The sequence below is a fragment of the Heptranchias perlo genome, chromosome 30 (assembly GCF_035084215.1).
Source record: "Heptranchias perlo isolate sHepPer1 chromosome 30, sHepPer1.hap1, whole genome shotgun sequence".
Taxonomy (NCBI): domain Eukaryota; kingdom Metazoa; phylum Chordata; class Chondrichthyes; order Hexanchiformes; family Hexanchidae; genus Heptranchias; species Heptranchias perlo.
The window spans coordinates 29,285,167-29,429,345 of record NC_090354.1 but is presented as its reverse complement, the minus strand read 5'-3'; the positions used below and the strand labels follow the sequence as shown (position 1 = coordinate 29,429,345).

Sequence of the window (144,179 nt, the reverse complement as noted above, 5' to 3'; positions counted from 1 at the left end):
GCAAAAAAGATTCACGAGGATGATACCAGAACTGAGAGGATATCCTTATCAGGAAAGGCTGAACAGGCTGGGGCTCTTTTCTCCAGAAAAGAGAAGACTGAGGGGTGAGCTGATAGAGGTCTTTAAGATAATGATAGGGTTTGATAGGGTAGACAGAGAAAATGTTTCCATTTGTGGAGGAGTCCAAAACTAGAGGTCATAAATATAAAATATTTGCTAATAAATCCAATAGGGAATTCAGGAGAAACTTCTTTACCCAGAGAGTGGTGAGAATGTGGAACTCGCTACCACAAGGAGTGGTTGAGGCGAATAGCATAGATACATTTAAGGGGAAGCTGGATAAACACATGAGGGAGAAAGGAATAGAAGGATATCCTGATAAGGTTAGATGAAGTAGGGAGGAGGCTCGTTTGGAGCATAAATGCTGGGATAGACAAGTTGGGCTGAATGGGCTGTTTCTATGCAGTAGTTTCAATGTAACTTGATATAACTGTATGGGATCAGCTGGAGTATTGTATAGGATAAGTTGGAGTATTGTATAGGATATGTTGGAGTATTGTATAGGATATGTTGGAGTATTGTATGGGATTAGTTGGAGTACTGTATCGGCTGAAGCAAAGAGTGTAGATCGTGAACCGAGTGGGAATTTGAGAATTTGGGGAGAGTGGGACTCTGGTAAAGTAGTGGGTGAACTGAAATTAAAATTTAGTTTAAAATTTAACCTAGGACTTTAAAACTTTAAAAGAAATTTCAAGTTAGTTAACGATTAACAGGAATAGCAAATCAATGATAGTTAACAGTTGAAGGTAAAGGTAGTTACCTTGAGCTGGAAGCTGATTGAGCAGTTCTAACTACTGTTCTCAAAAGTTGTATAAAGTAGAAGGTTATCTGCTGAAGCACAGAGCGCATCACAAACAGAGTGGGTCGTGAACCGAGTGTGAACATGAGAATTTGGTGAGAGTGGGAATTAGGTGTAGATGGGGAAGGAGATGCTAAATTTAAAAAATAAGTGGAAAAAAAACAATACAGACTAAAAGGTAAGTATTTATAAATTAATATAGACTAGGATATGGCAGAGCAGGTTGTGTGACTGGACTGCAGTATGTGAGAGTTTGTGAACGTCGAGAATATCTCGAGTGAACACATCTGCAGTAGATGTCTCCGCCTCAAATCTCTCCGGCTCAGAGTCATTGAGCTCGAGTGCGAATTGGAGACACTCCGACACATAAGGTCGGGGGAGGAGTATCTGGACAGTTTGCTCCAGACCTCAGTCACACCTCGTAGAGAGGTACAGGTCGGTGTGACCGATAATGTACAGAGTAAGGGTGAGATAGAGAATGAGGATCCACAGAAACTGATCCTATCCAACAGGTACAATGTACTTGCTACCTGTGAGGATAAGGATAAAGACTGTCAGAAGGACAGCCATAATGCTGACTATGGCACCATGGAGCAGGAGACTGTCCAAAGGGAGGAGGAGGAGGTGATGTGGTAGATGTAGGGGATTCAATAATTAGAGGGACAGATAGCATCCTTTATAAGCAGGAGAGTCCCACATAGTATGTTGCTTACCTGGTGCCAGGATGAGGGACATCTTGAACTGGCTTGAAAGAATATTGGAGAAGGAGGGGGAGGATCCAGACATTGTGGTCCATGTTGGGACCATAACAATATAGGAAAGAGTAGGCAAGAGGACCTGTTCTGAGAGTACCAGGAGCTAGGAACTAAATTAGAAAACAGGACCTCAAGGGCTATAATCTTTGGCTTATTACATGAGCCATGTGAAAATTGGCGTAGGGACAAGCAGATTAGGGAGTTGATCACGTGGCTGAAGGAGTGATGTGGGAAAGAAGTGTTCCATTTCATGGGACACTGGCAGCACTACTGGAACGAGAAGGAACTGTACCGCTGGGACAGGCTCCACCTGAACCGGGCTGGGACCAGGGTCCTAGCGGAAAGGACAAATAGAGCGGTCACAAGAACTTTAAACTAGTAAATGGGGGGAGAAGGCTCAGGTGGAATAGGTACTATGAATAATAATTCTAAAACAATCGAAAATGAAGAGAGTAGAATAATAGTCAGAAATTATGATTAAGGCACTACAGGTAAAGGGAAAACTAAAAGATGTAAAGTAATTAAATCAGGAGAGAGAAATAGGAATTTGTGTGAGAAAAACAATATTACAGCAGAAAGACTGGTTAGGGTGTGTGGCCCAAATACGCATTCTTTATACAAATGCATGGAGTATAAGGAACAAATTGAATGAATTGAAGGCACAAAATCAACTTAGAGGGTACGACATGGTAGCCATTACTGAGACATGGCTGCAAGACAGTCAGGACTGGGAACTGAATATACCAGGTTATAAGGTCCAGAGGAAGGATAGGGAAACTGGTAAAGGGGGAGGAGTAACCTTAGTGATTAAGGATGAAAATACATCAATGATAAGAGAGGTTATTATGAGAGGTGAGCAGGCAGTGGAGACTTTATGGGTAGAATTAAGAAATAGAAAAAGATTTAAGACTGTAGTGGGAGTTGTATATAGGCCCCTGGTATCAGCTGTGAAGTAGCAGAATATATAAATGCAGAGATTAGACAAGCATGTAGCAAAGGCAGAGTGGTTTTAATGGGGGATTTTAACTTTCATATTGTTTGGGATAAGCAGACAAGCTCATGTCAGAAAGGTAGCGAATTCCTTGAGTGTGTTCAGGACAGCTTTCTGCAACAATGGGGGTGATTTTAAACCCCATGAATGGGAGGGGTGGGGGCGTGTGGGAGTTGAAAATAGTTGTTTTTTTGGGTCGCAACCCCAAAATTTTCAGACTTTGCATTCCCAGTGGGAAGCCTGGACTTTTACGAGCTGACATTAAACCCGGAAATAAAGCTGGGTTGCGGTCACGACCCAAGAAACAACTATTTTTAACTCCCATTCGCCCCCCAACCCACCTGTTCTTGGGGTTTAAAATCACCCCCAATATGTCTGAGAACCAACAAGGGGGCAGGCCATATTAGATTTAATAATGAGTAATGAGCCAGATTTAGTTAACAGCCTAATGGTGCACGAACGTTTATATAATAGCGATCATAATATGATCGAGTTCAACGTTGTGTTTGAAAAGGAGAAACCCGTACCAGCTACTAAGAGTCTAAATTTAGTTAAGGCCAACTTCAACGGGATGAGACAGAGACTGTCCATGGTAAACTGGGCAAATCTGTTAATGGGTAAAGTGACAGAAGATCAATGGGAGGTGTTTAAAAAAGAATTTAACATGATACAGAACCAGTTTATACCCCTAAGGGGCAAGAGCTCCACTTGCCAAAAAAAAAGCCATGGATGACAAAAGAGATAAGGGACAACATAAAACTAAAAGAAAAAGCAAACAAAAATGCAAAAGATAGCACAGATCCTGGCGACTGGGAGAGATACAAAGAACAGCAATGGGTGACAAAACAGATAGTAAGAGCTACAAAAAGGGAGTATGAAAAGAAACTTTCAAGGGATATCAAAATCAACACAAAAAGTTTTTACAATTATATTAGGAAAAAGAGCGTGGTCAAGAGCAATGTGGGCTCCTTAACAAATGATAATGGTGATATTGTAAGTGAAAATAAGGAAATGGCGGACATGTTAAATAATTACTTTGCATCAGTATTTACAATAGAGGAAGAGGATAGCATGCCAGATGCCACAAGGAAACTAATTTTGAATCAGGGACAGGGACTCACCATAATTAATGTAAACAAATTAACAGTAATGAAGAAAATAATGGCACTAAAGAGTGACAAATGCCCAGGGCCAAATGGTTTCCATCCCAGGGTTTTAAAGGAAGTGGGTGAGAACATTGCAGATGCCCTAACTATAATCTTCCAAAGTTCTCTCGATTCAGGAACTGTTCCTTTAGATTGGAAAATTGCACATGTCACTCCACTATTTAAAAAAGGTGAGAGAGGGAAACCAGGGAATTATAGACCAGTTAGCCTAAATCTGTTGCCAGGAAATTACTAGAGTCTATAATTAAGAATAGAGTGACTGAACACCTTGAAAATTTTCAGCTGATCAGAGAGAGCCAGCATGGATTTATAATGATAGGTCTTGACCGACGAACCTGATTGAATTTTTTGAAGAGGTGACTAAAGTAGTAGATAGGGGAATATCTATGTATGTTGTTTATATGGACTTCCAAAAGGCATTCGATGAAGTCCCTCATAAGAGACTGTTAGCTAAAATTGAAGCTCATGGAATTGAGGGCAAATTATTGCTGGTTAGGAAATTGGCCGAGCGGCAGGAGACAGAGAGTAAGGATAATGGGCAGGTACCCAAATTGGCAGGATTTGTCTAGTGGTGTCCCACAGGGATCTGTATTGGGGCCTCAACTATTCACTGTATTTATTAATGACTTAGATGACAGGATAAAGAGCCACATATTCAAGTTTGTCGATGACGCAAAGATGGGCAGCATTGTAAGCAGTGTAGATGGAAGCATAAAATTACAGAGAGATATTAATAGATTAAATGAATGGACAAAACTGTGGCAAATGGATTTCAATGTAGGCAAGTGTGAGGTCGTCCACTTTGAACCTAAAAAGCATAGATCAGAGTACTTTCTAAATGATGAAAAACTCGAAACATTGGAGGTCCAAAGGGACTTAGGGGGTCCATGTACATAGATCACTAAAATATCATGGACAGGTACAGAAAATAATCAAAAAGGCTAATGGAATGCTGGCCTTTATATCTAGAGAACTAGAATACAACGGGGTAGAAGTTATGCTACAGCTATACAAAGCCCTGGTTAGACCACACCTGGAGTACTGGGTTCGGTTCTGGGCACCGCACCTTAGGAAGGACATATTGGCCTTGGAGGGAGTGCAGCGTAGATTTACTGGAGTGATACCTGGACTCCAAGGGATTCGTTCATGGGATGTGGGTGTCGCTGACGAGGCCGGCATTTATTGCCCATCCCTAATTGCCCTTGAGAAGGTGGTGGTGAGCCGCCTTCTTGAACTGCTGCAGTCTGTGTGGTGAAAGTTCTCCCACAGTGCTGTTAGGAAGGGAGTTCCAGGATTTTGACCCAGCAATGATGAAGGAAGGGTGATATATTTCCAAAGGGATGGTATGTGACTTGGAGGGGAATGTGCAGGTGGTGTTGTTCCCATGTGCCTGGTGGTAGAGGTCGCGGGTTTGGGAGGTGCTGTCGAAGAAGGCTTGGCGAGTTGCTGCACTGCATCCTGTGGATGGTACACACTGCAGCCACTGTGTGCCGGTGGTGAAGGGAGTGAATGTTTAGGGTGGTGGATAGGGTGCCAATCAAGCAGGCTGTTTTGTCCTGGATGGTGTTGAGCTTCTTGAGTGTTGTTGGAGCTGCACTCATCGAGGCAAGTAGAGAGTACTCCATCACACTCCTGACTTGTGCCTTGTAGATGGTGGAAAGGCTTTGGGGAGTCAGGAGGTGAGTCACTCGCTGCAGAATACCCAGCCTCTGACCTGCTGTTGTAGCCACAGTATTTATATGGCTGGTCCAGTTAAGTTTCTGGTCAATGGTGACCCCCAGGATGTTGATGGTGGGGGATTTGGCGATGGTAATGCCGTTGAATGTCAAGGGGAGGTGGTTAAATTACGAGGAGTGATTGCACAAACTAGGGTTGTATACTCTGGAATTTAGAAGATTGAGGGGTGGTTTGATCGAAGTTTTCAAGCTATTAAGGGGAACTGATAGGGTAGATAGAGAGAAACTATTTCCGCTGGTTGGGGAGTCTAGAACTAGGGGACATAGCCTAAAATTAGAGCCAGGACTTTCCGGAGTGAAGTCAAGAAACACTTCTACACGCAAAGGGTGGTAGAAGTTTGGAACTCTCTTCCGAAACGGCAACTGATGCTAGCTCAATTGTTAATTTTAAATCTGAGATTGATAGATTTTCGTAAACCAAAGGTATTAAGGGATATGGGTCTATATGGAGTAGGTCCCAGACTAGCCATGATCTCATTGAATGGTGGACTAGGCTGGAGGGGCTAAATGGCCTACTCCTGTTCCTATGTTCCCATGATCAGTTGGAGTATTGTATGGGACTAGCTGGAGTATTGTATGAGATCAACAGAGTATTGTACAGGATCAGTTGGACTATTGTATGGAGTACTGCCTGGGATCATCTGGAGCATTTTATAGGATCAATTGGAGTACTGTATGGGATCAGATGGAGTATGTATTCTATGGGATCATCTGGAGTATTGTATGGAAATATCTGGAGTAACCTATGGGGATCAGTTGGAGTTTTGTGTCGGATCAATTGGAGTTTTGTGTAGGATCAGCTGGAGTATTGTGTGGGATCATCAGGAGTAATCTATGGGATCAGTTGGAGCACTCTATGGGATCAGTTGGAGTATTATATAAGATCATTTGGACTACTGTTGGAGTACTAAAAAAGGGAGATAGAACAAATCCAGGGAACTACAGACCATAGAAACAGAAACATTGAAAATAGGAACAGGAGTAGGCCATTCGGTCCTGCGAGCCTGCTCCACCATTCAATATGAAACTTTCAGAAACGATAATCCGGGACAGAATTAACAATCACTTGGACGAGTGTGGATCGATTAGGGAAAACCAGCATGAATTTGTTAAAGGCAAATCGTGTTTAACTAACCTGATAGAGTTTTTTGATGAGGTAATAGAGAGGATAGATGAGGGCAATGCAGTTGATGTGGTGTATACGGACTTTCAAAAGGCGTCTGATAAAGTGCCGCATGATAGGCTTAACATCAAGATTGCGGCCCATGGAATAAAGGAGGCAGTAGCAACATGGATACAGAATTGGCTAAGGGACAGGAAATAGAGAGTAGTGGTGAACGGTTGTTTTTCAGACTGGAGGGAGATGTACAGTGGTATTCCCCAGGGGTCAGTGCTGGGACCACTGCTTTTCTTGAAGTATATTAATGACTGGGACTTGGGTGTCCAGGGCACAATTTCAAAATTTGCAGATGACACAAAACTTGGAAGGGTAGTAAACAGTGAGGAGGATAGTGATAGACTTCAAGAGGATATAGACAGGCTGGTGGCATGGGCAGACATGTGGCAGATGAAGTTTAATGCAGAAAAATGCGAAGTGATACATTTCAGTAGGAAGAACGAGGAGAGGCAATATAAACTAGACGGCACAACTCTAAAAGGGGTACAGGAACAGAGAGATCTGGGGGTATATGTGCATAAATCGTCGAAGGTGGCAGAGCAGGTTGTGAAAGTGGTTAAAAAAGCATACGGAATCCTGGGCTTTATTAATAGAGGCATAGAGTACAAAAGTATGGAAGTCACGATGAACCTTTATAAAACACTGGTTCGGCCACAACTGGAGTATTATGTCCAGTTCTGGGCACCGCACTTCAGGAAAGATGTGAAGGCCTTAGAGAGGGTGCAGAAGAGATTTACTACAATGATTCCAGGGACGAGGGACTTTAGTTACATGGATGGACTGGAGAAGCTGGGGTTGTTCTCCTTAGAACAGAGACGGTTGCGAGGAGATTTGATAGAGGTATTCAAAATCATGAAGGGTCTAGACAGAGTAGATAGAGAGAAACTGTTCCCATTGGTGGAAGGGTCAAGAACCAGAGCACATAGATTTAAGGTGATTGGCAAAAGAACCAAAGATGACATGAGGAAAATATTTTTACACAGCGAGTGGTTGGGATCTGGAATGCACTGCCTGAGGGGGTGGTGGAGGCAGATTCAATCATGGTCTTCAAAAGGGAACTGGATAAGTACTTGAAAGGAAAAAATTTGCAGGGCTACGGGGATAGGGTGGGGGAATGGGACTAGCTGGATTGCTCTTGCATACAGCCGGCGCAGACTCGATGGGCTGAATGGCCTCCTTCCGTACGGTAATCTTTCTATGATTCCATTATAAAAAGGATATCGAGGCACTGGAGAAGGTGTACAAAAGATTCACAAGGATGATACCAGAACTGAGAGGATATCCTTATCTGGAAAGACTGAGCAGGCTCTCTAGAAAAGAGGAGGCTGAGGGGTGACCTGATTGAGGCCTTTAAGATAATGATAGGGTTTGATAGGGTAGACGTAGAAAAAATGTTTCCACGTGGGGAAATCCAAAACTAGAGGTCATAAATATAACCTAGTTGCTAACCAATCAAATATGGAACTCAGGAGAAACTTCTTTACCCAAAGAATGATAAGAATGTGGAACGCGATACCAATAGGAATATTGTATGGGATCATCTGGAGTACACTGGGATCATCGGGAGTACTCTATGGGATTACCTGAAGTATTGTATGGGATCAGCTGGAGTATTGTGTGGGGTCATCGGGAGTACACTATGGAATTAGCGGCAGTACTATATGGGACCGGTTGGAGTATTGTATATGATCAGTTGGAGTATTGTATAGGATCATCAGGAGTACACGGTGTAATGAGCTGGAGTACTGGATGGTTTCTGCTGGAGTATTGTATGGGACTAGCTGGAGTACTCTATGGGATCATGTGGCATATTATATGGGATGAACTGAAGTATTGTATGGGATCATTGGGAGTACTTGGTGGGATCAGCTGGAGTATTGTATGGGACCAGTTGGAGTATTGTGGGGGATCATCTGGAGTACTGTTTGGAATCAATTGGAGTATTGTATAGAATCTTACATCACCGAAGGAAGCCAGCTCTTTAAAACAGCTGTCCAATTATATCCTACATCCCAGCTTTTTCCCCATAACCCTGCAAATTAGTCCTCTTCAAGTACATGTCCAATTGCCTTTTGAAAGTTCCTATGGAATCAGCTTCCACCACCCTTTCAGGTAGTGTGTTCCAGATCTTAACAACCCTCTGTATGGAAAAAAAATTCTCCTTATTTCCCCTCTAGTTTTTTATACCAATTATTTTAAATCTATGACCTCTGGTTACTGACCCACTTGCCAGAGGAAACAGTTTCTCCCTACTTGCTCTATCAAAACCCCTCATAACTTTGAATACCTCTATCAGGTCTCCTCTTAACATTCTCTGCTCTAAGGAGAACAATATCAGCTTCTCCAATCTCGCCACGTAACTGAAGTCCCTCATCCTGGTAAACCTTCTCTGTACCTTCTCCAAGGCCTTGACATATTTCCTAAAGTGTGGTGCTGAGAATTGTGCGCAATACTCCAGCAGAGGCCTAACTAGTGATTTGCAAAGGTTTAGCATGACTTCCTTGTTTTTGTATTCAATGCCCCCGTTTACAAAGCCAAGTAACCCATACGCTTTCTTAGCCACCTTATCAACTTGCCCTGCCACCTTCAAAGATGTGTGAATATGCACCCTCAGGTCCCTCTGCTTTTGCACTCCCTAAATTTAGATTATACTGCCTCTCCATGTTGTTCCTCCCAAGTGCATCACTTCATACTTATCTGCAGTAAATTGCATCTGCCATGTGTCTGCCCATTTCACCAGTCGTCTATGTCCTCCCGAAGTCTACTCCTATCCTGCTCACTATTTACTACATTGCCAAGTTTTGTATCATCCACAAACTTTGAAAGAGTAAATCAGGAGAAACCCTTTCCAGTGGCAGAAGAGTCAGTAATCAGAGGACACAGATTTAAGGTGATTGGCAAAATAACCAGAGGCAACATGAGGAATTTTTTTTTTATTTTTTTTTAAAAGAGTTGTAATGATCCAGAATGCACTGCTTGAAAGGGCAGTGGAAGTAGATTCAATAATAACTTTCAAAAGGAAATTGGATAAATACTTGAAGGGAACACATTTACAAGGCTATGGGGAAAAAGCTATTGGACTAATTGGATAGCTCTTTCAAAGAGCCAGCACAGGCAAGATGGACCAAATGGCCTCTTTCTGTACTGTAACATATTATGATACCATACCCAAGTCCAGGTCATTTATATATAACAAGCAAAGCAATGGTCCTAATACCAATCCCAGGGGGACCCCACTGTATACTTCTCTCCAGTCAGAAAAACATCCATTTACCACTACTCTCTGCCTCCTATCCCTTAGCCAATTATGTACCCAAGTTACCACCATCCCTTTAATCCCATGTGCTTCTATTTTCCAAATAAGTCTGTTATGTGGTACTTTATCAAATGCCTTTTGAAAGTCCATATTTACACACACATCTACTGCACTACCATCATCAACCCTCTCCAATGCTTCAAAGAACTCAATCAGGTTACTCAGACATGATTTATTTAGCTGAAATAAACTGAAAAGGATTTTCTGTTTGATCTCAATGTATGCTCCAAATTTACCTAGATATGAGCAGCTGAAAACATCCTCTGGGATATCAGGAGCTAGGACCCAATTATGAAAGTAATGAGGCACAAAAAAAGAAAAAAAACTAGAGAAAATGAATAAAGAAAACTCAGCATGAACCATTTTACAATTTTCTCTAGACTGGAGCTTAAAGGCCTATAATGTTCCCAGTTCATCCCCTTTACACTTAGGATCATTTGTGTTCATCTTTTAACCCTCTCCAATGCACACCCTTTGTGTAGCTTTCTGACCAGAAGTAAGCATCTTAGCTGCAATCTGATAAATCCATAGTAAAGCCAATTGATGGACAGACAGACTCAACACCTCCTTTGTCCTACCCATAGTAGTCCTACAACCATCCATACTTAAAACACAGTTTACAGAACAAAAAGTTAGATCACCCCAACTCCCAGCCTCTTCCCATTCTCTTTACTGCTGGTGAACCTCGCCCTTTTATGCTCACCTGGCTTGGGGCAGTCTCCACCCACTCCGGTAGCAATTACCTCTTAAAGGTGAGGTTCTTAAAGGGGCAATACTCTTCCTCTTAAAGGCGAAGTTCTTAATGGGGCAACACCCTTACTCTGGTATCAGGGCCCTCATCAGCCTATTGAATATATATATGTATATATATATATATATACACACACTAACATTCTATTGCTTTTTTTAATTGCTTCACCACATTGAAACATTTTCTAGATCGTGAAAGTGATGAGTTTCATTGATTTCCCAGGATCCTTTCTAATGAGTCAGAATTATTCTTAGCAGTATTCATAGCAGAAACATTAACATAATCATATAAAATTTATCCGTGCACTGTTTTAATGTCTTTCTTAATGGATTATCATATATTAAGAGAAATTTATAAATGTCACTTGCAGGAAGTTCATTCCCAAAACTTCCTGTCCTATTTCTACTCCACTTACTATATTTTCTATGTTGCATATTTTTCACCCCATTTGTATTACTTTATATTTGCCGGAAATAATTTATCTTCTCTTTTGCCTGTCCAATTAGATAACTGATTAGAGCCTAGGCCCTATGCTCTGGAATTCCCTCCATAAACCTCTCCACCTCTCTACTTCTCTCTCCTTTTAAGACACTCCTTAAAACCTATCTCTTTGACCACCTGTCCTAATATCTCCTTTTGTGGCTCGATGTCAAATTTTGTTTGATAATCGCTCCTGCAAAGCGCCTCGGAACATTTTACTATGTTAAAAGCGCTATATAAATAGAAGTAGTTGTGGTTGATTTAAATCCTTCTGCAAATCAGTAACATCAGCCTGTATCTGTACTGCTCTCCTTATTTTAGTATCATCTCCAAACTTACAATTGGTTTTGGCATCCAGGTCATTAATGTAGATTGGTACCAACAGGAGACCAAGTGCTGACCCCTTGAGGACTTTCGGCAATGCCTCCACTAATTTTATACTGCTCCTTTCATTAATACTCTTTATTTTTTATCTTTTAACCAAACTTTTATCCAATCTGATGTTCTATCCTGGATTGCCATGAGTTTTTAATTTAATTAGAGGTCTTTTATGTGGAACTTTGTTAGAAGCTTTCTAAAAATTCAAAAGGACTATATCACATGGGGTTCCACTACCTACTTTATTTGAAATGTCCTCATAAAAGTCATAGAGGGTTGTAAGGGATGATTTTCACTTCCTAAACCCATGCTGGCTACTTCTGATTAAGTTATTGCTGTACAAGTACCTCCCGAGTAGCTCATTGGAATGGTTTCCATTATTATTGCTGATGGGACAATGCGCTTGAATAAGTCCCCCTTTCTTCAATAATTGCTGCTTCAGTCCTTCAGGAAATCAGCCAGTGATTCCTTCATGAATGTGTTGGTCCACAATGCTCCTCGCTAGTCTTCTTGGGCACCCTAGGGTACGTGCCATCTGACCCTTAGGAATTGTTCATCTCTGGTCTTTTTAACCTCAATGATCTTTGCCTCAAAATCCTCTGGAATAGTCTATGTAGTACAAGAATTGGCCAGTTAACCTTTCTCTCTTCAGTAAATAGTTCTAAAAAATGTTGGAAAACTTGTCTTTATATAGTCCCTTTCACAGCCTCTGAAGTACTTTCAAAGTGCAGTTATTGTTGCAATGTAGGAAACACAACAACCATTTTGCACACAAGGTCCCACAGGCAGCAATAACCAGATAATTTGTTTTAGTGATGTTGGTTGAGGAATGAATATTGGCCAGGACACCAGAGTGTCACCTAGATTTTGTGTTCAAGTCTCTGGAGTAGGTCTTAAACCCACGACCTTCTAACCCAGAGGGGAGAGTGCTACCCACTGAGCCACAGCTGACAGCTAGCAAATGTTGCCACAGTTTTCACTTTGTCTTCAATTTCACCACCATATTTGTCCTTTCAAGTCTAATGTCCGCTAACCCCTCTCACCGTTATACTGGAAGAAGGTTTTTAACTTTCTTTGCTATATTCATCTCTCAGGCTCTTTATTTCAGCTCAGATACCTTTTCTAAGCTTCCTGCTCCTGAGGTTTTCCCTGTAGGATTTGTATAGTTTTTTTTCTTGCATTTATATAGCGCCTTACAGACCTCAGGGTGTCCCAAAACATTTTATAGCCAATGAACTGCAGTCACTGTTGGTTGGGGGATAAATATTGGCCAGGACACCGGGACGAACTCCCCTGTTCTTCTTCAAATAGTGCCGCAGGATATTTTGCATCCACCTGATGGAGCAGACGGAGCCGCGGTTTGACATCTCATCCGAAAGATGACCTCTCCGACAGATTAACACTCCCTCAGTACTGCACTGTGTCAGCTTGGATTATGTGCTCATAGTCTCTGGAGTAGGCCTTGACCCACAACCATCTGACTCAGAGGCTACTTACTGAGTCACGGCTGACACCACATTAATTGTATTTGTGTAATGTTACTCTCTGTTCAAGAGGTGTCAACCTACTAATACCATCAACAAACACTTCTGGCCTAAGCAAATTTGAAGTGCTACCACCTATTAGATGTGATTCCACGATCCACCGTGGGGAGATTTAATTGAGGTGTATAAAATTATGACGGGACTAGATAGAGTGGCGAGGGAGGACCTATATCCCTTATTAGAGAGGTCAGTGACCAAGGGACATAGATTTAAAGTAATTGGCAGAAGGGTTAGAGGGGAGCTGAGAAGAATTTTTTTCACCCAGAGGGTGGTGGGGGTCTGGAACTCACTGCCTGAAAGGGTGGTAGAGGCAGAAACCCTCAATTCATTTAAAAAGTACTTGGATGTGCACTTGAAGTGCCGTAACCTACAGGGCTACGGACCAAGTGCTGGAAAGTGGGATTAAGCTGGATAGCTCTTTTTTGGCTGGCACGGACACGATGGGCCGAATGGCCTCCTTCTGTGCCGTAACTTTCTATGATTCTATGATCCTTTACTTCTAGCCGGGGTTGAACCTATGGGAGAATTGAGGTATAATCTTGTTTCCCTATTTCCGACTCACACTCCCTGAAAATGCAGCTCCCCGCTGGGAGTTTAGGACCACAGAATATATCTCAATACGCTATTTCAACCATAGTAATATGACTGGGTCCCAGTGAGATAACTTACTGCTGCGTCTCCAAGGGTTAACAGGTTAGCACCTCAATGTTGAGCGGAAAATGAATTAGTGGATGGTCTGTCTTCTGCAGCAGAAGATAATTTTCTTCACAGAACCTAAAAACAGGTCAACAGTCCCTGAGGTGCCAACTAACACTTAGACACAGAGTACTTCAGATTTCCACAGACAGCAAGTTACACTTCAGAGTAAAATAAAAATTCCCATCAGAAACAGTAATTAAAATCGCAAATCATTTTCCATTCGCAACCAATGCGTTTCTTCTTCCCAGTAGACAACCTTCATATCTACAGAATTAACCCTTGCCTGAGGGTTGGTTTGGTGACCCAATCTTCCACTGTCAGATGTGCCTTCTTGGAAGCACTTTGACCTCAAAGTGACCCCACCTACCTCCCTAAGTCAATAGTTGGTCATGAGTCAATATCCAGGCATGGTTCTGAACCCTAAATAGGCGGCCAGCAGCTTAAGGAGCCTCACAACACTGGCATGGTGACCAGCACAACAACAACAGCAACACACAGCAACAATATACAAGGACAGTAACAAACAACAACGGCATGCATTTATATAGCACCTTTAACATAGCAAAACATCCCAAGATGCTTCACAGGAGCATTATCAGACAAAATTTTTCACCAAGCCACACAAACACATATTAGGACACGTGACCAAAAGCTTGGTCAAAGAGGTACATTTTAACAAACGTCTTAAAGGAGTAGAGAGGCACAGAGGTTTAGGGAGAGAATTCCAGAGCTTAGGACCTCGGCAGCTGAAGGCACGGCCGCCAATGGTGGAGCGAAGGGAGTGGGGGATGCAGAGTTCTTGGAGGGTTGTAGGAGGTTGCAGAGATAGGGAGGGGCGAGGCCACGGAGGGACTTGAACATGAGGATGAGAATTTTAAAATCGAGGCATTGGTGGACCAGGATCCAATGTAGGTCAGCGAGCACAGGGATGAATATCTTACAGGGAGCACTATTATTGTTTCTGTGTGTATATAAAACCTCCTAATCTGCTCCAATTGCTAAAGTGAATGGGAGTAGCATATAAAGCATCCAAAAAGATTACTTATCTTCTCTAACATGCATTGTTCTGATTGAAATGAGTAATTTGCCCTTTGACGTATCTCTGTAATAATGTATAGTAGAGGATTAGTGATATCAGTATATAATGAAGGGCAATTGTGTGGGCTATTTGACATTAACTTGTGGAATTTTAATATTACAATGTGACTGAAGAATTTTGTGAATGAGCCTTGGCAAACATGGGTCACCGGAGTCTAACAGATCATAAAATATAGCAGGTTCTTTAGACAGTGTGAGCTTCCATTCATTTAACACGTGGGTTTAACACATTATTGCGACATCTCTGTTTTAGCAGAGGTTTTAACCCATTTATTTTAAGTGGGGGGTGGTCTCGAGTTTTAAACTTGTATAAACTTAAAGTGGTTGAAATGCAGAGCAGGTGGACAAGATTCTAAATGAAAAGATGGCAGTTTCGCGCTGAGGTGTGAGCTTTTATCAGAACTCGATCAACAGCCTTGTTTCCATGAAAACCCTTATCCCACCTGATATTTGCAACAAATGGATTATTATGAATGAATGTTTAATGCGCCATAAACCGCTGAGAGAGCAATTTGCTGGGAGTGCGTTAATTGTCTGCATTATAACACCATTCACTGCCATTTCTCCACACTCCTTGCTTGATTGATGCTTTAAGTAGGTCTCAAATCCTGTTGCTCGCAACACAAAAATTGGTTTAGTTAAATTAGTGGTTTGTAGCTGCAGATTGAGGATGCGATCGACAAGTGCTCTTTGCAAAGGAACTGCAATATGAACTGAGTGGGCAGATTCGTTATAAATTTTAATGAGAGGGCTTCAAAACATGCTTTAGTTCTGGCCAACACCATGGAGTGGAAAACTGCTTGTTAACACTTGTCGCAAATGTAATTACTATCCAGAGGAGGAGCATTAGGACCCTGTAGAATACTGGCCATTAAAGGGGAAGTTAGAGGCAAGAACAATATTAACCCTGGGCGTTTCTCACCATTTAATACATTCCATTCAGGTTCCAAGGCAGTGAAAATTGGTGAGCATAAATTAGAGAGCGACAGAAAGAGAAACAATCTAGACAGAAAGAAACAAACGTTGGTAAAAGAATGAGACAGGAAAGGAGTTAGATAGAAATACAGAGGAAGGAACAGGGAAAGAGGCAAAGGCAGAAAGAGAGTAATTGAGAGAAAGGAATAAGGAGAGAGAGAGAGGGAGAGATGTGCATTGTTTCCCCGTGCAGGATATCAGTAGCATGTTCACTCAGTCTCTCCATCACCTACAGCGGGATCTGTAACCAATAGACATGGGATGCACCCATTGCTCTGATCAATGCCACTTTGGTTATAGTCCAGACAGGCAATAAAATCCCCATCCAACAGGATGTATAACATGACTGGCACAGAATGCTTTAATACCTGGGCGATTGTGGAATAACATTCCAATGCACTGGGAACAAATGGCCTGACTCAGCAAACTGCCGACATTCTTCCATCAGAGCATACTGGCAGACTGGGGTAAGCTCACAAAGTGCACTGACAGTTTTAACCTCACACAGTGTACTGACAGTTTTAACCTCACACCGTGTACTGACAGTTTTAACCTCACACCGTGTACTGACAGTTTTAACCTCACACCGTGTACTGACAGTTTTAACCTCACAAAGTGTACTGACAGTTTTAACCTCACAAAGTGTACTGACAGTTTTAACCTCACAAAGTGTACTGACAGTTTTAACCTCACAAAGTGTACTGACAGTTTTAACCTCACAAAGTGTACTGACAGTTTTAACCTCACACCGTGTACTGACAGTTTTAACCTCACACAGTGTACTGACAGTTTTAACCTCACACCGTGTACTGACAGTTTTAACCTCACAAAGTGTACTGACAGTTTTAACCTCACACCGTGTACTGACAGTTTTAACCTCACACCGTGTACTGACAGTTTTAACCTCACACAGTGTACTGACAGTTTTAACCTCACACCGTGTACTGACAGTTTTAACCTCACAAAGTGTACTGACAGTTTTAACCTCACACCGTGTACTGACAGTTTTAACCTCACACTGTGTACTGACAGTTTTAACCTCACACCGTGTACTGACAGTTTTAACCTCACACTGTGTACTGACAGTTTTAACCTCACACAGTGTACTGACAGTTTTAACCTCACACCGTGTACTGACAGTTTTAACCTCACAAGTGTACTGACAGTTTTAACCTCACACAGTGTACTGACAGTTTTAACCTCACAAGTGTACTGACAGTTTTAACCTCACACCGTGTACTGACAGTTTTAACCTCACAAAGTGTACTGACAGTTTTAACCTCACAAAGTGTACTGACAGTTTTAACCTCACACCGTGTACTGACAGTTTTAACCTCACACAGTGTACTGACAGTTTTAACCCCACACAGTGTACTGACAGTTTTAACCTCACACCGTGTACTGACAGTTTTAACCTCACACCGTGTACTGACAGTTTTAACCTCACACCGTGTACTGACAGTTTTAACCTCACACCGTGTACTGACAGTTTTAACCTCACACCGTGTACTGACAGTTTTAACCTCACACAGTGTACTGACAGTTTTAACCTCACACAGTGTACTGACAGTTTTAACCTCACACCGTGTACTGACAGTTTTAACCTCACACTGTGTACTGACAGTTTTAACCTCACACCGTGTACTGACAGTTTTAACCTCACACCGTGTACTGACAGTTTTAACCTCACACCGTGTACTGACAGTTTTAACCTCACACCGTGTACTGACAGTTTTAACCTCACACTGTGTACTGACAGTTTTAACCTCACACAGTGTACTGACAGTTTTAACCTCACACCGTGTACTGACAGTTTTAACCTCACACCGTGTACTGACAGTTTTAACCTCACACCGTGTACTGACAGTTTTAACCTCACACTGTGTACTGACAGTTTTAACCTCACACTGTGTACTGACAGTTTTAACCTCACACTGTGTACTGACAGTTTTAACCTCACACCGTGTACTGACAGTTTTAACCTCACACAGTGTACTGACAGTTTTAACCTCACAAAGTGTACTGACAGTTTTAACCTCACACCGTGTACTGACAGTTTTAACCTCACAAGTGTACTGACAGTTTTAACCTCACACCGTGTACTGACAGTTTTAACCTCACACAGTGTACTGACAGTTTTAACCTCACACAGTGTACTGACAGTTTTAACCTCACACAGTGTACTGACAGTTTTAACCTCACAAAGTGTACTGACAGTTTTAACCTCACACAGTGTACTGACAGTTTTAACCTCACAAAGTGTACTGACAGTTTTAACCTCACAAGTGTACTGACAGTTTTAACCTCAAAAAGTGTACTGACAGTTTTAACCTCACAAGTGTACTGACAGTTTTAACCTCACAAAGTGTACTGACAATTTTAACCTCACAAAGTGTACTGACAGTTTTAACCTCACACCGTGTACTGACAGTTTTAACCTCACAAGTGTACTGACAGTTTTAACCTCACAAAGTGTACTGACAGTTTTAACCTCACAAAGTGTACTGACAGTTTTAACCTCACACCGTGTACTGACAGTTTTAACCTCACACCGTGTACTGACAGTTTTAACCTCACACAGTGTACTGACAGTTTTAACCTCACAAAGTGTACTGACAGTTTTAACCTCACACAGTGTACTGACAGTTTTAACCTCACACCGTGTACTGACAGTTTTAACCTCACACAGTGTACTGACAGTTTTAACCTCACACCGTGTACTGACAGTTTTAACCTCACACCGTGTACTGACAGTTTTAACCTCACACCGTGTACTGACAGTTTTAACCTCACACCGTGTACTGACAGTTTTAACCTCACACCGTGTACTGACAGTTTTAACCTCACACCGTGTACTGACAGTTTTAACCTCACACAGTGTACTGACAGTTTTAACCTCACACAGTGTACTGACAGTTTTAACCTCACACCGTGTACTGACAGTTTTAACCTCACACTGTGTACTGACAGTTTTAACCTCACACAGTGTACTGACAGTTTTAACCTCACACCGTGTACTGACAGTTTTAACCTCACACCGTGTACTGACAGTTTTAACCTCACACCGTGTACTGACAGTTTTAACCTCACACTGTGTACTGACAGTTTTAACCTCACACTGTGTACTGACAGTTTTAACCTCACACTGTGTACTGACAGTTTTAACCTCACACCGTGTACTGACAGTTTTAACCTCACACAGTGTACTGACAGTTTTAACCTCACAAAGTGTACTGACAGTTTTAACCTCACACCGTGTACTGACAGTTTTAACCTCACAAGTGTACTGACAGTTTTAACCTCACACCGTGTACTGACAGTTTTAACCTCACACAGTGTACTGACAGTTTTAACCTCACACAGTGTACTGACAGTTTTAACCTCACACAGTGTACTGACAGTTTTAACCTCACAAAGTGTACTGACAGTTTTAACCTCACACAGTGTACTGACAGTTTTAACCTCACAAAGTGTACTGACAGTTTTAACCTCACAAGTGTACTGACAGTTTTAACCTCAAAAAGTGTACTGACAGTTTTAACCTCACAAGTGTACTGACAGTTTTAACCTCACAAAGTGTACTGACAATTTTAACCTCACAAAGTGTACTGACAGTTTTAACCTCACACCGTGTACTGACAGTTTTAACCTCACAAGTGTACTGACAGTTTTAACCTCACAAAGTGTACTGACAGTTTTAACCTCACAAAGTGTACTGACAGTTTTAACCTCACACCGTGTACTGACAGTTTTAACCTCACACCGTGTACTGACAGTTTTAACCTCACACAGTGTACTGACAGTTTTAACCTCACACCGTGTACTGACAGTTTTAACCTCACAAAGTGTACTGACAGTTTTAACCTCACACAGTGTACTGACAGTTTTAACCTCACACCGTGTACTGACAGTTTTAACCTCACACAGTGTACTGACAGTTTTAACCTCACACCGTGTACTGACAGTTTTAACCTCACACCGTGTACTGACAGTTTTAACCTCACACCGTGTACTGACAGTTTTAACCTCACACCGTGTACTGACAGTTTTAACCTCACACCGTGTACTGACAGTTTTAACCTCACACCGTGTACTGACAGTTTTAACCTCACACAGTGTACTGACAGTTTTAACCTCACACAGTGTACTGACAGTTTTAACCTCACACCGTGTACTGACAGTTTTAACCTCACACAGTGTACTGACAGTTTTAACCTCACACCGTGTACTGACAGTTTTAACCTCACACAGTGTACTGACAGTTTTAACCTCACACCGTGTACTGACAGTTTTAACCTCACACAGTGTACTGACAGTTTTAACCTCACACCGTGAGCTGACTGTTTTAACCTCACTCTGTATACAGACAGTTTTAATCTCACACCGTGAGCTGACAGTTTTAACTTCACACAGTGTACTGACAGTTTTAACCTCACACCGTGAGCTGACAGTTTTAACCTCACACCGTGAGCTGACTGTTTTAACCTCACACCGTGAGCTGACTGTTTTAACCTCACACAGTGTACTGACAGTTTTAACCTCACACCTTGTACTGACAGTTTTAACCTCACACTGTGAGCTGACTGTTTTAACCTCATACAGCGTACTGACTGTTTTAACCTCACACAGTGTACTGACTGTTTTAACCTCACACAGTGTACTGACAGTTTTAACCTCACACCGTTTCAGCATTTTTTTTGCTGTAATTAACATTTCTTCGATGAATTAACTTCATTGTGTGTAATTGTTACTGTATTATGGAGTGTAACTATACTTAAAAGGATATTTCATTCTGAGAACCTCTTTTTGAACGTTGGATTCTTCGTACATTGTGAATTATTTTTTCTTTGGAAGAAGTGACAAAGAGGCTTGTGTAAAGCTGATCATTGCTATTTCACTTTAACTTCTTCCTGTTTTCCCTTAACAATGAGATGAAACTGCTCGCGATAATTTTGTTTCTTTTCACGTGAAGATCTGTGCACCTGGTGTCAGTGGTTGGAATGTGCTCGTACTCCACGGGGAGACGGAGCTCAGCCTGCCTCTCTGTTCCATATCCTGCCAAGTATTTAATCTCAGTCACGGGCAAGCTGCTGATTAGAGGCCTGACAATTGGGGGAAGCTGAGGGAGGAAAAGAAAAGAAAGAAAGACTTGCATTTCTGTAGCGCCATTCACAACCTCCGGACGTCCCAAGTGCTTTACAGCCAATGACGTACTTTTGAGGTGTTGTCACTGTTGTAATGCAGGAAACGCGGCAGCCAGGCCCCTTAAACAACAATAAATAAATGAACAGATCACCTGTTTTTTAGGTGTTGGTGGTGAGTTGAATATTAGCCAGGACAAACTCCCCTACACTTTTATAAACAAATGCTGCAGGACTTTTAACATCTACACAGGGCTTTGATGTAATATCTCATCAGAGCAATGGCACTTCCAAGAGTGCAGCATTCCCTCAGTACTACACTGGAATATCAGTCTAGATTATATGCTCAAATTGCTGGAGTGGGAGTTGAACCCACAACTTTCTAACTACAGAGATGAGAGCACTGCTACTGACCCACAGCTGATACTTAAGTGTCACCAGAGCTGTTCTTATATATCTCCTAGTGATGGGATCAAAAACAGCATGGGCAGTGAACTGCATACACATGTGACTGAGGAATGACTCCGGACACAGGGAAACCAAGGATAGAGCTGACATAAAAAAGAACTCATCCCAGGTTTTTCTGAAACATATCCTAGCCCAATATAAACTCACCAAAGGTCGAGTATGTGGACCACAGGTCCTGAATGTATAAGAAATAAAAGCAGAAACTGCTGGAAACACATGGCAGGTCAGTCATCGTCTGTAAATAGAAAGGACAAGTTAACATTTGAGCAGCAGAATACCAGTGGAGTGCAGAATGACAGGATAATGTGGACTTTAGCCTCAGCAACAGTACAGACTGAGGAGGAGTTCGGCCGTGAGGTACAATTACAAAATTGATAGTCAAGAAAAGACCAGCTTGTCCATCGATCCTGCCCCACATGCATGATGGCCGGAGCATCATGACTAGACTCTCCCTACACCACGCCCAGCAGCCATGTAATCTCCTGGGAGAGGCAAAAAAAACGGAGTAAAACCCAGGACCAAAAAGGAAAAAAAATCTGGAAATTTCCTCTCCGACCCCCTCAGGCAATCAAAACCTGTCCAGGAGGTCACATTGACTGTGCTTATGATATTATGTTATCTATAAGATATGATCTCTGCCCCAGCCAAGAACCAGTCCAGCTCCCTCTCGAAGGCAATGCAGAGAATCAGCACCCACCACACCAGCCAGCAACGCATTCCAGAGGCTCAATACTCTCTGGATAAAGAACCGCCCGACATCCAGTCTACTCCTACTCTTCCATAGTTTAAATGCATGACCCCTGGGTCAATTATATTTGAGGGGTTAAAGCACTAAATTGTTGTATGTGATTTTATTAAACGGTTTAGAATGGAGGAACAGCTGAAGCCTGTGATGTGAGGTACCCGCATTATGTAGAAGGTCCAGAATGACCACCTGTGCAGGAAATGTCACCGACTTGCACTCGAGCTCAAGGTTTCAGAGGTTGAGGAGCAGGTGGGGGACACTCTGTCACACACGGAAGACTGAAGGGTTCCCGAGATGCACATTCCAGGAGATGATCATCTCATAAACAAGAGTGAGTTGGTGAAGAAGACGAGTGGGTGACCATCCATCAGGTTAAGATGGTAGTGTGACCTAATAGAGCTCTTTAAGATTCTGAAAGGGTTTGATAGGGTAGATGTAGAGGAGATGTTGCCACTTGTGGGGGAGACCAAAACAACAGGTCATCAATATAATATAGTCACTGATAAATCCAGTAGGGAATTCAGGAGAAACTTCACTACTGGAACTTGCTACCACAAGGAATAGTCGTTGGGTCAAAATCCTGGAACTCCCTTCCTAACAGCACTGTGGGAGAACCGTCACCACATGGACTGCAGCGGTTCAAGAAGGCAGCTCACCACCACCTTCTCAAGGGCAAGTAGGGATGGGCAATAAATGCTGGCCTCGCCAGCGACGCCCACATCCCGTGAACAAATTTTTTTTTAAAGTTGAGGCGAATAGCATAGATGGATTTCAGGGGAAGCTAGGTAAACACATAAGAAAGAAAGAAGGATCTTTTGATGGGGTGAGATGAAGAAAGGTGGAAAGAGGCTCATTCGGAGCATAAACACCGGCAAAGACCTGTTGGGCCGAATGGTCTGTTTCTGTGCTGTAAAATTCTATGTAATTCTATGTAAGAAGAGTAGACAAGAGGCAGTTCAGGGATCTCCCCAGAGTGTTGAACGGATCTTGATATTTAGTATTGAATACCTATGAGAATGACTACAATACAACCAATGGATCAGATGGGGCCCTACCACATCCAGTTAAGAATGGTGGTGGACAACCAGGCAACTAACAGGAGGAGGAGGCTCCATGAACATCCCATCCTCAGCCATGTAGAGCTCAGCCGATGAGTGTAAGAGACAAGAATGAAGTGTTTTCAAGTGTCTTCAGTCAAAGGTGCCGAGTGGATGATCCTACTTAGCCTTATCCCTAAGGTTTCCTCTGCCATGGATGGGTAGGGTAGCACGTAGTGGTTATGTTACTGGGCTAGCACTCCAAAGGCCTGGTGTAATAACTACAGAGGGTATGACTTCATAATCCCATTATGGCAGCTTAGGAATTTAAATAGGAACTAAAAAACTAGTACCAGTAAAAGTGACCATGAGATTGCTGTAAAAACCCAATTGGTTCACTAATGTCCTTTAGGAAAGGAAACCTGCTGTCCTTACCTTGTCTGGCCTTTCTATATGTAACTCCAGTCTCATGCCAACATGGTTGACCCTTTGAAGTGGTCTCAGTTCTATCCAAGGTACAATGGATGAACAATACCCACATCCCGAGAATGATTTTTTTAAAAGGTACTAGTGTCCAGCCAATTCGGTTCACTCCATATAACATTAAGAAGCAGCAAAGGCTACAGGTCCCGACAAGATCCCAGTATAGTGCTGAAGATCTGTGCACTAGAGTTAGCCACTCCTCTAGACAAGCTGCTCCAGTACAGCTATGACGCTGACATCTGCCCAAGTGCATCCTACTCAGAGAAGAAAACAGCCAATTACCCCCTATCAGCTTCCTGCCCAATCATCGGTTAAGTGATGGAAAGACTCATCAATGGTCTTCATCAAGTGACATCTGCTTATCAATAACATGCTCCCAACGCTCAGTTTGGGTTTCACTAAAACAACTCAGCTCCAGATCTCATCACAGCCTTGACAAAAGAGCTAAGTGCCAGAGGAGAGGTAAGAGAGCTTCCCTCAACACCGAGGCAGCTTACAACCAAGTATGGCACAAGGAGCCCTCTCAATACTGAGGTCAATCGGAGTCAAAGGGAAAATCCTCGAATGGCTGAAGTTATACTTGAAACAAATGAAGATGATTGCAGTTGTTGGGACATCACTGCAGGAGAATAGTGGTGAATGGCTGTTTTTCAGACTGGAGGGAAGTATACAGTGGCGTTCCCCAGGGGTCAATGTGAGGACTACTGCTCTTTTTGATACATATTAATGACCTGGGCTTGGATATAGAGGGTATAATTTCAGGGGTATAGAGGGTATAAATAACAGATGACATGAAACTCGGAAATGTAGTTAACGATGTGGAGAATAGTAACAGACTTCAGGAGGACATAAACAGACTGGTGAAATGGGCAGACACATGGCAGATGAAATTTAATGCAGAGAAGAATGAAGTGATGCATTTTGGTAGGAAGAATGAGGAGAGGCAATATAAACTAAATGATACAATTTTACAATTTTACGCAGTGAGTTGTTATGATCTGGAATGCACTGCCTGAAAGGGTGTTGAAAGCAGTTTCAATAGTAACTTTCAAAAGGGAATTGGATAAATACTTGAAGGGAAAACATTTTCAGGGCTATGGGGAAAGAGCAAGAGAATGGGACTAATTGGATAGCTCTTTCAAAGAGCCAGCACAGGCACAATGGGCCGAATGGCCTCCTCCTATGCTATACCTACTATGACACTATGAACTCCCAACCTGATACCATTGTGGAAGCACCTTCGCCACACGGACTGCAGTTGAAGGAGAAGGCCCTCCACCACCTTCTCAGGGCAACTAGGGGTGGGCAATAAATGCGGCTTCATCAACGATGCCCACATCTCAAGATCAAATAATAAAAAGAATCTGTGAATCATGCAGGGAGTATTGGCTAAAGAGTATCAGGTGACCTTTTTACCCTTTTTCTTCAACTCCACATCAGGAAAGAGAGTTGGAGATTGACATTCCACATTTAAGGTTTGTTAAATGCCTAAAGTTCAGCTCATTTAAACTATCCTGCGTTAAACAGTTCAAAGGATATTAACAGTTACGCAAAGCAATCATTGCAGCTACCTTGACCACCACTGTGTAAATTAGACAACTATTCCTTGCCAGAATCATCAGAAAACCAGATATCAAGCATGGATACCTGCAACTCACAGCACTTCATTAACACATCTGTGATAGCACAATTAATAGGATGAAGCCATTAAGAGAATATGAAATACTTGATTAAAATTGTTGGAGTTATAAGCTCAAATGAGGTTTTAATTTAGCACAACTTGGCACCAGCTGAGTTCTACTTAATTAAGTACAAGGAGTGTAACCCTGTGTTACACAAAGTAAATCACCAATTTATTCATTATATAGCTGACGGCTTAACCGATTTGGATAACGAGTCTATCCAAGTTTTAAAGTCCATTTCTGATAAACTATTATTAATATTATCCCTGGATTTCATTCACCCTCATCCTTCCAGGTTGGTTGTGGTAGAGTTGAGTGGATCTGCCTCTCTCTGGGTACTCGGATTGACCACTGGGACACTGTAAGGTCGATCTTCATCTGTAGCCATGTTGTCCTGTTTCTGCCATCTGCTTCTCGGCCTAGTGATCTACTCTTGCTCTCATTGAATGGTGGAACAGGCTCCAGGGGCGAAATGGCCCACTCCTGTTTCTATGTTCCTAAAAATCCCTGATTATCATCGCACCGCCATTGGTGGCCGTGCCTTCAGCCGCCTAGGCCCTAAGCTCTGGAATTCCCTCCCTAAACCTCTTTGCCTCTCTACCTCTCCTTCCTCCTTTAAACCTACCTCTGTGACCTTTGGTCACCTGTCCTAATAGCTCTGTGTCAAATTTTGTTTGATAACACTCCTCTGAAGCACCTTGTTAAAGGCACTATATCAATCCAAAAGACAGCTCCTCTGACAGTGCAGCATTCCCTCAGTATTGCAGTGCAGTGTCAGCTTAGATTCTGAACTTAGGTTCCTGGAGTGGGACTTGAACCTACAGGTTTCTAAACTCAGAGGCCAGTGTGCTACCACAGAGCTACGGCTGACATCTAAGTACAGGTATATTCAGGTAAATAAAATATCAATATTGAGTGTTAAAGTAAGATACAATTAATGATAGTTATCTTCACTACAATCTGAGGTAGTTAGTTAATCTGATAAAATGATGATGTGGAGATGCCGGTGATGGACTGGGGTGGACAAATGTAAGGAATCTTACAACACCAGGTTATAGTCCAACAAATTTATTTTAAAATCACAAGCTTTCGGAGATTATCTCCTTCATCAGATGAATGAATGAAAAGGTTCTCAAATCGCATATCTTATACTATGTTGGGACAGCATCACACCAATCAAAAGGTGTCGTTGTTATTCAAACAGGCCAGTCACGGAGAACAGCACGTCCCAGTACACTCGATATACATTGTGTCAATTACACAGGCAGGCAGAAAGAAACTCAAAATGGCAGAGAGAGAGAGAGAGAGAATTTTAAAAAACATATAAATTTTTTCCCCCTTTTTGCTGGTGGGGTTACGTGTAGCGTGACATGAACCCAAGATCCCGGTTGAGGCCGTCCTCATGGGTGCGGAACTTGGCTATCAACTTCTGCTCGACGATTTTGCGTTGTCGTGTGTCTCGAAGGCCGCCTTGGAGAACGCTTACCCGAAGATCGGTGGCTGAATGTCCTTGACTGCTAAAGTGTTCCCCGACTGGGAGGGAACCCTCCTGTTTGGCGATTGTTGCGCGGTGTCCGTTCATCCGTTGTCGCAGCGTCTGCATGGTCTCGCCAATGTACCATGCTCCGGGGCATCCTTTCCTGCAACGTATGAGGTAAACAACGTTGGCCGAGTCACAGGAGTATGAACCATGTACCTGGTGGGTGGTGTCCTCTCGTGTGATGGTGGTGTCTGTGTCGATGATCTGGCATGTCTTGCAGAGGTTACCGTGGCAGGGTTGTGTGGTGTCGTGGACGCTGTTCTCCTGAAAACTGGGTAACTTGCTGCGAACGATGGTCTGTTTGAGGTTGGGTGGCTGTTTAAAGGCGAGTAGTGGAGGCGTGGGGATGGCCTTAGCGAGGTGTTCGTCGTCATCGATGACATGTTGAAGGCTGCGGAGAACATGGTGTAGTTTCTCCGCTCCAGGGAAGTACTGGACGACGAAGGGTACTCTGTTGGTTGCGTCCCGTGTTTGTCTTCTGAGGAGGTCTATGCGATTCTTCGCTGTGGCCCGTCGGAACTGTCGATCGACAAGTCGAGCGTCATATCCCATTCTTACGAGGGTGTCTTTCAGCGTCTGTAGGTGTCCATTGCGTTCCTCCTCGTCTGAGCAGATCCTGTGTATTCGTAGGGCCTGTCCATAGGGGATGGCCTCTTTGACGTGGTTGGGGTGGAAGCTGGAAAAGTGGAGCATCGTGAAGTTGTCCGTGGGCTTGCGGTAGAGTGAGGTGCTGAGGTGCCCGTCTTTGATGGAGATTTGTGTGTCCAAGAAAGAAACCGATTCTGAGGAGTAGTCCATGGTGAGTTTGATGGTGGAATGGAACTTGTTGATGTTATCGTGTAGTTTCTTCAGTGATTCTTCGCCGTGGGTCCATAGGAAGAAAATGTCGTCGATGTATCTGGTGTATAGCGTTGGTTGGAGGTCCTGTGCAGTGAAGAAGTCGTGCTCGAACTTGTGCATGAAAATGTAGGCGTATTGGGGTGCGAATTTGGTCCCCATGGCTGTTCCGTGTGTTTGGGTAAAGAACTGGTTATTGAAGGTGAAGACATTGTGATCCAGGATGAAGCGGATGAGTTGTAGGATGGCGTCTGGAGATTGGCTGTTGTTGGTGTTGAGTACTGAGGCTGTTGCAGCGATGCCGTCATCGTGGGGGATACTGGTGTATAGTGCCGAGACGTCCATCGTGGTGCGAAGTGTTCCTGGTTCAACTGGTCCGTGGGTGCTGAGTTTTTGTAGGAAGTCTGTAGTGTCGCGACAGAAGCTGGGGGTTCCCTGTACGATGGGTTTCAGGATGCCCTCGACGTATCCAGAGAGGTTCTCACACAGGGTTCCGTTGCCTGATACGATAGGACGTCCGGGTGTGTTGGCTTTGTGTATCTTTGGGAGGCAGTAGAAGTCTCCCACGCGGGGAGTACGTGGGATGAGAGTGCGTAGGATGCTTTGAAGGTCTGGATCGAATAAATTTGTTGGACTATAACCTGGTGTTGTAAAATTCCTTACATTTGATAAAATGATGGCGTTGATTATCCTGCCACCGATGATATTCCGGTGACATTCCCAACGCCATTGACTGGCCATGAAATCCTGGTGATTTCGGGCAGGACCACAGTAGAGAATCCTGGCCGGCATGTACAAACGAGAATGTTCAATTTGGCATCTGCCATCTGTAGTGATACTGTACACGGATGTTTTCAAAGCATAAACATTACTGAGTATAGAGGAATATCATGACCAGGAAAGAGTTGCAGAGTCCCATAAAATAAAGTTTTATTTCCTTTTTCTGTTTTAAGATTCAAAAACAGACTGTTGTTCAGCTTTGAAAGAATCTGTCCATTACAAGATGCTCCAAAGTGAGGAGCACCTCAACCATAGGACATTTGGAGGATGAAATTGGAAAGAAAGAAAGAAAGAATTTGCATTTAAATAGCACCTTTCATGACCTCAGGACATCCCAAGTGCTTTACAGCCAATGAAGTACTTTTGACGTGTAGTCACTGTTGTAACTGGTCAGAACTCCTTTAAGGCCTGAAGGCCTATCCAAGTGTGAGGCCAATATCTGGGGAGCAAAATTGGACATGGCTGGGGACGTAAATAGTTGGTATCCCACTGGTTGTCTGTTTCACACCCCATCCAATATCCATTTCCATCGACTTCAGCGTACGAATATCCTCCTCTTCAAGATTCTAGGACGTTGGGAGTTATCAAAACTAAGCTCCTGTTTCACAGAATTGTGAAAATTTTAACACTGAAAGAGGATGTTTAACCCAAGGTTTCTGTGTTGGTGCGAGCCGCACATCTGAGTTTTCTACTCTGTCCTGTTTCCTCGCTCTTTCAATATAAGGTTGTTGTGCCTCTGTTCTTTCCTAGGGGGAGGGCCCATAGTTCAGGACACCACCAAAACGGAAAAGAGAAAAGAAAGCTAAATAAATCAAAATGTTCTGATTAGGCTACATTAAGCTTGGGTTTTGAAAGATTGTAGGTGGAGTGGAAGACGGAGAAAGATCTTGAGTTGCACAGTATTGAGGTCTCGATAAAGAATGAGATTGAATAGAAGATGATGTCCCGAGGTTTGATTTCAACCCAGTAGACATGAAGCATCTTAGTGGCATCTTTAGCAATGGAGGAGTTGTGGGAGTTCCATCTGAGGCCAGAGGAGATAGTGAGGCCAAAAATGTCAGTAAATATAGAAAAGTTAAGGGTGGAGCTATCAAAGCTAACAGGTGGCAACTATTGGATTGTGAGAAACAATGAAAAAATTGCATCTTTACAGAACGAAAGGAAACGAGATTGCCTCATCAAAGATTATGGAAGAGATCCAAATGTGGCAATTCAACTAAAGCACAGCAAAAGGAATGAAGTTTGTGAGCACTGAGTGTGTGCCATTTGAAGGAGTTGATGACTGTAGAGTTGAATCATCAGCAAATGAGCACATAGGTTTGGATGATGAGCTAACTGATAAAGATAAGAAATTGCTGAATCTTTTGAGTTGATGAAGCATGAGTCAGAGAATCAACTAAAGAGAATGAGCAATTTGAGAGGAAACTAGATGGCCCTGAACACAGGTTTTGTGGAGGATCATTTAATAGTAACTAATTTCGAAGTGACTCACCTCCTGACTCCCCAAAGCCTTTCCACAATCTACAAGGCACAAGTCAGGAGTGTGATGGAATACTCTCCACTTGCCTGGATGAGTGCAGCTCCCACAACACTCAAGAAGCTCGACATCATCCAGGACAAAGCAGCCCGCTTGATTGGCACCCCATCCACCACCACCCTAAACATTCACTCCCTTCACCACCGGCGCACATTGGCTGCAGTGTGTACCATCCACAGGATGCACTGCAACAACTCGCCAAGGCTTCTTCGACAGCACCTCCCAAACCCGCGACCTCTATCACCTAGAAGGACAAGAGCAGCAGGCGCATGGGAACACCACCACCTGTACGTTCCCCTCCAAGTCACACACCATCCCGACTTGGAAATATATTGCCGTTCCTTCATCGTCGCTGGGTCAAAATCCTGGAACTCCCTCCCTAACAGCACTGTGGGAGAACCTTCACCACACGGACTGCAGCGGTTCAAGAAGGCGGCTCACCAACACCTTCTCAAGGGCAATTAGGGATGGGCAATAAATGCCGGCCTTGCCAGCGGCGCCCACATCCCATGAACGAATAAAAAAAAACAGAGAGTAGTGGTGAACGGTTGTTTTTCGGACTGGAGGGAGGTGTACAGTGGCGTTCCTCAGGGGTCGGTGCTGGGACCACTGCTTTTCTTGATATATATTAATGATATGGACTTGGGTGTACAGGGCACAATTTCCAAATTTGTAAATGACACAAAACTTGGAAGGGTAGTAATCAGTGAGGGGGATAGTGATAGACTTCAAGGGGCTATGGACAGGCTGGTGGCATGGGCGGACACGTGGCAGATGAAGTTTAACACAGAAAAATGCGAAGTGATACATTTCAGTAGGAAGAATGAGGAAAGGCAATATAAACTAGAGGGCACAACTCTAAAAGGGGTACAGGAACAGAGGGATCGGGGGTATATGTGCACAAATCGTTGAAGGTGGCAGGGCAGGTTGAGAAAGCGGTTAAAAAAGCATACGGGATCCTGGGCTTCACAAATGGAGGCATAGAGTACAAAAGTATGGAAGTCACGATGAATCTTTATAAAATACTTGTTCGGCCTCAACTGGAGTATTGTGTCCAGTTCTGGGCACCGCACTTCAGGAAAGATGTGAAGGCCTTAGAGAGGGTGCAGAAGAGATTTACTAGAATGATTGCAGGGATGAGGGACTTTAGTTACGTGGATAGACTGGAGAAGCTGGGATTGTTCTCCTTGGAACAGGGATGGTTGCGAGGAGATTTGATAGAGGTATTCAAAATCATGAAGGGTCTAGACAGAGTAGATAGAGAGAAACTGTTCCCATTGGCGGAAGGGTCAAGAACCAGAGGACATGGATTTAAGGTGATTGGCAAAAGAACCAAAGGTGACATGAGGAAAAACATTCTTACACAGCGAGTGGTTAGGATCTGGAATGCACTGCCCGAGGGGGTGGTGGAGGGAGATTCGATCATGGCCTTCAAAAGAGAACTGGATAAGTACTTGAAAGGAAAAAAATTGCAGGGCTACGGGGATAGAGCAGGAGAGTGGGACTAGCTGGATTGCTCTTGCATAGAGCCAGCGCAGACTCGATGGGCCGAATGGCCTCCTTCCATGCTGAACCTTTCTACGATTTTATGAATAGGAGGCCAGCATTCTGCATGCTGGTTTCCAGCGAGAGACTTTGAGGTCATCAGCCAATCACCCCCGTGCTCCATCACAGCATGTTTCACGATTGAACAACTCTTGATGGCAACCATGTTGAGGAACTGCATTGTCCCCTGCCGGGGAAGTACCCATGGCTAGGTCATAGAGTCATAGAGTTATACAGCACGGATAGAGGCCCTTCGGCCTATCGTGTCCGCGCTGGCCATCAAGCCCAGTCTAATCTAATCCCATATTCCAGCATTTGGTCCGTAGCCTTGTATGCTATGGCATTTCAAGTGCTCATCCAAATGCTTCTTGAATGTTGTGAGGGTTCCTGCCTCCACAACCCTCTCAGGAAGTGAGTTCCAGACTCCAACCACCCTCTGGGTGAAAAAGTTCTTTCTCAAATCCCCTCTAAACCTCCCGCCTTTTACCTTAAATCTATGCCCCCTTGTTATAGAACCCTCAACGAAGGGAAAAAGCTCCTTAGTATCCATCCTATCTATGCCCCTCATAATTTTGTACACCTCAATCATGTCCCCCCTCAGCCTCCTCTGCTCCAAGGAAAACAAACCCAATCTTCCCAGTCTCTCTTCATAGCTGAAGCGCTCCAGCCCTGGTAACATCCTGGTGAATCTCCTCTGCACCCTCTCCAAAGCGATCACATCCTTCCTGTAGTGTGGCGACCAGAACTGCACACAGTACTCCAGCTGTGGCCTAACCAGTGTTTTATACAGCTCCATCATAACCTCCTTGCTCTTATATTCTATGCCTCGGCTAATAAAGGCAAGTATCCCATATGCCTTCTTTACCACCTTATCTACCTGTTCCGCCGCCTTCAGGGATCTGTGAACTTGCACACCAAGATCCCTCTGACCCTCTGTCTTGCCTAGGGTCTTCCCATTCATTGTGTATTCCTTTGCCTTGTTAGTCCCTCCAAAGTGCATCACCTCGCACTTTTCCAGGTTAAATTCCATTTGCCACTGTTCCGCCCATCTGACCAACCCATCTATATCGTCCTGCAGACTGAGGCTATCCTCCTCGCTATTTACCACCCTACCAATTTTTGTATCATCAGCGAACTTACTGATCATACCTTTTACATTCATATCCAAGTCATTAATGTAGACCACAAACAGCAAGGGCCCCAGCACAGATCCCTGTGGTACCCCACTGGCCACAGGCTTCCAGTCACAAAAACAACCTTCGACCATCACCCTCTGCCTTCTACCACTAAGCCAGTTTTGTATCCAAAGTGCCAAGGCACCCTGGACTCCATGGGCTCGTACCTTCTTGACCAGTCTCCTGTGCGGGACTTTATCGAAGGCCTTACTGAAATCCATGTATACCACATCCACTGCGTTACCCTCATCCACACGCCTAGTCACCCCCTCAAAAAATTCAATCAAATTAGTCAGACATGATCTTCCCTTGACAAAGCCATGTTGACTATCCCTGATTAATCCTTGCTTCTCCAAGTGGAGACTAATTTTGTCCTTCAGAATTTTTTCCAATAATTTTCCTACCACTGATATTAGGCTCACTGGCCTGTAGTTCCCCGGTTTTTCCCTACTCCCCTTCTTGAATAATGGTACTACATTAGCGGTTCTCCAGTCCTCTGGCACATCCCCTGTGGCCAGAGAGGTTCTGAATATATGTGTTAGAGCCCCCGCAATCTCCTCCTTTGCCTCACACAGTAGCCTGGGATACATTTCGTCCGGGCCTGGGGATTTATCCATTTTTAGGCCTGCTAAAACCGCCAATACCTCCTCCCGCTCGATGTTAATATGTTCGAGTATATCACAGTCCCCCTGTCGTATTTCTCTGTCTACGTCGTCCTTCTCCATAGTGAAAACAGATGCAAAAAATTCATTTAGAACCCCTCCTACATCTTCCGGCTCCACACACAGATTGCCATTTTTGTCCCTAATGGGCCCTATTTTTTCCCTAGTTATCCTCTTACCCTTAATATACTTATAAAACATCTTAGGATTTTCCTTTATTTTGCTCGCCAGAGTTTTTTCATGGCCCCTCCTTGATCTCCTAATTTCTTTTTTAAGTATCCCCCTGCACTTTTTGTACTCCTCTAGGGCTTCCTCCGTCCTTAGCCTTTTGTATCTGCCAAAAGCCCTCCTTTTTTTCCTAATCCATTCTCGTATATCCCCTGACATCCAAGGTTCCCTGGAGTTCTTGGAACCACCCTTGACCTTTACGGGAACATGTTGCCATTGTATGGTCTCAATCTCCCTTCTGAAAGACTCCCATTGCTCCGATGCGGATTTTCCTACAAGCAGCTGATCCCAGTCCATTTTGGCCAGATCCTGCCTTATCCTATTAAAATCGGCCATCCCCCAATTTAGAACCTTTATTTCCGGCCCCTCCCTGTCCTTTTCCATGACCACCTTAAATCTCACTGAATTATGGTCACTGTCACCAAAGTGCTCACCTACTAGCACTTCTTCCACTTGGCCGGCCACATTCCCTAGAATTAGGTCCAGTACCGCCCCCTCTCTTGTAGGACTTTCTACATGCTGGCTCAAAAAGCTCTCCTGGATGCACGTTAAGAATTTTGTACCCTCTAAGCCTTTTACACTCTGAGTATCCCAGTTAATATTGGGGAAGTTGAAATCCCCCACTATTATTACCCTATTATTTGCACAATTTTCTGAGATTTGCCTACATATCTGTTCCTCTATCTCCCCCTGACTGTTTGGGGGCCTATAGTACACTCCCATCAAAGTGCTTGCCCCCTTTTTGTTTTTAAGCTCCACCCATATGGCCTCATTTGAGGAACCTGCTAATATATCATCCCTCCTTATGGCAGTAATTGATTCTTTAATTAATATTGCGACCCCCCCTCCTCTTATACCTCCCCCTCTGTCTCGCCTGAAGATTCTGTACCCCGGAATATTGAGCTGCCAGTCTTGCCCCTCCCTCAACCATGTCTCTGTGACAGCAACAATATCATACTCCTATGTGTTTATCAACACCTTCAGTTCATCCACCTTATTCGCAAGACTCCTTGCATTAAAATAGATGCCATCCAGCCTTGCCCTCACATATTTGCCCTGTCTTCCAAGCTGACTTGTTTTTTTCTCAATATTTGGCTGCACATCACCCCCTATTGTAGCTCCACTCTGTATCCCATCCCCCTGCCAAGTTAGTTTAAACCCCCCCCAACAGTGCTAGCAAACCTCCCCGCAAGGATATTTGTCCCGCTCTGGTTCAGATGCAACCCGTCCGACTTGTACAAGTCCCACCTTCCCCAGAAGCAGGCCCAGTGATCCAGGAAACTGAAACCCTCCCTCCTGCACCAACTCTTTAGCCATGCATTCATCTGTTCTATCCTCCTATTTCTATACTCACTAGCCCGTGGCACTGGGAGTAATCCAGAGATTACAACCTTTGAGGTCCTGCTCTTTAATCTGCTACCTAGCTCCCTAAATTCTTGATGCAGGACCTCATCTCCCTTCCTACCTATGTCGTTGGTCCCAATGTGGACCACGACCTCTGCCTGCTCACCCTCCCCCTTGAGAATGCCCTGTAGCCGCTCAGTGACATCCATGACCCTGGCACCAGGGAGGCAACAAACCATCCTGGAGTCACGTTTACGGCCACAGAAACGCCTGTCTGTTCCCCTTACGATAGAATCCCCTACCACTATAGCTCTTCCACTCTTTTTCCTCCCAGCCTGTGCAGCAGAGCTACCCCTGGTGCCAGGAAGTTGGCTGCTGCTGCCTTCCCCTGATAAGTCATCCCCCTCAACAATATCCAAAGCGGTATATTTGTTTGAGAGGGGGACGGCCACAGAGGACCCCTGCACTGCCTGCCTGCTCCTCTTACTCTGCCTGGAGGTCACCCACTTACTTCCTGCCTGTACAACCTTTACCTGCGGTGTGACCATCTCACTAAACGTGCTGTCCACGACGTTTTCAGCATCGCGAATGCTCCAGAATGAATCCATCCGCAGCTCCAGTGCCGCAATGCGGTTTGTCAGTAGCTGCAGCTGGATACATTTCCCGCACACATGGTCGTCAGGGACACCGGAAGGGTCCCTGATTTCCCACATAGAGCAGGAAGAGCATAACACGGGGCTGGGCTGTCCTGACATGACTTACCCTTTAACTAATTAATTCAAATTAAATGAATCCCACCAATTTCACTTCAATTAAAAGGTATACTCAAGGGCCCTTGCTGAACAGCAGTCCCCCACTACACAACAGAGACCCGAGAATCCACAAACTCTAACCTGAGACAAATTCAGCAGGAAAATACTCACCAACCAATCACTTACCTCTTCCTTGGTGACGTCCCACTTGGATTACTTTTTGCTTCTTATTTATCTTAGGTCCAGGAGTTAAGTCCCTGAAAACAAAATATAAAAACGAACCTACCCTTTAAATTCCCTCTACCCCCCAAAAGGTTAGAGGAGGTGGGAGGGTGGGAGTCACTACTAGTGTAGTGTCTCGGGTTTAGCAACCGCTCCACCTATATACGGGTACCAATGAATTGGCCCCGCCCCCTGCCTTTGAAAAAGCCGCGAAGCTCCTTCCCCGCTGGGGAAAAAGACTCACGTAGGTCTCTCCTAGGTCCGCTCCCTCCTGTAGCTCCGCTCCGAGTGCGGGTAGGCCCTCGAGCCTGGGCCTTTAGTCGTCTCCGAGTCCCGCGCTCTCTCCTAGGTCCGCTCCCGCCTGTAGCTCCGCTCCGAGTGCGGGTAGGCCCTCGAGCCTGGGCCTTTAGTAGTCTCCGAGTCCCACGCTCTCTCCTAGGTCCGCTCCCGCCTGTAGCTCCCAGCTCAGGTGGAGGATCAGACCAGGAGTGAGTTGGAGGATGTAGTCCTGGCTTAGCTGATTCACAAGCAGGAACATTGAGAGACAGGAACAGTGAAGAAGACCTACAATCAGAGGGGTTGGATAGTACATCCCCATGGTTTCCCATGGGTCATGGGAGACTGTCCCAGCATAACAAGGCCCCATTCTCCCCTCCCCATAGCTGAAGCAGGCCTGTTCTTCCCTCACTGCTTCTCTTCTTTCAGACATTGCTAGTAACTGCAGCTTTTAGATTAGTTATAGCCCAGTATAACATAAGAAATAGGAGCAGGAGTAGGCCTTCCGGCCCCTCGAGCCTGCTCCGCCATTCAATCAGATCATGGCTGAACTTCGAACTCAACTCCACTAGTTACAGCCTGCCAACCTGAGAATGCCTGCATTCTCCACTCACTTTCTACACACAAAGGGTTGTAGAAGTTTGGAACTCTCTTCCGCAAACGGCAATTGATACTAGCTCAATTGCTAAATTTAAATCTGAGATAGATAGCTTTTTGGCAACCAAAGGTATTAAGGGGTATGGGCCAAAGGCAGGTATATGGAGTTAGATCACAGATCAGCCATGATCTTATCAAATGGCGGAGCAGGCACGAGGGGCTGAATGGCCTACTCCTGTTCCTATGTTCCTATCCCTACTCATTGTTTTTTGTCCTTTAGCCAATCCTCTATCCATGCTAACATATTACCCCCAACCCCATGAGCCGTTACCTTGTGTAACAACCTTTTGTGTGACACCTTATCGAATGCCTTTTGCAAATCCAAATATACGACATCCACTGGTTCCCCTTTATCTACCCTGCTCGTTACATCCTTAAAAAACTCTAATAAATTTGTCAAACACGATTTCCCTTTCATAAAATCATGTTGACTCTACCTAATCATATTATGATTTTCTAAGTGCCCTGTTACCACTTCCTTAATAATGGATTCCAGCATTTTCCTGACGACCGATGTCAGGCTTACTGGCCTGTGGTTCCCTGTTTTCTCTCTCCCTCCCTTCTTGAATAGCAGGGTAACATTTGCTACCTTCCAATCCACTGGGACCGTCCCAGAATCTAGAGAATTTTGGAAGATCATAACCAATGCAGCCACTATCTCTGCAGCCACCTCTTTTAGAACTCTCTGATGTTGGCCATCAGGTCAAGGGGATTTGTCAGCTTTTAGTCCCATTAGTTTGCCCAGTACTTTTTCTCTAGTGATATTAATTGTTTTAAGTTCCTCACTCTCATTTACCCCTTGGTTCTCTACTATTTCTGGTATGCTTTTTGTATCTTCTACGGTGAAGACAGATACAAAATATTTGTTTAAAGCATCTGCCATTTCCTTATTCCCCATTATAATTTCTCCTGTCTCAGCCATTAAAGGACCAACGTTTACTTTTGCTACTCTCTTCCTTTTTACAAACTTGTAGAAGCTCTTACAATCTGTTTTTATATTTCTTGCTAGTTTACTTTAATGTTCTATTTTCTCCCTTTTTATCAATTTTTTAGTCGTCCTTTGTTGGTTTCTAAAACTCTCCCAATGCCCAGGCTTATTACTCTTCTTGGCAACATATTGAATGTTTGCCATTGCTTTTCAACTGTCAAACCCTTTAATTTAATTTCCCAATCTACCTTTGACAACGCTCCCCTCATACCTATGTAATTGGCCTTATTTAAGTTTAAGACCAGTTTCTGACTTAAGTACTTTCAAACTCAATGTGAAATTCTATCATATTATGATCGCTCTTCCCCAGAGGTACTTTTATTGTGAGATTACTAATTAACCCTATCTCATTACACAATACAAGATCTAAAATAGCCTGTTCCCTGGTTGGTTCCATGGCATATTGCTCTAAGAAACTGTCTCGTATACATTCCATGAACTCGTCTTCCAAACTACCTTTGCCAATTTGATTTGCCCAGTCTATATTCAGATTAAAGTCCTCCATGATTGGGACCAGGCCATGGAAGAGACAGGGACAGAGGACTAGGCCCAGGCTGCAGTGATGAGGGGAGTGGGACCGGTCCTCCTCTTGTCTTTTTTAAATGAGAAATTCTGAGGCTCAGGCTGAACACAGAATTGCATAGAATTTTACAGCACGGAAACAGGCCTAACAGGTCTGTGTCAGTGTTTATGCTCCACACGAGCCTCCTCCCTCCCTACTTCATCTAATCCTATCAGCATATCCTTCTATTTCTTTCTCCCTCATGTGCTTATCTAGCTTCCTCTTAAATGCATCTATGCTACTCACCTCAACTACTCCATGTGGTAGCAAGTTCCACATTCAAACCTCTTGCTGGGTTTTTCCTGAATTCCTTATTGGATTTATTAGTGACTATCTTATATTTGTGACTTTTAGTTTTGGTCTCCCCCACAAGCAGAAATGTCTTCTCTACGTCTAACTTAACAAACCCCTTTAGAATTTTAAAGACCTCTATTAGGTTGTCCCTCAGCCTTCTCTTTTCAAGAGAAAAGAGCCCCAGCTTGTTCAGTCTTTCCTGATAGTTACAACCTCTCAGTTCTGGTATCATCCATGTAAATATTTTTTGCAACTTCTCCAGTGCCTCTATGTCCTTTCTATAATACGGAGACCGGAAATGTGCACAGTACTCCAAGTGGGGTCTAACCAAGGTTCTGGAGAAGTTTAACATAACTTCTCTGCTTTTCAATTCTTTTCCTCTAGAAATGAACCCCAGTGCTTTGTTTGCATTTTTTATGGCCTTGATAACCTGCATTGCTACTTTTAATGATTTGTGAATCTGTACCCCATGATCTCTTTGCTCCTCTACCCCATTTAGACTCTTATTTTCCAAGGAATATGTGGCCCCCTTATTTCTCCTATCAAAATGCACCACCTCACACTTATAGAAAGAATCATAGAAAGGTAACAGCATGGAAGGAGGCCATTCAGCCCATCGAGTCCACGTTGGTTCTATACAGGAGCAATCCAGCTAGTCCCACTCCCCAGCCCAATCGCCATAGCCTTGCACATTTTTTTCCTTTCAAGTACTTATCCAGTTCCATTTTGAAGGACAAGATTAAATCTGCCTCCACCACCCCCTCGGGCCGTGCATTTCAGATCCTAACCACTCGCTGTGTAAAAGTGTTTTTCCTCATGTCACCTTTGGTTCTTTTGCCAATCACCTTAAATCTACGCCCTCTAATTCTTGACCTTTCCGCCAATGGGAACAGTTTCTCTCTATCTTTTCTGTCTAGATCCTTCTTGATTTTGAATACCTCTATCAAATCTCCTCACAACCGTCTCTGTTCCAAGGAGAGCAACCCCAGCTTCTCCAGTCTGGTGACATGGGGCGGACATGTGGCAAATGAAATTTAACGCAGAAAAATACAAAGTGATACATTTCGGTAGGAAGAATGAGGAGAGGCAATATAAACTAGAGGGCACAACTCTAAAAGGGGTACAGGAACAGAGAGGGGTATATGTGCACAAATCATTGAAGGTGGCAAGGCAGGTTGACTAAAGTTCCTCATCCCTGGCATCATTCTAGTAAATCTCTTCTGCACCCTCTCTAACGCCTTCACATCTTTCCTGAAACGCAGTGCCCAGAGCTGGATGCAATACTCCAGTTGTGGCCGAAACAGTGTTTTGTAAAGGTTCATCATGACTTCCATACTTTTGGACTCTATGCCTCTATTTATAAAGCCCAGGATCCTGTATGCTTTTTTAACCGCTTTCTCAACCTGCCCTGCCATCTTCAACGATTGGTGCACATATACCTCCAGATCTCTGTTCCTGTACCCCTTTTAGAATTGTACCCTCTAGTTTATATTGCCTCTCCTTGTTCTTCCTACCGAAATGTATCACTTTGCATTTTTCTGCATTAAATTTCATCTGACACGTGTCCACCCATTTCACCAGCCTGTCTATATCCTCTTGAAGTCTATCACTATCCTCCTCACTGTTTACTATCCTTCCAAGTTTTATGTCATCTGTAAATTTTGAAATTGTGCCCTGTACACCCAAGTCATTGATATATATCAAGAAAAGCAATGGTCCCAGCACTGACCCCTGGAGAACACCACTGTACACCTCCCTCCAGTCCGAAAAACAACCGTTCACCACTACTCTCTGTTTCCGTGTTGCTACTGCCCCCTTTATTCCAATCTATTACTTTGGCCTTTGCCTTACTTATGTCTTTCCCCACTCCCCCCTGCCCCTGTCTGATTATTAACAAAGTCAGCAGCTGTTAATAATCAGACAGGATCAGGGGGAGTTGGGATTCAGTCGGCAGTGACAGTGTGGCGGGGTGGGGGGGTTATCGGCAGTGAGGAGAGTCGGAGACCAAGGCTGAGGCAGAGTGTGTCATGCACAACTTTGACTGTGAGCAGCACTGAGGGGTGCACATGCTCAGATTACACAATGGAATCATTCAGCAAGTACCCTGTCCCTGTCCCTGTCCCTGGTTTGTTTGTCTCTGCGCTTAAAGATACAACTGCCGTGGGTGAATAAACCCCACTTGTTTTGAACATTAAGCTCTGGTCTGCGTGTGTAATTGACCACTGGGTCCTAGGCCTGTTTCAGCTTGTTACACTTGGTGGTGGCTCGTTTAACTGAGTCACAGTACATAAGGAGTTAAGAACCAGCTGCATTCACAGAAACCATGAGCCAGCCTAAATTGATATAAATGATGTGAGAATTGTTTGGCTATCTCTGGGCACATTTGCTTGAGGGAGGAACCAAGCCACAAAATTCAAATATAAACATAGCACTGACTCCCATTTTAACTCCCTCCACCCGGTGGAGTGGGGGGTATAGGCGAGGGATGCGCGGTGCTGGGGTGTTTGGTCTCAGTTAAAATGGAGTGGGGGACTTACACACTTTGTTCCAGCAATTTTAAAAAGTCCAGAAAAGCCCAGCTGGGTAAGTTTTGAAAATGTAGCTTCCTTGTGGCCCGGCTCCTCCTGACCCACAAGGAAACCTTGAACCTCCCTTGCCCAGGGCTCCCCTCCGTGACCCCCCAACTCCCCAGGCCAGGCAGTGATTGCTGCAGAGTTCGGGCAGGAGTCAGGGCCTTGGATATGGAAAATCTCTCCAGGCCTCGAGAATGCTCGCCAAGTCCCTTCGCACAGAACGATCCCGGCCCGAGTTAAAATCGGGGTCAGTGTGTGATTGATTCGGATCTGTGTCTGGTTACAGCTCCTTTTGAATTGAGGAGACAGTTATTCAAATCCCAGTAAAAAGAAAGAAAGACTTGCATTTATATAGCGCCTTTCACGACCTCAGGACATCCCATAGCGCTTTACAGCCAATATAGTATATTTGAAGTGTAGTCATTGTTGCAATGTGGGAAACGCAGCAGCCAATTTACACACAGCAAGATCCCACAAACGGCAATGTGAAAATGACCAGATAATCTGTTTTATTGTGATGTTGGTTGAGGGGTAAATATTGGCCAGGACGAGCTCCCCTGCTCTTCTTCGAAACAGTGCTATGGGATTGTTTACACCCACCTGAGAGGGCAGACAGGGCCTTGGTTTAACATTCATGCTGTCTCAGTACTGCACTGGAGTGTCAGCCTGGATTTTGTACTTAGGTCTCTGTAGTGGAATTTGAAACCACAACCTTCTGATGGAGAGACAAGAGTGCTACCAATGAGCCAGGGCCAACACCAACATCAGTAATTGTTTCAGGCGTCCTTATTAGCCTGGAGCTGTTCAACAATCCATGGAGAACCTCTTACAGGAATTAGTTAACCAGACTCTCCCATAGCAGGTGAGGATATCACAAACACAACTCTGAATGTATGAAAGTATTTAGAAATGCAGCTTCGTATAGATAGCAGGAATAATTTATTCTTTTCCTTTTATGAGGAGCTGTATTGTAAATATAAAGCACATCTCCCCTGGCTTTACTCAAGATAGGTCAGAAGAAATGCTGGGCTGGATTTTCCTCTGAAAACCTACCCAAAAATCAGGTGGGATATTGGCAGAAAACAGGATAAAATCAGGCCCGCAACTGCATTCGACTGATCTCAATTTCTCTCCACCCCCGCCACCCTTGCCTGGGCGACTGCCAGCCTCCCTTTCCCCACCCGTCGCATGTAAAGGCCAGTGGGGTGATGGGGCCTAGAGTCCACAGCCTCTTGCTTATTGCCACTGCCTGCAGGGCCCCGCAGGAAAGTGGGGGTAGTCCTGGGGGTAGCAGCGTTAAGCGCCCTAAGTGGCTGCATGGAAGGATAGGGCTGAGTGGCAGCCACCTGTCCCTCCACATAAGCCCCACAGATTTAACTTTTCAGGCCTTAGTCTTGGCCGAAATCTATAAAATAAATCCACCTTTCCTCTCCAGGGCTCGCCAGCTCCCTTTAAATGTCCGGCTGCCTCTTCAGGTCGACCCAGGACATCCTGACAAGAGCTTCTGACACACATGCATTAATTTAGAAACTTACCATTCACATCAGAGGGCGTCCAGGTAATAATCCTGCCCCAAATCATTCTGCTTTTCCCATGTGGCTTTAACTGAGCCTGCCTCTTTATCGGTTCTAATGCCTTTAAGGCCTGGGCTGCACCTAGACTTCCTCTTCTGCCTTCATGACTTTAGCCAAAACTGCCCCCTCAAGTAGGGCCTCTCTTAAGGATCAACAAGGTCATCTATGTGCGGAACCACAAGAGATGGGTGAGATCCTGAATGAATATTTCACATCGGTATTTACGGTTGAGAAAGGCATGGATGTTAGGGAACTTGGGGAAATAAATAGTGATGTCTTGAGGAGTGTACATATTACAGAGAGGGAGGTGCTGGAAGTCTTAACGCGCATCAAGGTAGATAAATCTCCCAGGACGTTATGGGAGGTTAGGGAGGAAATTGCGGGCCCCCTAGCAGAGATATTTGAATCATCGACAGCTACAGGTGAGGTGCCTGAAGATTGGAGGGTAGCAAATGTTGTGCCTTTGTTTAAGAAGGGCGGCAGGGAAAAGCCTGGGAACTACAGACCGGTGAGCCTGACATCTGTAGTGGGTAAGTTGTTAGAGGGTATTCTGAGGGACAGGATCTACAGGCATTTGGAGAGGCAGGGACTGATTAGGAACAGTCAGCATGGTTTTGTGAGAGGAAAATCATGTCTCACGAATTTGATTGAGTTTTTTGAAGGGGTAGCCAAGAAGATAGATGAGGGCTGTGCAGTAGACGTGGTCTACATGGACTTTAGCAAAGCCTTTGACAAGGTACCGCATGGTAGGTTGTTAAATAAGGTTAAATCTCACGGGATCCAAGGTGAGGTAGCCAATTGGATACAAAATTGGCTTGACGACAGAAGACAGAGGGTGGTTGTAGAGGGTTGTTTTTCAAACTGGAGGCCTGTGACCAGCGGTGTGCCTCAGGGATCGGTGCTGGGTCCGCTGTTATTTGTTATTTATATTAATGATTTGGATGAGAATTTAGGAGGCATGGTTAGTAAGTTTGCAGATGACACCAAGATTGGTGGCATTGTGGACAGTGAAGAAGGTTATCTAGGATTGCAACGGGATCTTGATAAATTGGGCCAGTGGGCCGATGAATGGCAGATGGAGTTTAATTTAGATAAATGTGAGGTGATGCATTTTGGTAGATCGAATCGGGCCAGGACCTACTCCGTTAATGGTAGGGCGTTGGGGAGAGTTATAGAACAAAGAGATCTAGGAGTACAGATTCATAGCTCCTTGAAAGTGGAGTCACAGGTGGATAGGGTGGTGAAGAAGGCATTCGGCATGCTTGGTTTCATTGGTCAGAACATTGAATACAGGAGTTGGGATGTCTTGTTGAAGTTGTACAAGACATTAGTAAGGCCACACTTGGAATACTGTGTACAGTTCTGGTCACCCTATTATAGAAAGGATATTATTAAACTAGAAAGAGTGCAGAAAAGATTTACTAGGATGCTACCGGGACTTGATGGTTTGACTTATAGGGAGAGGTTAGATAGACTGGGACTTTTTTCCCTGGAGAGTAGGAGGTTAAGGGGTGATCTTATAGAAATCTATAAAATAATGAGGGGCATAGATAAGGTAGATAGTCAAAATCTTTTCCCAAAGGTAGGAGAGTCTATCACGAGGGGACATAGATTTAAGGTGAGAGGGGAGAGCTATAAATGGGTCGAGGGGAAATTTTTTCACTCAAAGGGTGGTGAGTGTCTGGAACGAGCTGCCAGAGGCAGTAGTAGAGGCGGGTACAATTTTGTCTTTTAAAAAGCATTTGGACAGTTACATGGGTAAGATGGGTATAGAGGGATATGGGCCAAGTGCAGGCAACTGGGACTAGCTTAGTGGTATAAACTGGGCGACATGGACATGTTGGGCCGAAGGGCCTGTTTCCATGTTGTAACTTCTATGATTCTATGATTCTATAAGTGTACCCACATAATGCCTCCCCTATTTTAAATGAGGCCCGAGAGCAAGTTCGGGAATTCAGCTCCTAGTCCAGGTGAAGTGCACGTCCTCCCAGTGCACTCGGCACTAAATGCTCTCAGATTGCACTGGGATAGGATGATCCACATGTAGAAATTTCAGTTACTAAAATTGATAAACAAAACTGTTTCAGAAAGCATTTTGAGTGATTTATGGGGAAAAGATCTGGTGAGACCACATCTGGAATCCTATGTACACTTTAGGTCTCCTTCCCTATGGAAGGATATATTTGCCTTAGAAGCGGAGCAACGAAGGTTCACTAGATTGATTCCTGGGATAAGAGGGTTGTCCTTTGAGGGGAGACTGAGTAGAATGGGCCTATATTCTCTGGAGTATAAAATTCTTAGAGGGCTTGACAGGGTAGATGCTGAGAGGCTGTTTCCCCTGGCTGGAGAGTCTAGAACTAGAGGTTATAGTCTCAAGATAAGAAGTCGGACATTTAGGACCGAGGTGAGGAAAAATTTCATCACTCAAGAGAGTTGTGAATCATTGGAATTCTCTACCTCAGAGGGCTGAGGATGCTCAGTCGTTGAGTATATTCAAGACTGAGATTGATGGATATTTGGACACTAAGGGAATCAAGAGATATGGGGGTAGAGCGGGAAAGTGGAGTTGAGGTAGAAGATCAGCCATGATCTGATTGAATGGCGGAGCAGACTCGAGGGGCCGTATGGCCTATTCCAGCTCCTTATGTTCTCATGATACAGCACTGCCTAGAGGCAGGACAGGCAACATTGTCAGAGCAGTGTTGTCATTTAACATAGGCATTCCCATTAGAATGCCACCTAGTGACATGACAGGTAATAGCTACAGGTAAGTGTTGACACTTTAACATTGGCATTCCCATTGGAAATGATTAGGAACAGGAGCAGGCCATTCGGCCCCTCGAGTCTGTTGTGCCATTCAATTAGATCATGGCTTAACTTTATCTCAACTCCATACATCCTCCTTGGTTCCATGTCCCTTAATACCCCTGCCTAACAATAATCTATCAATCTCAGTTTTTAAATTTTCAATTGACCCCCAGCCTCAACACCTTTTTGAATGAGAGAGTTCCAGATTTCCACTACCTGACGAAATGCTTCCTGACATCACCCCTGAACAGCATAGCTCTAATTTAGCCTTTTTGATTGCTTTTTGTACCTGCCTACTTGCTTTCAGTGGTTTGTGTACTTGGACTCCCAATTCTCTTTGCTCCTGTACAGTTCCTATTTTCTCACCATTTAGAAAATACTCTAATTTAAGATTACGCCCGCTTGTTCTGGACTGCTCTGCCAGAGGAAATAGTTTCCCTCTAAAACCCTATCAAATCCTTAAATCATCTTAAACAACTAATTGGATCACCCCTTAGTCTTCTATACTCAAGGAAATACAAGCCTCGTCTGTGCAACCTGGCCTCATAATTTAACCCTTTAGACCTCGGTATCATTGTGGTGAATCTGCACTGCACCCCCTCCAAGGCCAATATATCCTTCCTGAGGTGCAGTGCCCAGAACTACACGCAGTCTCCAGATAGAGTCTGACCAGAGCTTTATACAACCGTAGCATCACTTCCTCCTCTTTGTATTCCAGCCCTCTTGCGATGAAGACCAACATTCCATTAGCCTTTTCAATTATTTTTTGTACCTGTCCACCAGCTTTTAGTGATTTCTGTACATGAACCCCTAAATCTCTCTGCTCCTCCACAGTTCCTAGCTTCTTGCCATTTAGAAAATACTCTGTTCTATCTTTCTTAGGTCCAAAGTGGCTGATCTCTCACTTCCCCACATTGAACTCCATCTGCCACAGTTTTGCCCACTCACTTAATCCATCAATGTCCCTTTGCAACTTTCTGCTCCCATCTACACTATTTACTGTGCCACCTAACTTAGCGTGTCAGCAAACTCGGGTATATGGCTCTCTTTCTTTCATCTAAGTCATTGATAAATATAGTGAAAAGCTGAGGTCCCAGTACAAAACCCTGGGGGACACCACTAGTCACATCCTGCCAATTAAAGTACATACCCATTATCCTGATTCTCTGTCTCCTGCCTCCTAACCAATTCCCTACCCATGTCAATAGGTTGCCTCTAAATCCACGCGCTTTAATTTTTGCCAACAGTCTCTTATGTGGAACTTTATCGAATACCTTCTGGAAGTCCATATAAATAACATCCATAGACACACCCTATCTACCACGTTAGTAACCGTCTTAAAAAATTCAACTAGGTTAGTTAGAACATGACTGGCTGTCTCTTATCAGTTCATATTTGTCCAGGTGCTCAGTCACTCCATCCCTAATAACAGATTCTAGTAACTTCCCCACAACAGATGTTAGGCTAATAGGTCTATAATTTCCTGGTTTCTCTCTCCCACTCTTCTTAAATAATGGAATGACATTGGCAATTTTTCAATCCAAGGGGACAATTCTTGAATCAAGAGAGTTTTGGAAGATCATCATCTGTAATTTCCTCACCTACGTCTTTTAATCCCCTGGGATGGAAACCATCAGGTCCTGGAGATTTGCCAATCTTCAGTCTCATTATTTTTTCAGTTCCATTAATTTACTGATATTAAATCTAGTAAGTTCCTTCCCTAGATTTATTTTTAATTTTCCTCATGTCTCAGGTATTTAATCCTCTTCCTCTGCTGTGACGACCGATACAAAGTAATTATTTAGCAAGTCTGCCGTTTCCTTATTTTCAATTACAATATAACCTGCATCTGTCTCTAAGGGGCCCACACTACCCATAGCCACCCTCTTTCTCTTCATAGAATCATAGAAAGATACAACACAGAAGGAGGCCATTCGGCCCATCGTGCCTGTGCCGGCTCTTTGAAAGAGACAGCCAATTAGTCCCACTCCTCTGCTCTGTCTCTATAGCCCTGCAAATTTTTCCCCTTCAAATATTTATCCAATTCCCTTTTGAAAGTTATTATTGAATCTGCTTTCATCACCCTTTCAGGCAGTGCATTCCAGATCAGAACAACTCGCTGCATAAATTTTTTTTCCTCTTGTCACCTTTGCCAATCACCTTAAATCTGTGTCCTCTGGTTACTGACCCTTCTGCTACTGAAAACAGTTTCACCTTATTTACTCTATCAAAACTCCTCATAGTTTTGAACACCTATCAAATCTCCCTTTAACCTTCTCTGCTCTAAGGAGAACAACCCCAGCTTCTCCAGTCTCTCCACATAACTAAAGTCCCTCATCCCTGGTACCATTCTAGTAAATCTCCTCTGTACCCTCTTCAAGGCCTTGACATCCATCCTAAGTGTTGTGCCCAGAATTTGCCACAATACTCCAGCTAGGGCCTAACCACTATAAAAGTTTAGCATAACTTCCTTGCTCTTGTACTCCATGCCTCTATTAATAAAGCCAAGCATCCCATATGCCTTTTTAACAGCCTTCTCAACTTGTCCTGCCACCTTCAAAGATTTGTGTACCTACACTCCCAGGTCCCTCTGTTCCTGCACCCCCTTTAAAATTGTACCATTTAGTTTATATTGCCTCTCCTCATTGTTCCTATCAAAATTAATCACTTCACACTTCTCTGTGTTAAATTTCATCTGCCATGTGTCTGCCCATTTCACCAGTCTGTCTACGTCCTCTTGAAGGCTGTTACTATCCTCCACATCATTTACTACATTTCTGAGTTTTGTGTCATTTGCAAACTTTGAAATTATACCCTCCATACCCAAGTCCAGGTCATTAACATATATCAAAAAGGGCAGTGGTCCTAATACCGACCCCTGGAGGACACCACTGTATTCTTTCCTCCAGTCTGAAAAACAACCGTTCACCACTACACTCTGCTTTCTGACCCTTAACCAATTTCGCATCCATGCTGCCACTGTCCCTTTAATCCCATGGGCTTTAATTTTGCTAACAAGTCTATTATGTGGTACTTTATCAAATGCCTTTTGAAAGTCCATATATACGACATCAACTGCACTACTCTCATTAGCCCTCTCTGTTACTTCATCAAAGAACTCAAGTTAGTCAAACGCAATTTGCCTTTAACCAATCCATGCTGGCTTTCATTTATTAACACTTATTTTCCAAGTGCCAATTTTGTCCTGGATTATTGTCTCTAAAAGTTTCCCCACCTTAGGCTGCCTAAGCTGTGGTTACCAGGTTTAACCCTCTCCCCTTTTTTGAACAGTCCTCTGACACCACTCCCATATCTAAGGAGGATTGGAAGATTGTGGCCAGAGCCTCCGCAATTTCCACCCTTACGTCCCTCAGCAAACAAGAATGCATCCCATCTGGACCTTTTCTACTTTGAGCACTGCCAACCTTCTAAGTACTTCCTCTTTTTATTCTATTCAATTTCTCTACTACTGCCTCCTTTTCTGTGACATTGGCAGCATCCCCTTCTCCAGTGAAGACCGATGCGAAGTATTCATTTAGTATCTCAGCCATGCCCTCTGCCTCCACAAGAAGATCTCCTTTTTAGTCCCCACTCAGACCCATCCTTCCTTTGACTACCCTTTCACTAAATGTTTATAAAATTGGGTTCCCTTTTATGTTACCTGCTAATCTATTCTCATACACTCTTTGCTGCACTTATTTCCTTTTTCAGTCTCCTCTGTACTTTCTGTATTCAGCTTGGTTCTCGACTGAATTATGAACCTGACATTTATCATAAGCCTCCTTTTATTGTTTCATTTTAATCCCTTTATTTAGTCATCCAGGTGGCTCTAGCTTTGGATACCCTTCCTCTCCCCTCATGGGAATGTGTCTAGTCTGTACCCGAACTATCTCCTTTTTGAAGGCCTCTCATTGCTCATTTACTGTTTAACTGCCAATCTTTGATTCCAGTCCACCTGGGCCAGATCCTTTTTCAACTCACTGAAATTAGACCTCCTCCAATTGAGTATTATCACATTTGATTTTTCCTTGCTATTTCCATAACGACAGTAAATCCAGACTCTAAAACTAAAAACTTGTAGTGTTATCCTTGATATCCTTCACAATTTTTTCTTGCGTTCTCTTTTTGCAACTCTTGCTACTTCCTTTATATTCCTTTGCTGTTTTTTATGTCTCTCCAGTCCGCGGGATTTCCACTATTCTTTGCATTTGAGCAAACTCTTTCTTTTAATTTTATACTATCTCTCACCTCTTTTCTTGACCAAGGTTGTTTTATTACACAAGTAGAGCTCTTGCTCTTTAGGTGTTTGTACAGGTCTTGTATTGAACGAATATTACTGTTCACCTGTAGTTTTACCCATTAACAGTTCCACCTGTGGCTAATTTCTGTCTCACCCCTTCAAAGTCAGCCTTTTCGAAATGCAAAACCTTGGTTTGTGACTCACCCTGCTCCCTCTCAAAACTAATAATGAATTCAGTCACATTATAGTCACTGTCAGTTAGGTGTTCCCTTACCGTTAGCTTGTTGACTAATTCAGGATCATTACTCAACACTAAATCTAGTGTGGCCTGTCCTCTTGTTGGTTCAAGAACATATTGTTCCAGAAAAGTGTCTCGAATATACTCACAAAATTCGCTGCTTTTGGCTCTCGAGCTGTTCTGCTTCTCCCAGTCTCTGTGAAAATTAAATTCTCCCACTATAACCACTCTGTATGAGCAACAAGCTTCTCTGATGTCTGTATTTATGCATCCTGCTACTTCATCAAGTTCTGTGGTGGGCAAGTCAGGGAGGCAATATAATGAATTCACACTTATGTGAGCACATTTTAACAAATTCCTTTTATCCTTTCTTCAGGCAATGGTGATCCACCCTGACTGTAACCTACTGTTAGAGATCCAGCTGGAGGAGGAGAGGTGCTTGTCCGATTTATCAATGTTCCACCTGGACTGGGAGTCTGGTGAGTAAAACACAGCGACAGAAAGAACCTGCTTTATAGAGAGCGTCCCACGGAGCTTCTCCCACATTGGCGGATAAACCTTGTTCATGCACAGAGCAGGAGGAGCTCTGAGGATTTCACCCCCTGAGACTGTCAGCACATCCAGGGAAATGACAATCCTCCTCGGCTGAACAGTTCTTGTTCACATACATCGATGTTGAAATAATACAATACCGTCGCACACAAAGTGAGTCACTGACCAATATCACACCATCTCTCTCGAGGTGAGTCACTGACCAATATCACACCATCTCTCTCGAGGTGAGACACTGACCAATATCACACCACCTCTCTCGAGGTGAGTCACTGACCAATATCACACCATCTCTCTCGAGGTGAGACACTGACCAATATCACACCACTTCTCTCGAGGTGAGACACTGACCAATATCACACCATCTCTATCGAGATGAGTCACTGACCAATATCACACCATCTCTCTCGAGGTGAGACACTGACCAATATCACACCACTTCTCTCGAGGTGAGACACTGACCAATATCACACCACTTCTCTCGAGATGAGTCACTGACCAATATCACACCATCTCTATCGAGATGAGGCACTGACCAACAAGACAACATCTCTCTCGAGGTGAGACACTGACCAATATCACACCACCTCTCTGAAGGTGAGACAATGACCAATGTCACACCACCTCTCTCTCGAGATGAGAGACTGACCAATATCACACCACCTCTCTGAAGGTGAGACTATGACCAATGTCACACCACCTCTCTCGAGATGAGACACTGACCAATATCACACCACTTCTCTCGAGATGAGTCACTGACCAATATCACAGCATCTCTATCGAGATGAGGCACTGACCAACAAGACAACATCTCTCTCGAGGTGAGACACTGACCAATATCACACCACCTCTCTGAAGGTGAGTCACTGACCAATATCACACCATCTCTCTTGAGGTGAGACATTGACCAATATCACAACACCTCTCTGAAGGTGAGACACTGACCAATGTCACACCACCTCTCTCGAGATGAGACACTGACCAATATCACACCACTTCTCTCGAGATGAGTCACTGACCAATGTCACACCATCTCTATCGAGATGAGGCACTGACCAACAAGACAACATCTCTCTCGAGGTGAGACACTGACCAATATCACACCACCTCTCTGAAGGTGAGTCACTGACCAATATCACACCATCTCTCTTGAGGTGAGACATTGACCAATATCACAACACCTCTCTGAAGGTGAGACAATGACCAATGTCACACCACCTCTCTCTCGAGATGAGAGACTGACCAATATCACACCATCTCTCTCGAGGTGAGTCACTGACCAATATCACACCACCTCTCTGAAGCTGAGACTATGACCAATGTCACACCACCTCTCTCGAGATGAGACACTGACCAATATCACACCATCTCTTTCGAGGTGAGTCACTGACCAATATAACAACATCCCTCTCGAGGTGAGACACTGACCAATATCACACCACCTCTCTGAAGGTGAGACACAGACCAATATCACACCACCTCTCTCGAGGTGAGTCACTGACCAATATCACACCACCTCTCTCGAGGTGAGTCACTGACCAATATCACACCATCTCTCTCGAATTGACTCACTGACCAATATCACACCATCTCTCTCGAGTTGAGTCACTGACCAATATCACACCATCTCTCTCGAGTTGAGTCACTGACCAAGATCACACCACCTCTCTCTAGATGAGTCACTGACCAATATCAGAACATCTCTCTCGAGGTGAGTCACTGACCAATATCACACCATCTCTCTCGAGGTGAGTCAGTGAATATTATCAAACCACCTCTCTCGAGGTGAGTCACTGACCAATATCACACCATCTCTCTCGAGGTGAGTCACTGACCAATATCACACCATCACTCTCGAGATGAGTCACTGACCAATATCACAGCATCTCTCTTGAGGTGAGACACTGACCAATATCACACCATCTCTCTTAAGGTGAGTCACTGACCAATATCACACCATCTCTCTCGAGATGAGTCACTGACCAATATCACACCACCTCTCTGAAGGTGAGACACTGACCAATGTCACACCACCTCTCTCGAGATGAGACACTGACCAATATCACACCATCTCTCTCGAGGTGAGTCACTGACCAAGATCACAACATCACTCTCGAGATGAGTCACTGACCAATATCACACCAGCTCTCTCGAGATGAGTCACTGACCAATATCACACCACCTCTCTCGAGATGAGTCACTGAGCAATATCACACCACCTCTCTCGAGATGAGTCACTGACCAATATCAGAACATCTCTCTCGAGGTTAGTCACTGACCAATATCACACCATCTCTCTCGAGGTGAGTCAGTGACCATTATCAAACCACCTCTCTCGAGGTGAGTCACTGACCAATATCACACCATCTCTCTCGAGGTGAGTCACTGACCAATATCACACCATCTCTCTCGAGGTGAGTCACTGACCAAGATCACAACATCACTCTCGAGATGAGTCACTGACCAATATCACACCATCTCTCTTGAGGTGAGTCACTGACCAATATCACACCACCTCTCTCGAGGTGAGACACTGACCAATATCACAGCACCTCTCTCGAGATGAGTCACTGACCAATATCACACCATCTCTCTTGAGGTGAGACACAGACCAATATCACACCATCTCTATTGAGGTGAGTCACTGACCAATATCACACCACCTCTCTCGAGATGAGTCACTGACCAATATCACACCATCTCTCTTGAGGTGAATCACAAACCAATATCACACCATCACTCTCGAGGTGAGTCACTGAACAATATCACACCATCTCTCTCAAGGTGAGTCACTGACCAATATCACACCATCTCTATCGAGATGAGGCACTGACCAATAAGACAACATCTCTCTCGAGGTGAGACACTGACCAATATCACACCACCTCTCTGAAGGTGAGTCACTGACCAATATCACACCATCTCTCTTGAGGTGAGACATTGACCAATATCACAACACCTCTCTGAAGGTGAGACAATGACCAATGTCACACCACCTCTCTCGAGATGAGTCACTGACCAATATCACACCACCTCTCTCGAGATGAGTCACTGACCAATATCACACCATCTCTCTCGAGGTGAGTCACTGACCAAGATCACAACATCCCTCTCGAGGTGAGAAACTAACCAATATCACACCACCTCTCTGAAGGTGAGACACTGACCAATATCAAACCACCTCTCTCGAGATGAGTCACTGACCAATATCACAGCATCTCTCTTGAGGTGAGACACTGACCAATATCACACCATCTCTCTTGAGGTGAGTCACTGACCAATATCACACCACCTCTCTCGAGGTGAGACACTGACCAATATCACAGCACCTCTCTCGAGATGAGTCACTGACCAATATCACACCATCTCTCTCGAGATGAGTCACTGACCAATATCACACCACCTCTCTGAAGGTGAGACACTGACCAATATCACACCATCTCTCTTGAGGTGAGACACTGACCAATATCACAACACGTCTCTGAAGGTGAGACACTGACCAATGTCACACCAGCTCTCTCGAGATGAGTCACTGACCAATATCACACCAGCTCTCTCGAGATGAGTCACTGACCAATATCACACCACCTCTCTCGAGATGAGTCACTGACCAATATCACACCATCTCTCTCGAGGTGAGTCACTGACCAATATCACACCACCTCTCTGAAGGTGAGACAATGACCAATGTCACACCACCTCTCTCGAGATGAGACACTGACCAATATCACACCATCTTTCTCGAGGTGAGTCACTGACCAAGATCACAACATCCCTCTCGAGGTGAGACACTGACCAATATCACAGCATCTCTCTTGAGGTGAGACACTGACCAATATCACACCACCTCTCTCGAGGTGAGTCACTGACCGATATCACTCCACCTCTCTCGAGTTGAGTCACTGACCAATATCACACCATCTCTCTCGAGTTGAGTCACTGACCAATATCACACCAACTCTCTCGAGATGAGTCACTGACCAATATCAGAACATCTCTCTCGAGGTGAGTCACTGACCAATATCACACCATCTCTCTCGAGGTGAGTCAGTGACCATTATCAAACCACCTCTCTCGAGGTGAGTCACTGACCAATATCACACCATCTCTCTCGAGGTGAGTCACTGACCAATATCACACCATCACTCTTGAGATGAGTCACTGACCAATATCACAGCATCTCTCTTGAGGTGAGACACTGACCAATATCACACCATCTCTCTTGAGGTGAGTCACTGACCAATATCACACCACCTCTCTCGAGATGAGTCACTGACCAATATCACACCATCTCTCTTGAGGTGAGACACAGACCAATATCACACCATCTCTATTGAGGTGAGTCACTGACCAATATCACACCACCTCTCTCGAGATGAGTCACTGACCAATATCACACCATCTCTCTTAAGGTGAATCACTAACCAATATCACACCATCACTCTCGAGGTGAGTCACTGAACAATATCACACCATCTCTCTCAAGGTGAGTCACTGACCAATATCACACCATCTCTATCGAGATGAGGCACTGACCAATAAGACAACATCTCTCTCGAGGTGAGACACTGACCAATATCACACTACCTCTCTGAAGGTGAGTCACTGACCAATATCACACCATCTCTCTTGAGGTGAGACATTGACCAATATCACAACACCTCTCTGAAGGTGAGACAATGACCAATGTCACACCACCTCTCTCGAGATGAGACACTGACCAATATCACACCATCTCTCTCGAGGTGAGTCACTGACCAATATCACACCACCTCTCTGAAGTTGAGACAATGACCAATGTCACACCACCTCTCTCGAGATGAGACACTGACCAATATCACAACATCCCTCTCGAGGTGAGACACTGACCAATATCACACCACCTCTCTGAAGGTGAGACACTGACCAATATCACTCCACCTCTCTCGAGGTGAGTCACTGACCAATATCACACCAGCTCTCTCGAGGTGAGTCACTGACCAATATCACACCACCTCTTTCGAGGTGAGTCACTGACCAATATCACACCATCTCTCTCGAGTTGAGTCACTGATCAATATCACACCACCTCTCACTAGATGAGTCACTGACCAATATCAGAACATCTCTCTCGAGGTGAGTCACTGACCAATATCACACCATCTCTCTCGAGGTGAGTCACTGACCAATATCACACCATCACTCTCGAGATGAGTCACTGACCAATATCACACCATCTCTCTCGAGGTGAGTCACTGATCAATATCACACCATCTCTCTCGAGATGAGTCACTGACCAATAACACACCACCTCTCTGAAGGTGAGACACTGACCAATATCACACCATCTCTCTCGAGGTGAGTCACTGACCAATATCACACCACCTCTCTGAAGGTGAGACACTGACCAATATCACAGCACCTCTCTCGAGATGAGTCACTGACCAATATCACACCATCTCTCTCGAGATGAGTCACTGACCAATATCACACCACCTCTCTGAAGGTGAGACACTGACCAATATCACACCATCTCTCTTGAGGTGAGACACTGACCAATATCACAACACCTCTCTGAAGGTGAGACACTGACCAATGTCACACCATCTCTCTCGAGGTGAGTCAGTGAACATTATCAAACCACCTCTCTCGAGGTGAGTCACTGACCAATATCACACCATCACTCTTGAGATGAGTCACTGACCAATATCACACCATCTCTCTCGAGGTGAGTCACTGACCAATATCACACCACCTCTCTCGAGGTGAGACACTGACCAATATCACAGCACCTCTGTCGAGATGAGTCACTGACCAATATCACACCACCTCTCTGAAGGTGAGACACTGACCAATATCACACCATCTCTCTTGAGGTGAGACACTGACCAATATCACAACACCTCTCTGAAGGTGAGACACTGACCAATGTCACACCACCTCTCTCAAGGTGAGTCACTGACCAATATCACACCATCTCTATCGAGATGAGGCACTGACCAATAAGACAACATCTCTCTCGAGGTGAGACACTGACCAATATCACACCATCTCTCTTGAGGTGAGACATTGACCAATATCACAACACCTCTCTGAAGGTGAGACAATGACCAATGTCACACCACCTCTCTCGAGATGAGTCACTGACCAATATCACACCACCTCTCTCGAGATGAGTCACTGACCAATATCACACCATCTCTCTCGAGGTGAGTCACTGACCAAGATCACAACATCCCTCTCGAGGTGAGAAACTAACCAATATCACACCACCTCTCTGAAGGTGAGACACTGACCAATATCAAACCACCTCTCTCGAGATGAGTCACTGACCAATATCACAGCATCTCTCTTGAGGTGAGACACTGACCAATATCACACCATCTCTCTTGAGGTGAGTCACTGACCAATATCACACCACCTCTCTCGAGGTGAGACACTGACCAATATCACAGCACCTCTCTCGAGATGAGTCACTGACCAATATCACACCATCTCTCTCGAGATGAGTCACTGACCAATATCACACCACCTCTCTGAAGGTGAGACACTGACCAATATCATACCATCTCTCTTGAGGTGAGACACTGACCAATATCACAACACGTCTCTGAAGGTGAGACACTGACCAATGTCACACCAGCTCTCTCGAGATGAGTCACTGACCAATATCACACCAGCTCTCTCGAGATGAGTCACTGACCAATATCACACCACCTCTCTCGAGATGAGTCACTGACCAATATCACACCATCTCTCTCGAGGTGAGTCACTGACCAATATCACACCACCTCTCTGAAGGTGAGACAATGACCAATGTCACACCACCTCTCTCGAGATGAGACACTGACCAATATCACACCATCTTTCTCGAGGTGAGTCACTGACCAAGATCACAACATCCCTCTCGAGGTGAGACACTGACCAATATCACAGCATCTCTCTTGAGGTGAGACACTGACCAATATCACACCACCTCTCTCGAGGTGAGTCACTGACCGATATCACACCACCTCTCTCGAGTTGAGTCACTGACCAATATCACACCATCTCTCTCGAGTTGAGTCACTGACCAATATCACACCACCTCTCTCGAGATGAGTCACTGACCAATATCAGAACATCTCTCTCGAGGTGAGTCACTGACCAATATCACACCATCTCTCTCGAGGTGAGTCAGTGACCATTATCAAACCACCTCTCTCGAGGTGAGTCACTGACCAATATCACACCATCTCTCTCGAGGTGAGTCACTGACCAATATCACACCATCACTCTTGAGATGAGTCACTGACCAATATCACAGCATCTCTCTTGAGGTGAGACACTGACCAATATCACACCATCTCTCTTGAGGTGAGTCACTGACCAATATCACACCACCTCTCTCGAGATGAGTCACTGACCAATATCACACCATCTCTCTTGAGGTGAGACACAGACCAATATCACACCATCTCTATTGAGGTGAGTCACTGACCAATATCACACCACCTCTCTCGAGATGAGTCACTGACCAATATCACACCATCTCTCTTAAGGTGAATCACTAACCAATATCACACCATCACTCTCGAGGTGAGTCACTGAACAATATCACACCATCTCTCTCAAGGTGAGTCACTGACCAATATCACACCATCTCTATCGAGATGAGGCACTGACCAATAAGACAACATCTCTCTCGAGGTGAGACACTGACCAATATCACACTACCTCTCTGAAGGTGAGTCACTGACCAATATCACACCATCTCTCTTGAGGTGAGACATTGACCAATATCACAACACCTCTCTGAAGGTGAGACAATGACCAATGTCACACCACCTCTCTCGAGATGAGACACTGACCAATATCACACCATCTCTCTCGAGGTGAGTCACTGACCAATATCACACCACCTCTCTGAAGTTGAGACAATGACCAATGTCACACCACCTCTCTCGAGATGAGACACTGACCAATATCACAACATCCCTCTCGAGGTGAGACACTGCCCAATATCACTCCACCTCTCTCGAGGTGAGTCACTGACCAATATCACACCACCTCTCTCGAGGTGAGTCACTGACCAATATCACACCATCTCTCTCGAGTTGAGTCACTGATCAATATCACACCACCTCTCTCTAGATGAGTCACTGACCAATATCAGAACATCTCTCTCGAGGTGAGTCACTGACCAATATCACACCATCTCTCTCGAGGTGAGTCACTGACCAATATCACACCATCACTCTCGAGATGAGTCACTGACCAATATCACACCATCTCTCTCGAGGTGAGTCACTGACCAATATCACACCATCTCTCTCGAGATGAGTCACTGACCAATATCACACCACCTCTCTCAAGGTGAGACACTGATCAATATCACAGCACCTCTCTCGAGATGAGTCACTGACCAATATCACACCATCTCTCTCGAGATGAGTCACTGACCAATATCACACCACCTCTCTGAAGGTGAGACACTGACCAATATCACACCATCTCTCTTGAGGTGAGACACTGACCAATATCACAACACCTCTCTGAAGGTGAGACACTGACCAATGTCACACCATCTCTCTCGAGGTGAGTCAGTGAACATTATCAAACCACCTCTCTCGAGGTGAGTCACCGACCAATATCACACCATCACTCTTGAGATGAGTCACTGACCAATATCACACCATCTCTCTCGAGGTGAGTCACTGACCAATATCACACCATCACTCTTGAGATGAGTCACTGACCAATATCACACCATCTCTCTCGAGGTGAGTCACTGACCAATATCACACCACCTCTCTCGAGGTGAGACACTGACCAATATCACAGCACCTCTCTCGAGATGAGTCACTGACCAATATCACACCATCTCTGTCGAGATGAGTCACTGACCAATATCACACCACCTCTCTGAAGGTGAGACACTGACCAATATCACACCATCTCTCTTGAGGTGAGACACTGACCAATATCACACCACCTCTCTCGAGATGAGACACTGACCAATATCACACCACCTCTCTGAAGGTGAGACACTGACCAATGTCACACCACCTCTCTCAATATGAGTCACTGACCAATATCACACCACCTCTCTCGAGGTGAGTCACTGACCAATATCACACCACCTCTCTCGAGATGAGACACTGACCAATATCACACCATCTCTCTCGAGGTGAGTCACTGACCAATATCACACCACCTCTCTCGAGATGAGTCACTGACCAATATCACACCACCTCTCTCGAGATGAGACACTGACCAATATCACACCATCTCTCTCGAGGTGAGTCACTGACCAATATCACACCACCTCTCTCGAGATGAGACACTGACCAATATCACACCATCCCTCTCGAGGTGAGTCACTGACCAATATCACACCATCTCTCTTGAGGTGAGACACTGACCAATATCACACCATCTCTCTTGAGGTGAGTCACTGACCAATATCACACCATCTCTCTCGAGGTGAGTCACTGACCAATATCACACCATCACTCTCGAGATGAGTCACTGACCAATATCACAGCATCTCTCTTGAGGTGAGTCACTGACCAATATCACACCACCTCTCTCGAGATGAGTCACTGACCAATATCACACCATCTCTCTCGAGGTGAGACACTGACCAATATCACAGCACCTCTCTCGAGATGAGTCACTGACCAATATCACACCATCTCTCTCAAGGTGAGACACTGACCAATATCACACCACCTCTCTCGTGGTGAGTCACTGACCAATATCACTCCATCTCTCTCGAGGTGAGACACTGACCAATATCACACCACCTCTCTCGAGGTGAGTCACTGACCAATATCACTCCATCTCTCTCGAGGTGAGACACTGACCAATATCACACCACCTCTCTCGTGGTGAGTCACTGACCAATATCACTCCATCTCTCTCGTGGTGAGTCACTGACCAATATCACACCACCTCTCTCGAGGTGAGTCACTGACCAATATCACACCACCTCTCTCGAGGTGAGACACTGACCAATATCACACCACCTCTCTCGAGGTGAGTCACTGACCAATATCACACCAGCTCTCTCGAGGTGAGTCACTGACCAATATCACACCATCTCTCTCGAGGTGAATCACTGACCAATATCACACCATCACACCTTCTTCGACAGCACCTCCCAAACCCTTGACCTCCACCACCTCGAGCAACAGGTGCATGCGAACACCATCACGTCCAAGTTGCCCTCCAAGTCACACACCATCCAGACTTGGAAATTTATCACCATTCCTTCATCGTCGCTGGGTCAAAATCCTGGAACTCCCTGCTTAACGGCATTGTGGGAGCACCTTCAACACACGGACTGCAGCGGTTCATGAAGACGGCCCACTACCACATTCTCAAGGGCAACTCGGGATGGGTTATAAAAGTCAGCCTTGCCAGCAACGCCCATATCCCAAGAATAATCTTAAAATAAATACTGACGGTGAGTTACTGATCGACATCACACTGAAGGGTGGGGCACGATACTTCAAGGCTTCTCTCCCTTTCTTTATCTCATCTCATGTTGTTACTATCCCTCTCTGGTCTCATCCTTTACCTCAATCCTCCACTATACGTTCTTCACTCCTTCCCAACTTTCTCCTCCACTCTTGCCCTGCAGTGTTGGCTTGTTGATGCTCTTGAACACATCCCTTCTCTCTCCTGTCTCAGGGTGTCACTCCATGTGGGACAACCTCTCATGCTGGCCAGCCGCGGCTACTGGATCGACCGTGGTGCTCCCTTGTCCCAAAGTTCTGCTGCAGTACGCGGACAAACCAGGTAAACCGCCGCGTTTGAAGGGGTGGGGAACTGCACTTTATAGTTCTCCACAATTCATAGCCCGCGAATGAAACTGCAGGAGCACATGGCATTGAGAGTGAGATTTGTTGGGGGAGTTTATCGCGAGTCTGCGCCAGGGGACTGGATCATCTGGGCACAGCGATTACCAGAGAATCAGGCGGGGAGGGGCGCGCACCTGTGAAGGAACTGCCCAATTTTCCGGTATTTCCCATGACCGGTGTGGTCCCTGGAAAACCGATAGGGTTAATTACAGAGAAATTCTCTGCTTTTCATTGAAAGAGTAATTTCACCCTTTGATGTCTTTAAGGATGGCCGGGATTTTCCTCCGCAGTCACACCCGATTTCACCGGCGGGAACGTGGTGGAGATAGACAGAAAGTTCGGGCGGTGAGGCCTCCTGTCCCTTTCACCGCCCGAGTGGGCTTTCCCTCCCCTTACCCCTGCTCGATGCTCCATCCCCTGCACAACACATGCAAATGGAGGCGGGGTAAGCAGCCCTGTGTTAGGGAGGTGAGAAATCAGCCTAGGTCCCTGGAGGGTTTCCTGGCCGTTTACTTTACTTACCACCGCTTCCCTGGGACCACCATGGGAGGTGGCGATGGGCCCCAGGAAACGCTGGCAAGAATCCTGGGTTCTCCCAGTGAAGGGAGAGGGGCTTGTAACCACCTCCTCTCGCTCCATTCCAACCCACACTTCGGACAGGGTTCCAGCAGTGGGGGAGGGAGTGGCAGAAGCCCCATCTCACTGGAGCACTGCCACTAGGAGGAGAATCCTGGCCATTACCTTGAGTTTGTTTTGGAGCAATCTGGTTAAATGATCTCACTGGTGTTTTAATTTGAGATGACAATGTTTATTCCATTGGTTTGTTTCTCTGTAAACTTGAGCTCATCCAAAACTCTGCTGCCCTTATCTTAACTTGTACCAAGTCCCATTCACCCATCACCCCTGTGCTCACTGACCTACATTGGCTCCTGGTCCACCAATGCCTTGTTTTTAAAATTCTCATCTTTGTGTTCAAATTCCTCCATGAGCTCACCCCTCCCTATCTTTGTAACCTCCTCCAGCCCTACAGACCTCCGAGATCTCTGCACTCCTCCAATCTGGCCTAGTGCATCTCCCACATCCTTCGATTCACCATTGACAGTGGTGCTTTCAGCTGCCTAGGCCCTAAGCTCTGGAATTCTCTCCCTAAACCTCTCCTCCTCCCCACCTCTTTCTCCTCCTTTAAGATGTTCCTTAAAACCTACGTCTTTGATCAAGTATTTGGGCACCTGTCCTGATGCCTCCTTCTTTGGCTTGATGTCAGTTTTTGTCTGATTACGCTCCTTGGGACGTTTTACTCTGCTAAAGGTGCTACATAAATGCAAATTGTTGGTGTTGTTTTGGTTTGTGGTCCCTTCATAATCCAGGCTGGTTCTACATCACTTTATGATCCAACTGTGACCAGGTTCAGCCTTCAGGTGCTGAGGTGACCTCTAGATCTGATATGGTCATTTCTGTTTCCAATTGCCTCCCCCTTCCTTTAGTTCCTCCGTGTCTCTCTCTTACTGGGGCACAGTTGCACCGAACCCCAGCTGTACTCTGGCACCTCATTCAAGTGGCCGTTCTTCATGTGTGAGCCCTGACATTGAATGTCAGCAGGCTATTCGAAAATGTGAGGCATCACAGCTCGATCCTGTCCTTATTCATCTTCCACACCCGGGTTTTTTTCTAATGGAATTTTCTGGACAGCAGTAAAGGAGCAGGTTTCCAGGCTGATTTTTCATCTCCCTAACACAGGGCTGCTGAGAACTTAGTTCAGGCACAAATTTCCCAGAAGGGTGTGTTATACATGCATGGGGGAAGATATCTAGCAAATGGAATATTGTAGGGATTGTTCCAGCCATTTTCTGACATACAATCCCAGTGGATGAGGCCGTACGCTGGGTGTGTGTATTTGGAAAATTTGCATAAAGAAGGAAAGTAAGACTTGTGTTTATAGAGCGCCTTTCATGACCTCAAGACATCCCAAAGCCATTTACAGCCAATGAAATATTTTGAAGTATAGAAACTGTTGTAATATAAGAAACGCGGCAACCAATTTGCACACAGCAAGCTCCCACAAACAGTAATGAAATAAATGACCAGATAATCTGTTTTAGTGATGTTGGTTGAGGGATAAATATTGACCAGGACACCGGGGAGAACTCACCTGCTTTTCATAGTATAGGACACATGATGTGGAGATGCCGGTGATGGACTGGGGTGGACAAATGTAAGGAATCTTACAACACCAGGTTATAATCCAACAGTTTTATTTGAAAATACAGCACAGAAGGAGGCTATTCAGCCCATCTTGCCTGTGCGGACTCTTTGATAGAGCTATCCAAATTAGTCCCACTCCCCTTCTTCGAACTAATGCCTTGGGATCTTTTGCATCCACCTGAGAGGGCAAACGGGCCTCGGTTTAACGTCTTATCCAAAGGACGGCAGCACCGACAGTGCAGCACTCCCTCAGTACTGCACTAAAGCATCAGCCTGGATTATGTGCAAGTCTCTGGAGTGGGACTTGAACCCACAACCTTGTGACTCAGAGGTAAGAGAGTGCTACCACTGAACCATGGCTGACACCTTTCAACAATGTTTCTCAGCTCTAAACAAAATTGACAGGACGACTCTCTGTGTGATTCTCTTCCCTCGGGACGTTCCTTATCTCCACTCAATGCCTCACACTGAATAGTTCAACCATTTGAAAAGACTTGGAAACCATTTCTGCATCCAGTCTTGTGGCAATCGGTCACCAAATTTACATAAAGCGAAATAACTTGTTTATCTCTCACGGTTCAGCATCTTCTTTGGGATAATCTATTTATCAGTAACAAGTGAAAGTATTTCACAGAAGGAGACACAAAAGGGTCATTATTGCTTTTTCAGTGCACTTCAGTACCAGCGCACTTCCAGTTGCATCCTGTCTATCATTACACAAAGACATAATTCTGTCCTGGGGATTCCTAAATGAGCTGAATCTGACAGCTTGCTATGGCTTTTATTTCTGGGTGACATTTTCTTTTGTCCCTTGACAGTGTTTACATAAACTCTTCCTCTGAACAGTGCTGCTGTCAGGGTTTCACACGGAGCTGATGTACTAAACTCAGAGGAAGCTCTACCTCACAGCCACTTTATACCGAAGGGGAATTTTCCGAATTCACCCCCTCGATGTTGGGTTTCACCCATTGGCAGCACAAAGCTCCGTACCCAGGAACACCAATTTGTAAAATCACTCCCCCGCTTCCCTTTTCTCAGCCATGGCTCAGTGGGCCGCAGTCTCGCCTCTGAACGTCATGGGTTCAAGTCCCACACAAAAATCTAGGCTGACATTCAGTATTGAGGGAGCGCTGCACTGTTGGAGATGCCGTCTTTCAGAAACCGAGGCCCCATCTGCTCTCTCAGGTGGATGTAAAAGACTCCATGGTACTATTTTGAAGAAGAGCAGGGGGACTTCTCCCCGGTGTCCTGGTCAATATCTAACCCTCAACCAACATCACTAAAAACAGATGATCTGGTCATTATCTCATTGCTGTTTGTGGGATCTTGCTGTATGCAAATCGGCTGCCGTGCTTCCTACATTACAACAGTGACTATGTATCACAAGAACTTCATTGGCTGTAAAGTACTTTAGGACGTCCTGAGGTCCTGTGAAAGGTGCTCTTTAAATGCAGGTCTGTTGAGAAGGGAAGGTAACACCCTGCATGTCTTAGTGGGCATGATGGAATGAAATGTTAAACTCCTTGCTAGGTCAACTTCAGAGAGCAGAAAAACATTTAATGATCAGTCTTTCACACCTGCAGCTTCATATTTTCCCTTTCTAGCCTGTCATCTGAAATATCAGCATTACCTCTCTTTTGTGAAAGTGTTCAGACAAGTATGTCTAACACCAGGAATCTCCTCGGATACCCATTTAGAGCAATGCAGCTCGTTTATATTGCCAGTACATATCAGACACCTTCCACATGCAATAAATGAGTGACACTGCATTCACCCTCTGTGCGTTATCTCCCATTGCTGGCCTGTCTGTTCCTGGGTTGCCCTTCTGTCTGGTTGAGGGTATTTCTCTACACCCACTCCTACTGGACACAAGTATCTTGGTGGACATACGAGAATTCAGCCATCTCCACTTGACCAGGAACTGTCTAGAGCAGGGCTCAAACCCTACGCGTTCTGACTCCAAGGCAGGAATGCTACCACTAGACCAGAGGCTTGCTTCCCTATTGTTAGGTGATAAGAAAGCAGTTGAGGCAACTTTGTGTGCAACAGGCTCAAGGAGTTTGGGATTTTTGACACGTTCACACAACCCCACCCAGAAAGCAAAGGTTAAAGGAGTGTTTTGAAAGTCTATCGCCTGATTTGAATGCTGCTGAAACTGCAGTCCCTGAGGGTCTGTGTTCAAGACATTTTGTTACTGCCTCGGTTTGTTGCATTAATGACCTCCCGTAGCTATGTTCGCAGTCAAAGATTTGTTTTTAAATAGCTGATGACACGTTCTCCATCAGTCCCTGACACCACTGCCAAAGCTGTTGTAAAATTATTAGTTCATCACAGATAGCAACCAGAACACAAATGAAATCCAATCGATTTTATGTCCTAATATCTTACCTTGGCAATCAATTTGAGTAACTGTCACCGTCAGAATGTGGCATTTTTTGACATACGGTTAGAAAACTGCCCAACCAAAGTAAGACCATCAATTCCTATCTCAGCCAGAAAGCAGTCAATGCATTTACTTATGGTCGTCTAGAGCAGGGATGCCCAAAATGTAGTCCATGGGTCACATGTGGCCTCCTGCACCCTGGCAATCCGACTCACACAATGCACGTATCCCAGGCCCATTTATGTTTATATTTTTTGCTCGCTGGTTTGCTCCTGTTTGAATTTTGTGGGCCTGGAGATTTGGATAAGAAAGAAAGAAAGAACTTGCATTTTTGTAGTGCCTTTCCCAACCTCAGAATGTCCAAAGGTGCTTTACAGCCAATTAAGTACTTTTGGAATGTAGCCACTGAGGGGAAACGTCCTCAACTGCCCTGTCAAAAAAGTTCATGCAATAAAATCAATTTCCATACCCTGTACCTGAACGAGCAGCAGATAGAGTCTGCATGTCTGTAACGGGCAGTAAACTGCAGCAAAACACTGTAAAGTGCCAGGCCAATAATGTACAATTTCCTTCTTGTCAACATGTTGGGGGAAGATTTTCGCTGCACACCATGAGGTAAATTTTACAATTTAGGACTCCCCGAGCAGAGCCTTGTGTGACAAGTTAATGGAACAAAGGAACATTAGGAATGGGAGTAGGCCAGTCAACCCCGAGACCTGCTCCGCTATTAAATTGGGTCATGGCTGATCTGTATCTCAACTCCATTTACCTGCCTTTGCTCCGTATCCCTTGATACCCTTACCTAACAAAAATCTATCGATCTCAGTCTTGAAAGCTCCAATTGACCCCCAGCATCCACAGCCTTTTGGACAAGAGAGTTCCAAGTATCTATTACCCTTTGTGTTTCCTGATTTCACTCCTGAACGGCCTAGCTCTAATTTTAAGGTCATGTCCCCTTGTTCTTGATTTCCCCACCAGAGGAAGTGGTTTCTCCGTTTCTACCCTTTTAACATTTTAAATACCTCAATCGGATCATCCCTCAATCTCCTATACTCAGGGGAATACAAACCAGGCTTATTCAACCTGGCCTCATAATTTAACCCTTTAGGCCCCGGTATCATTCTGGTGAATCTGTGCTGCACCCCCTCCACGGCCAATATATCCTTCCTGAGGTGAGGTGCCCAAAACTGTACGTGGGACTCCAGATGGGGTCTGACCAAGGCTCTGTACAACTGAAGCATAACTTCCACCCCTTTGTATTCCAACCATCTTGAAATAAAGGCCAACATTCCATTAGCCTTTTTGACTACTTTTTGTGCCTGGCTACTAGCTTTTAATGATTTGTGTACTTGGACTCCCAGATTTCTTTGCTCCTCCACGGTTCCTAGTTTCTCACCATTTGGAAAATATTCCGATTTTATCTTTCTTGGCTCCAAAGTAGATGACCACTTACTAGCCCACACTGAAGTCCATTTGGCACAGTTTTGTCCACTCACCTAATCTGTCCATGTCCTTTTGAAATTTGTTGCTCCCATCTAAACAACTTACTGTCCCTCCTAACTTAGTATCAGCTGCGAACTTGGATCTACGAGTCTCTCTCTGTTTCTTCATCCAAGTCATTAATAAATATGGTGAAAAGTTGAGGCCCCAGAATGTGGGAACACCACTCATCACATTCCACCAATTGGAGTACGTTCCCTTTATCCCCACTCTCGGGGGGAAAAAAATCAAGTGGGTCGTGAATCAGGTGAACTGACCTCATTCTGCAAACTCCTGATAGGCACTCCTCTCCTACGGAGCTCCTCATCAGAAAGCAGGTTTACAATTTCACTACATGCAAAATAATAAATATTCCCCTGTGGTTAGTAGCACAGGCTCATGAATTGTAAACAAAAGATTAAAGATTATTACTGATGGCCCATTATTGAACTTACATATTACAGATTATACAAGGTTTACTTAAGTGAAATCAGTTTTGCCTTGTGTGCTTTTAACGGCCCTTGAGGGGGGGCCCACTGCAAACAACATTTTAGGGTTAAAGGGAAAATCAACCCCCAGGAGAAACTTTTTTAGGGAATGTTTGTGGTTATCAAGTTGACACTTGCTGGGGAATGGAAGGTCCTCTCCACTTTTGTCGGCCATTGTAGAACCAAGCACTCGGGGGTTAGATACCGAGATTTACTCCCTCTACCTACCTTCAACAATGTCCCCTTATCCGAACTTCAGAAGAGCAACTTCATCAGATTGCCGTTTTGATGCCAGTTTGTACATTGTGGGAAGTTTTGTACCATGGACCCTCACCCTCTGGAATGCCCAGATTTGTTTCATCAAACACCCATACAGCCTATAGAAGGAGGAGACAGTCATTCTGACGCTCATAGGGGGGGGTCCAGAATGAGGGGTCATAGTCTCAGGATACGGGGTAGGACATTTAGGACTGAGATGAGGAGAAATTTCTTCACTCAGAAGGTGGTGAACCTGTGGAGTTCTTTACCACAGAAGGCTGCGGAGGCCAAGTCACTGAATATATTTAAGAAGGAGCTAGATAGATTCCTAGACGCAGAAGGCATAGAGGGGTATGGGGAGAGAGCAGGAATATGGTATTGAGATAGAGGATCAGCCATGATCATATTGAATGGCGGAGCAGGCTCAAAGGGCCGAATGGCCTACTCCTGCTCCTATTTTCTATGTTTCTATTCTGTCAGTCTGAGCCTTATTCAGACATTGGTTTCAAGGGTGAAAGGATGGGATTATATCTCACTGCATGACCCACTCCTCCATTTGATTGCTTTCAACATTTTGCTACTGACGTAAAGCTCTTGGAGGGCACAATGAAACATCTGAACCAAAATAATTGAAACCAACTGCATTGCCCATCGTTATCCTTCACAGAAGTTGGGTGAACTGGTTAATGTTTGGGGTTTGTTGAAGTTCAAGTCATAGTACAGAATGAAAGAAAGCCTCGCATTTATATAGCGCCTTTCAAACTTCAGGACGTCCCAAAGTGCTTTACAGCCAAAGAGGTACGTTCAAAGTGTAGTAACTGTTGCAATGTTGGAAATGCAGCAGCCAATTTGCACACAGCAAGATCCCACAAACAGCAATGAGATCAATGGCCAGATAATTTTTTTTATGTTGGTTGAGGGATAAATTGTTAGGTTTGGTCACTAGGAGATCTACCCTGTTCTTCGAATAATGCCATGGGATCTTTTACGTCCATCCGAGAGGGCAGATGGGGCCTTGGTTTAACATCTCATCCAAAAGATGGCACCTCCAACAGTGCAGCACTCCCTCAGTACTGCACTGCAATGTCAGCCTGAATTATGAGGTCAAGTCTCAGGAGTGGGTCTTGAACCCACGGTAGTCTGGCTCCAGAGGAGAGAGTGCTACCCACTGAGCCATGGCTGGCATCACAAAGGTCAAAGGTGTTTGAACCTGATACATTAATATGGGCTTGCTCCGCACTAATCAGTTTCTGTGACCTTAAGAGCGCCAAGAGTAAAATTCCAGTTATTAATAGAAACATAACTTATCGAAGAATTTAATCAGCTTATCAGAAACACAGACTACATACTCTTCCTCTTACCTACATCCTCACTGTGTTGAAATCTAGGTGCATTGTCCAGGCTCCTGCTTGAACTCATTTTTTCTCTGAACTTCGAACCTATGGAATTCCTCACCTCCCTCAGTCTTTACAAATTTCAGGTTTTTAAAGCTCGTGTTTGGTGCCACCCCTATCAGCACTTGTGATTCCCTTGTCTTCAGTTTTACTCTTTTCATCCGTGCAGTCTGGGCCTTGACCCTTCACCTTGGTTTCTCAATAAAGCAAAAAAGTAATCCGACATCAATATGAGTGGAATAAAAACAGAAAATGCTGGAAACACTCAGCAGGACAGGCAGCATCTATGAAGAGAGGAAGGGAGGGTTACCGTCATTCTGACAAAGGGTCATCGACCTGAAAAATTAACCCTATGTTTCTCTCTCCACAGCTGCTGCCTGACCCGCTGAGTGTTTCTAGCATTTTCTGTTTTTATTTCACATTTCCCGCTCCTGCAGGATTTTGCTTTTTGTCTTTATTATTGACTTTTTACTGCAGGCTCATTGAGATTGAGAACTTGGGCAGCCTATCACTAATAAGTGCTCCAGGATTCATTGTTACTTCAGGCTTCACCTGACAAACACTGATAAGTCTTCCTTGGACCATGTTCCATGTTTCCATTGTGAGTGCTTCAGACTTCACCTGGTGGCCACAGTAGGTTCGGTGACTCAATTCTTCAGGTTTCCTGGATCAATGAGCACTGCCCTGATGAAAAGGCCCACAGATTGATGTGAGATATTTCCCTCGTTTGATGCTCACTGGATCAATGTGCTAGACCTCCCTAATAAATGCTCCAGGCTGCTGGATCGGCCTGATCCGATGATTATGCTGATTTACCAAATCTCTTGAAGATCACTGTGGCTTTCAGGCAACTCTTTTCCCCTTATTCCCCAGTGGAAGCCATCAGATATCTGACTTGCTAGGGTATGGGGTTGGCTGTCAGGTCAAATGAAAATAGCAAAATGCCGTAATATTTAGGGATGTTCAGTCCAGGGTACCACCCGTTTGCTGACTGGTTCATCTCTGTTGCTCTGAATTATAAGGATTCCTGTTCACTGTAGCAGTGGGACAGTCAGTCGTTATAAACCACAGGTCTAATGATGTTACTCCTACCATAGGGAATGTGAGCAGGCAGTGCACTGATAAAGGTTGGACTGAGATGCCCCACTCTTACTCTAAAGCGTGTGGAATCAACATCAACAACATGGAGGCCGATGTCGAGGTCAGTGTTTCCCTTCATGATTTCAGTATTGGATTTATTCCTTCTTTAGACCATTTTTACTAGGGCTTTCTGTAAAATAACATTCCAGAACACCTCCTCCTTCCTTAATATGTGAGTTGCTCTCTAAACATAGAAGGATGAACAAATATTATATGTGGATCATAGTCCAAGGGGTAGAAATGCATATCAGGTGGTAGCGTTAAACTTGCAGTATATCGGCCGCCTGTTATACTCCCCGCCTGATATCCCGTTCTATTACCCTCAACAGAATTGAATACAAGCGGGGCCTATAACAGGCGGCCGATCAGATACTGCTCGTTTAGCATCTCTGCCCATGATGAATTTCTACCCCCTACTATCTCTGAATTGTTTCACGGCCAGCAACATATCTCCTTCTCTCCAGCTGTTTTTAGCATTGTAAAGGGACTAGATAATTTAGACCATAACAAGCTATTTCACCTTGTCCAAAACAGTAGAACCAGAGGACACGGCCTGTGCTTGAAGGGGGTAAGTTCTAAACAATTATTCAGTGAGTGAGTGGTAAATTTATGGAACAGACTCCCTAAGGAGCAGTTAGTATTGATTCATTCAAATGCAAATTAAATACATTTCTTTAAAAATAATATTTTGGGATACGGTATATGAGTAATTTGAGGCATGACATGTGGTGAGTGTAACATGCTTGGGAGGAACAGATGACTTTGGACCTATGGTTCCCAAAACTCTCCATCACTGGGGGTTTCCTCGCCTCATGTCTGGGTCTGTTTTTTTGTAATTGATAGAGATTGATTGCTATGATTAGTGAACATCTCCATTATAAAGCAATTACCAAGATGGTAGAAGGCGAACTAGATGGACCATGGTCTTTTATCGTCTAGTGATTCCTGTGTTCCTTTGTTCTTACTTTTTCTTGCAACCTTTACCTGTCTCATGTAATAATTGTGAATCCCTCTGCCTCTTTCCTGTTACATTATACAGGAAGGTCAGGGTAGGTCTTGACTTTATGCAATAGTGTAAACCTGATAATAGTGAATCGGCAGACTGTTTTACATCTCTCCCCATTTTTATTTCCATTGAAGTCAAAACGGGCTGCTGATCACCACTATCACCCCTTTTACACGATCGCATAAAGTCAGCACCTACCCCAATATATCTGTGACTCTCTTATTGTCTCTTATTTAACAATAATTAAATCGATACATGTTTCTTTCTCTCTGCACCTACCCTCCCCCCGGGACCCTTGATCAGGACAATGAGATAGGGTCAAGTTTGCTGCTTGTATCTTGTCGATCCATCTCCTTGGTCAACCCGTCTGGAGGCAGATTTGTGGGACCCCTCCCTGCTCCCACTCCCCCGCCCCACTGTCCCACAGATGACCCAGCTGGGATTGGTAGAAATTGACCTTTAAGGAATTCTGCATGTGAATCCTGATTGAGACCGGTTTTAATCTTGGAGCTTCCAGTTGAGAATTCTGGGAAAGTCTCTTTACTTGTTTTGTTATCCAATTTTAGGAATTCAATTACTTTTTTGTCCTATTAAAGAAGAATACACACTAATGATAGTCATAGTTGCATAGGATTACATAGAATAGCATAGAATATACAGCACAGAAACAGGCATTGGCCCAACAGGTCAATGCCAGTATTTATGCTCCACACGAGCCTCCTCCCACTCTAACCCTATCAGCATATCCTTCTATTCCTTTCTCCCTCATATGTTTACCTAGCTTCCCCCTTCATGTATCTATGCATTTGCCTCAACTACTCCATGTGGTAGCAAGTTCCACATTCTCACCACTCTCTGAGTAAAGAAGTTTCTCCTGAATTCCCTATTGGATTTATTAGCGACTATCTTATATTTATTGTCCCTAGTTTTGGATTGCCCACAAGTGGAAACATCTTCTCTACTCCTACCCTATCGAACCCTTTCATAATTTTAAAGTTCCAGCCATGTGATCGTTGGGGTTTGTTCTCGGATGTATTTGTAGGTCAACGTTAACAGTAATATATTTGTGAGCCAGTGAAAAACAGCTGGTTGCCAGTTACGCCCCAGAGAGGGGCAGCGGGCACAGGACAGAGGGAGGTAAGGGGAAGGGGGCTTACACGGAACAACTGGCCAAGGTGATCATAAACGCCAGGAATTTGTTTACATACAATGCAACTTCCCCCTTTGCAGCCATTCTAAACAGCCACGATAAGGCTGGGGAATTGCTCAGGCTCAAGGCCTCCCCGCCTTATGCCCAATAATATGTGGCGTCTTTCATTAGATTACCTGTTCCGTGATATTGGAAACATGTTCGTCAAAACCTCTTCTAGTCAGAGAAATCATCAAAAAATTGGAAAACACAGAATCCCAGCAGAAATATCAACCAAAGGAGATTTCTGTAGCGTATTTATTGTGTGACTACACCACTAAAACAGACCAGAGTCTCCCTGCTCCCCGCCATGGTGTTTTGTGTTTGTTTGATGTAAATAGGACTGTTCTCACACTTCATGATCTCTGTTACTTTATTCATTCAGGGAATATTTCTCCAGGCGGTGAGGATAAGCTACACTGTCGGACACAGCCTGTCTCTGCTCTTACTGAGTGCTGCAGTGGTCATTCTGTGTCTCTTCAGGTATTTAATTCTATTGATATTACAAATGTATAGTATTCATAGAATCGTAGAATGAAACAGACAGTGTTCCGTCCTACCCAGGCTAATCTCACTACCCACTCATTCACCAAACCCTTTAATATCCCACCTACTCTAATCCCACTCTACTCACTCCCCATACCCTTTAATATCCCACCTACTCTAATCCCACTCTACTCACTCCCCATACCCTTTAATATCCCACCCAGTCTAATCTCACTTTCCCGCTCACTCCCTGTATGCTTTAATATCCCATCCAGATGAAACCCACTCTCCCGCTCATTCCCCATAACTTTAATATCCCACCCACCATAATCCCACTCTCCTCACTCCCTATACCCTTTAATACCCCACCCAGTCTAATCCCACTCTCCCCCCTCCTCATACCCTTCAATATCCCACCCAGTCTAATCCCACTCTTCCCCCTCCTCATACCCTTCAATATCCCACCCAATCTAATCCCACTCTCCTGCTCTCTCCCTTTAACCTTTAATATCTCACAAAGTCTAATCCCACTCTCCCGCTCACTCCCCGTATGCTTTAATATCCCACCCAGCCTAATCCCACTCTCCGGCTCACTCACCAAACCTATTAATATGCCAGCCAGTCTAATCACACTCTCATCACTCCCCAATCCCTTGAAAATCCCAGCCAGCTGAATCCCATTCTCCCACTCACTCCCCATACCCATTAATATCCCACCCAGTCCAATCCAACTCTCCTCAATCCTCATACCTTCAATATCCCAGCCAGTCTATCCCACTCTCCTCACTTCCCTTAACCTTGAAAAGCCCACCCTGTCAAATAACACTCTCCAGCTCACAAGTCGGGATGGTGTGTGATTTGGAGGGGAACGTGCAGGTGGTGTTCTTCCCACATGCCTGCTGCCCCTGTCCTTCTAGATGGTAGAGGTCGCGGGTTTGGGAGGTGCTGTCGAAGAAGTCTTGGCGAGTTGCTGCAGTGCATCCTGTGGATGGTACACACTGCAGCCACTGTGCGCCGGTGGTGAAGAGAGTGAATGTTTAGGGTGGTGGATGGGCTGCCAATCAAACGGGCCGCTTTGTCCTGGATGGTGTTGAGCTTCTTGAGTGTTGTTGGAGCTGCACTCATCCAAGCAAGTGGAGAGTATTCCATCACACTCCTGACTTGTGCCTTGTAGATGGTGGAAAGGCTCTAGGAGTCAGGAGATGAGTCACTCTCTGCAGAATACCCAGCCTCTGACCTGGTCTAGTAGCCACAGTATTTATGTGGCTTAGGAACATAGGAACATAGGAGCATTCAGCCCCTCATGCCTGCTCCGCCATTTGATAAGATCATGGCTGATCTGTGATCTAACTCCATATACCTGCCTTTGGCCCATATCCCTTAATACCTTTGGTTGCCAAAAAGCTATCTATCTCAGATTTAAATTTAGCAATTGAGCTCGTATCAATTGCCGTTTGCGGAAGAGAGTTCCAAACTTCAACCACCCTTTGTGTGTAGAAATGTTTTCTAATCTCACTCTTGAAAGGTCTGGCTCTAATTTTTAGACTCTGCCCCCTACTCCTAAAATCCCCAACCAGCAGAAATAGTTTCTCTCTATCCACCCTATCTATTCCCCTTAATATCTTATAAACTTCGATCAGATCACCCCTTAACCTTCTAAATTCTAGAGAATTTGTGTAATCTCTCCTCGTAACTTAACCCTTGAAGTCCGGGTATCATTCTAGTAAACCTACACTGCACTCCCTCCAAGGCCAATATGTCCTTCCGAAGGTGCGGTGCCCAGAACTGCTCACAGTACTCCAGGTGCGGTCTAACCAGGGTTTTGTCCTGTTAAGTTTCTGGTCAATGGTGTCCCCCAGGATGTTCATGGTGGGGGATTCAGTGATGGTAATGCCGTTGAATATCAAGGAGAGGTGGTCAGACTCTCTCTTAGTGGAGATGGTCATTACCTGGCACTTGTCTAGCACGAATGTTACTTGTCACTTATCAGTCCAAGCCTGGATGTTGTCCAGGTCTTGCTGCATGTGGGCACGGACTGCTTCATTATCTGAGGGGTTGTGAGTGGAACTGAACACTGTGCAATCATCAGCGAACATCCCCATTTCTGACCTTATGATGGAGGGAAGGTCATTGATGAAGCAGTTGAAGATGGTTGGGCCTAAGACACTGCCCTGAGGAACTCCTGCAACGATGTCCTGGGGCTGAGACGATTGGCCTCCAACAACCAGTAGCATTTTCCTTTGTGCTAGGTATGACTCCAGCCACTGGAGAGTTTTCCCCCTGATTCCCATTGACTTCAATTTTACTAGGGCTCCTTGGTGCCACACTTGGTCAAATGCTGCCTTGATGTCAAGGGAGCATTTGATGATACTCTCGCCTCACCTCTGGAATTCAGCTGTTTTGTCCATGTTTGGACCAAGGCTCTAATGAGGTCTGGAGCCAAGTGGTCCTGGCAGAACCCAAACTGAGCATCCGTGAGCAGGTTATTGGTGAGTAAGTGCTATTTGATAGCACTGTCGATGACACCTTCCATCACTTTGCTGATGATTGAGAGTAGACTGATGGGGCGGTAATTGGCCGGATTGGATTTGTCCTGCTTTTTGTGGACAGGACATACCTGGGCAATTTTCCACATTGTCGGGTAAATGCCTGTGTTGTAGCTGTACTGGAACGGCTTGGCTAGAGGCGTGGCTAGTTCTGGAGCATAAGTCTTCAGCACTACAGCCGGGATGTTGTCGGGGCCCATGGCCTTTGCTGTATCCAGTGCACTCAGCCGTTTCTTGATATCACGTGGAGTGAATTGAATTGGCTGAAGACTGGCTTCTGTGATGGTGGGGATATCGGGAGGAGGCCGAGATGGATCATCCACTCGGCACTTCTGGCTGAAGATGGTTGCAAATGCTTCAGCCTTGTCTTTTGCACTCACGTGCTGGACTCTGCCATCATTGAGGACAGGGATGTTCATGGAGCCTCCTCCTCCCGTTAGTTGTTTAATTGTCCACCACCATTCACGACTGGATGTGGCAGGACTGCAGAGATTTGATCTGATCCATTGGTTGTGGAATCACTTAGCCCTGTCTATAGCATGTTGCTTCCGCTGTTTAGCATGCATGTAGTCCTGAGTTGTAGCTTCACCAGGTTGGCACCTCATTTTTAGATACGCCTGGTGCTGCTCCTGGCATGCTCTTCTACACGCCTCATTGAACCAGGGTTGATCCCCTGGTTTGTTGGTAATGGTAGGGTGAGGAATATTCTGGGCCAGGAGGTTACTGATTGTGCTGGAATACAATTCTGCTGCTGCTGATGGCCCACAGCGTCTCATGGATACCCAGTTTTGAGCTGCTAGATCTGTTCTGAATCTATCACATTTAGCGCAGTGGCAGTGCCACACAACACGTTGGATGTTTTCCTCAGTGTGAAGACGGGACTTCATCTCCACAAGGACTGTGCGGTGGTCACTCCTACCAATACTGTCATGGACAAATGCATCTGGGACAGGTAGATTGGTGAGGACGAGGTAAAGAAGGTTTTTCCCTCGTGTTGGTTCGCTCACCACCTGCCATAGGCCCAGTCTGGCAGCTATGTCCTTCAGGACTCGGCCAGCTCGGCCAGTAGTGGTATGACCGAGCTACTCTTGGTGATGGACATTGAAGTCCCTCACCAAGAGTACATTCTGTGCCCTTGCTACCCTCAGTGCTTCCTCCAAGTGGTGCTCAACATGGAGGAGGACTGATTCATCAGCTGAGGGAGGACGGTAGGTGGTAATCAGCAGGAGGTTTCCTTGCCCATGTTTGACCTGATGCCATGAGATTTCATGGGGTCCGGAGTCAATGTTGAGGACTCCCAGGGCCACTCCCTCCTGACTGTATATCACTGTACCGCCACCTCTGGTGGGTCTGTCCTGCTGGTGGGACAGGACATACCCAGGGATGGTGATGGAAGAGTCTGGGACGTTGGCTGAAAGGTATGATTCTGTGAGTATGGCTATGTCAGGCTGTTGCTTGACTTGTCTGTGGGACAGCTCTCCCAATTTTGGCACAAGTCCCCAGATGCTAGTAAGGAGGACTTTGCAGGGTCAACTGGGCTTGGTTTGCCTTTGTCGTGTCTGGTGCCTAGTGGTCCGATGCCGGGTGGGCAGCCGGTTTTATTCTTATTGTGACTTTCTGTAGCGAGATTGTACAACTGAGTGACTTGCTAGGCCATTTCAGAGGGTGATTAAGAATCAACCACATTGCTATGGGCCAGACCGGGTAAGGACAGAAGGTTTCCTTCCCTAAAGGACAATACTGAGCCAGATGGGTTCATTATGCATTGATATCCCAGCCAGGCATATCCTGCTCTCCCGCTCACTCCCCATAAACTTTAATATCCCACCCAGTCCAATCCCACTCTGACACTCATTCCCCATACCTTTAATATCCCACCCCGTCGAATCCCACTTTCCTGCTCCCTCCACAAACCCTTTAATATCCCAACCAGTCTAATCCCACTCTCACGCTTACTCCCCATACCGTTTAATGCCCACCTCATCTAATCCCACTTTCTTCAATCCCCATACCCTTTAATATCCCACCCAGTCTAATCCTACTCTCCCCCTCACTCCCCATACCCTTTAATATCACACCCAGTCTAATCCTACTCTCCCCCTCACTCCCCATACCCTTTAATATCCCACCCAGTCTAATCACACTCTGTTGCTCGCTGATCAAAAGCTTTAATATCCACCCAATCCAAACTCCCGCAGCTCACTCCCAATACGCTTTAATATCCCACCCAGCCTAATCCCACTCTCCCACTCACTCAACATAACCTTTAACATCCCACATAGTCCAATCCCAGGCTCCTCACTCCCCATACACTTTAATATCCCACCCAATCTATTCCCATTCTCCCGTTCACTCCCCATTCCCTTTAATATCTCATCCAGTCTAATCCCACTCTCCTCACTCCCCATAGCCTTAAATACCCCGCCCAGTCTAATCCCACTCTCCTCAATCCCCATACCCTTCAATATCTCTCCCAGTCTAATCCCACTCTCCTCAATCCCCATACGCTTTAATATCCCACCCGGCCGAGTCCCACTCTCCCGCTTACTGCCCATACCTTTTAATACCCCACCTAGCCTAATTCTACTTTCCTCACTCCCCATTTCTTTTAATATTGCAACCATCTTCAGCCAGAAGTGCCGAGTGGATGATCCATCTCGGCCTCCTCCCGATATCCCCACCATCACAGAAGCCAGACTTCAGCCAATTCGATTCACTCCACGTGATATCAAGAAACGGTTAAGTGCACTGGATACAGCAAAGGCCATGGGCCCCGACAACATCCCGGCTGTAGTGCTGAAGACTTGTGCTCCAGAACTAGCCACGCCTCTAGCCAAGCAGTTCTAGTACAACTACAACACTGGCATCTACCCGACAATGTGGGAAATTGCCCAGATACGTCCTGTACACAAAAAGCAGGACAAATCCAATCCGGCCAATTACCGCCCCATCAGTCTACTCTCAATCATCAGCAAAGTGATGGAAGGTGTCGTCGACAGTACTATCAAATGACACTTGCTCACCAATAACCTGCTCACCGATGCTCAGTTTGGGTTCCACCAGAACCACTTGACTCCAGACCTCATTACAGCCTTGGTCCAAACATGGACAAAAGAGCTGAATTCCAAAGGTCAGGTGAGAGTGACTGCCCTTGACATCAAGGCAGCATTTGACCGAGTGTGCCACCAAGGAGCCCTAGTAAAATTGAAGTCAGGAGGAAATCTCTTCAGTAGCTGGAGTCATACCCAGCACAAAGGAAGATGGTAGTGGTGGTTGGAGGCTAATCGTCTCAGCCCCAGGACATTGTTGCAGGAGTTCCTCAGGGCAGTGTCCTAGCCCCAACCATCTTCAGCTGCTTCATCAATGACCTTCCCTCCATCATAAGGTCAGAAATGGGGATGTTCACTGATGATTGCAGTGTTCAGTTCCATTCGCAACCCCTCAGATAATGAAGCAGTCCGCGCCTGCATGCAGCAAGACCTGGACAACATCCAGGCTTGGGCTGATAAGTGGCAAGTAACATTCGCACCAGACAAGTGCCAAGCAAGGACCATCTCCAACAAGGGAGAGTCTAACCAACTCCCCTTGACATTCAACGGCATTATGATCGCAGAATCCCCCACCATCAACATCCTGGGGGTCACCATTGACCAGAAACTTAACTGGACCAGCCACATAAATACTGTGGCTACAAAAACAGGTCAGAGGCTGGGTATTCTGTGGCAAGTGACTCACCTCCTGACTCCCCAAAGCCTTTCCACCATCTACAAGGCACAAGTCAGGAGTGTGATGGAATACTCTCCACTTGCCTGGATGAGTGCAGCTCCAACAACGCTCAAGAAGCTCAACACCACCTAGGACAAAGCAGCCCGCTTGATTGGCAGCCCATCCACCACCCTAAACATTCACTCCCTTCATCACTGGCGCACCGTGGCTGCAGTGTGTACCATCCACAGGATGTACTGCGGCAACTCGCCAAGGCTTCTTCGACAGCACCTCCCAAACCCGCGACCTCTACCACCCAGAAGGACAAGGGCAGCAGGCACATGGGAACACCACCATCTGCACGTTCCCCTCCATGTCACACACCATCCCGACTTGGATATATATCACCGTTCCTTCATCGTCACTGGGTCAAAATCCTGGAACTCCCTTCCTAACAGCACTGTGGGAGAACCTTCACCACATGGAATGCAGCGGTTCAAGAAGGCGGCTCACCACCACCTTCTCAAGGCAATTAGAGATGGGCAATAAATGCTGGCCTTGCCAGCGGCGTCCACATCCCATGAACGAATAAAAATAAACCCTGTCTAATCCCACGTTCCTGCTCATTCCCCGTACCTTTCAATAGCCCAATCAGTCTAATCAAACTCTCTTCTGCTCACTCCCCCTTAACATTTAATATCCTACCCAGTTTAATCCCTCTCTCCCACTCACCCCCCATACCCTTTTATATCCCAACCTATCTAATCCCACTCCCCTAATCACTCCCCATACCCTTTATATCCCACCCAATCTAATCCCACTCCCCTACTCACTCCCCATACCCTTTATATCCCACCCAGTCTAATCCCACTCCCCTACTCACCCCCCATACCCTTTAATATTCCACCCAATCTAATCCCACTCTCCTGCTGACTCCCCATACACTTTAATATCCCACCCTTTCTAATCCCACGCTACTTCTCACTCAGTTTAACCTTTAATATCCCACCCAACCTAATGCCACACTCCTTACTCCCCGTACGCTTTAATATCCCACCCTGTCTAATCCCACTCTCCTGCTCACTCCCCATACCCTTTAATATCCCTCCCAGTCTAATCCCACTCTCCCACTCACTCCCCATACACTTTAATATCCCACCCAGTCTAATCCCACTCTCCCACTCACTCCCCATACCCTTTAATATCCCACCCAGTCTAATCCCACCCTCCTGCTCACTCCCCATACCCTTTAATATCCCTCCCAGTCTAATCCCACTCTCCCACTCACTCCCCATACCCCTTAATATCCCACCCAGTCTAATCCCGCCCTCCCGCTCACTCCCCATACCTTTCAATATCCCACCCAGTCTCATCACAATCTCCTGCTCACTCCACTTAACCTTTAATATCCCATCCAATCTAATCCCACTCTCCTTCACACACTCACCATACCTTTTAACAACCCACACAGTCCAGTCCCATGCTCTTCACTCCCGATACCCTTTAATATCCCACCCAGTCTAATCCCACTGTCCCACTCACTCCCCTTACCCTTTAATACCCACCTAGTTTAATCCCACTTTCCTCACTCCCCATACTCTTCAATATACCACCCAGTCTAATCCCACTCTCTTTCTCCCACCCCATACCCTATAATAGCCCACCAAATCTAATCCCACTCTCCTGCTCACTCCCCATTCACTTTAATATCCCTCCCAATTTAATCCAACTCTCCCGCTTATTCCCCGTATGCTTCAATATCCCACACAGTCTAATCCCAACCTCCCGCTCACTCCCCATACCTTTGAATATCCCACCCAGTCTAATCCCGCTCTCATCACCTCCAATACACTTTAATATCCCATCCAGTCTAAACCCACTCTGCTGCCCACTCCCCATTCCCTTTAATGTCCCACCCAGTCTAGTCCCACTCTCCTGATCGCTCCCCATACCCTTTAATATCCCTCCCAATCTAATCCTACTCCCCCTCCCTCTCCCCATAAATATCCCACCCAGTCTAATCCCACTCACCTGCTCACTCCCCGTACCCTTTAATATCCCACTCAGTCTATTCCCACCCTCCTCATTCCTCATACCCTTAAATATCCCACACAGTCCAATCCCATGCTCCTCACTCCCCACACCCTTTAATATCTCATGATGTGGAGATGCTTTATATGCTTTAATATCCCACCCATGATGCTTTAATATCCCACCCAGTCTAATCCTGCTCTCCTCACTCCCCACACCCTTTAATATCCCACCCAGTCTAATCCTGCTCTCCTGCTCACTCCCCATACATAACAACATAAGAAATAGGAGCAAGAGTAGGCCATCCAACCCCTCGAGCCTGCTCCGCCATTCAACAAGATCATGGCTGTTGAACCATGATCTTGTTGAGGTAGAACGCCATTTTCCTGCACTATCTCCATATCTCTTGATGCCTTTAATATCTAGAAATCTAGCGATCTCTGTTTGAATGTACTCAGTGACTCAGCCTCCACAGCCCTCCAGAACTCCAAAGATCCACCACCCTCCGAGTGAAGAAATTTCTCCTCATCTCAGTCCTAAATGGCCTACCTCTTATTCTGAGACTGTGACCCCTGGTTCTAGATTCCCCAGCCAGCGGAAACATCCTCCCCTGCATCTACCCCGTCGAGCCCTGTAAGAATTTTGTATGTTTCAACGAGATCACCTCTCATTCTTCTAAACTCTAGAGAATACAGGCCTAGTCTACTCAATCTCTCCTCGTACGACAATCCCACCATCCAAGGAATCAGTCTGGTGAACCTTCATTGCACTCCCTCTATGGCAAGTATATCCTTTCTTGGGTAAGGAGACCAAAATTGTACACAATACTCCAGGTGCAGTCTCACCAAGGTCCTCTATAATTGCAGTAAGACATCTTTATTCCTGTACTCAAATCCTCTTGTAATAAAGGCCAACATACAATTTGCCTTCCTAACTGCTTGCTGCACCTGCATGTTTGCTTTCAGTGACTCATGTACAAGGACACCCAGGTCCCTTTGAACATCAACATTTCCCAACCTCTCACCATTTAAAAAATAGACTTAATTTCTGTTTTTCCTACCAAAGTGGATAACTTCACATTTTTCCACATTATATTCCATCTGCCATGTTCTTGCCCACTCACTTAGCCTGCCGATATCCCCTTGAAGCCTCTTTGCATCCTCCTCACAACTCACATTCCCACCTAGTTTTGTGTTATCAGCAAACTTGGAAATATTACATTTGGTCCCCTCATCCAAATCATTGATATAGATTGTGAATAGCTGGGGCCCAAGCACTGATCCCTGCGGTACCCCACTAGTCACAGTCTGCCAACCTGAAAAAGACACGTTTATTCCTACTCTCTGTTTTCTGTCTGTTAACCAATTGTCAATCTATGCCAGTATATTACCCCCAATTCCATGTGCTCTAACTTTGTTCACTGACCTCCTTATCGAAAGCCTTCTGAAAATCCAAATACACCACATCCACTTGTTCCCCCTTATCTATTCTACTAGTTATATCCTCAAAGAACTCCAATAGGTTTGTCAAACATGATTTCCCCTTTCATAAATCCATGTTGACTCTGCTAAATCCTATTATTATTTTCTAAGTGTCCTGTTATTACATCCTTTATAATAGATTCTAGCATTTTCCCTACTACTAATGTCAAGCTAACAGGTCTGTGGTTCCCTGTTTTCTCTCTCCCTCCTTTCTTGAACAGTGGAGTTAGATTTGCTGCCCTCCAATTTACTAATATCCCTCTTAATCTAATCCCACTCTCCCGCTCTCAATATCCCATCCATTTAATATCCCATCCATTCTAATCCCACACTCCTCACTCCCTATACCCTTGAACATCCCACTTCTGTTGAGCCATAATAAATAAGCCCAGAAGTTGTTGTCAGTGCTATTTAAGTAATAATTGTGGGTTACTACATGTTTGGAGAGTAAGAAGGCCTGCTGGCTCACTCATGACCTTGCTGCTTTTAGTCTGTGGGCTATATCTGCCACAGTGCAGGCCACCCATGTGAAAGGCAGAATGCCTGATCCCTTCCCACAAACAGCAACATGATAATAACCAGATAATCTGTTTTAGTGATGTTGGTTGAGGAATAAATATTGGTCAGGACAGAACATCCCAGCTTTTCTTCAAAATAGTGCCATGGGATCTCCTACATCCACCTGAAAGAGCAGGCAGCGGATTATTTTAACATCTTATCCAAAAGACAGCACCTTCTACAGTACAGCACTCCCTCAGTACTGTAGTGTCAGCCTAGATTATGTGCTCAAGTCCCTGGAGTGGGACTATGAACCCACAACCTTCTAACTCACATGAGGTGAGAGTGCTACCCACTGAGCCACAGCTGACACATTAAAGATACACTGATATGGAGGGAGGAATTGCAGTTTTATATAGGCCAAATGTTGTGAACCCTGCTCAAGGATTCGGGGAAAGAAGTGGCTGCTGTAGCAGGTGTGGCTGACTCACATTCACTAACTAAAGTCTAGAGCCAGCAGCATCGCTGCAGTGAGCACTTCCGGCCTGCCAGTCTACTTATTCCTTCCGTAAGGGAACCATATAGAAGAAGTGGTAGGTTAGGTGTCACAAATCAGAAGCAAAGCACAAGCACCAAGGGGGCCAAGACACAAGTCAAGTTATCAACATTAAACACTATTTAAAGAAGTCCCTCTTCATTGAATGGTGAGTATGTGCTCAAGTCCTGCAGTGACTTGAGCCACAATCTGAATGGAAAGTAAAACGGGCGTCTGATCCGAGCCCATCAGTTTCCCGCCAGGCGGGTTAGGTTAAAATTACCCCCCCCCACCCCCCCATCACAACATGTCATTCCAATCAAAGGAACATAGGAAGAAAAGTAGGCCTCGAGCCTGTTCTGCCATTCTATTAGATCATGGCGGATCTTCATCTTAACTCCACCTACCAGCCTTGGCTCCTTGATCCCTTAATACCTCTGCCTAACAAAAATATATCAATCTCAGTTTTGACTCCCAGTCTCAACAGCTTTTTGGGGGAGAGAGTTCCAGATTTCCAGTACCCTTTGTGTGAGAAATGCTTCCTGACATCACCCCTGAACAGCCTAGCTCTAATTTTAGGGTTACACCCTCTTGTTCTGGACTCTCCCACCAGAGGAAATAGTTTCTATCTACCTTATCAATTTCTTTAACCATCTTAAATACCTCAATTAGATCACCCCTTAATCTTCTACAATAGTCAAACTCAGACAGTACAGCACTTCAGTTTACATACAGTAGTTCAAAGTAGTCTGCTATCTGCCACCATCCACCACGACATGGCAAAAAGAGAATAATTGAAAATAGAACTACACCAGCCGCCATGAATGAGGTTGGAATGTGTTTCAAGGAAGTAAGAAAGGATTTCAGTTTCAGTCAACCGATATCATTCCCGTCCTGGTCAGGTCAAACCATCACACCAGTCTAGGCCACCAAGACATCAGGGAAAGATTCAAATCATGGCGGTGGTGCAGAGAAGAACCACAAGACTGATTCCTTGCATCAAAGGATTGAGGAAGGACTGGAGAAACTGGGGCTCTTCAACCTTGAAGGGGACGAGTGAGAGGGAAATCTACAGAAACTACTTCGAAATTACAACATGGACACAAGCCGTTCGGCCCAACCAGTCCGTGTTGACGTTTATCCTACAGATGAGCAATAATCCTGATCCCATGTGCCTGCCCTATTCCCATATCCCCTTATTCTCTTTTCCTTCAGCCACCTATCTAACCTATTCTTAAATGTTGACATGGTCTCTGCTTCAATCACTAACTCTGTGTAAAAAACATTATCCTCCTCTCTGTCCTAAATCTCTTACATTTAATCTGATTCTTATGTCCCCCTCATTCTAACCACCGCCCCCCCACCCCCGCCCCAGTCACTGGAAACAAGTCTGTTTCTATCTATTCTGTCCTATCATTGCACCAAATCACTCCCTGATCTCCTCCGTTCTAATGAAAACAATTCTAATTTTTTATATCTTTTATATTTGTATTTCCTTATACCAGGCAGCGTCCTAGTGAATCTGTGCTGTACCCTCTCTATTGTCTCAACATCCCTCCTATAATGTGGAGCCCAAAACTACCCACAGCACTCAACTGTGGTCTTACTAAGGATTTATATAGATTTACCATTACATCCTGACTTTATATTCTATCCCTCCTACCATAAAACCCAGTATTCTATGAGCATTTTATGGTCTTAATCCACTTGAGATGCTGCTTTAAATGTCTTGTAAACCTAAACTCACAAATCCCTCTGCTTTTTTAAAACCACCCAACTATCCCCCATTCAAAGTATAATTATTACTTTTACTTGTTTCACATAAGTGACCCACCTCACATTTACTGACTTCGAATTCCATCTGCCCATTCCAAAATATTAAAGGTTAATCTGGAGCACACAACCTTACTGTGTGCAGGTTATTGGAACAAGGAACACAGGTTAAATGTGGTGAAACAGTAAGTTTAGAGAGATCTCAGCAATTCCTTCTTCATGCAAAAAGTGATTAATGCTCGGAATTGTCTCTGGCTAGACAGCGTCAGCCGTGGCTCAGTGAGTAGGACACACTCTTCTAAGTCATAAAGGTCATGGATCCATAGTCCCCACTCTAGAGACTTGAGCACAAAATCTACTAGGCTGATGCTTCAATGCAGTACTGAGGGAGCGCTGCACTGTTGGAGGTGCTATCTTTTGGATGAGATGTTAAACCGAGGCCCTGTCTGCCCTCTCAGATGGATGTAAAAGATCCCATGGCCACTATTTCGAAGAAGAGCAGGGAAATTCTCCCCGGTGTCCTGGCCAATATTTAACCCTCAACCAAACACCGAAAAAAAAACAGATTATCTGGTCATTATCACATTTATGTTTGTGGGATCTTGCTGTGCGCAAATTGGCTGCCGCGTTTCCTACGTTACAACAGTGACTAAACTTCAAAAGTACTTCATTGGCTGCAAAGAGCTTTGGGACATCCCGAGGGCATGAAAGGTGCTGTATAAACAAAAGTCTTTCCTTATAGAGTAGTGAAGGTGAACACGTTTAAATCGTTCACGAGTCCATTGGAAACGTAATTTTCTGTTATTTTGTAAGTTACTTTTATTCCAGATAGAAGGGCTAAGAATGGGCTGAATGGCCTCCCACACCTGCATCTACCTTGTGAGCACGATTGCCTTCAAATGAGGCTTTATGAATATTGGTGTGTAAGCGCGACACGGCCACCTGAAATTCCTTTGTGCGTTATTTTAATTGTGGTGTTAATCTATTTAAAATAAACAGGAACTTCGCACACAGGCTGGTATTCAAATAACCTAATTTCAAGATGGATGTCAGTAAACAGGGCAGGGGAGGCAAGGAGCGCGACATATCACAAGACCAGAATTAAGGTGTTAGTTAAGAATTAAAGTAAGTAAATAATTGAGATAGTCAATGAATTCCACAGCGGATACCTTGACGTACGCACAGTGAAACCTCACTTATACAACCATAGCGGTCAATTTTAACCCACTGAAATTGGCATTAACAGGGTGGTAACGTCCTCACCTGCCCCCCACTCGGTGTCACCGCTCCCCCACCTCCCACTTGAGCTCTCCCCCCCCCCCCCCAACCCTCCCACGGCCTCACACTACCCCCACCCACTAAGGCCTCACCTTCGCCCCCCCCCTCCCTTGGCCTCACACCCCCCACTCGAGCTCGCCCCCCACCCCCTCAGCCTCAACACTCCTTTCAACCTTGCCCACCCCCTCCCCCCGAGTCTTACAGCGCAACGATGACGGAGAAAATCTACCCCACATTGATGCATCTCAGGGAAGGGAAGTAGTTGTTAGGGGCAGTTTGCTGTGACAGAACCCTGGAGAAAGGACAATATAGAAGCAACAATATGAAGTTTTGTACAGTTAAGGCAACAAGGTGCTGTTGCCATAGAAACAGCAAATGTAAGGAATCTTACAACACCAGGTTATAGTCCGACAATTTTATTTTAAAATCACAAGCTTTCGGAGATTATCCCCTTCGTCAATTTTTACATTGGTAGGCAAATTCCTCAATGCATATTGCGAACCTTTTGGAAATCATTTCCCTGCAGTGTGAAATGCGCAGGGGCCAAAATTAAATTTGTAAAATGCATATTAATGAAACCACTAAATCATATTAAAGTTCAGCGGAAATAACACCCACTCTTTCAATCACTAATGCATAAGACATATGCCATGACAAGAGAAAGTGAGCTGGTGTTATTTCTACTCCGTTGATATGATAGATGCAGGCAGAGAGACCTTTAATGAGGACAGATAAGAACGTAACATAAGAACATAAGAAATAGGAGCAGGAGTAGGCCAATCGGCCCCTCGAGCCTGCTCCGCCATTCAATAAGATCATGGCTGATCTGATCCTAACCTCAAATCTAAATTCATGTCCAATTTCCTGCCCGCTCCCCGTAAACCCTAATTCCCTTTACCTCTAGGAAACTGTCTATTTCTGTTTTAAATTTATTTAATGATGTAGCTTCCACAGCTTCCTGGGGCAGCAAATTCCACAGACCTACTACCCTCTGAGTGAAGAAGTTTCCCCTCATCTCAGTTTTGAAAGAGCAGCCCCTTATTCTAAGATTATGCCCCCTAATTCTAGTTTCACCCATCCTTGGGAACATCCTTACCGCATCCACCCGATCAAGCCCCTTCACAATCTTATATGTTTCAATAAGATCGCCTCTCATTCTTCTGAACTCCAATGAGTAGAGTCCCAATCTACTCAACCTCTCCTCATATGTCCACCCCCTCATCCCCGGGATTGACCGAGTGAACCTCCTTTGTACTGCCTCGAGAGCAAGTATGTCTTTTCTTAAGTATGGAGACCAAAACTGTATGCAGTATTCCAGGTGCGGTCTCACCAATACCTTATATAACTGCAGCAATACCTCCCTGTTTTTATATTCTATCCCCCTAGCAATAAAAGCCAACATTCCGTTGGCCTTCTTGATCACCTGCTGCACCTGCAAACTAACTTTTTGATTTTCTTGCACTAGGACCCCCAGATCCCTTTGTACTGCAGTACTTTCCAGTTTCTCGCCATTAAGATAATAACTTGCTCTCTGATTTTTCCTGCCAAAGTGCATAACCTCACATTTTCCAATATTGTATTGCATCTGCCAAATCTCCGCCCACTCACCCAGCCTGTCTATATCCCCTTGTAGGTTTTTTATGTCCTCCTCACTCTCTACTTTCCCTCCCATCTTTGTATCATCTGCAAACTTTGATATGTTACACTCAGTCCCCTCCTCCAAATCATTAATATAGATTGTAAAGAGTTGGGGACCCAGCACCGACCCCTGCGGAACACCACTGGCTACAGGTTGCCAGCCCGAGAATGAACCATTTATCCCAACTCTCTGCTTTCTGTTAGATAACCAATCCTCCACCCATGCCAGAATATTACCCCCAATCCAGTGATTCTTTATCTTGAGCAATAATCTTTTATGTGGCACCTTGTCGAATGCCTTCTGGAAGTCCAAATACACTACGTCCACTGGTTCCCCTTTATCCACCCTGTACGTTATATCCTCAAAGAACTCAAGCAAATTTGTCAGACATGACTTCCCTTTTGTAAAGCCATGCTGACTTTGTCCTATTAAATTATGTTTATCCAAATGTTCTGCTACTGTCTCCTTAATAATAGACTCCAAAATTTTACCCACCACAGATGTTAAGCTAACTGGTCTATAATTTCCAGCCTTTTGCCTACTACCCTTTTTAAATAAGGGTGTTACATTGGCAGTTTTCCAATCTGCCGGGACCTTTGCCGAGTCCAGAGAATTTTGGAAAATTATTACCAAAGCATCCACAATCCCAACTGCCACTTCCCTCAAGACCCTAGGATGGAAGCCATCAGGTCCAGGGGATTTATCCGCCTTGAGTCCCATTAATTTACTGAGTACCAATTCCTTAGTGATTTTAATCGTATTTAGCTCCTCCCCCCCTAGAGCCCCCTGTTTGTCCAGTGTTGGGATATTCTTAGTGTCCTCTACCGTAAAGACTGAAACAAAATATTTGTTCAGCATTTTTGCCATCTACATGTTTCCCACCATTAATTTCCCGGTCTCATCCTCTAAAGGACCTACGTTTGCCTTAGCCACCCTTTTTCTTTTCATATAACTGTAGAAACTCTTGCTATCTGTTTTTATATTTTTTGCTAATTTATTTTCATAATCTATCTTCCCTTTCTTAATCAATCCTTTCATTACTTTTTGCTGTCTTTTGAAGACTTCCCAATCTTCTATCCTCCCACTAAGCTTGGCTACCTTATATGTCCTTGTTTTTAGTCGGATACTATCCTTAATTTCTTTACTTAGCCACAGATGGATGTCATTTCTTTTACACCCTTTTTTCCTCAGTGGAATATATATTTTTTGAAAGTTGTAAAATAACTCCTTAAATGAACACCTCTGCTCATGTACCGTCTTACCCGTTAATCTATTTTCCCAGTCCACTTTAATCAATTCCGCTCTCATACCATCATAGTCTCCTTTATTCAAGCTCAGTACGCTTGTTTGAGAACCAACCTTCTCACCCTCTAATTGGATATGGAATGTAACCATGTTATGGTCACTCATTCCAAGGGGATCCTTAACTAGGACATTATTAATTAATCCTGGCTCATTACACAGGACCAGATCCAAGGTTGCTTGCCCCCTTGTAGGTTCAGTTACACACTGCTCAAGAAATCCATCCCGAATACACTCAATAAACTCTTCCTCAAGGCTACCCTGCCCAATTTGATTTGTCCAGTTAATATGATAGTTAAAATCCCCCATAATTATAGCTGTTCCCTTATTACATGCCCCGACTATTTCCTGATTAATACTTCTTCCAGCAGAGTTGCAACTATTAGGAGGCCTATATACTACGCCCACAAGTGTTTTTTTCCCCTTATTATTACTTATCTCTACCCAAACTGTTTCATTATCCTGATCCTTTGTCCCAATATCTTTTCTCTATTACAGTGATTCCTTCCCTTATTAACATAGCCACCCCACCTCCCCTTCCTTCCTGCCTGTCCTTCCTGATTGTTAAATACCCTGGCATATTTAATTCTCAGTCGTTGTCACCCTGCAGCCATGTTTCTGTAATGGCCACAAGAACATACCCATACGTCCTGGTCATTGCTGAAAGTCCGAGGGATCTAGTGGGGAACGTGACTGGTCTCTCGTAGTTGACTGCTTGCTCTGAGAACCTCGATTCAGTTTTTTCACAACATCAGGACATCCCTAAGCAATTTACAGCCAATGAAGTACTTTTCGAAGTGTTGTCACTGTTGTAATGTAGGAAACACGGCAACCAATTTGCGCACTGCAAGATCCCACAAACCGCAATGTGATAATGAACAGGTGATCTGTTTTTAGTGATGTTGGTCGAGGGATAAATATTGGCCAGAACACCGGGGAGAACTCCCCTGCTCTTCTTTGAAATAGTGCCATGGGATCTTTTACATCCACCTGGGATGGCAGACAGGGACTCGGTTCTAACTCAGAGGCGAGAGTTCTACCTCTGAGCTGGGGCTGACATATAAAGGTTTCCGCTGTTTCATTTCTTGCCCTCTTCTCCGCAAGCTTGACTTTGAAACATAAGTAAGGAATCTTACAACACCAGGTTATAGTCCAACAAATTTATTTTAAAATCACAAGCTTTCGGAGATTATCTCCTTCGTCAGATGAATGAATGAAAAGGTTCTCAAATCGCATATCTTATACTATGTTGGGACAGCATCACAACCAATCAAAAGGTGTCGTTGTTATTCAAACAGGCCAGTCACGGAGAACAGCACGTCCCAGTACACTCGATATACATTGTGTCTATTACACAGGCAGGCAGAAAGAAACTCAAAATGGCAGAGAGAGAGAGAGAGAGAATTTTAAAAAACATATAAATTTTTTCCCCCTTTTTGCTGGTGGGGTTACGTGTAGCGTGACATGAACCCAAGATCCCGGTTGAGGCCGTCCTCATGGGTGCGGAACTTGGCTATCAACTTCTGCTCGATTGAAACATAAGAGCAGTGTAAATTCAGACAGAGTGATGGGAGCCATGTAAATTTCTTCCAGCAGTACGTTCTCTTTGCCACACAGTGTAATATATTTTGCATTATGCCATTTTAAATTGTACTACATTCTTTGTTAAATCCTTCTTAACATTAGTGTGTATTGAGTTTTCTTGCATATGTTAACCTCATATCCCATATATGTCCAACATCTCCATATTAAGAGTGACTGAGTTGACATCTGGAAATTCATTCATCTATCTGTGTGAGTACTGTTTTTTTTTCATTGATATCTTTAACATGAGATGTAAGTGCACAGCAAATATATCTCAGTCCTCTCCATATTAAGAATGGTTGATTTGGTTTCAGCAAATGCATTCACCTGGGTGAATGTTACTTTTTTCATTGGTATATTTTTGATATCTTTAAGGTATCTTGATGGTAAGTCTAGGAGGGGGGTGCTGATGGGGGGAAAGGGTTATTCTTTCTCTTTCCCCGCCTGTAAGACAATTTCCCTTGGTCAAGCAGCTCTCCCAACAGTTGTGAGGATGATCTGAAGCAGTAGTCTGATATTTGCTATGGAGCCGTTCTGGGATATACAAGAATGTGCCCCATAATTTGCATCACTGGAGTGACAGGGAAGGGAACTTTACTCAAGGGTCTCAAAGCTGACAATCAAATAGTCTTTTTTGTTTTTAAAAAAGGCAAAGAATTAGTGACAAAATTATTGTTTGCTTCCATAAAAAGGGATAGTGTTTGAATAAAAAAACAATCTTATGTACATTCCATCATTTTAACATTTGAGATTTAAATATACCACTCGTATTAAGACAGAATGATATGCTTTCTGTAGTTTGGCGTTTTTTTCAAGTCATGAAATGTCTTCCTGACCTCCTCCCAGGTCCTTCCAGTGGTTGACCACAAGTTGACCCCAGTGACAATGTACACCATGATCTTGGGATCGGAGGAAGTTTTATGAGCTTCCAGTCCAACAAAAAGTGTTCATTGCAATTTTCTAAAAAGATGTTGATATTTTCAAATATAGTCTTCAGCTGTTTACTGAGCCAGGAAGGTGGGTAGGTGGGTTTGAGGGATATGCTGAGAAGGTGGGTAGGTGGGTTTGAGGGATATGCTGAGAAGGTGGGTAGGTGGGTTTGAGCGATATGCTGAGAAGGTGGGTAGGTGGGTTTGAGGGATATGCTGAGAAGGTGGGTAGCGGGGTTTTGAGGGATATGCTGAGAAGGTGGGTAGGTGGGTTTGAGGGATATGCTGAGAAGGTGGGTAGTGGGGTTTTGAGGGATATGCTGAGAAGGTAGGTAGGTGGGTTTGAGGGATATGCTGAGAAGGTGGGTAGTGGGGTTTTGAGGGATATGCTGAGAAGGTGGGTAGGTGGGTTTGAGGGATATGCTGAGAAGGTGGGTAGGTGGGTTTGAGGGATATGCTGAGAAGGTGGGTAGGTGGGTTTGAGGGATATGCTGAGAAGGTGGGTAGGTGGGTTTGAGGGATATGCTGAGAAGGTGGGTAGTGGGGTTTTGAGGGATATGCTGAGAAGGTGGGTAGGTGGGTTTTGAGGGATATGCTGAGAAGGTGGGTAGCAGGGTTGATCTATGATAAAGAAATCGGGTTTATTAAGCCATTTCTAAAAATTCTTCTGTTTTTTAACTCTCTTTGCCACAGAAAGCTCCACTGCACCAGGAACTACATCCACATGAATCTGTTTGTGTCTTTCATTCTGAGAGCCATTGCTGTGTTCATTAAGGACGTGGTGCTGTTTGACAATGATGCCGACCAGTGCACGCTGTCCACGGTAGGAGGATATTCCCCAGGTATCGGGGTGGCCACTGTACAGGGAGTCCTGGCGAACATTTCACAGTGGCTGGTCAGCAATTACAGATTGGATCTTACTCTCAGTATTTACTTTCAATTAAAACAACTCAGAGTCAGGGTCAGATTTACCCTCAGTTCTTAAATACTCGCGGTTCTGTAACACTCATAGGGGTGAATTTTCACTTTTACCACCAGGTGGGAAGAGGCGGGAGCGGGTCAGCCGCTGATTTTAACACCCCGCCCGATTTTTGTTCCCACTCACTCCAGAAGATGAACTGCCTCCCTCGTGATTCGGAAGGTGGTTCTCTTCCCTTTACATTTCAATTCCACTCCGGATTTATCCAGACTCTCCTTTCTGAGCTGGACAGGAAGCTTAACTCCTGACCCTCCCCCAGGTCTCCGTGCCTGGGGATAGGCCAGCCAAGCTGACAATTAAATCTGTTACCTCCCTCCTCGGTGTCGGATCCTGGCAACTACCACCCCTGCCCACACCCGCCACCCCCCCTCAGCCCCCGCTGGGCTCACAAAGATGAAGCCACTCCAACATAATCTGTGTGAATGTTTACCACAATGTTGTAATGAACCCTCCCATTGTCTCAAGCTGATGTGGTATATGGGAACCAAATCCACATTCCCAGAATGTACGTGTTCTATGAATTTAATCCCTCGTGAGCTAAATGTAACTTAATATTAGCATCTTAATTAGATTACCTGAAATTAGTCCTGAGTTAAAATAGTCAAATATCCCAAAATGTGACAAGATAATGATTGAAGTCTGTGGCCAGGTTAAAATTTAAAGTTCCCGCCTGTTTCATGTTGAACAGCTAGCGGCAAATTCGATGATTGATGGCTTGGCGTTGGCTGTGTGAGGTCCATCGGGAGACGGCACATGATCACAGTGCGAAAGCACCGTGTGTGGTTGGGAGAGAGGTCCGCATAGGTCAGCAAGTGAAACATCACACTTTTGGCCTGTATCGGGTTGAGCCCCTTTGCCCAATAGCAGAGCAGATGGCAGCCCCTGCGCGCCACACCCCACCCCAGCAGCGGTATTTGTATTGTATTCGGGGGTGTCGCTGTTCCAGAGGCAACAGGGATGGGCGGAGCCTCTGTAAGGGACAACACCCCCTTGCTATACTTGGCCATGCTGCCATCACCGGTGGCGTCGGAAGGATTTGGCAGATGTTCACACGGGCTATCGTCTGGCAGTGGTGGCCAAGAGTAATTATCGCCTGGTGCTTTACTTGGCTCAAAGTTGCCTGTTCCGGCAGTGATCCCATACAACGCCGCACTGTCATACTTGGCCGGGTGGCTAAAGGGCCTGTAGGGTCGCACTGTTAAAACGTAACCGATAAGCATTAAATTCCAGAGCCAGAGGGACCACATCCTGAAAAAACCTGACTACAGACTCTGCACCTTATATCGGTGCTGAATACAGTAGTGGTGAACTCTGAGGGTAATTTAGGGAAGGGCTGTATGCAGGGGTGGGTGTCGGGGTGCCAACCCTCCAGGATTGGCCTGGAGTCTCCAGGAATTGAAGATTAATTTCCAGGATACTGCTGCGAGCAACACCCGGGAGAGAAATCATAGCAGCATGAAAAAAAATTGTGTGTTTTTTTCATTTTCTTTGAACCCTTCGGTTTATTAGTTATAAAAATATTGGAGATGGGGAAAAAAGGCTGTCTGACTGACAGTCAAGAATCACCCACGTGGATAATGAAGTCTTTTCGCTTTCCATTTGGCCATGGGAAGGCAGTACATTGTGAGGATGGACATGTCGGACGACCAATTGCTGGAGCATGGGGGGTGGGGGGGAAACGGGGTAGCTGGAGGCAGGAGGTCATGTGATATGAAACCTCCAGGCATACATCCAACAAAGTTGGCAACCTTAGGTGGGGGCGGGTGGGTGAGGGGGCAAGAAAGAGACTAATGTCAGTTTCTGTCCTTTTCAGCCATCCTGCAAAGCTGCAATCACCTTCTTCCAGTTCAGCATCACAGCAAACTTCTTCTGGCTGTTGGCAGAAGGCTTGTATCTCCACACACTCATCGTGGTCTCCTTCTTCACCGAGAGGAAGTATTTTTGGTGGTACATTGTGATCGCCTGGGGTAAGGAATTTTCTTTTCATTCATAGAAGCTTACAGCCATTCGGCCCATCGTGCCTGTGTCAGCTCTTCAAAAGAGCTATTCAATTAGTCCCACTCCCCTGCTCTTTCCCCATAGCCCTGCATATTTCTCCTTTTCAAATATATATCCAATTCCCTTTTGGTACCATTTCAGTAAATCTCGTCTGCACCCTCTCTAAGGCCTTGACAGCCTTCCTAAAGTGTGGCGTCCAGAATGGGACACAATAATCCAGCTAAGGCCTAACCAGTGATTTATAAAGGTTTACCGTAGCTTCCTTGCTTTTTTTACTCTATGCTTCTATTTATAAAGTCAAGGATCCCGTATGCTTTTTTAACAGCCTTGTCCTGCCACCTTCAAAGATTTGTGCACATCCACCCCAGGTCTCTCTTCATTCTGAGAGGCGTGGCCCTTCTTTGTTACCGTGGCGCCGTGGGTAGAACTCTCGCTGAGTCAGAAGGTTGTGGGTTCAAGTCTCACTTCAGAGACTTGAGCACAAAATCCAGGCTGACAGTTCAGTGCGGTACTGAGGGAGTGCTACACTGTCAGAGCGCCGTCTTTTGGATGAGACGTTCTCTCAGGTGGATGTAAAAGAACGTAAGAAATAGGAGCAGGAGTAGGCCACACGGCCCCTCGAGCCTGCTCCGCCATTCAATAAGATCATGGCTGATCTTTGACCTCAACTCCACTTTCCCACCCTATCCACATATCCTTTGATTCCCCTAGAGTCCAAAAATCTATCGATCTCAGCTTTGAATATATTCCACGACTGAGCATCCACAGCCCTCTGGGGTAGAGAATTCCAAAGATTCACAACCCTCTGAGTGAAGAAATTCCTCCTCATCTCAGTCTTAAATGGCCGACCCCTTATCCTGAGACTATGCCCCCTAGTTCTAGACTCTCCGGCCAGGGGAATCAATCTCTCAGCATCTACCCTGTCAAGCCTCGTCAGAATCTTACATGTTTCAATAAGATCACCTCTCATTCTTCTAAACTCCAGAGACTACAGGCCCATTTTACTCAATCTTTCCTCCTAAGACAACCCTCTCATCCCAGGAATCAAAAGATCCCATGAAACTATTCGAAGAAGAGCAGGGGAGTTCTCCCTAGTACTTTGGCCAATTCTAATCCCTCAACCAACGTCACTAAAGCAGATTATCTGGTCATTATCTCATTGCTATTTGTGGGGCCTTGCTGTGTGTTTCCTACATTACTGCAGTGACTACACTTCAAACGTATTTCATTGGTTGTAATGCACTTTGGGGTGTCCTGAGATCATGAAAGGCGCTATATAAATGCAAGTCTTTCCTTTATGAGAGATATTTTTTCCTCCCTCCCAGGAAACACCAACTGTAGCCATGAGAGCAGGCAGATGGATGACTTACAGTAGGTTTCTGAGTGGACCAGTCTCTGCAATATGCTAGAAAGCACTAGAGTAGCCCAGGAATCTCCAAAAAAGCCATGTCCCAACACTCCAAGAGACTGCCCACTGCCCCTCCACTATATTGTTCTACTGTGACTGGGAACCTATTGCTCATTGAAACAGTGATTTATTGTCATTGTCACAAGTCATTGTCCCTACAGACAAAAATTCAACCTCCTACAATCTGACAAAAGAACCAGAGGGCAGATGAGGAGAAGTTTTTTTACGCAGCGAGTTGTTAGGAGTCTGGAATGCCTGAAAGGGTGGTGGAAGTCAAAGAGAGCAATATTGGGTGGGGTGTAAAGCCAGCGTTCCACCCGATCCCGTGGGTTTCACTCCCGACGAGTTAGGTTAAAATTACCCTCAAGCTTTCAATTCCCCCTCGTTCACAAGTTATATGAAGATAAGTTTTAGGTTTCCACGCCTCCAGCGCAGAGCTTCGAACGGGAGGAGTGAATATCAGGAATTTTTTTCAATACTCATTCTTGGGATGTGGGCGTCACTGGCAAGGCTGGCATTTATTGCCCATCCCCAATTGCCCTTGAGAAGGTGGTGGTGGGTCTTCTTCTTGATCTGCTGCAGTCCATGTGATAAAGGTGCTCCCAGTTTAATCCCATCATCAATCTCCTTAATCCCATCATCAATCTCCTTAATCCCATCATCAATCTCCTTAATTCCATCATCAATCTCCTTAATCCCATCATCAATCTCCTTAATCCCATCATCAATCTCCTTAATTCCATCATCAATCTCCTTAATCCCATCATCAATCTCCTTAATCCCATCATCAATCTCCTTAATCCCATCATCAATTTCCTTAATTCCATCATCAATCTCCTTAATGCCATCATCAATTTCCTTAATCCCATCATCAATCTCCTTAATCCCATCATCAATCTCCTTAATCCCATCATCAATTTCCTTAATCCCATCATCAATCTCCTTAATTCCATCATCAATCTCCTTAATCCCCTTCCCCATGAAGAAAGATATTAATTTTGCACAGTAGCAGACTTTCTGACCAACTGCAACAGTCATGTCCACCTTGGGGAGAATCATTGCCTCAGGTACAAAACATCTCTATGCTATCGATGACTCCATTTCTGTTTCTGTAGGTGCACCACTCTTGATCACAGCCAGCTGGACACTTGCTATGCTGCACCATGATATCGGGTAAGAGAGAACAGTCTTGTCTGTGAAATAGAGCAATGTGATTGCTGTTTTTCCAATTGATTCTTACTGGTTCCAGTTCCACAGGCACCGGCTGCTCTCCGGCCTCTCATTCAAGGGGCCATGTGTGAGTCTGGATGATGAGTGTTGGATGGATATTTGGCCATTAAGAGTTTTAACATGGTCCTTACCATGTACACACACCGCACACATGCATACACACACACACACACACACACGTGCGCGGGCACACACACACATGCGAACACACACAACTTCCAGCAGGACTCACTGGACAGAGATCTGAATCAGGAACCCTGGCTAACTGTTGCCACTCCCTAGGCCACATGAAGTCAATTGGAGTACACTCTTGTCCACTGGCACTCTTGTCAAGATTGGCTAACTCAACCATTCCGGGAGTTCTACATAATTTCTTTCATATTACGAAGTTTAAAAATCCAGCCTTTTAATTGTTCAATTCTTCTAGGTGCTGGGATTCCATTGACTCTCCGTATTTTTGGATTATTAAGGCTCCGATTTCTTTGACGATTTTGGTGCGTATTATTCTTTTATACTTGTGACATTGATGTAGCCAATCACACTTGCACTTTTGACGGTATTGTCTCTGTTTCCCGTGTCATGTGTCTCTCTGGGCCTCGTACTATCTCTGGCTGAGAGGAAGGGTGGGAAACCCTTAGTGCCATTCTGAGATTGGCTACTAGGAGGTGCACAGGCACGGTCTGGATCATTCCTGCTTGATAGTCCCATCCCCAGGGAAGGACCTGGTCTGCCCTTCGGCCCATCCCCCAAGTCGAGCGCCTTTCACAACCTCAGGACGTCCCGAAGTGCTTTACAGCCAATGAGTACTTTTTGAAGTGTAGTCACTGTTGTAATATAGGAAATGCCGCAGCCAATTTGTGCACAGCAAGATCCCACAAACAGCAATGCGAAAATGACCAGATAATCTGTTTTTTATATGTTGATTGAGGGATAAATATTGGCCAGGACACTGGGGAGAACTCCCCTGCTCTTCTTCCAATAATGCCATGGGATCTTTTAAGTCTACCTGAGAAGGCAGATGGGGCCTCAGTTAAACTTCTAATCTGAAAGACAACACCTCTGACAGTGCAACACTCCCTCAGTACTGCACTGGGATGTCAGTGTAGATTTTGTGCTTAAGTCCCTGGAGTGAGGTTTGAACCCACAATCTTCTGACTCAGAGGCGAGAGAGCTACCCACTGACTATGGCTGGCACTGAGAGTTACAGCTGAGGTCAGCAGTTCAGTGTGTAGAGTTTCACTTGTGTGAACCTGCACCTTACTTTTCCATGACTTTGCACCAGCCACTGTGGTCATATTGTAATAATTGCGACTGGTCAAACTTTGCACCAAAGCCGAAATAGCAGAATCACGGAGGTGTTTCCAAAGCCTGATGTTCTGATACAGGAGCCTGGCTGGAACCCCCTTCAGTGCCGGTGATAGGAACCCACCAAAGGGGTTAAAATCACGCTGTGAACTATTAGTGAGTGAATTCCTTGTCTACTCTTTAATGGAGGGGCCTAACCCGGTTAAAATAAATCGGCTTACACCTCCAGGAGTATAGTGGACAAAGGAAAATCATAATATGTTCGATCACTAACTTCACCCCAAGCAGGACCCAGAGGTGGTTGTGTGAATGGGACAACAAACTATCCCCTTGCTCAGCCTAAATGTACTGAAGGTGCTTTTTAAATCCTTGGGTAACTTCCATCGCCCGTATAATGTTGGAAAACCAAACAAACCCTTAGGCGGACTCCTGTCCTTACAGAGATATCAGCCCGCAGAGTTTCCCCAAAACACTTATGTTTGCAGTTAAACAGAATGAAAGATGCTTTATCTCAGGCCAGAAAGGGTGAAGGAATTCTACTGAACTGTGATGTGATCCTTTTTATTTAGGTGAACTTCATCCTGTTCATCTCCATCATCCAGATCCTCATCCAGAAGGTGTATTCATCGGACAGCAGAGGAAGCGAGTTCAGGCAGTACCTGTAAGTACAGGGTGCCCCGCCAGATCTGGGCCCAGCTTCTCCTGCTTTCATTGACTCCCTGCCGGTCAATGCTCCCAGAACAGCTTCGTGTGAATCCTCCCTTAAAGATTTGGGGCCCACATTTCGACACACTTTCTGATCCTGAGCAGGGGTAAATTAATGTCTTCAGCACTTCCAGCACAGAGCAGCACATCAGAAAGTTGGGCACATTTCCTGTCCCCCCTCCACCACCCATCATTTTCTGCCCGTTAAAATTAATGGTATTTGATAGCAATCTGGGAGCTGATCAGGCGCTCCCCAAGTCCAGGATAAAAACACTACTGTCAAAGTAAGCAGAAACCCAACAGGCAGGTGCTTTCCCAGGTCGACCCTCTCTGAACCAGCTCCACGATAAAATAAATGCAGCTGTCCCCGGACACAAGTAGCCCCTTCTGTTAGTGACGTCACTGGAGAGGAGATCTAAAATGGCCGGTTTTGGCCGGGCCTGCAAAGTTTTTTCTTTAAATCCCGTATTAGGAATTAGGAAAATCCTCTCAGAATCGTACATTCCTGGAGGTTCCTGCCCCATTTAACCAAGAGCAGCAGGTTGAAGAGCCTCTTTATTTACCCTGTGCTCGCTGACCAAAATCTGTTTCCTGTCCGGCAATGCCTCGATTTTAAAATTCTCATCCTTGCTTTCAAATCCCTCCATGGCATCTCCCTATCTTTGGAACCTCCTCCAGCCCTACAACCTTCCAAGATTTCTGCCCTCCTCCAATTCTGGCCTCATGCGCATGCCCGATTTTCATCGCTCCACCATTGGCGGCCGTGCCTTCAGCTGCCTAGGCCCTAAGTTCTGGAATTCCCTCCCTAAACCTCTCCGCCTCGCTACCTCTCTTTCCGCCTTTAAGTTGCTCCTTAAAACCTGCCTCTTTGACCAAGCTTTTGGTCACCTGCCGTAACATCTCCTAATGTGGCTCGGAATCAAATTTTGTCTGATAACGCTCCTGTGAAGCACCTTGGGATGTTTTACTACGTTAAAGGTGCTATATAAATGCAAGTTGTTGTTGTTATGTCAAATAATTTTTTTCCACAAGTATATGAGATCCAAAACTGTTTCCAATTAATTGTTGCATTTCTTTTATTAAAAGGAGACTGGCCAAGTCCACTCTGCTCCTCATCCCACTATTTGGGGTCAACTACATTGTCTTTGTATTTGTCCCTGACCATCTGAATGTCTACTTTCGGCTGGTGTTTGATCTTGCCCTGGGATCCTTCCAGGTCAGTAATCTGTTGCTCATGAATGACACCTTGTTTTCTAGGTGTGGATCGAAATGACTAATTACTGTAACTTTGGCCAAAGCTGGCTTGGCATGAAACATAGTAACAGGAGTAGGACATCCAGCCATTCAATTAGATCATGGCAGATCTGTACCTCAACCCAATTTAGCCGTCTTCACTCCATATCCCTTAATGCTCTTACTTAACAAAAATCTATCTAGCTCAGTCTTGATAGCTCCAATTGACTTCAATTGGTTAAGTGAACTTTACTGTTTGAGGAGTTAACATGCCTTCAGACTCTGTGCTGAAGTCAACAAATACAAGGAGCAATGAATGAAATGAGTCTGATGGTCTCAGTCTAGTTCTGTCCAGGCTGGAGTGCACAGCACAGACACTAATCCAACACAGGTGAGGTATTGTGCAGCCACTAATCGACCACCAGTGGGGTGTTGGTGCAGACACTAATCGACCACCAGTGAGGTATTGGTGCAGACACTAAACAAACACTGGTGAGGTATTGATGCAGGCACTAATAAAACACTGGTGAGGTATTGATGCAGGCACTAATAAAACACTGGTGAGGTATTGATGCAGGCACTAATCGAACACCAGTGGGGTATTGGTGCAGACCCTAATCGAACACCAGTGGGGTATTGGTGCAGACCCTAATCGAACACCAGTGGGGTATTGGTGCAGACCCTAATCGAACACCAGTGGGGTATTGGTGCAGACATTAATAAAACACTGGTGAGGTATTGGTGTAGACACTAATCGAACACCAGTGGGGTATTGGTGCAGGCACTAATCGAACACCAGTGGGGTATTGGTGCAGACACTAATAAAACACTGGTGAGGTATTGGTGTAGACACTAATTGAACACTAGTGGGTATTGGTGTAGACACTAATCGAACACCAGTGGGGTATTGGTGCAGACATTAATCGAACACCAGTGGGTAATGGTGCAGACACTAATCAAACACCAGTGGGGTATTTATGCACACACTAATCGAACACCGGCGGGCTGCTGGTGCAGACACTAATCAAACACTGGTGAGATATTAGTGCAGACACTAATCGAACACCGGTGGGGTATTTATGCACACACTAATCGAACACCGGTGGGCTACTGGTGCAGACACTAATCAAACACTGGTGAGATATTGGTGCAGACACTAATCGAACACCAGTGGGGTATTGGTGCAGACATTAATCGAACACCAGTGGGGTATTGGTGCAGACATTAATTGAACATCAGGGGATTATTGGTGCAGACATTAATCGAACACCAGTGGGGTATTGGTGCAGACATTAATTGAACATCAGGGGATTATTGGTGCAGACATTAATTGAACATCAGGGGATTATTGGTGCAGACATTAATTGAACACCAGGGGATTATTGGTGCAGACATTAATTGAACATCAGGGGATTATTGGTGCAGACACTAATTGAACATCAGGGGGGTATTGGTGTATACACTATATTATATCAGCCTGTTTGGCTGGAGCTGCATGGAGAACATAAGAATTTGGAGTGGAGAGTGGGGGAAGACACGCCTCTTATTTCTGCCAGGGTGTTTTACTTATCTTTAATGTAAATTAATGCAAGATACACGAGTGCCTGGATTGTAAAATTACAAGGTAAATGTTCATCTTTGGTGCACCCGGTGCACCATATCAGAGAGTTGGGAGTTTGCTCAAAATGAACGGATGGAAAGTGGTGAGTCTGTGAATAGGCCGTGCGCCTGAATTTCCAATACATGCACTGCTGGCACACAAAACACCCAGAGAAATTTACCCCTATAAATCCATCAACAACTCCATTCAAAATGTATTTCATTCAAACTGAGTTTAATGCCTGAATATATAACCATATGGTACAGCGTGCACTTTGTGTGACCTTGTTGTCCTTGCTTCGTTCCCAGGGTTTCATTGTTGCGATCCTGTACTGTTTCTTGAATGGAGAGGTGAGATCAACCATACTACATTGGACATTGATATCAGTGTTGCATTGATATAGACCATGCCCTAGTGTTCAGGCAGTGATATTACAGCAGACTATCAGGGGAATTGTGTTAGTTACAAATTTTAAAACCTTTATTTTGAGTTGCAAAGTTCATTTTGGTATGTTTCCTGCCACATTGGGTGTTTTGGTAAATATTGACCCACATCAACTTATTCAATTGTCAGGATGGTTGGCTGCCAATTTTTGGCAGTTCCACCAACTGAAGAAAGCTCCACAGGGGCACACGGTTACCTAGGTCTCCATACAGTCCAGCTGCGGTACTGGTCATTGGGCTCAGGGCCATCTGGCTGCTGTGAAGGCCTCTAGGCCCAAATATTGAAAGAAAAAGTAGGCCACACAGCTTTTCAGGCCTTTTTGGCCTTGCTATTGGCCCTCTCAAAGCCTCCAATTTGATGGGGGTCCATGTGTAAGACCCACCATCAGCTTTTGTGTGCAGCCCTGCTTCTTGGCACCATTCCAGGTCAAAAGAGGAAAATGATGCATCATCCTCAATTCCATGGAAATCCTGTGGTAAGGTAAACGGGATGGAGACCCAGATCTCTGTTTCCTTTTTCCTGAACTTTGCACCCAGAGAGTAGGTATTCCCAAGATGAAGACCCTAGGAAAATCAACTGTATAAAATTTAAATCAGTGTTCCCATTAATTTTCAAACATATTAAGTTGCGGACATTAACAAATCACCGGTGGGGAATCAGCGCTAGGATCAGCTGCCGCCAATCCTTCAGGCCCAGAAAATTCAAACAGCACAGACAATGAGTAAGAGAAATTGGGAAATTCACCCATCCCATAGTCCCAAGGAAGCGTGGGATGGAATTCAGGCGATTACACTATTTCCCCAATTCTTCAACCTGCATTCTCTTCAAACCCAACATCTGAATGGGAACAATTAATTAGTGACTTTACCCTTATAAAAGCTAGTAGAACTGAGTTTCATGGGCTTTGTGAGCAAGACTGCAGATCTCGCAGGTCGTGGTTTGGATGCCCCGATCTACCAACAGTCAATAGTGTGGACCCCAGGATATTGGGCTTTCTGGGGATGTGCTGTGCTAATATTTGCCAAACGTGTCATGATCGCCATCATTGGTGACGTCCTCCTGAAATATACAGCGGGGGGCTTTGAAGCAACACAGGCAAGATGTGTGTGGAAAAATCATCCGCGAGTTCATCAAATAAAACAGTTCACTACTGGGCTAGTAATAAATTAACTCCACCAGAAGAAAGAAAAACAATTAATTTATGTACTTCAAGCCCAGAAAATGATTATCAGCCAAGCTCATTATAAACCTAATTAAGGTATGCACATGGTAACCAAGGTGCTCTACATGTTTGCTATGATTATGTGCTTCCTGGAATAGAGTCTGTGATATGGAGAACTAAATAATTATCATCTGAGTAAGCTCAGAGTGTTACATCCTTCCCACCCTCCTCACCCAATGATGCATTTAAGGAGAGGCTAGATAAACACATGAGAGAGAAAGTATTAGAAGGTTATCTGATAGGGTGAGAGGAAGTAGGGAGGGAGGAGGCTCGTGTGGAGCATAAACACCAGCATGGGCCAGTTGAGCCGAATGGCCTGTTTCTGTCTTGTACATTATATGTAATTCGATGGAGCTTGGATTTTGCGAACTCATTATAGAGAACTGTTATCTATGTGTAAGTGTTAAGAGAACAGTATCTATTGATCAGAATCAACAACAGACTCCGAGCATACGGTTTTGTCTTCCTCTCCCATTAGCCCTCTTTCTACACCTTGCACGTGAATTCCCACGCTCATGACTGTCTCCGAGGACTAGATTACTGACCAGGCCTTATCACCTCCCATTTCCCTTGCCATCCACATTCCCCTTCCTCCAAATACAAGAAAAAAAACCCTGGTTGCTATTTGGAGTGACATCGTAAACGTGCATGTGTTGATCACCTCTGGTTGATGTTTCTAGAGAAATCGTAAACACCAAGTGACCAGAGGAATTCTTACCCACAGAGGATTGGTTCTGTGCCCCTCTCAATGTGTTTCGACATTACAGTCCCAAGGATTGGGCTCGTTCCAGCTTCTTGCAGTAAATAATTTTTGCAATAAGCTAATTCACTGCTAACAGTGAGAACTTTGACAGCTCGACTATAGATGCCTGAGGGGGTAAATGCATTGTATTGAAAGCACTTCCCTGTAACCTTCCCCTTTAACACCCCTGGGTTATTGAGGCATGTTGCCTGGAGATGCACATTCCAATACAGTACGATTAGATTCAGATTCAGGATACTCCAATCCTTTGACTCCAAATTGGAATCTTGTTTGAACTTAACAGTGTCAGCGCACAAACAGGAAGGATCCCTGGCCGGACCACCAGGGATCAGACAATGCCACCCCCCAGCCCCTATCCCCACTAAGGATCAGATACAGGCCCACCCCCACTAGGACTTCTTGAATTAGACATATGTTCCCCCAACCAGAACACCAAAATTTGGACACATGCTCCCCACAACTGGAACACCAAAAATTAGACACATGTTCCCTCAGCTAGAATATCAAAAATTAGACACATGTTCCCCCCAACTGGAACACCAAAAATTAGACACATATTCCCCACAACTGGAAACCAAAAATTAGACACATGTTCCCCCCAACTAGAACACCAAAAATTAGACAGATGTTCCCTCCAACGGGAACACCAAAATTTAGACACATGTTCCCTCAACTAGAACACCAAAAATTAGACACATGTTCCCTCAACTGGAACACCAAAAATTAGCCACATGTTCCCCACAACTTGGACACCAAAAATCAGACACGTCTCCTTTCATAGGCTGCCGGAAATGTTGACATTGTAGAAGCTTACAGTGAGTAAATGATTGAGAGTTGCCATTTCTTACAATGACTTGGCGCCTCCTCTGAAGGATATTTTGTATTTGGTTCTTCAGGTGCAACTGGAGCTAAGCCGGAAGTGGCGGAGATGGTGCACTCAGTGGTACCTCACAGCCGATTCCAGATGCTGCCCCCCTTCCATAGAGAGTCACACCACGAAAGAGGGCACTCAGCTATCCATGGTGTCCTGCTACAGCTCCCATATCCAAGCTGCCAACAACGATCAAGTTGATTTGAACATTGCCTAAGCTCAGTAAGATGAAAGTTCAGTTGGGTTTGGTACTGAGGGTGACCAAACTGGTCCAATTCAAGGGACGATTTTCTGAACGCTCGCTACTGGTAAGGAGTCTCGCTCACCGACTACGTGTTTCACGAAATCGGAGCCAGGGAAATCGTGGGCCTCCTGACTTGCGTGGCCACTGAGCAAGGCCCCACCACCAGCGCTCTGCGTTCGGAAAATTGGCCCTATAATGTCACACTGAGGGTAATCCTATGATTTGGGATTTTTAATCATCAATATTCATTGCAATTTGAAGTAGTGATGTATTAGAGAAAGTAACTTAGCTTCACTCTCGCCAAGAAATAGCCGTCGCCGATATCAGCGGATGAACATCGAACGGGTCTGTGTGATGTCCCTCTGGGCATTGTTAGCCTTGCTTTAAAATAGTGGACACAGGAATGTCGCACAAACACATTAAATGTTTTGTAGGATAAGGGTCAGATTCTCCATTTTCAAAACGAATCCTAATGTTGTCCCTTTTTCTCATTGAGCCACTGACCCTTGCTGGAGGAATGGTTCCATTGATGGCTAGTGCCCTCCAGACCCCCACCCAACTGGTCATTCTTCATATGTAAGCCTTGACTTCACAATAATTAATTGTGTGTGAAGCACTCTGAGATGTTTCTGGGAAGTAATAGGATGCTATATCAGTGGAAAATGTTCTTTCTTTCCCTACCCATGATCAGTTCCCTTCTGTTAAAGGAATGGTCACTGGGTTCGGCCAAAAACATCCAAATATAGTAAAAATCCAAATATGAAACCACATTCATCATTCAGACATAAGGCAGTGATTCCTCGGACTCTGGCGGGTTCCTGTAGCTGTGTGTGAGGCTCAGGCAGCTGACATTATTTTTAGTTTATTCTCCTTTGGAGATGCTCACCATCTTGTACTAGGCCCAGGAGAGGGGCAGTGAGGGTCAGGGAGGGGGCAGTGAGGGTCAAATAGAGGGGCAGTGAGGGTCAGGGAGAGGGGCAATGAGGGTCAGGGAGTGGGGCAGTGAGGGTCAAGTAGAGGGGCAGTGAGGGTCAGGGAGAGGGGCAGTGAGGGTCAGGGAGAGGGGCAGTGAGGGTCAGGGAGGGGGCAGTGAGGGTCAAGTAGAGGGGCAGTGAGGGTCAAGTAGAGGGGCAGTGAGGGTCAGGGAGAGGGGCAGTGAGGGTCAGGGAGGGGGCAGTGAGGGTCAGGGAGAGGGGCAATGAGGGTCAGGGAGTGGGGCAGTGAGGGTCAAGTAGAGGGGCAGTGAGGGTCAGGGAGAGGGGCAGTGAGGGTCAGGGAGAGGGGCAGTGAGGGTCAGGGAGGGGGCAGTGAGGGTCAAGTAGAGGGGCAGTGAGGGTCAGGGAGAGGGGCAGTGAGGGTCAAGTAGAGGGGCAGTGAGGGTCAGGGAGAGGGGCAATGAGGGTCAGGGAGTGGGGCAGTGAGGGTCAAGTAGAGGGGCAGTGAGGGTCAGGGAGAGGGGCAGTGAGGGTCAGGGAGTGGGCAGTGAGGGTCAGGGAGTGGGGCAGGGGTAGGGGCAATGATGGTCAGGGAGAGGGGCAGTGAGGGTCAGGGAGTGGGCAGTGAGGGTCAGGGAGTGGGGCAGTGAGGGTCAGGGAGAGGGGCAGTTAGGGTCAGGGAGAGGGGCAGTGAGGGTCAGGGAGAGGGGCAGTGAGGGTCAGGGAGAGGGGCAGTGAGCATCAGGGAGCGGAGCAGGGGGAGGAGCAATGATGGTCAGGGAGAGGGGCAGTGAGGGGCAGGGAGGGGCAGGGAGAGGGGCAGGGAGGGGCAGGGAGCGGGGCAATGAGGGTCAAGGAGAGGGACAGTGAGGGTCAGGGAGAGGGACAGTGAGGGTCAGGGAGAGGGGCAGTGAGGGTCAGGGAGAGGGGCAGGGAGGGTCAGGGAGCGGGGCAGTGAGGGTCAAGGAGAGGGTCAGGGAGAGGGGCAGTGAGGGTCAGGAGTGCAGTTGATGGGGCTGGGGGCACGGATCAGTGTGGCTGCTGGGGGCTGTGTTGTGGCGTCTGGGGAATGGAGCACTGGGACTGAGGGGGGGGCAGTGGTGTGGGGTCCGGGGAGTGGAGCAGTGAGGATCCGGAGTGCAGAGTACTGGAACTGGGGAGCAGAGGACTGGAGCTGGTGAGTGGAGCTGGGGAGTGGAGGAGTGGAGCTGGGGAGTGGAGCTGGGGAGTGGAGGAGTGGAGCTGGGGAGTGGAGCTGGGGAGTGGAGGAGTGGGGCTGGGGAGTGGAGCTGGGGAGTGGAGGAGTGGGGCTGGGGAGTGGAGCTGGGGAGTGGAGGAGTGGGGCTGGGGAGTGGAGCTGGGGAGTGGAGGAGTGGGGCTGGGGAGTGGAGCTGGGGAGTGGAGGAGTGGGGCTGGGGAGTGGAGCTGGGGAGTGGAGGAGTGGGGCTGGGGAGTGGCTGGGGAGTGGAGGAGTGGGGCTGGGGAGTGGCTGGGGAGTGGGGCTGGGGAGTGGAGGAGTGGGGCTGGGGAGTGGAGCTGGGGAGTGGAGGAGTGGGGCTGGGGAGTGGAGGAGTGGAGCTGGTGAGTGGGGCTGGGGAGTGGAGCTGGGGAGTGGAGGAGCAGGGCTGGGGATTGGAGGTTTTGTGGGTGAAACAGTGAGGCTGAGAATGGAGCAGTTAGGAGGGGACCAGAGCATGTAGCGTTGGTCGGCTAGGGAGCAGAGCAGTGGGACCGAGGAGCCGAGCAGTTGTGTGGTGAAGTTCAGCGCAAAACACCGGGACCAGAGGAATAAAAGTCTGTTGCCTCTGGAGGCAATCGCTCCCTGGTGAGACCTGTCAAACTGCAAGGCTGCGATGATCATCCAAGGTTGCAAAAAGGCCAAGAGAGCCCGACTGATACTGAGAAATAATTCAAAATACAAATTAAAGGTAGACGAAACATGTAAAGTTCAATAAAGTGTAAGAAATAGATGAATAGAATGGATAATACCGGGAAAAGCCTTTCAGTTTTGGCCCAGTCACGGTTCCCAATTGCTGACAGACTTCATAAACTTTGACCATGTACTTGGAGGGAATGGTCACATGATTACCACCAACCAATCAGTTCATTAGAATGGGATACCGCAACATCAACCAATCGGCCCACTAGACAGGGACATTTGAGCACACTAAGTGTTTGTTAATACTATAGATGACTGTGATGTGCAATCACTCAGATGAATATTGTAATTCACTCTTGACATTCAACGGCATTACCATCGCCGAATCCCCCACCATCAACAATCTGGTCACCATTGACCAGAAACTTAACTGGATCAGCCGCATAAATACTGTGGCTACAAGAGCAGGTCAGAGGCTGGGTATTCTGCGGCGAGTGACTCACCTCCTGACCCCCCAAAGCCTTTTTGCCATCTACAAGGCACAAGTCAGGAGTGTGATGGAATACTCTCCACTTGGTTGGATGAGTGTAGCTCCAACAATACTCAAGAAGCTCGACACCATCCGGGACAAAGCAGCCCGCTTGATTGGCACCCCATCCACTACCCTAAACATTCACTCCCTTCACCACCGGCGCACTGTGGCTGCAGTGTGCACCATCCACAGGATGCACTGCAGCAACTCCCCAAGGCTTCTTCGACAGCACCTCCCAAACCCATGACCCCTACCACCTAGAAGGACAAGGACAGCAGGCACATGGGAACAACACCACCTGCACGTTCCCCTCCAAGTCACACACCATCCCGACTTGGAAATATATCGCCGTTCCTTCATCGTCGCTGGGTCAAAATCCTGGAACTCCCTTCCTAACAGCACTGTGGGAGAACCTTCACCACACGGACTGCAGCTGTTCAAGAAGGCGGCTCATCACCACCTTCTCAAGGGCAATTAGGGATGGGCAATAAATGCCGGCCTTGCCAGCGACGCTCACATCCCATGAACGAATAAAAATAAATGTACTGAGCATCTCTGTATCGTGCAGCTCAGCGAAAGCTCCCTGATGGGACTTCCAAATCGCCACCCATTCCATTCCCTGGTGCCCGCTCTTAGAAGTTAGAAGGTTTAGAATAGTGGCCACTTTTTGTGCTGCTGGAGGGAAGTCTTGTTTCCTGGTAGACTAGGGGCCATTTAGGGATAGATTGGGGGTCATTTATTGGTAAACTGGGGTCATATAGGGGTAGTATTGGGGTCATTTAGGGGTAGAATAGGGGTCATTTAGGGGTCATTTAAGGGTAGTATTGGGGTCATTTAGGGGTAGAATTGGGGTAATTTAGGAATAGAATGGGGTCATTTAAGGGTAGGATAGGGGTCTTTTAGCGGTAGATTGGGGCCATTTATTGGTAGACTAGGGGTGATTTAGGATTAGTGTAGGGGTGCTGCTGGTTGTACCTATTGGAAACTCAAGGCTGTGTTCTGCCTGATGTTCTGATCATTTACATTAATGGTTGGAACATCGTGCACCGCACACGGCTGAATTTCCGATCGGCTCTCCCAGCGACACAGTCGGAGTATTCTCCCTTGTGTGGCCTAGCGGTGCAGAAAAGGCCTTGGGCACTGGCCAGGGAGGGACCAGAGCAAGTTATCGGAAACCGATAGAATTTCTCCAGTATTGGTTATTACTGATTGGCAGTTTGTATTGATCATCCTTAAATCGGTACCTTGTTACATCTGAAGAGTGCTTCCATCTTTATATCATTCGTTTGCCTTATTGCAATTGTATCGTGTCAAAGAAACCACATTGTCCGTTTTAGATGTCGCTGTTCCTCAGCCTCAGTGTCCAATAGTTGCCGCAAAATTCCTTTTTTCCCCCAAATTATGAGGAGGACAGAAAGTGAAAGAATATCTGGGGAAAGTAATTGTGGGGCAGAGGTTGGTCTCGTGATGAGGGGAGATTATAATTAATTCATTGCCTGATGCTTTGTTTGTTGACCTCCAGACTTCTTTGATACTCTCTCTTACCGTTCTTAATCTTCCTTTTTACTCCTTTTCTAAAGCTTGTATAATTATCAGATTTCTTTTGGAGTAGATTGGAGTAGATTGTACTCATTTACACTCCCAAATTGCAGCTCTGCGTAGAAGTAACATATATCAGGAATTCAGACATAGAGGTGAGCAGGATTTTCCATCGTCACTGAATTCCCAGTGTGAAAAGCTCTGTTGTTGTTTGCATTGGTCCTGTATGGCCTGACTACTGCCCGTACCCTGTAGGATTACGTTTCTCAATTCCAGCAAATACTGCGGTTTATATCTCGATGTAGAATTGCATGGTTCATGCACTGAAGACCCATAAGGGGAGATTTAGCAACCTTGTGCTCCCAGTACTGAGCCTCCCTAGGCAGGACTGGCCGGGGACTTGGGCCTACAGTGCTGCAGCTGTGTCTCCAACCTGCACTCCCGCCTAATGAGACTCCAGCTGGGAGAGCAGGATTGATGCAAAACCTTAAGGTTTTATAACAAGGCCTTAACCAGCAAATATATTTTTTGTTGGTTTTCTCACTAATTTTCCATTGTTGCATGTGAGCAATACCCAGTACAAACAAACAAGCTGCTTTCAGCCACCATCGTACCCTAATTATGGGCAAGAGGAGAATAAGGCCCATGGGGTTCAAACCCTAATTTTGAAGAGGGACCAGTGTGGTAGCACTGAATGAACTGGCACAGGCCTCCACAGTCAGGAGAGTATTGCAGGGTGGCAGATGGTGTTAATAATTAATAAGCTTCATCTAAATATATGAGTACAATAAAAAGGGTAGAACTGATGCTGATATTAGCGACCAGATGCTTAATGCATTCAAATAATGTTCCTTTGCTGGTTGAGTAGAGAATTTCTCCCATTAACAGCAGCAGCAACGCAATAAACAAATGTCACATGAATACATTAACCGTTCATCTAAAATTCATTTCTGGGTTCTAATGTCAGATCATTGTAAATATTAAATTAAAGGGAAGCACAGTATTCCGTGCGATGCTATAACTAACTGTCAATAAATACTGCCTTTATTCTGAGCTTCAAAGCCCTTATCCTATCCATTATTTCTACCTCCATTGCCCATCTCTGCCCACCATCGAAACCCTTACCCTTATACTTCTCACCTCAACACTTGATTTCTGGAGCATTCTGCTTGCTGGCCTCCACCCTCCATGAACTCCAACCAGTTCAAGACACAGCCACCTGTATCATGTCCAGTACTAAGTCCTGCTCCCCCGTCCTCACTCACTTATTATGGCTCTCAAACCCCCAACGTATTAAACTTAAAACCCTTGTCCTTATTTTCAAATCCCATCATGGCCTCGCCCCTCCACCCTATCTCTGCAATCTCCTCCAGCTCTATATCCTCTCCTGAACCCTTCAGCCCTGCAACTCTGGGCTTCTGTGCATCGCCCCCTCCCTTCGCCACCCACCACCCCCCCCAATCACTATTGGTGATAATCCTGAAGCTGCCTTGACTCTACTTTCTGGAACTCCCTCCTAAACCCCTCCACCTCCCCTTGTTCTCTTCCCAATTTTAAAAACTTTCTCAAAATCCATCTTTTTGACCGAGCTTTCGGTTGTCCCTCCTAACCTCTCCCTCCTTGGCTCGGTTTCCATTGCCTTATCTTTTCTCTTCCATCTGGGGTATTTTTCTATGTTAAAGGCGCTATATGAATGCAAGTTGTTGATATGTTTCTGGATGTCTTGTGCTGTACTCCTAAGGGTTAAATTTATGGAATAATGCTCCCGGCACAGAGCCTCGCTCAGCAGGACTGGATATGGGGAATGTGGGTTATCCATCTGGAAAAATCAAGGGGAATGTGGGCCTAAATTCAGTGGGTGAGGCTCAATGCTAGGACTGCAACCCCTTTAATATCTGATGCTACAGCACAGTGACACTCAGATGAGATTGTAAAGGAAACCAGTAATTTAAGTGCAATATCTCAAAGTAAGGTTTCACATAAAGCTTAGAACAATTTGACTGCCCAGTGATTTCTTCCTAAAAGTGCACAAAGATTTGAAGGTACCTGTGACAGGTCAGCATCCTCTGCACCTAAAGGGGAAAAATAGGTGACAACTGTGGGACACTTCAGGCTTGAGTGTACGCCTGTTTTAAAATGAGTTTATACAATCTAGTAACAAAATGTGCTTCAGGTTCCTCGTTGTAATGCTACAATTCAAATAAATGGATCAAAGCCAAAAACCCATGTGTGCTTCTCTCACATTCACCCGATACAGTTCCCAGCAACAGGAACAGGAGAATCATAGATGCACTGCCAAGATTGGGTCATGTCAATGTTGGGTCATGTCAAGGTAAATGTGTCGACACATGGCTTGATTTTACAATGCTGCCGCACAGTGTATCTTAAGTGCATTTCATTCTAAACCATCACAAAGTACTGCCCTTTGCATACAGTTGATATACACTATAAAAGGACAGCCATGCTCATGATGTACTGGGGCAGTGTTTTAGAAGTAGAGGACGCACAACATACACTTTCATTAAGGGGAATGTAAAATGAGGCACATCTGCATCCGAAAGTGTTAGGGTTAATTACATTGGACTGAAATGGGACTGGCAGAGAGGGACGGGCAGGTTGAGCACTGTGCACACTATCGGCTGGCTCGGAAAGAGCTGAAGGCTTTGGAAAACTGCAGCCATCACACCCCTGATTTGCTGATAAGCTGTCCTGTGTTTATGAGGCCCCACCAATAGTGTGAGGCCTCGAAAAATTCCCTCCATGATGTTTACCAAGAGCTAAAGTAAGACTAACTGGTCTCTAATTTCCTTGCTTAATCTTTTTTGAAGACAGGTGTCAGGTTTGTTATCCTCCAATTGCTCGGCACAGTTTTGCTTTCCACAGGACTTTGAAAAATTACAATTCGGGCCTCTGCTGTTTCTTCCCCAGCTTCCCTCAGGATCCACTGATGTAAACCATCAGGTCCCAGTGATTTGTCTGCTCTGAGTAACTTGCTCAGGTATGATTTCTCTTCAAATGAGAACTTCCACTAACTGTTCCACACCAACCTCTGATGTCTTTATAATCCCACGACCTACCTCCTCTGTGAGAATTGAGGTAAAATAGTTCTTCGGGATATCTGGCACTCTTTCACTACAAGCTTGCTTCCTTCATCTCTTATTGGCCCTACCTTGACCGTCCTCTTACTATTGTGCCTAGAGGAAGCCTTTTTATTGGCCTTTATGTTTTTTTTTGCTCATTTTCGCTCACGTTCCCTCTTAGCTTTTCCAAGCTCCCTCTTTTTGTAGATTTCCTGTATTCATCCTGACTTTCATTTGGAGACTTTGATGAGATTATAGAGTAGGCCCCCAGCCTGAGCAGAACAAACAACAGACCATTGATTTAGCATCTCCATGGGGCGTCCCACAGTAACTCGGGCGGTAGCATGGGCCTCAGTGTGTCTGAGGATATCTAACCATGGCTTCAAAGGGTAGCCACGTTATTTCAGCTTTAGCTGCCGATCGATTTGCACACAAGTTATTCTGGTGATTAGTTAATTTAAAGTTCAAGTGTAGCGTGGGGACAAGCTGTGCCCTCCAGCGGCTGAGGCAAATGAATCAGTAAGAGTTGGCCAGACTACGTGACCTTTTTCTCTGAACCTTGCTGAAGGGTCATACTCAGTGCCTGGACATAGGAATCCAGAATCATGGAGTAATCCACAAGAAAATTACCTCGACAGATTGCTGAGTCAGTCATGAATTATCTTGATTAATCAAGATGTAATTTATCTGGCAAATTGCATTTTTTTTGGAATATCGAGATTCCGAGCAAAACGAGTTCTGAATGTAAATGGAGTGAAGAGCAACACAATTAATTCTGTATTGTTAGCAGTCTAGAGGTTAATGAGTCTCGTGTGAACTAGTAGACTATCCTGCTTAATAAAATACTTAAAATTTTTGTTCTTTGATATTTAACAGCAACAAACTGAAGAAAACTAATTACTCTTCACACATGGCTATTGGATGTAATGTCATGGACAGTGACCGCCACTCAAGCAAGTCCAATTAAAGTCAAACCTTTCCAATATTTTGTATAATACAGAAACACTTTAATCAGTATTGGAAGAAAAGTAATTAAAAGACCAAAGTCAATAATTCAAACTGCACTTGGCTTATCGATATTAGATAATGGGAGCACAGAATAAGTAAAAGAGATACAATTAGAATCAAACCAGTTTTCAGTCAAGCAGATGTAACAAATATAGCAGCTTTAATGCACCGAAACACCCCAAAGCATTCCCAGAGGGGCTTTGAGAAGGTTATTAAAGATGAGGAGAGATGCTTCGGGAGTGGGTCAGGAATTCTCACTGATCACTTGGCCAGTGTAGGGCTGTGATGAGTGAAGACTGCCACTGTTGGTGAAGTGAGGATTGGGGACACACAATCGCCTGGACTCACAACAGCAGCTGGAACATAGGGTTGGAGTTGGTGATAAAGGCAGAGTGGGGTGGAGCCATTGAAGGATCAGTAAATGAGGATTTGGAAATCAACGTATGGTGGGAATTTCTCATCAATGTCCAGTTACAGTCCCCTTCATATTGCAAAACTGTGCAGCATAGAGGAAACACCAAATACTGTGCACAGCCTAATGGTTCATGCAACCAGATGCCAACAAAGCAAGCTGACCATCTCCATCAAAATGTTTAATCATTGACCTTGTCATTTTATGTGCATGATTGGGTTCAAGCCCCACTCCCAGACTTGAGAGCAAAATCCACACTGATACTGATACTCTCGTGCAGTACCGAGGGAGGTGCTGCAGTGTCCACTGTTGGATGATTTGTTAAATCAAGCCCCTGTCCGCCTCTTCCTGCGGTTCAGACGTGAAAGATCCCCTGACACTAATGAAAGAAGAGCAGGGAGTTCCGTCAATGTCGAGGCAACATTCTCCCCTCAAGCCACACCACCGAAAACAGATCAATCATCGTTCTTCTTATTGCTCTTTGTGGGATCTTGCTGTGCACACAATGGCAGGCAGAGCCTCTGATTGGCATTTTATCCAAAGGACGGCACCTCCAACAACATAGCACTCCCTCAGTGCTGTATGGACGTTGTTAGTGTGGGTGACTGTTAACTGCCCTCTGAAGTGGCACAGCAAGCCAATCAGTTGTATCAAAAGCGCTACAAAGAATTTCAGCAGTTCAAGAAGGGAAACGAGGGATAGGCAATAAATGCCGGCCTTGCCAGCGACACCAACTTCTTAAGAATGAATTTTTTAAAAGTTCATGTAACCTTTCCATGATTTCTATTTCATTCAAGACATTAACCCATGTTAAATAAAAAGATTAAGACCAACCTTAGAATAGTGGACAGATGAACGTCACACAAACTAGTAATGTTCAGCCCCGAATAACTCCGACAGTAATTTCTAGGCTAATGTTCAGGGGGTCAGCTGTGGCTGAGTGGGTTACACTCTCCCCTGAGTCAGAAGGTCATGGGTTCGAGTCCCACTCCAGAGACTTGAGCACAAAATCTAGGCTGGCACTCCAGAGCAGTACTGAGGGAGCGCTGCACTGTCAGACGTGCAACTTTCCAATGAGACGCTAAACTGAGGCCCCGTCTATTCTCTCAGGTGGACGTAAAAGATCCCATGACACTATTTCGAACAAGAGCACGGGAGTTCCCTCTGGTGTCCTGGCCATTATTTATTCCTCAGCCAACATCAGATGATCTCGTCATTACCTCAATGTTGTTTGTGGGATCTTGCTGTGCGCAAATTGGCTGCGGCATTTCCTACATTACAACAGAGACTATACTTCAAAAGTGCTTCATTGGCTGTAAAGCACTTCAGGATGTCCTGAGGTTGTGAAAGGTGCTATATAAATGCAAGTTCTTTCTAATGCGAAAAACTCTGCATGCTACACGTGACGACTTGGGGGGTTATATTCCTTGGGGCCTGCAAGTGACCCGGAGCGGAAAACCCATCTGCCCCAGCCTGAATGGAGACCCCCATTCCAAATCCCATGGAGAGGGTCAAATGCGAGACTGGGATGGTCATAAAACATCTGCCAGGGTGCTTCAGCAATTCCCGTCCTAATATGTCTACTGGTGGGCAGAGGGGCCGTGACTGAATTTAAAGCTGCCAATTTCATTCCACTGTAATTTATCAGGCTAAAGTGGTATATAACAGAGTAACAGTAGGGGACACTTTTAACTGTAATGAAAGACAAACTGTTGGCTTTAATAGAGACACTATTGAAGGCATTGGAGCTGATGTCCTGGAGATGAGCACAATATTTATCATAAAACGGACAGCTGATTCGATCCGGTCAGTTTCCCACTGGGCGGGTTAGGTTAAAATTACCCCCCCCACACATAGACATAGGAAAGGAGGAGGCCATTCAGCCCCTCGAGCCTTTTCCCCCATTCAATTAGATCATAGCTGATCTATATCTTAACTCCATCTACCCACCTTGGTTCCGTAACCATTAATACCCTTGCCTAACAAAAATCTATCAATCTCAGTCTTGAAATTTTCCAATGACCCCCAGCCTCAACAGCTTTTCCACGTGTCTGTACACGCTGAATTTTGGACATTATTGGACAAAATGGCATATCAGTAACGACCTCTTGTGGGAGGCGCCCAGTAGAGATGTTACTTTGCATATTGCTGTCCCTATTTGCTTTGGATGTTTGCTGGTAATTATTGCTATTTTTAGTAGCTTTTAACTTCAGAGCACTGTCCCCCTTGTTACCGTGGGAGGCTGCACTTTGCATCTCTCCTACTTGTGCTCTCTCCTGACCAACCCTCGACTGCCATCTCCAGTCGTGCACTCTCCCACACACAACATTTTTTTACAATTTTAAAAGTTACAACGGTGTGTCGAATTGTTCCCCATTTAATTGTAACCGGGAGCTGAAGTTTTATGAATTTATCCATCTCTCTGTCCATCAATGGCCTCCTCCTCCACCTTCTCCTCCTCCATCAATGGCCTGCTCCTCCTCCTCCATCAATGGCCTGCTCCTCCTCCATACTGGAACTTTTTTGCTCACCAGTATTTCTTGATGGCGTGCTCCCTCCGGTTGCTTCCTGTTTATATCAGGAGACAAACAGACAGACAGACGAGGGCTAAACAGCAGAGAATGGTTAATAAAAATTGAAACCTATTCAAAAGAAATTTGGAGGCTTCACGATGAACCCCAGACTCAAGCCAGCCAGGCCTTGGATCCAGACCTCTAGCCTGGCCTCAACCCAGAGTTCCACTAACCAGGCCCAAATCTCGAACCAACTGGGTCCTGAGATGCAGACCTTCAGCCCCAGCTACACCCCAATCTCCAGTCAGCCTGACCCCAGACACAAAGGGGGTTAAATTGGATTAGGCCAATAACCGGTACTTCCTTCACAGGCAGAATGAGGATTTGTCGGGCCTCAGTACTTACCTGAAAGCAACTTTGCAAATCAACGTTGACACAAGGATTCGAGGACATTCGCATTTTTCACCAGCAGGGGGAGCCCCAATCTCATCAAGGCAGGATGTCTCTGACAGCCCGCCAAAATCTCCGAAAGGTGACCGGTACCTGTGATTTGCTAAAAATAAGAGTCTGCTGTTTGCACAGAATCTGAACGGAGATCAGGCATCGCGCACGTAAAACACAGATGCATGGCCCGTCCCTATGTTTACAAACTGTTGAGTTATGGTAAAACATTGAATAAAGGTTGCGCACCACTAAATCCCACATCCTCCAATCTGTACACCAGACCTCACCAATCTGCCGATCTGAGTTGGTACCAGGCCTGTGAGAGTGCATGCACCAAGGTTCTCTGCTGATGCACTAGAGACCTTGGTGCAAGAGGTGGACAGAAGGAGGGACCTCCTATATCCGCGAAGTGGGGGGGATGGGGGGATGGGGGGAGCAAGTGGCCCTCCAGACATATGCTCAAAAGGCAGTGGGAGGCAGCGGGGGATGAAGTCAATGCCAGGAGCAGAGCATCATGAACATGGATGCAGTGCAGGAAGAAGTTCAATGCTTTGATACGAGTGGTCAAGGTGAGTGAGGTCAACTCTCAAGGGCCATCACCTACCAACTGCACCAATCACCTACCAACTCATCTCTTCCAATCAGATGCTTCCTCTCATCCTTACACATTACCACAGTTGCAAGCCGCACACCCACAACTCACAGGCCACACTGGCAGCTATTCACCCATGACAGGCACATCACCCAGTCACATGCCCTGCTTTCTTGCAGGAGAAGGTGGCGGATAACAGAAGGCAGCAAGTGGCAGTGGCATTTAGCCCCTCGAGCCTGTTCTGCCATTCAATGAGATCATGGTTGATCTGTGATCTAACTCCATATACCTGCCTTAGCCCCATATCCCTTAATACCCTTGGTTCACAGAAATCTATCAATCTCAGATTTAACATTCACAGTTGAGCTCACATCAACTGCCGTCTGCAGAAGAACATTCCAAACCTTTGTGTGTAAAAGTATTTCCTAACTTCACTCCTGCACGTCCTGGCTCTAAATGTTAGGCTATGTCCCCGTGTCCTAGTATTGAAGTCTAGGAGACCTCCAAAAACAGGTACAAATGCATCAGCAGCCAAAAGTAATAATCGAGCAACTAACCTGTAAATCCTGCATGGTCCCTTCAAATAGCACTGGTGGGAGTCCTCCAGGCATTCTAAGACATGTTCGGATTGTCGTGGTTAAGAGTGGAGCGTTAAGTTCCAAAATGGTGTCCATCACTTTAAATCAGCGTTGCACACTGATCAAACACATATTCTCCCAACTTTACACGCTACCGGCGTTTGTTATTTGCGCATGCGCTAAACCCTTTACCAAGATGGCGTCCGGCGCACATCACGCTAGAAGCATGCTTGCGCATCAAAGACGCCATCTTGGATGTTCAGGAGATCATGTAGCAATGAAACAACAGGCGCCAGATGGCCCAATTTCTAGCCCAAAGCCCACCAGACTCTTAACATAGACCTCTTCCACCCTGACCCCAACTTCCAGCCAGTCAAGCTCCGGTTCCAGATTTCCAGACAGCCAAGCCCCGGATCCATTCTCCAACAGCCAATTGGCCACTAATACCAGTCTACCAGCTCCACACTTGGGCCTCCTGCCTGCTGGACCCAGACCTGGCTACTCTTCAGCCAAGCTCTGGATTTTACTCGCCTCATTACCAATCTCTGAATTCATCATGTCAGATCTTCCTCAACCTCCACCTGGCCCAGAACTCATGTCATGTCACCCTCAATGTTTGGTTTCTTTTCTTCTCTCCATCACCGAGACGGCAATTTCTTGGCTGCCATCGATCCCAAATTCTGTCAATCATCATCAGGCATTCGACTCTGTACAGAGAACTGTACCACACCTTGCAGAGCATAAGCAAAATGCACTTAAAATGCACTAAAGTGTCTTTAAACAAAGAGTTAATGCTAAGAACAATGGGTACTTCAAGATAGTCCAGTTCACTGTGAGGGGGGATCTTTAACAGTTAGCATATGGCTTCAATTAGTGACTGGAATTAAAAGCACCCAGACTTGTCAAGCGGAATGATGGATTATGTTCTCATGATCACAATTATCCTTCACCTTATCCTGTCTCCCGTGATGTGATTATGGGTAATAACGTGCAAGGAATCCTCACAACTGGCCCCGAAGACTCGATTCTTATCTGAGGCTCAGAAAATAAATAGTCTTGAAGCTAATGAGTCAATCTGGCCGTATCCACTGAGCAATTAAGAATTTGTTCATTATAAGTGCTTGATATGTGTCCACCTCAGATAACTGTCACCAAATCAGGAAATCTCCACTACAAAGTACATCACTCTGACTGGCCATTGTATAATAAAAAACAATTGAGAGGTGTATCACAGAGATTGCGTGAAATGAAATTGAAGGAATTTGCTTTGTGAATCAAATGTAAAAAAGATACTGTTTTTGACACAAAAGATCAGAACAATCAGTTGACTAACTGTTGAATCACAGTCAAGAAGGAGAAAAAGATCTGGAAGGGAAAGATCAGGCTGAAAGAGGCTTTACAGGAGCTCAGAGAAGTTTAAGAATTCCATTAGATGGCGATCATGTATATTTAAGAGTTAAGTCCCTGATAATAAAGGCAAGTTAAGGGCCAACAAGGGAGAACCAATATCAAAAGGAGGAAGGAAGACAACGAAACAGACTGAGATTCATCATTCCAACTTCCCAGAACCAAGCCCAAGCATCCCAGAAGGAAGCAAGAAAATTGTGCAGACTCACAAGGACCAGCTCATATAAGCTCTTGAAATCATTGCAAAAGCTGTGAGCTTATCAATAATAAATTGAACTAACTAGAATTTAATACATCCAATTGACTCATTATCCAGTTGCTAACTTGTCAGATATACAATGAGTCTAGTCTAAACTAACCTTGTGTCTTTATTTTGGTAATGGACACTAAGCATAATATCAACTTGTCATAAGTAGATCCCAGCGATACTGAGTTACTATGGTATACCTGAACTGCCTTTATAACCTCAGATATTCATTCTATTAGTTAATAACATGAGTCTATCTTGCGTACCCTCACTGCTTAACATTATAAATTCTACTAATGTATTATCCTGTGTGTTAATAAAGAAATGTTAGTTCATAATTTATAGTTTGATTTCCTCTTTGATGACTTTGGTAAGGAAAAGTTAATTTATTCTTTCATTAGCTGATACATATCCTAATAAGGGGTTGGTAGTGTAATTGTTAATATAATCTGGACTGGTTTAATGTAAGACAGTTCAGACGAGCCAAATGCAAGCGTCCAGTATGTCTCTAGATGGGAAACACAAAATTTCCAGAAAGTTTTTTGATGAGAAGTTAAGATGAAAGGATTAAGGATTTATCTGGACCCCCTGATTAATCCCTTACCACGTTTGTTAGGGTAGAAATCCCAGTGTTCTTACAATAGTTCACGCACAAATTACCCAGCCTCCATTTGTAACCATTAGCCATTCTCTCTGTGCATTGTTTGTGCCTTTTCTCTGCCAGCCCGGAACTGAATTTTTACTTTCTCATTTTTTTCATCAACCATTTACGCTCCTACTCTGGCCCCTTATCTTCCTCTTGTTCTCATCTTCTACTTTCTTGGTTCCCCTTTTACAATCACTTCCTACCTTCTGTTCTTAATGCCTCCACATCTTCATCCTGGATGAATCAATCGATATCCTGAGCCTTAACCAAAACTTGGCTGACCAGTGGTCACCCTTTCCCCCTTGTCAAGGCCACCCTGCCGGGTATTCATCCACCACACACCACAAATCACCATGGCGATGGTATGGCTCTCGTTGCTCTCCTGTCTTTCCCTGCCCCCTTATTCCTCTGGCACTTTCTCTTCCTTTCAGCACCTCACTCTTTTCCTAACTCCTTCAAAATCCTCCAAGGCAACTTCCAAGTCAAATTCTACTTCCTCTTCTCCTCACTTTGCCTCTGAGTGACATCTCATCCTCGATTATTTCAACTTTCACCTAAATTCCCCTTGGCCGCCACCCCCCCCCCCCCCCCCCCACCCCAGCCCCGATTTATTTTCTCTCCTATCCTTACCCAAACTCACCCTCCACATAAAGGGGGAAATTTTAACCCCCAAGAACAGGTGGGTTGGGGGTGGGTGGGAGGTTAAAATGACAGCTTTTTGGAGTGGGACCACATCCCGGCTCCAACTCGCCCACTCCTGGGTTTAACCCAGGTGCGTTGGCTCGTGTGCACAGCAGACACTAGGAAGTCCAGCCCCCACTTAAAGCCGGCGAGCCAATACTTCAAAGGGCAATGTACCTCATTGAGATACTTGAGGAACTTAATATTTTGTGTATTAGACACTTAAAATGAATTTAACCTTACCTGTTCGGGTTTCCCATCGCTCCCAATTCACGTCAGGTGAAAGCAGGCAGGAAGGGCTGGATCCACGAGGCGAGGGCCTTTATTGCACTGCTTGTGGGCCCGGAGTTGCAGGGCTGCTTTATCCAGGCCCAACAAGCTCACCTGGCCGACGGAAACCCCGCCATCAGCCGACCCCTCCATTGGGGGACCAACCCCTCCATGGTAGACCCCCCAATGGTGGGACCCCCCCGCCCGGATCTCCGATGCTGGCTGACCCCCCCCCCCCCCACTGCTGTGGTCCATGACCCCCCACCTCCCCACCCACCTCCGATTTTTCCCAAGCCCGATGATCTCTCCCTCCCTCCCGCTTCCCTTTCTGATTTGCAGCTCCTTTCACTGCCGACAGGCTGGCTGCCTGTCATGTGGGAAACCCAGAAGCTCAAATACTTACCTTCAATTGAGTTGCGATCGCAGATTGTGACGCACTCACTTCGCTTCCGGGTTCTCCAGGTGAATATCTGCGGTGCCGTAGGGTGCCCAGCTCAGAGTGAAAGCTGTGCCCATAGTCTCTCACCCACATCCTTGACCTTGCCAGCTCAGAGTGAAAGCTGTGCCCATAGTCTCTCACCCACATCCTTGACCTTGCCAGCTCAGAGATCTTTCTCCTCGAGAAAGACATTTCTGGTCACTGTCTTGTTTTCCTGCCTGCTTCAACCCCTCTACAATCGTCCTGCACTTGTTAGGAATGTGAATTTTGTAATATTATAGAAAGAGGCTGCGGTCTTATGCCTGTGCGCCAAGAATGAATTTAACATGCAGTCAAACATCGAGATCACATAAGATACAGAAAATACACCCGTTACGGCCAGTTCAGCTCACCCCTCGAGATTTCTCCCTTCTTCATCTCCCAACTCCACATTACAGTGGTCTTGCTTTTAAACTCAACTAAAAGGCCATGACATCACCTGCGCCATGATCTTCACTTTTGGTCTTTACTGGCATGTTGAGCTAATAATTCCTAAAGATTCAAAAAGGCTCCACAGCACAATCTCAGGACATAACATAAACCACCTTATCTATTTATATGTACAGAAAAGAATATACATTTTGATGAACCATGAGAAGATTCGAACTATCCAAAGATATTTTATAGGACGGTTACAGGCTTACAGATATTGTCTGTCAGCTACATTTGCAGGTTTTTTAAATTCTAAGATTTTTAACTACAGAACCAAAAATAAAAGCAATACAAGTGATTCTATTGCATAAATTGGATTTCTTAACTATTTCATTTGGTTAATATTACACATTATGATACAAAGGAAAGCAGAATACATTGTATAAAAAGCAACAATACTAAGTTACCCACAAATACCACCATGTATCAAGAAATCATCCCCTGGAATTAAAAGATCCTCCAGCTCCCCTTTTGCCATTATCCATCCTGTGGATAATTCTGACTAAGTATTATTTCTCCCCAGTCCTCAAGTGTCCCAATTTCAGTGTTAACTCAGGGGAACCCAAACCTAAATTTTGGAATTTCGAATTATATGCCCCTCTCTACTTTAATTTCAATCCCTCTGATAAGTATCTGTGTGTTTAACTCTATCCTGATTGTTTCATTAATTTGTATCTAAAATGTCGATTTCTCTGTGGAGCATGCGTCAGTGCCTTGAGTAAAAGGTTTTAATCAGTAGTGATACTGTATATGTCCTCACTCTCCTGAGCCACATTAACCATTTCATGTAGCGTTGTCAACTTGACTGAGCATGTCTGAGACCCGTTCTTCAGTGCATCTTGATCATGCATTCCGCATTCTAGTTGCCCCACATGCAACACATCACATCTGGACACACAGCAGTATCCTGAGCTCATTCCAACAAGTGACATCAGATACAAGCCATTCCTGCGCTTCCAGGCTATCTCATTGTAAGATCAGTGGGGGTGGGGGTGTGGAGGTCTTTGATTAGAATCTCCCCCTGCATGGTCCCCGGTAGTGGCCATGTTATAAAATGCATAAACAACATGCTTCTCATTACTCAGCATAGTCTACAACACAACCATCTCCAAAAGAAAGCTATTAATAACTATTCTTAACTACTCTTTCACTAGATTGTGTATTGATACCTGATTGAAATCCTTTGGTGGGTTTTCCCAGATGATGTATGTTTCTCACGAGTGTACTCATGACCTTTTTCCCTGTTCATTTGGTTCTGGTTATCACAAAATTGACCATTATCACCCCATAACCTCCCAGGGTGCTGATTTTAGACCCCAATTGGTAGTGTAATGTTTTCTGCTTATACCTCATTTTCAGTAGCTTCCTCATGTCCAATTAACTTATCTGTTCCTATAATATTATCATTTTATTTCACTTGTAAGTCCTGGAGAAACCTTATCTATCCAGTAAACTTTAAGTCATTACCCCTTAAAACATAGATTAAGAGTTCGGATCAAACTGTGAGAGAACTATCAATACATTAGTTTATTAAACCCTTTTTGGACCTCTTTAGAATATAATGTATGTTGGAGTCAATTTCCCTTTTTCTCAGTGTATAGGTGGTCCCCTCCCAATGTTTTGTGCAGGTCGTATTGAAAGTTCTGAGTGGCCATTGTGTTCTGGCAGAGCCACCAATCATGGCATGGTCCCCCCCTCCCCCTCCAGCCCCTCCCCCTCCCCCCTTCAAGCAATTTGTGATGCAAACTGAGAACGGACAGTGAATGGGTTAAAACGGAGAGGCTAAGCTTCACTCTGCCTTATCGCCGTGCTGTGCCATTTGATGATATTCTTCTGTTGTCTGTAGAAACAAGCAAAGTGTCAGCCGAAAACAAAACTTAAGGAACTCAATTTGAGTCCTGAACCTTAAAAGAAATTCTAATAAGGCGTGATGTCTTTTCATTCAGCACTGCAACTTAGCAAAATTTTTAAAGGAATTTCGGTAAGTATTTGAAAACAAGGAATATGATGGGATGCAGGGATGAGGCAGGGAAATGTGAAACTCCTCCTTTAAGACACTCCTTAAAACCTACCTCTTTGACCAAGCTTTTGGTCACCTGTCCTGATATCCCTTTATGTGGCTCGCAGTCAAATTTTGTTTGATTACGTTCCTATGAAGCACTTTGGGATGATTTACCACATTAAAGGCGCTATATAAATACAAGTTGTTGTTGTAAATTAAAAATCTCCCAAAGAAGGGTTAGCACTGATACCGGTGCAATGCGCCAAATTATACCCCTTGATCATACATCTCATTGTTACCTCTTTCAACTTTCAGTTAATATTTACTAAAGTTCAAAGTTGCAAAGCTAATTATCAACCAAGTTGTGACATATATTGTACTGGGCAATATGGGAATACCAAACCCTTAAAATTTTATAAAAGCAAAATACTGCAGATGCTGGAAATCTGAAATAAAAACAGAAAATGCTGGAAACACTCAGCAGGTCAGGCAGCATCTGTGGAGAGAGAAACAGAGTTAACATTTCAGATCGATGACCTTTCATCAGAACTTAAAGATTTATTATCCATTTGGGAAATAAATTTCAGCACATCAAACTTTCTCCAGCTAACTGCAGGCAGAATAATTGGAGAAGTCTAGTGACATAAGAACATAAGAAATGGGAGCAGGAGTAGGCCATACGGCCCCTCGAGCCTGCTCCACCGTTCAATCAAATCATGGCTGATCTTTGACCTCAACTCCACTTTCCCGCCCGATCCCCATATCCCTTGATTCCCCTGATTCCCCTAGAGCCCAAAAATCTATCGATCCCAGCCTTGAATATATTCAATGACTCAGCATCCACAGCCCTCTGGAGCAGAGAATTCCAAAGATTCACAACCCTCTGCGTTAAGAAATTCCTCCTCATCTCAGCCTTCAATGGCCGACCCCTAATCCTGCAACTATGCCCCCTAGTTCTAGACTCTCTAGCCAGGGGAAACAATCACTCAGTATCTACCCTGTCAAGCCCCCTCAGAATCTTATATGTTTCAATGAGATCGCCTCTCATTCTTCTAAACTCCAGAGAATATAGGCCCATTCTACTCAACCTCTCCTCATAGGACAACCCTCTCATCCCAGGAATTACTCTAGTGAACCTTCGTTGCACCACCTCTAAGGCAAGTATATCCTTCCTTAGATAAGGGGAACAAAACTGTACGCAGTACTCCAGGTGAAGTCTCGATAAAGCCCTATACAACTGTAGTAAGACTTCCTTACTCTTGTACTCCAACCCCCTTGCATTAAAGGCCAACATGCCATTTGCTTTCCTAATTGCTCGCTGTACCTGCAAACTAACTTTTTGTCTTTCTTGTACAAGGACACCCAAGTCTCTCTGAACACCAACATTTAATAGTTTCTCACCATTTAAACAATATTCTGTTTTTCTTTTCTTCCTACCAAAGTGAATAACCTCACATTTCCCCACATTATACTCCATCTGCCACCTTCTTGCCCGCTCACTTAATCTGTCTATATCCCTTTGCAGACTCTTTGTGTCCTCCTCACAGCTTGCTTTGCCACCTAGCTTTGTATTGTCAGCAAACCTGGATACATTACACTCCGTCCCTTCATCTAAGTCATTAATATAGATTATAAATAGCTGAGGCCCAAGCACCGAGCCTTGTGGCACCCCACTAGTTACAGCCTGCCAACCTGAGAATGACCTGTTTATCCCTACTCTCTGTTTTCTGTCCTTTAGCCAATCCTCTATCCATGCTAATATATTACCCCCAACCCCATGAGCCCTTACCTTGTGTAACAACCCTTTACGTGGCACCTTGTCGAATGCCTTTTGAAAATCCAATTATATTACATCTACTGGTTCTCCTTTATCTATCAAAAAACTCCAATAAATTTGTCAAACACGATTTCCCTTTCATAACACCATGTTGACTCTGCCTAATCATATTATGATTTTCTAAGTGCCCTGTTACCACTTCCTTAATAATGGATTCCAGCATTTTCCCGACGACCGATGTCAGGCTAACTGGCCTGTGGTTCCTCGTTTTCTTTCTCCCTCCCTTCTTGAATAGCAGGGTAACATTTGCTACCTTCCAATCCACTGGGACCGTTCCAGAATCCAGAGAATTTCGGAAGATCATAACCAATGCAGCCACTATCTCTGCAGTCACCTCTTTTAGAACATTAAGATGTTGGCCATCAAGTCCAGGGGATTTATCGGCTTTTAGTCCCATTAGTTTGTCCAGTACTTTTTCTCTAGTGATATTAATTGTTTTAAGTTCCTCACTCTCATTTACCCCTTGGTTCCCTACTATTTTTGGAATGCTTTTTGTGTCTTCCACTGTGAAGTCAGATACAAAATATTTGTTCAACGCATCTGCCATTTCCTTATTCCCCATTATAATAGGAACATAGGAACAGGAGTAGGCCATTCAGCCCCTCGTGCCTGCTCCGCCATTTGATAAGATCATGGCTGATCTGTGATCTAGCTCCATATACCTGCCTTTGGCCCATATCCCTTAAAATTTCTCCTGTCTGAGCCTCTAAGGGACCAATGTTTACTTTTGCTACTCTCTTCCTTATTACATACTTGTAGAAGCTCTTGCAATCCATTTTTATATTTCTTGCTAGTCTACTCTCAGATTTTATTTTCTCCCTTTTTATTAAGTTTTTGGTCGTCCTTTGTTTGTTTCTAAAACACTTCCAATCCCCAGGCTTATTACTCTTCTTGGCAACATTATAGGCCTCTTCTTTCAATCTAATACTCTCCTTAATTTCTTTAGTTAGCCACGGGTGGATCACTTTTCCCATGGAGTTTTTATTTCTCAATGGAATGTATATTTGTTGAGAACATTGGAATATTTCTTTAATTGTTTGCCATTGCTTTTCAACTGTCAAACCCTTTAATTTAATTTCCCAATCTACCTTTGACAACTTGCCAGACGCGAATTTATCCGTACTTAGACATTCTGTAGTATTTAAATGTCACACTGTTCCACACCAGTCTTTAATTATCCAATCACAGTTAATGAAAACATGATGAGCTGGTGCCCAGAGTTGGATGTCCAAATCTCTGAGAAGCAGAGAAAGGAAAACAATTAATTCAGCAACAACCTTTCTCAGGATGCATATTTCGTCTTTTTGTAGCCTATCTAATATTGCCAATCAGTCTGATTGGAGCCAATGGATCAAAAAAAGCTATAACTTTTAAAAAAATATTCAATGATGTAATTACAACTCCCATGGCATTATTCAAAGAAGAGCAGGGGAGTTCTCCCCAGTATCCTGGCCACTATTTCCTCAACCAACATCACTAAAACAGGTTATCTGCTTTTTCCACATTGCAGCTTGCGGGATCTTGCTGTGCGCACAAATTGGCTGCTGTGTTTCCTACATTACAACAGTGATTACACTTCAAAAATACTTCACTGGTTGTGAAGCGCTTTGAAATGTCCTGAGGTCGTGAAAGGCATTCTGTAAAATGCAAGTTCTTTCTTTATTCTTTGTTCTCTTATCACACGGTGCTTTAACTCCAAAATCCAGTATTATAACAATGGCTGTTATTCTTAATTGCTCCAGATTAATTGCTGCAACCCATCTCAGTCTGTTACAACAAACACAGCTCAAAGGCAGAACATTCTCTCGGCAGGATCGCGGGGATCTGTTAGTAACATATTAAAATCCTTCAGGTGGTAATACTGTAAGGCCCCCAGACCATCAATGGGTAATGCTGTAACAGTAACAGCTAATGTTCTCACCTCTTCCAGAGGTGGTGCTGTAACCCTCTCTCAGTCTGTTATAATAAATACCTGTGGGCCAGGGTGGTAATTGGACCTCCTTGAACCCGCTTTACGACCCTCGCACAAAGGACGCCTGAAAGATGCCCAGCCCGACATTGGGTCGGGCCATTTTTCAGGCGTCCCTGGCGGCCTCCTAAATCAGGCGTTGGGCCCCTATCATATGTAAATAAGGGGCCTAACACCTGTGTTAGACCCTCGCCACCAAACTGGATACCGGTGAGTGGTGCAAAAGCCGGGCCTGTTCCATTCAGAATTCTTCATTGGCCTTTATGGCCTTAGCAGAGTCGCTACTAAACGGTTAGTTTAAATTTTAAAAATTCTAAAACCGTTCCTGTGGGGCCAGGAGAAGCAGGAGTGTCCCCAGGACTCCCCAGTATCCCAATCGCACCCCCCCCACCTGTGCCCCTTCACCCCCTCCCCTCCCCTTCCCAGGACCCATTCTCAGGCAAATGGCCCAAAATTAATCTTTATAAAATGGGCGAGCTGCTTGTGGAGATTCGACAGGCGCCGGCAGCTCAAACTATTAGTGTTAATGAGGCCTGAGTCCCAATTTGGGGCCTCCCGGATGAGGCACCGCTCTGTGTACCGCGCCCACTTCAAGCCCAAAAATAGGCCTAAAGCAATTTCAACCACACCATTTTCACCAGCTAAACATGAGCAATGCCACAGGAGATTCACTAGCGTGTATGCGTGTGTATATATCTTCTATATATACCATAAATATGTATACCCTATATATCCCATATATTCCCTGTGAAAATATACCTCCTACATATACCTCCCTAATACCTTATATATATAATTTCCTGCATATATATAACTCCTATATTTATCTTATATATAATCTTCTGTATATATTTCCCTAATATCTCATATATATAATCTGCTTTGTGTATATATCATATGTATATATACATATAATCTATATATATAATTTCCAATACATACACATATATATATATATATAAATGACATGGACAAGACCACATCAACAGAATCCCAAAGAATTAAGCAGCAGACCAAGTGGTCAACACTGTAACCAGAGTCATATCTTTGAGCCACGAAGTGGCAGATACAGGTTAAGTGCAGAAAGTGGTCAGTTTGTGCATGTGCGTTGGCCAAACAGTCACTGACATTAAAGGCTAAATTCATCAATCCCTCACTGCCAGGAGGGAGCACAGGTTGGAATGAGCTACAATAGCACAGCCTCGATTTCCCAACCCTTTCATCGTGGTTTCCAATGGGAGCGCTGGATTTAACATCACTGTCAAGAATGTACCATTTCTCTTTTTTTAAAAAACTATAATAGAATCAAACAAAGTATGGTCAAAGACGGCACAAAAAAGATTAACCCTCGACAGTGAAGCCCAACAAAGACAGACTTGTCTCTCTGAGCATTGGTATAAAGCTCTTAAATTTAACACTCCACCCACAGTGATTTTACATTGTGTAATTTACACTGTCCTCGCTTATCCCGGACAGACGCCTATATCGGGCAAATGGCGCGAACCCTCAATTACAAAGGCACCGCTTAAACCCTGTTAAGCGCGCCGACCATTTCGTGCAGTTCAGTACTCACCTATACAAGAAGCTCCACTGACTTCGGGCACAGTCAGGTGTTGAAGGAGCATCAATCAGCTGCTCGCCGGTGCGAACCTGTCTCGCGGTAGCACCAACGCACCCGTTATATGTGGTAGGGACTGCACACTGAGTTTGGCCGAGTATGGAGTTGGAGCAAATAATATACTGTGGAGAAATAATTGTGGGTTTTGCACCACCGTGTGGCCCATTAGATTATGACACCACATTTCACTGGTACCGGGATCTTGCAGCAGTCACTGGTAGTTGAGTCTGCATAAAAGCTGCGCCCAAAACTCGGCATCAGAGAAGCCAATCTGGGTCTCACAGTAAGTTCCTCCTCCAAAAGGACAACCTGTCTAAGAGGGACTTTTAACTCGATCTTTAATATTTTAATCTTTTGGCAGCTGACTGGTCTGGGGACACTGCCACCTCCCTCAGACGAGGTTTCTTTTTTGTTTCAGTTCACTTATTGGCCTGGAAATTCTCCCGTGCAGAGCCCATTTCTCGGTCGGCTAAACGGCTTCCTAAGCCTCCAATATGGCGAGCAGGAGGCGCATGCTCATCACAAGCTGGAAATGAGCTGCCCGCCATATTGGTAAAGGCCAAAAATAAAGCGGGCAGTGCCCACAAACAGGTGTAAGTCCCTTCGCATATTCGAATATGGGGCCGAATGCCTGTTTAAAGCCCCCACAGCAAATTAGTTTGCCTTGAGGCAGTTGGTGCGCATCGCACTCAGGAAAACCAGGTCCACGTGCAGCCTAGCAGGCCATCCGTAAAGGGACCGCTGCAGGCCGCAACCAACAAGGTAAATGTTTAAAAAATATTTACCTGAACGTGGAGCCGGGAACAGCTGCCCCCGACCCCACAGTAATAGAACGCGGGCCTCTGCCAGCCGCTCCCCCTCCCCCCAACCAGGCCCCCTAACCAATGTTGTGTATAAATTGATCATTATTCTTTTACTCTATGCCATTATTTACTAAAACCCAAAATACTATTGGCATTTTTAATTGGTTTATTTACACACACTCCCAATTTCAGAGTATTATCTATTTGAACCCTTGGTCTCTAATTGTCCACACCCTTCAGCAGCTTCCAGCGGATCTATATTCCCATTCCTTGTTTTTCCTCCCAAAATATACTGCCTCACACTTCTCCATGTTAAATTGTGTCGGCCACCTGTCTGCCCAATCCCCCGACCCATTCGTGCCCTCTTGCAGAGTCCTCCTTGGTGTTTGCCAAACCTTTATCTTAATTTGAGCACATTTTGATATCATGCTCCCTATAGTCAAGTTCCAGTCTTTGAGATACACTGAGAACAAAAGTGGAGCCAGCACTGACTCCTGGAGTGCACCACTTCCCACCCTTCTCCAATCTGAGCAACACCCATTCATTCTGATCCTTTGTTATCTGTCCGTCAATCAGCTTCCTATCCATTCCGCTGTTACATTTCCTCTTATACCATGAGCCTGAATCTTTCTAACAGCCCTCTTGTAAGAAACCTTAAGATGATGAAGTAACTGGTGAGGTACTGTACGTGTGTCACGGGTACCTTTCTGACTTTACAGGCCTGTAGTTACCTGCTTTCTCTCTCCCACCCTTCTTAAATAATGGAGTGGCATTAACAATTTTCCAGTCTAACGGCACAATTCCCAAATCAAGAGAGGTTCGAAAGATTATAACTAACATTTCTGCAATTTCCTCAACTACTTCTTTTAATTCCCTGGGGTGGAAACTATCAGGTCCTGGAGATTTATTTATCCTAAGTCCCATTATTTAATCCATTACCATTTTTTTTACTAATATTGAATCCAATAAGTTTCTCACCTTGATTTATTTTTAGTTTCCCTTCTATCACTGGTATGTTATCCTCTTCCTCTATTGTGAAAATGGATACAAAATATTCATTTAACAAATCAGCCATCACCCTGTTACCTATTACAGTATCACCTGCGTCTGTCTGTAATCGACTCACATCTCCCTTAGTCACTCTCTTACTCTTAATATACGTATAAACATTTTTGCTATTAGTTTTTATATTACTTGCAAGTTTTTTCTTGTATTCTCTTTTTACAGCTCTTAATCTTTTCTTTGTGTCTTTCTATATTTCTCCCACTCCACTGGATTACCACTTTTCTTGGCATTTATGTAAGCCACTTCCTTTAGTTTTATACTGTGTCTTATCTCACACGTTGACCATGGTTGCCGACTGTACAAGTGAAACATTTGCTCTTTAGGTGTATGTATTGGTCTTGTATTGTACTAAATACTTCTTTGAATACCTCCCACTGTTTTTCTGCAGGTTTACCTGTTAACAGCTCAACCCAGTTTAACGTGTTCAGCTCACGTCTCGTTCCTTCAATGTCAGCCTTACTTAAGTTTAATACCTTAGTTAGTGTGGGATCTTTCTCCTTCTCAAACTTAATGTCAAACTCGATCATATTATCACACCGCTCCCAACACACCCATCGACACGCCCTCTCCCGACATTCACACGCGCCCCTCCCTACAGTCACCCAACACACGCCCTCTCTCCACACACGCACGCCCTCTCCCCCCCTCCTCACACACACACTCACACACACACACTCACACTCACTCACACACTCACTCACTCACTCACACACTCACTCACTCACTCACACACACACTCACACACTCACACACACACTCACACTCACACACACTCACTCACTCACACACTCACTCACTCACTCACACACACACTCACACTCACACACACTCACTCACTCACACACTCACTCACTCACACACTCACACTCACACTCACTCACTCACACACACTCACTCACTCACTCACACACTCACTCACACACTCACTCACACACTCACACACTCACTCACTCACACACTCACACACTCACTCACACACTCACTCACACACTCACTCACACACTCACACTCACACACACTCACTCACTCACACACTCACACTCACACACACTCACTCACACTCACACACACTCACTCACTCACACACTCACTCACTCACTCACACACTCACACTCACACTCACACACACTCACTCACTCACACACACACACACTCACTCACATCTCACCCACGACACACCCACAGAAAACCTGTGGTTAAACCCAGTATGACATCACAATCCCATTAGCACATCATGCAGGGCCCTCGATCCAGTGTCACCGTCTGCTCTCAATCCAGCGTCACTGTTGGCCTTCGATCCAGTGTCACTGTCTGCTCTCGATCCAGTGTCACCGTCGGCCCTCGATCCAGTGTCACCGTCGGCCCTCGATCCAGTGTCACCGTCGGCCCTCGATCCAGTGTCACCGTCGGCCCTCGATCCAGTGTCACCATCGGCCCTCCATCCAGTTTAACCGTTGGCCCTCGATCCAGTGTCACCGTCGGCCCTCGATCCAGTGTCACTGTCGGCCCTCCATCCAGTGTCACCGTCGGCCCTCCATCCAGTGTCACCGTCGGCCCTCGATCCAGTGTCACCGTCGGCCCTCGATCCAGTGTCACCGTCGGCCCTCCATCCAGTGTCACCGTCGGCCCTCCATCCAGTGTCACCATCGGCCCTCGATCCAGTGTCACTGTCGGCCCTCGATCCAGTGTCACTGTCGGCCCTCCATCCAGTGTCACCATTGGCCCTCCATCCAGTGTCACTGTCGGCCCTCGATCCAGTGTCACTGTCGGCCCTCGATCCAGTGTCACTGTCGGCCCTCCATCCAGTTTAACTGTTGGCCCTCGATCCAGTGTCACTGTCGGCCCTCGATCCAGTGTCACTGTCGGCCCTCGATCCAGTGTCACTGTCGGCCCTCCATCCAGTTTAACTGTCTTCATTTAAAGCCCAACAACCTGAACAAAAGGTCATCATATCGTGATATGCAAATGAACAGAACTGTTCTGTCAGCCTATCATTGGTCCTTTGATCAAAACATAATTCGAAGACTCGACACCTGAACCAATCGTATTTGATTCCGTGGACTATTTAAGTCGATTGTCTGTCAGAATCCATTCGGTTAACTGACGTTCAGGTGGGTTAAGCTCAGGTAACTGCTGGGTGTGTGCGCGTATCATCATTTAGATTCGGTATTTGCTGATGTACTCGCTCTCATTTATTCTACAGTCTAGTATTTCTCATCTAAAAGGGCCACCGCTGGGTAATAACCATTCTGAATCTGTGTCAAAAAGTTATTTCAGAGCTAATGCCTCAGAGACCAGTGTCCTACTGAGGTAAACAGAACAAGAGGATCCCTGATTTAGTTCCTGGTCTCTGCTGAATTGGCCGTTGTCAGCCAGGATGGCAGTAGAGCTGACACCACTGTCCAAGAGTGCAAAAATCACCAGGGTCCCTGCTCCTGATTGTTATCCGTGTGGGGTATGTGTGGGGTGTGGGGTGTGGGGTGCGTGGGATATGGGGTTTGGGGTGTGGGAGTGGGTGTGAGGAGGTGTGGGGGGTAGGAGGGAGTGTGGGGTAGGGTGGACATTGGTTGATGACAGACACAGGCCCAGATGTGGTGGTCCCCATTCAAAGTGCCTGTTGACTGTTATAATATAGGGGGAGGGGGGAAGAGAACAGCTGAAATGGTCAAGGCCATGTGTCATTCCCATCACGTTGACTCTGTGTATGGCGGTTGTGATGTCATGATTCGTGTTTCAGAACGGGTTCCATCACCGTGTTGGAGTGTTTGGCCAACACAGGGAACGTTAGTCGATAAAGCCAGAGTCCCGTCCCTACAAGCACCACCGGAAATATTACTCCCCCTCCCCCAGACCATTGCCCTCCCCATCACCTTTAAAAGCCGGCAGAGAATTGAGGCAATTTCTTTCCCTCCCATTGATGTACCGCTGATCCCAGGTACTGACAGAGAAGGATGTCAGTCCCTGCCGGGGGTGCGGTGGAAATCATGCAAAAGGGCCTGGTACTAGTCACCCCTCCCTCTCTTCTGTCCCCACCCCTCCTCAGACAGTCCAGGGGCACACAGACAGCCTTTATTGCCACTGCTGGGCGCCTCTGACCCCTTTAAAGCTGGCCCCTCCTCAGCAGGTGTCCCAGATTTTCCTCCCTAACAACGGCAGGCTCCCTCCGTGTGGTGGAGTTCCTGCAGGGGGTGCCTGCGCTGCCCGACCCAGGAAAACAAGTTGGGCGTCACGGTGGAGTCAGGAGAACGGGCGGAGATCTCGCCCCAGAGGAAAATCCAGCCCAGAATGTGTGCGTTTTCCTCCAAGAATTCTGAGCATGGGAGACCTGTCTTCAAACAATGGAGAACATGTTAAACAAAGACTTGCATTTATATAGCGCCTTTCATGATCTCCGGACGTCCCAAAGCGCTCTACAGCTAATGAAGTACTTTTGAAGTGTAGTCACTGTTGTAATGTAGGAAACGCGGCAGCCAATTTGTGCACAGCAAGATCCCATAGACAACAACAACTCTGGTTAGACATATTCCCTGGAGGTTTCATCACATGACCCCCCTTCACCAACTGCCCAGCCCAGTCAAACAGCCTTTTATCCCATCGCCAATATTTTTATATCTACTAGAAAGAAGTGTTCAAAGAAAATGAAGAAAACACAATTTATTTCAAGCCCCGTTGATTTTTCTCCTGGGTGTTGCTCACAGCAGTGTCCAGGAGATTCAGCTTTAATTCCTGGAGACTCAGGACAATCCTGGAGGGTTGGCAACCCTAAGGTTTGAACAGGGCCATTGCCCCAATGGTAGATAAATCCCAGATCAGAACCCTGAGATGCGTTCGTGTCAGCAAGGTGAGAATACTGGGGCCGTAGATGTAAACTACATCTGAGGTGCCCGAGGGTTCATGGGACACACCTACAATTTGTGTGTTTCTTTCATTTTATTGGAATATTTTTGTTTATTAGTTACAAAAATATTCACCAGAATGATACCGGGGCTAAAGGGTTAAATTATGACGACATCTTGCATAGCCTGGGCTTGTATTCCCTTGAGTATAGAAGATTAAAGGGTGATCTAATGGAGGTGTTTAAGATGGTTAAAGGATTTGATTGGGTAGATAGAATCTATTACCTCCGATGGGGAAGTCCAGAACAAGGAGCATAACCTCCAAATTAGAGCTAGGCCGTTCAATAGTGATGTCAGGAAGCATTTCTTCACACAAAGGGGAGTGGAAATCTGGAACTTTCTCCCCCAAAACACTGTTGAAGCTGGGGGTCAATTGAAAATTTCAAAACTGAGATTGATAGATTTTTGTTAGGCAAGGGTACTAAGGGTTAAGGAACCAAGGCAGGTAGATGGAGTTAAGGTCCAGATCGGCCAAAATCTAATTCAATGGCGGAACAGACTTGAGGGGCTGAAATGGCCTCCTCCTGTTCCTGTGTACATCGCCCATGAAGTCAAAAGGTTTGGATGCTCCTGGTTTACAACATCTAGAAACTACTATAAAGAAAGTATCTACCAGAAAGGGCACCACACTTTAGGAAGGATGTCAAAGCCTTAGAAAGGATGCAAAAGAGATTTAGTAGAATGGTACCAGGGATGAGCGACTTCAGTTATGTTTTTTTATTCATTCATGGAATGTGGGCGTCGCTGGCGAGGCCGGCATTTATTGCCCATCCCTAATTGCCCTTGAGAAGGTGGTGGTGAGCCGCCTTCTTGAACTGCTGCAGTTCAAGACGATGAAGGAACGGCGATATATTTCCAAGTTGGGATGGTGTGTGACTTGGAGGGGAACGTGCAGGTGGTGTTGTTCCCATGTGCCTACTGCCCTTGTCCTTCTAGGTGGCAGAGGTGGCGGGTTTGGGAGATGCTGACAAAGAAGCCTTGGCGAGTTGCTGCAGTGCATCCTGTGGATGGTACACAGTGCAGCCACTGTGCGCCGGTGGTGAAGGGAGTGAATGTTTCGGGTGGTGGATGGGGTGCCAATCAAGCGGGCTGCTTTGTCCTGGATGATGTCGAGCTTCTTGAGTGTTGTTGGAGCTGCACTCATCCAGGCAAGTGGAGAGTATTCCATCACATTCCTGACTTGTGCCCTGTAGATGGTGGAAAGGCTTTGGGGGGTCAGGAGGTGAGTCACTCACCGCAGAATACCCAGCCTCTGACCTTCTCTTGTAGCCACAGTATTTATATGGCTGGTCCAGTTAAGTTTCTGTTCAATGGTGACCCCCTGGATGTTGATGGTGGGGGATTCGGCGATGGTAATGCCGTTGAATATCAAGGGGAGGTGGTTAAACTCTCTCTTGTTGGAGATGGTCATTGCCTGGCACTTGTCTGGCGCGAATGTTACTTGTCACTTATGAGCCCAAGCCTGGATGTTGTCCAGGTCTTGCTGCATGTGGGCTCAGACTGCTTCTCTATCTGAGGGGTTTTGAATGGAACGGAACACTGTGCAATCATTAGCGAACATCCCCATTTCTGACCTTATGATGGAGGGAAGGTTATTGATGAAGCAGCTGAAGATGGTTGGGCCTAGGACACTGTCCTGAGGAATTCCTGCAGCAGTGTCCTGGGGCTGAATTGATTGGCCTCCAACAACCACTACCATCTTCCTTTGTGCTAGGTATGACTCCAGCCACTGGAGAGTTTTCCCCCTGATTCCCATTGACTTCAATTTTACTAGGGCTCCTTGGTGCCACACTCGGTCAAATGCTGCCTTGATGTCAAGGGCAGTCACTCTCACCTCACCTCTGGAATTCAGCTCTTTTGTCCATATTTGGACCAAGGCTGTAATGAGGTCTGGAGCCGAGTGGTCCTGGCGGAACCCAAACTGAGCATCGGTGAGCAGGTTATCGGTGAGTAAGTGCCGCATGATAGCACTGTCAACAACACCTTCCATCACTTTGCTGATGATTGAGAGTAGACTGATGGGGCGGTAATTGGTCGGATTGGAGTTGTCCTGCTTTTTGTGGACAGGACATACCTGGGCAATTTTCCACATTGTCGGGTAGAGGCCAGTGTTGTAGCTGTACTGGAACAGCTTGGCTAGAGGCGCAGCTCGTTCTGGAGCACAAGGCTTCAGCACTACAGCCGGGATGTTGTCGGGGCCCATAGCCTTTGCTGTATCCAGTGCACTCAGCTGTTTCTTGATATCACGTGGAGTGAATCGAATGTGGAGAGACTTGAGAAGCTGGGGTTGTTCTCCTTAGAACAGAGAAGGTTATGGGGAGATTTGATGGAGGTGTTTAAAATCATGAACGGTTTTAATAGAGTAAATGAGGAGAAACTATTTCCAGTGGCAGAAGGGTCAGTAACCAGAGGACACAGATTTAAGGTGATCGGCAAAAGAACCGGAGGCAACATGAGGAAACATTTTTTTACGCAGCGAGTTGTTGTGATCTGGAATGCACTGCCTGAAAGGGCGGTGGAAGCAGATTCAATAATAACTTTCAAAAAGGAATTGGATAAATACTTGAAGGGAAAATATTTACAGGGCTATGGGGAAAGAGCAATGGAGTGGGACTAATTGGATAGCTATTTCAAAGAGCCAGCACAGGCACGATGGGTGGAATGGCCTCCTCCTGTGTTGTACTACTATGATACTAAAGGTGAGACAGGCAAGAGAGGTTGTTCTGGGAGGCCTATGCCCAGGCTTCAGCCTGTTCTGATATCCCACAATATCAGCTTTCTGGAATACCGGGATATATCTTCCTGCCTAGACTGGTATACAGTGTCCCCCCACCTCCCCACAGTGTTCAGCAGCCTGCTGACGCTGACTGTCTAGGGCAGGGATGCCCAAACTATGGCCCATTGACCCCACGCACTGCAAGTCCAGGCAGCCTGGCCCATGAAGCCCAGTCCTACTTGTGCCTATTCCTTATTAACCGGTGTGTCCAGTCTGAATTTTATAGGCCTGGTTCCTACCGTCAGCCAACGTTCAAATATGTGGACTTTGTACAGAGCACCATGGCGCTGCCTCCACCATCTCAGCAGCTGAGATCAGCTCACAGCACGTCTCAGGGATCCAACCTGTTCTGAATGGCTCTGTACCAAACCAGGCAGTGATATCTGAGGATCTCAATGGTTCAGACCTACGTGAGACTTCCTCTCCTCTCTAGAGAAATTTGAAGTGAGGCAACCTCATGGGACAGATCAATGCTCCGTGAATCTTTTATAGAACAACCTCTTAATTCAGTTTGTGGATTATATTGTCTACTAAACGTATCTTAAACAGCTCCCATTTGAAGAACCATTTACTGCACAAACTGAATTACGTCTATAAATGTAATACTTGAGGCAGGCAGGAGACTGCAGTCATGAATCTCTTCAAAAGTCATTCTGTGCTGGGCGGCCTCTCCCAGCATCTCTCAGCTGCATCTTATCTATCGCTGAAGGATGGTAATGCTGCCCCTAATGGCAAGGAGTCGCATTGCAAGTTATAATAAATGGTTCCAGCCCTTCCCGCAGTCCTCTCAAAGTTCCCACACACAGAGGCCTCTATTTCAATGGCAACAATCCCTGTGTTCAACTTCCAGAGAAAAGTTATTTTTTTTTTAAAGTTATATTTTGATGGGGCTGGGATAATTGGTTATTTACACCCTTTTGATCTGTATTTTAACCCCTCTTTAGCCTGCAGCCGACAGGTCAAGCACACAGCCTGCTGAGAGGTGGCCACCACTGCCTCCTGTAGCTGGCCCCTGGGACTACCCGTGTATGACTCGCTCCTCCGAATCCCCCCACCTCCGGAGATATTGCAAATTCCCCTCCTCACCACTGCGCTCAATGCAACCCAGATCAGGAAACGCTAAGAAATGAAAGTCTCATATTCATATAGCACCTTTCATGACCTCAATACATCCCAAAACGCTTTAGCCAATGAAGTACTTTTGAAGTGTAGTAACTGTTGTAATGTAGGAAACGAGGCAGCCAATTTGCACAAAGCATGGTCCCACAAACTGCAATGAGATAAATGACCAGATAATCTGTGTTGATTGAGGGATAAATGTTGGCCAGGACACTGGGGAGATCTCCCCAACTCTTCTTCGAAAAAGTACAATGGGATCTCTTACGTCCACCTGAGAGGGCACCTCAGTTTAATGTCTCATCCAAAAAGCAGCACTCCTGACAGTGCAGCACTCCCTCAATACTGTACTGGAGTATCAACCTAGATTTTGTGCTCAAATCTCTGGAGCGGGACTTGAATCCACACCCTTCTGACTCGAGAGTGCTACCGACTGAGCCACGGCTGACATTATATTAAAATGAAGCTCCTGCTGGTTTCAGACGGGATCTTCCTGGCCCCAATTGCATCATGGCCAGAAATGTACACAACGGTAAAATGGGTAGAGATCCAGTGCTGATCTCCACCCAATATTCCAATTGGCTTTACTGTACTTATGCCTGAAAATTTGGAAAATATACCCTTTGTGTCTCCCTTACTCTGTCTCATCTCGCTTTTCTACGTTTGTTACATTTTGGAATTTGTTGACCATTTCTCCACAGAAAGGAATATGTCTCCTGGCCAGCCATCCATCGTCCACCCTCCATAAAATTGAGCTCATCCAAAGCTCTTCTGCCAGTATCCTAACTTGCACCAAGTCCCATTCACCCATTATCCCTGTGCTTGTTGACCTACATTGGTTACCAGTACAGCAAGGATTCTCATCCTTGTTTTCAAATCCCTCCATGGCCTCACCCCGCCCTATCTCTGTAACCTCCTCCAGCCCTACAACCCTCCGAGATCTCTGCGCTCCTCCAATTCTGGCCTCTTGCGCATCCCCGATTTTAATCGCTCCACCATTGGCGGCTATGCCTTCAACTTCCTAGGCCCTAAGCTCTGGAATTCCCTTCCTAAACCTCTCTACCTCTCTCTCCTCCTTTAAGATGCTCCTTAAAACCTACCTCTTTGACCAGGCTTTTGGTCACCTTTCCTATTATCTCCTTATGTGGCTTGGTGTCAAATTTTGTTTGATAATCGCTCCTGTGAAGCACCTTGGGATGTTTTACTATGTTAAAGGCGCTATATAAATGCAAGTTGTTGTTATTGTTGCTCTGCATGTTCACTCGCTGTGAAATTAAGCAGCTTAATGATTCACATCTGGCCTCATCTCACCAGATATTTTCAATGACTGCTTTCAAAAAGATTGAAGAGGCTTACGTGGGGGAATGTGCAAAAGTCACGAATATCCAGTTCAGATCATGAGGAGCTCCGACTGTTACACCCCTGGGTTAAGCTATTGTATAGGCTGACCTTAGGCAGTGTGAGTCTACTCCGGAACGTAAGGGACATGAGAACCACTTACAGGAATGACTGCGCCACTGAACTGGAGAGGGTCTTTCCTGCACACCCAACTTTGTAACGGTCTCACACTATCTTTGTATGCCTGACAAAGACTTTGGCCCTGAAATAACAGTGGGATATAATTAAAATAGTGAAGAGAGGAATTTCAGACAAAGACATGTTGGTCCGTTTGCATCTCTCTGTGGTGTAATCTGACAGCCTTTCTCTCTGGTTCTCTCAATCGATTTCTTTCACAAAACATAAAACAATGAAGACCGAAATAAAATGAGCTGGAAAGTGCCACCCAGGCTTTAAAAAATGGTGGAAATAATTCTCCAGATAGTTAGCGATTTTGATATTTATGTGCTTTGTGTTTAGGAACAGAAGTGATCCACTGAAACCCTCATTGTTTACATGGGCAGCAGGTAACAAGAACATTGTTTAATTGGAGATTAATGGTGAAACAGTTTTTTTTAAGCAGACCAGCTATTAAATACATCTCCAGAGGGAATAAATGTCTCTCTACAACTCAGATTAATGACGTGATTATGCTCCAGACTACAGTTCAACTAAATTTGTTTGTCTCCCTGTGAGTGTGACTGTATCACTCTGCCATTACCATCTCAGTACAGGCCTTTGTTTACAAAACCGTACCGTGTATAAAAGGGAACGTCTAAAATCCAACAACGAGCATTGAATCTGATGGTACACATTAATGAACCGGTATTAGTGCAAATGAAGCATTGGGGTTCATTTCTAAAGAAGAAGATTTCAAAAGCAGAGGCGTAATGTTGAACGTATCTAGAACCTTGGTTAGACCACACTGTGCACAGCTCTGGTCTCCATAGTACAAAAAGGATATAGAGGCACAGGAGAAAGTGCAAAAAAGATTTACAAGGATGATACCAGAACTGAGAGGAAACAAC

At 45.2% G+C, this 144,179-nt stretch overlaps 1 protein-coding gene across 1 annotated transcript; it reads left to right on the top strand.

Annotated features, from left to right (window-relative positions):
- The first annotated feature begins 45,759 nt into the window (after positions 1-45,759).
- LOC137300080 (vasoactive intestinal polypeptide receptor-like) lies at positions 45,760-106,992 on the top strand. The gene is made up of 14 exons (XM_067969175.1): positions 45,760-45,794; positions 47,589-47,628; positions 50,690-50,792; positions 61,522-61,629; positions 70,993-71,096; positions 73,616-73,713; positions 93,711-93,840; positions 95,810-95,963; positions 98,518-98,575; positions 99,060-99,126; positions 100,507-100,598; positions 101,729-101,858; positions 103,784-103,825; positions 106,801-106,992. Exons 1-14 carry the CDS (start codon positions 45,760-45,762, stop codon positions 106,990-106,992), a joined length of 1,353 nt encoding a protein of 450 aa, XP_067825276.1.
- The last annotated feature ends 37,187 nt before the right edge of the window (positions 106,993-144,179 follow it).

Bases quoted from the DNA above. Each gene is read 5' to 3' on its own strand.
- LOC137300080 (XM_067969175.1), top strand. From the start codon at position 45,760: ATGCCACCTAGTGACATGACAGGTAATAGCTACAG. The intron at 47,629-50,689 runs GTAATTATTTAG...TCCTTTCTTCAG, and splicing joins GCTGTGACGACCGATACAAA to GCAATGGTGATCCACCCTGA. The intron at 50,793-61,521 runs GTGAGTAAAACA...CTCCTGTCTCAG, and splicing joins CCACCTGGACTGGGAGTCTG to GGTGTCACTCCATGTGGGAC.